Here is a 144,179-nt window from a genome sequence, read left to right on the forward strand (position 1 = left end):
CTCTACTCATCATGAAGAATGAAAATACTTGTGAAACTGAGTGTAGATAAAGATGTCATCAGTTCATTAATCAATCAAGATTGATATATCAATGAAAGATTAAAGAATCATGTAAAACAGAAGTTTCATTCATGAATGAAAGTGTGTGAACCAGTGTTGTGAATATCTGATAATATTATGAAATATCTTGATATTCTGTTCTGAGACACTGTTATATAACAGAAAGTATTAGATTGATTACAGAGTATCTGACAGAGAAACACTTCTCTTACAACATTCATCTCTGACTTCAATATCAAGATTCTAGAAGCAGGTGATTAATCTTGAAAGAATTGAATGAATATTAGCATGCTCAAGAAGATATTGACTTTTGAACTCTTACAGACTCTTATAAGTATAGATGAAGACTCAACTTATGAAGGCTTCTGCACACAGCTTCAGATATTGAATAACTGTCTTATCAAGCTCAAGAGTATACAGAACAGTGACAGAAGATATTACATCTCAGTCACTTATACACTCACACTGAAGAACAATGATGCAGAGGCCATGAACTGAATACATTCAAATGCCTATGTATAAGCAAGAGTTTTTGCTGTTCAAACAGACTTTTGAGTCTCTGAAATCACTTCTGAAGAAGTTGCTGATCAATGTCAATATGAAGTGTGTATTAACTGTAACTGATCAGAACACATTGCTTTCAACTACTGATTAATCTATGTACCTTCTTGTTTAAAGAATGAATCAGTGCCTGTCCGCATCAATCATGTTAAATTAGAGAAAGATTTGAAGAATAACTATGAGAATGTCTCAGTGAAACAGAGAAAAGATTAGCTTCTGTTCAAATTTATAAACAGAAGCTTGAAGAGATTGAATGACAGCAATTTAAAGAGAAGATGACAATGAATGTGATTCTTGTATCTACTTTAATTGATAACATGTATAATATGAAAGTCATGATAGACAGTGATCTATGTTACTATGCAATGATAAAATCTTCAGTTGTAAGATATCATAATCTTCAGTATATCTCTTTATCAAAACTCTGACTTCTTGTAGAATTTAATGATTCAAAAGATGTTTGTATCTGTTACATAATAAAGCTGATCATAGATGTGAGAGAATATCAATATGAGAATATCTACACATATGAAGTTGATAATCTTAATTATAATCTTATGTTAGAACTTATCTAACTATCTGAATAAGACATCTTATTGAATGCTTGAAACAGAAGCTTGATATTCTCTAACAATAATAGAATTCACAAAGATGATATTCACAAGATTATAAATCTAACACAGATCTCTGTCAACATGTATGAAATACTCTGAAAAAGAAGTCATCATTAAAATCACTGACAGAGTTGCTGATAAGTTCACTGATAGCAGAATCATATATCAATCTATTCTATCAGTCTGACTGATATTAAAAAGACTCTAGAAAAGTTATTCTGTGTTATAATAATAGATTCTTGTACAAAACTTTCTCAATAATATCATGAATATCTAGATATCTTCTAACAAGATAATATTATAAATATACCTCTCTTACAAGGTTCTGAAGTGAATCACAGTATCAAGTTAGAAAAAAAGAATGATAAGAACTCTGAACTGTTATAAGACTCTCTTTATAACATGTTCTGAGATGAACTTCTTCTTCTTTGAAAGACACTCAATAATCTGTTGAATAAAGAATTCATATGTATTAGCAACTCTTCTGCTGCAGCTTCTATTCTCTTTGTAAAGAAATCAGATAAAGAACTCTGATTCTGTGTGAACTACTGAGATCTGAACAGATTGATAAAGAAAGATTGATATCTCTTATCTCTCATCAATGAAATCCTAGCACAGATCAGATGAGCTCAATGATTTATAAAACTAGATATTATCACTGTGTTTCATAAGATTTATATCACTGAAGAAGATGAATGACTTACAGTATTCTGAATATGTTATAACCTCTTTGAATGAATAGTTACACTCTTTGAATTGATTAATATTCTCAGTACATTTCAGAAGTATATCAACTGAGTACTCTGAGATTTTCTTGATAAGTTTGTATCTGCTTATCTAGATAATATTCTCATCTTCATCAATGAATTCAGAAAAGAATATCAAGAATATGTGTGAAAGATATTATAACAGCTATGAGAAGCAGAACTATTAATAGATATTGACAAGTGTGATTTTGAAGTCAAGAGTATTAAGTATCTGAGTTTTATTATAGAAGCTGATAAGGAAATTCAAATGAACTCTGAGAAAGTCTTCATTATTCTTGAATGAGAAGCTCTGTGTACTGTGAAAGATGTATAAAGCTTCATTGAATTTGCTAACTTCTATCAGCAATTTATATGAAACTTCTCAGATATTGTGAGATCACTTACAGATCTTACTAAGAAAGACTCAGTATTTCAATAATCAGTAAATACTGAAGCTGTATTTATACAGATGAAGAAGATATTGATTAATATCTCTTTACTGATAACATTTAATTCTGATTATGAGATAGTTGTTGAAGCTGATTTCTCTAACTATGTAACACAAGAAGTGATATTATAATATGATAATGAAGATGTTCTACAATTATGTGTCTTTATATCTAAGAAACTGAGTCCTGTTAAATGCAATTATGAGATCTATAACAAGAAACTTCTTACAATTGTATACTGTTTAGAAGAATGAGACTCTGAACTCTGAAGTGTCTCTGAATTTAAGATAATCACAGATTATAAGAATCTTAAATACTTCATAACTATCTGTAAACTTACTGAATAACAGATACAATGATCTGAGTTTCTAAGCTGCTTTCATTTTATAATATACTACTATTCTGACAGTCAGAACTCAATGATAGATACTCTCTCATAATGAGAGTAAGATATGTCATCTGATGTAACAGATACTCACTGAATAAACTGAGAGCACTGACTCTTGAATCTGAAGATATTAATTGATTAAGATAGAACAGCTTATAATATTATATATACTTCTCTGATTAGAACTGATATCAATATCTTCACTTTCTCTACACTGAATGAACTATAATATACAGCAGCTTAGACTGATGAACTTCTTCAGACTCTCACTGAAGCAGTATATTAAGAAGCATCTCAATTTCCTTCAGAACTATGTATAAGAACTGATATCTCAGAATACTCAATTGATAATAATAATACTTTACAATTCTATGAATAATGCTGAGTTCCTCACTCTGAATTCTTACACACTCAGATAATGCAAGAGATGCATGATTTGTATATAATCAGTTATTCAGACTGTGAACAACTGTATAAAATAATCTTCTGAGAATTCTACTGATCTGAGATATTAAATAGTATCAGATACTTTATCTGAAACTGCAATTACTATTCTTCTATTATCTTATAAAAGAACTGTAGAAAAGATCTACTGAAATCACTTAATATCTCTGATAGAATCTGATGAGATATAGTGATTAACTTCACTATTGATCTATCTAAGAGCAAGAGCTGCAGAAACATTCTGATCATCATTGACTAACTAAGTAAGAATATAATATTGAAACCTTGTGATAAGATAAATATTAAATAAGTCACTGAAGTCTTCTTACAGAGTTCATTCTATCAGATATATAGATTACTGAGATTGATAGTATCAGATTAAGACTGTTAATTTGTAAGCACTCTCTGAACAAGAATCTGTTAAGTTTTCAGAATTATACACTGTCTGTCAACTATCTATTACTCTGAGACTGATGATATATCAGAATGAATAATTCAGACTGTAAAGAATTATCTTCATAAGTTCTGTAATCACTTATAAGATAATTGATATGATCTTCTTCTACATACAGAGATCACTATCAATGATTGAGATGCTATTTTAACAGAAGTAAGCTCATTCTTTCTTACACACAGATACTACATGAAAGTGTTGAATCTTCTAGAGATCACATAGTTCACACTGAACCTCTGTAGTCAGATTCAGATTGCTGATAATATAGTAATAAAGCTCTGAGACACTCATAACTGAGCAGAGGTCTTCATGACAACTGTGAAATAAGATTAAGAAGATCAAATCAACATTCAATAAGATTCCGCAGAGCAGTATAAGATAGAAGATCTTATATAGTTGAATCTCAAGAATATATAAATCACATATTCATCTTATACACTAGACTATTATCATGTCAGGTATAAAGTGATAGAAGTTCTAGATAGTCACAACTACTGTCTTAACACATTATCAGAGATTCATGATGTATTTTATATAAGCTTGCTCTGCTATGCTGTCACTGATCTGTTCTCTTCTCAGCTGACTTCTGACTGACAGCTGCCAGGCATCATAGAAGAAGATAATAAGCTTAAGTGAGAGATTGAAGATATTTTTAATGAGAGATCTCACAGCTGCAGCTGATAATATCTGATAAAATGAGTCAGCTATAATTAACTGATCTGAACTCTGAGTTTCATATTATCTGAAACAGTGACTCTTGACTGATGAGAACTGCTTCTGAAAAGAGAGAGCTAATATAATGAGCTGCATCTGATCAATTATATAGACTATTTCATTACACTTCATAGATTCTTTCATTTCTGATTACTGATTCACAGCTGCTATAAACACATGTAGCATACACTTCAATTCTCAGCCATTCTTGATCATCAATTCACAGCTGCTATGAACACATGTAGTGTATACTCTGATTCTCAGTCATTCACAATCACTGATCTGTGACTGCTATAAATGCGTGTATATTCTTCCACTCTGAAGCTTCATCATATACATCATCACATATACATATAAATATTCACCTTGATTGCTGATTCTTGCACTTTCTCTTTCTTTTCTTCTCTAACATTTTTATCTTTGTTATATAAGACCTATAATATTATACTGATCTATTCGGCGTAGGCCTCTTACATATATGATTTAAATCAATTAAATATGAGGTTCTTATTCTCAACTGAGATAGGAAATAAATACTTAATAGACTTTCTATCAGAAACTTAAGCAGCTATAAGAAAATGACTCAATTCAGAAGTATCTGAATATGAAGAGATGAAAATTAATTAGATATAGTCTGTTAAAACAGCTATACACTATCTTTTAATAATTTTATTTTATTATAGTCTCTCTTTACTATACTTGTTTCTTTCTGTTCTTTTCTATCTATCTATTTAATATGTCTATCTTTAAGACTATGTTCTCTTTTCCTTTGTCATGATATTTTCAAATAATTTCAAAGTATCAGAAGGTGTTGAAATACTGTAATTTATAAACAGTTTTTATATTCTGAGCTGGAATTTTCTGATTTTGCATATCTGAAATTGATAATTGTATAATAGTTGACTCTATAGATATAGAAAAAACTCTGAGAATTAAAGATTCTTAGATAGATATTATAGTCTCTGACTGCATACATCTATAATTGAAGAATAATAATAATAATAACAGCTTATGAGATAATCTGATTGAATGATATATTATATAATACTGAATTAATGAATAATGAAAAAGTGAAAATATACTGACATTTATAAGTTAATAATAAGAGAGCAATTGATCTAGCAAAGAAGAAATTCTTAACACAAAGATTGTATTATATTGAGATTACATATCATATTCTTCACAATTTAATTGAAAAAGAAGAAATCATGATGAAATATATTGATTTCACAGTGAATATAGCTGATGATCTTATCAAGTCACTGACAAAGCCTGCATTTGAAGATTTTATTAAAAGAATTGATTTGAAAGACATTAGAAAGAAATAATTAAATAATAATAATAATACAGTGAATCAATGAATTTTGTATATATTTCTTAATTTTTACAGTTATTGCTGTACAGATATCTTTTCTAATAAGGAAATCAGAATCTGATTCATGTAATTAATTATTATTGCATTTTTGTAACGTGGCGGAACCAAAGCAGTGGCTAGTCGGCGGCGACACGTAGAGGTAGTTGTTTGAGAAGCTGTATAAATGAGCTTGACTATCTTGCTTGAATAGCAAGCTCATAGGCTACAGAGTTATTGTGAGAATATCACAGATATGATACTTAGTATACTAAGAAGATTGTATGAGACACACAGTAACTCTTGTGTATATTTCAGTAGAAGTAAAAGAAATGAATCACTGACTTCTTTGATGAGGAGCCAGCATCTAGCTATTCTATATAGACAATGAGTGAATATTCTTCTCTCATTTCATGAGTGAGAATAGCTGAAGTGATACCTCAGTGATGCCTCATTGCCAAGAAAGAGTAATCTGCTGATCTTGTATAGAAGTGAGATTCTCATATTCATTAATCAGATCTTCCTATGATACATTTGCATGATGTCATAGAGTGATTGAAAACCAGTTCAGATGGCCTGCGGGATGAATGAAATCATTCACATAAAAGTGATGAGCTGTGTGAAACTGCAACAGAGCCTTGGCACAGCTGAAAGCATGACAATACTCTTCTCTTTAAGAACATAGTCTCTATACTCTCAAGATTACTGGATTAGAAAGTATCTTTGTTGTATAGCAATGATTGCCAACTGATTGACAGTGCATGTGCTGTGCATGATACAAAGAAATAGATGAGTTTTTCTGCTGACTGTGTAGATCTTTCTTTTCTCATCTTCATTCAAATCAAACATGTGATAAGTGAGTTTCTTATATATTGATTTGAAATGTGGAAAAATGTAGTTAACAAGTGACTTGCAGATCTTTCAATATATTTCATTCTATATATGAAATTCCCTGCAAAAGTGATGTGTTTTAGAGACAAAGCTAACAGTAGTAGCAGGATTTTTTTGAAAAGATCTCTCTCTCTGTGACACATTTTTCTTCCTCTCTTCTTCATCTGCAATAGTGAGTGCATGAGAGTATCATTCTTGAAGAACAGTAGAGGGCTTATTCTGATATTTTCTAGTGAGTAAATGTCTTTATGATGCAGCAGCGGTCTTCATGACTGTCAAGAAAGCCAGATTGAAGGCAGAGGCAGCAGCATCAATGAGCTGTGAGAGCACTGCTCTCATTGTTACATCTTCTTCTTCTTCTGCTTCTTTTACAGCTGTGACAGTAGTCACTGTGTCTTGCAGTGAGATGTTGTTCCTTCTGCCAGTCAGTTTATTCATATTCAGTCTGTCTCTCATCTCTCTCATCACTGTTGCAACACTGCTCCCCTCTTCAGTCAATACAGTGATGTATGACCCTGTGTGATCATTCAGAGAGAAACCCAGAGAGAGCTTGATTTCAGAAACAGTGACTCTGAGAAGCTCAATTCATAGTTCCTCTCCTGTGACACATCTGAGCCCTGCTTGAAATGCTGCTGAGTTAAGTCTGCAGAGTCTCATGATTTCTTTATCTTCTTTCTGTAAGAAGGCTCTGATACAGTCTCTGACCAGCACTATCACTTGTCTGTACTGTGCTAAGCAGCTGAAGAAGAGAAGAATTTTATACACTTATCTCTTCTCTCACTTCTATTGTTTCTGTTGTATCTGCAACAACAACTTCTGTCTCTCTATAAGTATTATCTCTCAGAAAGATATCATGTTGATTCTGATAAGAAGTCTAGATATCTAAGCAGTACAGAGTGAGAGTCTCAGAGCTTCAAGCATTGATAGATTTTATCAAGACTGAGGAGATCTCTCTTACTCATCTGCAAAAGAAGACAAAAGTGTGAATCTTCAAGATGAAAAAACATCTCAGAATGACTGGTCTCAAGAAGAGATTAGCTAGCACTGTTATTGAAAGTGCCACAGAGATCAATTACTGATTAAAGAGAATCTCACTTCAGTTGAAATAGATGACTGAGGTGTTTTGTAAGTTAATAAGTTGATACTTTCAGCATCTCTTATATTCTTCTACAGCATGCTTCTCTGCAGTGCTGCAGTGCTAACTTCTTAGCAGATAAAGATGTCAGTGTCAGAGACTTCAACAGTGAAGAATGAGTTTGATGAGAATGTAGTTATTAATAAGTAGACTCTGAGATTCCTTCTTTTTACTTTTTCAGTGAGCTGCAGCTCTATTAGAATAGCAGCAGCTCACAGATCAATAATATTAATCTTTTTATTAGTTTTCAATATTTCTTTTCTCTAACTGCTTCAGAATTTTTACACTTGTGTAGTCTCATTAAACTTCTAAAAAACCCTTTGAGAGAAAATAGAAGAAGAGTGCTACAGAGCCTATAAGATGTCAGCTCATCACTGTGAGATCATCTCTAAAAAACTCTTTGAGAAAAATGAGAAGTCTCAAGCAGCATTTCTTATTCAATGTCTCTAGTATATAATGAGATAATCTCTACTAGCTGCCTCATAGATTGCAATCTCTTTCTCAGTATTTTTCAAATACTCAAGCAGTTCTCATGAATTCTCTGATGATGAATAATCTTCTCATTTAATAAGATATTGAAGCTTGCTGTAATATGTTCACTTATTCAATATTTTCTTCATAAGATATTCAGTATTACTCTTGATCTCAATATCATTCAGCTGAGACAGCTCCACTTCAGAGTGTTACTTATAGAGCTTTAAATAGAAAATATGAAAAACAGAATGAATTGATTTCAATTCTGTGAGTAATTTCAACTCATATATCTGCTTACTCATCACTCTTGTTACTAGAAAAGATTCTAGTCACTGCTCACTGAGCTTCTTATATAATCTTATTATCTTGATATTCTTTGCTGAAAGTAGCACTTGATTCTCTATTAAGAACTTCATTGAAAGATGTTTTTAATTATAGTATTTCATCTACTGCTTCTGAGTACAGTGAATGCTTTTTATCATCTTCTCATAAATTTTGTTCAAAAGTTTCAATCTCACTTTTACTTCTGATACTGAGAAATACTTCATTCTCTGTATCTGTCTGACATTCTGACTGTCTATTCCTCTCTTTGAAATGTCATCTGTGATGTCACTGAGTAATGAAGGATTGTATTCATAATAAGTATAGAAAGAAGATATCTTTAAGATTACATTCTTTGTATTGTTATATACAAATTCAGTGATCAGAAGATGTTTGAGTCAATCATTCTGATAATATAAACAGAATGCTTGAAGATGCTGTTCTAGTGTCTGATTCTGGTGTTCAGTCTGGCCATCAGTCTGTGAATGAAATACAGTACTGAGAAGATGTCTTATTATAAGATAATAGTAAAAAGCTGATCAGTATTTACTGATAAAGAGAAATTCTTAATCTGTTATCAACAATTTCAGAGCACTGTGATCATAAATGATGATATCTAAAAACAGATCAGCTAATTCAGAGACTTTAATCTTTTTATGAGTAGAGATATATCTGATCATCTTTATGAAGCAGTTAACAATGATTAAAATCAAGTCATATTCTTTGACTCTTCTTAACTTCAGTAGATCAACTATGAAATTCATTGATAGATTCTATCATGAGTTCTTTGAAACAGACAGTGATATCAACTTACTGTATTACTTATGCTGCAGAATCTTTATTCTTTAACAGATATTACAAGTTTTAATATACTCTTTAACATCTGTCTAAAGCTTGTCTTAAATATATTTATATTTTAGAAGCTTCTCAGTCTTCTTTAATCTGAAGTGCCCTGCATGAGAATCATTATAATGAATTCTCAATAACTTCTGATGCACCGCCCTGCTATGAGAAATGAAGACTGAATCATTCAGCAGTGAAAGTTCACATTCTTCTAGTTATCAGTGACTTGATTTCTTAGCAGCATTACCCTGCTCAGAGTCTGTCTCTTTCAAGTTCAAACTGAACTCTTTCTTCTTCAACTTCTGAATTTAAGCTGCAGTAGAGATATCTCTCTTCTGTAACTCTTCAATGAATTTCAAAAGTAGTCAGATTGAAAGATTGTAGACTGTTTTATTCTTTGTCAATTCAATGATTGTAAGATGTAACATGAGAAGCTCATGATCTTCAGTGTCAGTTCTCTGCAGAGATTCAGATTCTCTTTCATCTTCTATACTGAGTCACACAGCTATCTCTTCAGTGCTGTTTCTGAGCTTTAGAGAACCTTAACCCCCTGCAGCCAGCTTCTTCTGCAGTGATGACAGAGATTCTTTTATAGAATTCTTCTTCACATCAATGATATTATAATCAAATCATCTAGACAGCATGTCAGCGGGGTTAAGCTGATCTGGACAGTATTGAATATAGAAATCATACTCTGAAAGCAGCTTCACTCACCTGGCTTGATGTTCTGTCAAGCTCTTTGTTATCAAGAAGTAATACAGATTTGCATGATCAGTGAGAACTTGCACTGAGTACTTACTACTCTGAAGATAATATTGTCAGATCTTAAAGAATTTGACAATTACTAATATCTTCTGATTATGAGTATTATATCTTCTCTGTATAAGTGATAACTTCTTGAAGAAGAAGATCACTGATCTTCATTCACAGCATCTTATAGACTCTGTGAAAAAGTCTTCTCTCATAGATAATTCATTATCTGTTTCTTCAGAGATGATTATTCTCTGATTCTTTCAACATTGAAAGACCTTTGATATCAACTGTAAAAAGATTTCACAGATTTCATTCCTGAATGCATCAGTCTCACACTGACTGAGTAAGTCAGGGTTAAAATGATTCAGCATTGTAGCATCTGTGAAAGCTTGTTTCAATTTCACAAACACCTGCATGATGTCTTGAGTGAGGATAAATAATTCTATTTTTCTGTCTTTCACACTTCTCTTCAACAGATCTGTAAGAGGGGCAGTAATCTGTGAATATGCATAGATGAATCATCTGTAGAAATTCACAAATTCTAGAAACACCTGCATCTTGTGATACATCCGCGGCGCCGGCCAGTTCTCAATGACAGAGACTCAGCTTCTGTTCATTGAAATGCTATTCATCTCAACAATATAATCTAAGAAATCAATCTTCTGCATGTAGAATAAGCATTTTTCAGTGTTTGTATAGAGTTGATACTGTCTCAAGTGACTCAACACTTCTTGAACATGAGTATCATGTTCTTTCTCTGATTTCAAGAAGATTAAAATGTTGTTCAGGTATACTATGCAGAAGACATTGACAAGGCCTCACAGCACCTTATTTATATAGATCTGGAAGATGACTGAAGTATTATAAAGATTAAAAGATAAAACAAGATATTCAAAATTGCTGTACTTGATATGAAAAGCCATTTTTCAAATATTGTCTTTGTTAACTCTGATTCTATGATAGACATTCTGTATATTAATCTTCAAGAACATCTTTGCTTCAGATAATTGATCAATTATCTTGTCAATTAATGATAATGAATAGTGATTCTTAACTGTCACTTTATTGAGGCCTCTGTAGTCTATGCATAGATATAGTCTATCATTCTTCTTAAGTATAAAGAGTATAGATGTCTCTGCTGAACTCTTTAATGAATGTATTCAGTTCTTTGATTATGCTTCTTCAAGATATTTGCACAGAACATTTAACTTCTTTACAGATAAGTTGTAAAGAGACCTGTACAGCATCATTACATCATCTTCAAGACAAATCTTATATTATATCTTGATATCAGAAAACTTCACTGCTTCCCTTTCTGAAAAGATATTCTTAAAATCTGTAAAGAGATGTTGTATACATTCATCTTCAATGATGAATACTGCTGTTAATCTTGCAGTGAGAGTGATGACTTCTTCATCTGTTCTCAAGTCTCAATCATCTGCTACACAGTATATTGACTCAATCTTTTTCTCAAGATTCTTCTGATGAAACTCTTCAGATTTCTCTATCACTGTCTCTTTATTAGTGAGATAATACTGTCACATCTGAGTGACTCAGTCAATAAGAGAATTGTTTTCTCTCAATTATAAAAGATCTAGAATGACATTCTCATCTATGATGTTAACTGTGTGAAGAAGCAGACTGCTCTTCTTGAAGATTTCTTCTGAGTCTGTGACTACACACTTTGCTTGAATTATGTCAAAATAATGATATTTTGTTTCATCTGTAAATTTCATATAATCTGATGAATCTATCTTCTTTCAATTCTTCATCAAAGAAAAGAAATAGAATATGAAGTTAGTATTCACTCTGAAGTTGAGTAGACATCTCACTGATATCTTCTCATTTGAGGTATGCATTGTGATTGTAACATAGACTTGAAGATGTGAGAATTGTCAATTCTTTTCTTTCTCTTCTTTATCTTTCATGAATACATTTGTCAGAAGAGAAGTTGACTTTAAGAAGATATTTTCTCAGTTTCTTCTCTTCTTCAGTTTCTTACAATCACTGATATAGTGATTATCAGCTCTGCAGTTGAAATAGAGATCTTTATCAAATCTTTTTTAACATTTCTTCACAGTGAGTGAAGAATCAGAATACTTAGAATTCTTCTTAGAATTCTTCTTTACTTTCTTCACACTGAAGCTGTCATAATGCTGTTTAGATCTTATCATTGATTGCTTAGAAGAGATCTTATTGATCTTTTTCTCAGAGAATTGACTATTCAAATAGATTCAGAAAGTCAGATTGACAAGCTCAGTGCAATTGATTGATAAACTCTGATATTATGATATTATTATTCACATCTTATAAGTCAGCTTTATAAGATAAAGCTGTATTTTTAATTAATTCAAATTATCAGTCAGTTTCTCTCAATATTCTTCAAATCTTGTATTGAAATTGAAAGAATTCTCATCATCTTATTAATGTAATGAGTTGAATCACTGTACTGCTATGAAGCTGCAGTTGCAGTAGTCTTTGATTTAATTCAGTAGAAAGTTCTTGAATTCTTCTCAAGTTATAGCAGTATTGATATACTCAAGCTCTCTCTTCTTGATGACTTAAGTAGTTGCAGAGATGTCTTCAAGAAGATTGACAGTGTATATTACTCATATCTCATGAGTATTATACTAGCTCAGATTAAGGTGAAATTTTCATTCAAGAGTACAGATAAAGCTGTGAAATTCAGACAAGATATTTCTCTTATATCTCAGTAAATCTTCAATCTTAATCTCTCTATCTTCATGATAGATGTAGATGTGTAGAGACTGCAGTGATGATAGAACAGTTGAAGAGCTCATATCAAAATATATAGCAGATTCAGAAATCTCAGATTTCTGTCAGAGTAGAGATGTATATACTCTAGAGAATGATGTAGTATTTCTCTTAGAGAATGAGATCAGATCAGTCTCAGTATGAGTGTATAAGATTATATCAGTCTGTTAGAACTCAACTGATTCAAACATGTAATCAGATCAAGTAATTCAAATTATAATATAACAGAACTGAAGCAGTGACTAGTCAGCAGTGATATATAGAGATAGTTGTTTAGAAAGCTGTATAAGTGAGCTTGACTATCTTACTTAAATAGTGAGCTTATAGACTACAGAGTTATTATGAGAATATCACAGATATAATACTTAGTATACTAAGAAGATTGTATAAGACACACAGTAACTCTTATATATATTTCAGTAGAAGTAAAAGAAATGAATTACTGACTTCTTTAATGAGAAGCCAGCATCTAGCTATTCTATATAGACAATGAGTGAATACCCTTCTCTCATTTCACAAGTGAGAATAGCTGAAGTGATACCTCAGTGATGCCTCATTGCTAAGGAAGAGTAATCTGCTGACCTCATATAGAAGTGAGGTTCTCATATTCATCAATTGAATCTTTCTATGATACATCCGCATGATGTCATAGAGTGGTTGGAAACCGGTTCGGACGGCCTGCAGGATGAATGGAATCATCCGCATGGAAGCAATGAGCCGTGTGGAACCGCAACGGGGCCTTGGCGCGGCCGGGAGCGTGACAATTTTTAAAAGATTTGGGAATGAAAGAGGCCCCAGGTGGCGGCTTATAGATCACAGTGTAGCAAGAGAGAGTGTTAGTGTAGGCTACTGAGGCAAAAGAGCTCGATCACCACCAGCGCACTGCTGGTAGAAGGGCCGATCAACTGCGGGACCTTCAACACCCTCTCTCAGATCAGCTATCACAGAGTACAGTACTTTCTCTCAGTGACTCTCTTCAGTGATCTTCTCACAATGACTTCTTTTTAATAATGAACTCAGTCAGTTCTAGGGCTCATGAAACTTCTAGAGCATACTTCTAGAATATCTCTTGACACTGTTAAAATGTTCAGAGTATTTATTAGGAATTTTTAAGTTCATTCTGAGATTGAACTCATGCATGTTGATCACAGTGAGGCTCATGCTCAACAGTCTCATAACCTGTAGACTACTGAGGCAAAAGAGCTCAATCACCACCAGTGCACTGCTGGTAGAAGGGCCGATCAACCGCGGGAACTCTCAACAGTTGATGATTACTACACCTACTCTAGTCACGTGCCACTTCAACCTATTTCATGTTGGCCCTTACGGCCGTTGCGGTTAGCAATCCCACTAGATCATGTGACCCACTACTATATTATGTTTCTGTAGATAGATCTATTAATACAACCTTTAACTATTCTACAGATTATAGTCTGAATGGCACATTTTTCTTTTTAAAATGTTATACTAACATTTTTAACATAGATAGTTCATCTTTTTTGAAAAGACTCTTACTCTTTATTAGAGATATTTCATTTTCTCTGAATCTGTCAGTCAGTAGATTTATATACTTTATATTTTTAAGAAAGTGTGTTCTTCATTGTGAAGAATATCACTTTTTATCTTTTTTTTTTTTTTTACATATCTAGAAGAAGCAGAGTCATCTTAATATGAGTAATACATCTGTTACTTCAGAGTTCAGCTCAAGACTCAGAATCATATACTTCACTAGATGACTTATTAATAGAATAATCATTTATTATGAGAAAGCTTCTGACTTGCAAGATGAGACTGAGATCAGTTTTTATCAGAGTATGAAATTTAATGATGAGACAATAGAGAAACTTCAGAATAAAGAAAAGCAGAGTTAATATTAACATTCATCTGCAGAATCTGTTCATTTCAACTTATCAAATTCTTTATCATCTCTCACTCTCAGAATGCTGACTTTTAATGATGATCTGAATCAACCTATCTATTGCATCACAGACAATCTTATGAATCTTATGCAGATGATGCTACAGAATCAGATAACTGCAGCTGAAATTACTCAACATCTTACTACACCTGTATAAAGAGATACTATGAGAGATGAGTTATAGAAATATCAGAAGAAAGTCAAATATACACTAGACATCAAATCAGTGATCACATTTAATAACTTTAATTATGAAGCCTGACATGTTGATATATTGACTGATACAGAAGTTATTGATGAAACTGACATTCTATTGAGAACTTAAAGAGAATTTTCTTTTACACATTATATTAACTTCAAGAAGTGGAGAATCTGTTCTAAGTCTCTATATAGATGTATGCTATTGAGTCTTGTTGAAAATGTTTGAACTACTATTGAAATCTTAAAAGCTGACAATACTGTGGCTCTGTGAGACAAGATCAATGTTGAATATACAATATCACTGACAGAAGAATGAGTTAATATCTTTAAGAAATTGACAAAATTACAAGTCAAGAAGAATGATTATCTTACTTTTCAGAGATGTTTTCACTATCTTATTACTTATCACAAGAAGCTCTGTCAGAGCACTGAGAATGTATATCATGATCTTTTTCTCAACAATCTACAAGATTATCAAAGACTGTTTGTCAAGACATATTTGAATGAGTTTTTCTTCACTTATCAGAGACTCATTGTCAACATTGATATTGATAATTTGATAAAGCAACTGATCAATTGTATATTCAAGAAGATCATCACTGAGTGAAAAAAGCAGTCTCAGACTGATTCTGTGACTGTGAAAAAGAACAAGAACAAAGATAAGAACAAAGATAAGAACAAAAGTGCACCTGTATAAAAGTGCACTCACTGCAGAAGATATGAATATACTGTTGACAGGTGTTTCATCTTACATTCTGATAAAAAGAAAAAGAAGGATGATAAGAAGAATGACAAGAAGAAAGAGAAGAAGAATGACTTGATGAGTTCTTAATCAGTAGTAAATGCAGCAATTATGAAGATTGAGTTCTATTTCTCTTTCACAGTCACTGAAAAACCATCCTCTAGATCTTAGTATTTGAACACATGTGTAAGTATGAATATGACAGATGAGCTTTATTCTTTCTTAAATATCAAATCTTTTAATGATAACATCTCTGTCAATTCTGTCACTGAGGAAACTGAGTTTGTTAAGAAGATTGAGACTGTCATCTTGAAGATTGAGAGTGATGATGTTAACTTACAGAATATTCACTATATTTCTAATATTACAGTTAACCTGCTCTTGTTTATGAAGCTTGAAGATCAGAAATTCTGATTTACATAATCTTTCACTATTCCCTCATTTTTCATTTGCAGAGTCTCAAACAGTGTTATTTTTCATGCAGTCCGAACTGCTCAGAACAACATATATAAGATTGATGAACAGAAGCTCAATGAGAATCTCAATCATCTGAACAGAGCAGTCAAGTATATTGCAATGATGTCTCATAAGTATAATTTTGATTGAAAAGTTGATCTTTCTGTGACTGCTGCTACTACTGTTAATAATGTCAACTCTGCAGATGCGAATACAGGCCTCAAGAATACAAGGATATCAAAGACTCTTTTGAACTGGCACTGTGATCTCAGTCACATTCACACTGATGCTATAATTGCTATGGCCAAGAATCCTCATACTGAAGTCACAATTAAAGATTCTAAGACTAAGTTCTTTTGCAAGAAATGTGTCAAGACTGGTATAATGTGAGATTATTTGAAAACACTGATGCCTAGATCTATCTGACTTCTTGAGAAGGTTCATATTGACCTTGCAGATGACAGATGTACATTGAAAGACCTCTCTGATCACCTCTTAGAGTTTCATCAGAAGATCAAATACTGAATGCTTATTATCTGTAATGTGACTCACTATCATTGAGTATATTTTTTGAAGTTCAAGAATGAAGCTGTTCAATACTTTGAGTTATAACTCAGATTCATGAGTAATCTCAGATATACAGTCTCTGCTTTTCTACAGACTGATATTGATGATGTTTTCCAATTCACATGTATACACACAGTTATGAATTCATATGATATCAAATGGAAATCAACAGCATTACATTTGTCACATCAGAATGATGTTTCTGAATGTGAGATCTGCACTATCATGAAACAGATTAGAGCTGCTCTTTTGAAAGATAATCTCTCTAAGAAGTTCTGAGCAGATGTTCTAGAGACAGTGATTATAATAATCAATAATACTCTCACATCTACAGTTCTTTACAACTTGAAATTTTGATCCTCTACTGCAGAGACTTCTGTGATTTCAAGTTCATATAAGATTTCTTGATGTGTACTTACAAATATCTCACTAAATGTAAGACATTTTCACTGATTGAGTGCAGAGATTTTTGTTCACTTGTATGAATCTCAGTAACTCACAGATAAGCTCTCTTCATGTGCCGATTTCTATCATATCATTGAATTCAGTGACACATTGATATATCACCTATAGCATTCTGAATCTGATAAGATTATTGTCAGTAGTGATGTGAGGTTTCTGATCACTGAAAAACCAGTTGTTGCATCTGTGAAACTCATTAATCATGTTGTTAAACTGGTTGTCACATCTGCAGCACTCACTAATAATGTCAGTGTACTGAAACCTGATATTTATCTGATTGATGATGAAGATACTTCTGACATTGATGATCTGAATTCTACATGATTGCAGCCTGTGAAATCGCTGACTACTTACACTTCAAGTCTTATTACAGGCAACCTTCTGAAGTTCTACAAGGATGTCACATCTCAGTCAGAGAAGATAGAAGATTATTGAAAGAAGTTCATACAATATGAGATTACTGACCTGAAGAGATGTAATACATGAAGTTTGATTTCTAGATCTGATGTTCTGAGGGGTGAACTGATTACTTCAGGCTGTTGAGTGTTTCTTGAGAAAGATAGGCCTGTGAACTTGAATACTGATTCTGATGATATTCTTAGAAAATTGTATTGAGTGATTTGTGATAACTGACTTAAGAAGAGTTCTAGAGAAGAGATCTATGCTTCTGTTATCACTGATACTGCTAATTATATTCTTTTTGTAATAGCAGTACTACACGGTTGAACACTCTGTCAGATGAATATAGTGATGATATATCTTTATAAGCATCTTACTAAGAAGGTCTATATGAGACAACTCACTGAATTTGAGACAGATTCACTGAAAATGCTTGTCTGTGTGATTGAGAATAGTCTATACAGTCTGAACTCTGTGATGAAGATCTGATATAATTACTTGACAGCTCTGTTGAGTGATCTTAAATTTACAGTCAGTGCTTATAATCTGACACTCTGATATTATACATTCAGACATCATCTCTATATAATGATTTATGTTGACAATCTCAACATCATATCTGAAGCTTCTGAGAATGCTGATTGACTAGTGAGTATACTTAGTGAGAAATTAGAAGTCAAGAATCTATGTCAGTCAATCAAGTATTTAAGTATAAAGATTAATTATTCTGATAAGAGAATTGATTTGATATATTATCAATATATTAAATGTCTTATTGAAGATTTCTATCTTGATAATACAGCTGTTGTCAGAATATTAATGAAGAATGAATTCTGTATTGATGATTCTTCTATATCTGAGAAAGAGGCTGATTTCACAATTCAGTGATATTAACATGATGTGAGTTACTTGTAATATCCTGCAGTTAAAACATGTTCTGATATCACTTATACTGCCTTGCTACTTACTCAATGAAATGTTGATTCAACATCTCAATATTGAAAGGCTCTATTACATGTTATATGTTATTTGAAAGGAATCATGAATCTGAGTATTTTCTACAGACATAATCTGTATAAGAGGTTCATTTTCACTATTTCTTCTGTTTCTATCATTTCTTCTGTTTTTTTCATTTCTATCAATTCTTTCATTACCTCTGATTTCTCTGATGATTTCTACCTGCTCTTCAGCTACTCAGATTCTGATTGAGTCAGTCTCTTGAATGATGATAGAAAATTAACATTCAGCTATGTTTTTAAGCTTACAGACAGTCTGATTTCATAGTATTCAGTGAAACAATCTTGTGTATCTCTAAGTTTCAATGAGACTGAATATATGACTCTTAGTGAGGTGATCTGTGAGGCAACATGAATTCAGAACCTTATGATTGAGCTCAGCTTTATTACTATATCTCTGATATAGATTCTCACTGATAATAAGAGTGTCATAGATCTCACAAAGATGACAGTCATTACAGTCTGAAGTAAACACATTGACACATGTTTTCATTTTTCATGTTGACAGTTGAATCAGAGAGTTATTGATTTAGAATACATTCTCATCACTCAGATAATAGTGAATGAACTTACTAAATCTCTAGATAATGTGATATTTGTATGATTCATGATTTTGCTAGATCTTACAGGCACAAAAGTTGAGAATGTTTAATTTTACATTTGTATTTAATTTTGACAGACTATCTTGATAGTTTGAGTGTTTTTGTATGTGATTCTTATTATCTTAAGAGAGAGTGTTGACTCTAGACTGATCACTGAGATCATGAATTTCACATTTAATCTCATTTAGTCTGATCTCATACATTTCTTGGCATGAATCTCACTGGGACTGACTATCAAAAAAACATATAAAGTGACTATATATCAGATCTTAAAATGAAATTATGACTTGAAAAAAATGAGAAAGTGATCTCATTTAATCTCATTTAGTCTCATTCTTGATATAAAGTTACTATTTTTAGATATTTTAAGGTTTTTTTTAGACTATTTTTAATTTTTTAAAAAGTAATGCTTTTTGATAACACTCAAATGAGATTTAAAGTCATTTAAAGTTATAAAAATAATTTAAATTGAGAAGTGAAAATCATGATCTCATTTGAAAAATGTGATAAGAGTAGACACTAAGTCTCACTGGGACAGTATGGGACTACTATCTAATGTTAAAACTGTGTAATGGGATCAGTCGAATTGGTAATGGGACTATCAAAAAATCTGGTCCTGGTCCCAGACACGGTCACACGGTCAGTCTAGTTGGCCCTTACAGCCGTTGCGGTTAGCGATCCCACTAGATCACGTGACCCACCACTATATTATGTTCCTGTAGATAGATCTATCAATACAACCTTCAACTATCCTACATTTCATAACAATGTTATCCTCCAAGACAGAATATGAATAGAACAATACGGAGTACAAAAATATGATATATTTGTCGCACCTGCATTGATTGGTAAGCTCTTGTTTTCTTTACTAGCATGTTCAACTGCCCTGTTTATTGCGAATAATACTCCTACGATATACAGTTTCTTCCTTCCTTATCATCGTCAGCATTGGATGCACAGCATTTAGGTGTATTGAAACTTTAGTTTCCAAGTCCAGAAAGGCTGCAATTTTATTAGCTGTCTCCTGTTTTCTGTATCTGGAGAGCGGCTTGTTAAAAACAGGTTTGGCTTTTCCTCGTCAGATCCCGGTTCTCATTAAATGTCGGCAGCAGGGTTTTATGATACTATTAGTCGTAGCTCTACCAGGAGACGCGAGCAAACCCAACAGGTCTCAAACTATCTCAATTAGTGATAAAAAATATATGCTGAAGCTGCACGTAGTAAATCAAGGCAATGTTGAAAGAATTCAAACGCCAAAAAAGAGCATTGGGTATTATAAGATAAGTGTTGACTACATATATCGGGAGGGAAAAAAAGCCAAGTAAAGTGTGAGGAACAACAGCAACGTGTAGAGAATGCCTATTTCAAACTGCTGGAATGACTGAGTTGCTGTAGGAGCGTGGCAGTTTGCTCTGCCGAATAACCAAAAAACACAGGCCCATGAAATACCATCTTAGGCTGAACGGAGGAGGTCGGGGGTGGTTGCCTTTCACCATTATTGGGAGAGATAAAATTGTCGGGAGGTAGATGTCTTGGAGTCTCCTCTGTTTGTACATCGGCAACCGCAGAGCCAGGAACACTCGTCGGTGGTTGGGCGTCCTTATCCACGAGATTTTTGAATGGGCATCGACCCGCAGTCGGCGGTGATCTCATCTTCTCCGGCAATGGGGTCGAGACGGATGACTGCTCCAAGCCATCCTTCTCATAATCTTCCAACCGAGGACTTCCAGTTACACCAGAATCGACAATTGGTGCAGCTGGTGACAAATTAGGACTCGGAACAACATTCTGATGAGAGATAGGAACATGGATTCCCCAAGGTCGACTAGGTGACTCTCCTACTCGCACGTCTCGTAATGACCTGTTGAAATAGTTGCTCCTTTGTTCCTCGTCATCGTCCTCTTTCTCCTCCTTAGCATGATCTTCCTCTCCACGGGAAGCCGGCATGACCTCTATCTCTGGGGCTTTTGCGCCAACCTCCTCGGCCCATTTTTCTACTCTCCCGATAGAAACCGAGGCCGTATCACCTGGCCTACCAGGTCCTTGGGTTGAGGGGAGATACGGTTGATGATAAAGGCCTAGTCCTTTAATCATATTGACCATGTCCCCATATTTCTCATCTAGTTGACGGATGCTCTTCGAGTCTCTTTGATACCGCTGAATACAAATAGCATGGCTGCGAGGTATCTCATGCTTGTGTTTTTGGAAATACTTGGCCACTTCCTCTGGAGAGTGGTCATCTAGATACCTAATAGGACATCTGGGAACAGCGTCTTGCACCGAGCAAGACCGAGTACCCTGGAGAGATTCAGCTTTGATAGGGTCTAGGTCATGCGCGCAAGTATCTGAACTTTGGTTCGCCAACTTAGGTGCAGGCCCAGTGCCATTCGGAATTGCAAAGGGACAACGAAGGTTACCTTGCACACCCTTGACAGTGAAATCATGCTCAAGAGAAGACCTAGCTTTCGCATCCACCGCAACGAGACACGTATTGTTATTTTGATGATACCCATCGCGCGTAATGCGTCTATCGGCCAAGTTTCGGTAGGCTTCAAGTCCTTTGGCGATAACGTCGAGCTCTGAAGTTGTGATGTAGCCAGCTTTCTCTACATCGTAAATCCACCCTGTGTGGTCTGCGGGTGTATCGCAGTTGGATTTTTCAAAAGGAACAGGATATATCTTTTCAGCTATTTCTGTTTCAGTGCCAGAGCGGTTGGGCAGCTGGCTGGCAAGTTTCAAGTACTGGTTCATCATCACGTCAGTTAATGGTACTTCGATAGTTGGATGTAATGAAGTAGTGATAAAGGGTATGCCAAAATCAGCTAATACATGCAAGTGAATCAGTCACCGCCGCAAGTTTGCGGCTTCTGATCTAGAGCTAATAAAGATTGTCTCATCACGCAAGGCAAGGGAACAGGTGAGGATGAAGGATTGCAAGCAACAAAAAGAGACACAGGTAACATACCTCATTATGAGCAAACTGGAGTTTGTTCCACAACTCTCTTTCTTGCCATGCTAGTTTCTGGATCGTGTCAATAAGCGTATCAAAGCCCCTGGCCAGAGCTATGATCTCTTTCCTTTGCTCATTCTTCTCTGAGGTTCGAGCGGGAGACATTCTACAAAACCCCAACAATTAAGAGTGGTTGACAACAGTGCATTGAGCAGCGGGAGAAACAAACCCACTAGTCACATATGGATTGCTACCCTTTTTTCAAGGAATCAACTTTGCACAGAATTCGGGAGGGATAAAATAGAGAAGAAGACAAAGAGAAGAGAAATCAGAGATGGTTCTTGATGGGAAAATGCCTGGAAGCTAGCCAGGTTAAGCAATGTGGTCTGTGCACCTGTGTTCGGCGAACACATCACATGATTTATGCCGTTCGTCCCAGATCACGTGCCGCAGAGGAAAAAAAGCTGCTGTTTTATGAAATTTCCAGGATGAGCAGCAGGAGAAAGAGAATAATAAATAACACAGGCACTTGACCACTTATTGTAGAGTGTATGTAGAGTACTGGGGGAAACGCTGAATGGACAGGAACATAATTGAGTTGGCTTTTAAGTTTTAGATCTACAGCTAAGAGCTCTATAAAGCGTATACTGATTTCTTATTTTATTTGCTGTTTTCGTCCAGGCTGGCTACAACACGCATCCCTTTCCTTCCCCTCCTCTCTCCCCTTCACTCTCTTTCACTCTCTTTCACTCTCTTTTTCTTGCTCTCTCTCCCTATATATATCTCCCTCTTTCTCTCCTCCTTTCCCCCCCTTCTCTCTCATTTCCTCACTACTCGTTCTCCTCAAGTATGAGTCTTCCTACCTCAAACCTTCCCACATCCAAGCATAGCGATGCCACCACCACCCAAGACGCCCCCCACCCCCCCACCAATACCTCCGCCGCCGCCGAACTCACCAGTCTTAAGATAAGGCTGCGCGGTGCACTGCGTCAGTTCCCAGACTTCCCCTCCAAGGGTATCTTATTCGAAGATATCCTCCCGATCTTTGCAGACGCCTCTCTCCACGAAGCCCTGATAAGGTGTTTGGAACTACATATTATCGAAACATATGGACATGACCAGAAACCGGATGTAATCGTTGGTTTGGAAGCCAGGGGGTTCTTGTTCGGACCATCACTGGCGCTGAGATTGGGAGCCGCGTTTGTGCCAGTGAGGAAGAAGGGCAAGCTCCCTGGGCCCGTCGAAACGGAAACCTATCAGAAGGAGTACGGTCAGGATTTCTTTCAGATGCAGGTAGGCTCTATCAAACCTGGGCAGAAGGTTGTTGTGGTGGATGACATTATAGCGACAGGTATGTGCTTCTTTTATACGATTTTTCTTCCTTTCTCCCCCCTGGTACATCCTTTTACGCCCGACAGCATGTTGCACTTTTGCACATTATACGTATCCACCCACGTATACCCTTCGCGTGTTAAAATATAGTATCTAGTATTAATTCAGAGAACTCCCTACACAGGCGGATCCGCATGTGCAGCTGGAACGCTTGTTCAAAAGCTAGGAGGAACGCTGCTCGGCTTTATCTTCATGCTTGAGCTTGACTTCCTCAAGGGACGTGAAAAGCTCCCTGCTCCGACATACACGCTCCTCTCGACACAATAATTCCTTCTGCCATTTAACATTGAAAAGCCTTGCTACGCTCAACCGTGCCTTGATTGATACACGTTTGATCTTCGTTTTATTTTCCAGAAAATGAGAAATGACAAAAAAAACTAAAATCAACCATGAAAAAGATGACATAATTACACGGATGATACCATACCGGTGGAGGATTTTCCTTATTTCAAACGCAGAAAAAGATTATGCAGCCCTAATATCTCTGATAGACCTAGCTTTGCTGCCACTCGATTTTTTTTTTTTTTTTTTTTTTTGTTCATCATGACTTCTTGAGCTTGATCCCACATCATGCATGTCTTGTTTTTATGAAATCTCCCCTTTTTACCCAGTCCGTGCTGCCACCCATAATAATATATTCCATGGCCGTTCTCCAATTTTTCTTTGTTTTATGCGACTTCCTGTCCCAGATGGCCGTCGAGGCGAGAATATGCGTTCGAAGCCATAAATAATAATGCCAATTTCCAAAAAGCATTCTCTAACAAACTGTTCTTCTTCTGCCTCGAACTAATGCATCAATTGGAGCTAAAACTTTCCGAGAGAATAGGCCATTGCACTATACATCAAATCTGGTCTCTATCTTCAAATCTCTTCCTGCTTTGTGAGACAGGAGGGTTATTTCTTACGAGTAGTATCTTATCTGTCTCCAATCGGCTTAACAAGAGGAAATATTGCACATGTTTCACAACCTGCCCAGCTGAGTCACAACCAACGACCTTCCATACAGTAACAATGATAATCATTCACCTGTGCGGAACGATCAGACATTTCGAAGCTCATCCGTCAATGGCTGTTACAGAGATATTTCTGGATTCTAGAACAATATGAACAGGAAGTCAAGGAACACTGCGGCTGAGACAAACGTTGCCGCGCCCAACCCACGTGCCCAGCCATTTGAACCTGCTCTCCTATCTCCCAATGCTTCTATTTTATATATGCAATGCAATGGCTATTCAAGCATCCCCCCACAGTCTATGTTTCCTAAAAAAAGAAAGAAAGAAAGAAACCCAAAAACTGTCTGTTGTACTCGTTCCCGCCGGGATAACTAGCTAGGATTCGGGCTCGCCACCTAGACTTCGGCTTAATTCTGCATAGTTCTGCAAAGCCTAGCTCTAGATTGTGCCCTCCCCAGCTGTTGCAAGCTCCTAAGAACATATCAGTGGGACTGATGATATAGCTTATTTTGAGTGTGTCAATCATAGAACATCCAGGCTGCAGGTATGTATTTAGGTCTACAGAGTTGAAGATGCTGTCATCACCCATTTACAATATATATAATAACAAGGAAAACAACTGTGGATTTTGTAAATTACTCTTAGATCTTAACAGAGCCTGTTACTGTAGCTATATATGTGTATGTGTACAAGGTGTTTATCTTTTCACATAACCTGGCTTAATTTAAATTACCATCAATTTGCCTTAAAAACTGCAAGTTATCAACAAATAAATTTATCATATTTTGGGGATATATAAGAGGATGACTACTGTTGTTACAGGAATAACTATAAGAAAAGATTTTACCCTCTAGCCCCTCTGAAACAGAACGGACCGAATTCCAAGGATAGTCCATTAATGAATTAATGATACTTGAAACTCATCCAAGATAAGCACGACTTTTCAAGGATGCATGGACGTGAGATACCAAACCGCTGCTGCTAGGCTACTAGATAACTAACGGCCTTCATCACAAGCCAGCACTAGCAACTCATGTTCAACATATCCTGTGGCAGATATTATACGTAAAATGGATTTCGCTGTGTCCCAATTCAGATGTCAAGAAGAATCTCCCAAGCAAGGATATAAATAGACTAACTATACCTGCATTTTCACTGACAGAAACCGAGTGGAAGGAGAGGCAACTTTCGATCTAATGTATTAACAGTGCGTAACTTCTTCGTAGATAACTGTGTATACTACTGTGTAGTTTATCCATTGGGGATATTTCGAAACTGGGTTAATGCACAGTTGATGTGGACTAGATGGGGGAAGGGCGGCACAAACTGTCTCCTCTGCCGACTAGCCGAACTCTATTTGCCTATCTATTGGCTGAGGTGCTTCCATAGCCGCGCTAAGGACGCTATTTGAGCCGGTGGCGACTCTTCCAAGGTTCTCGAGGTCCTGCCGCAGTGCGTGCCGCCCAGTATCGAAAGGTTTGAACCCGGCTATTGAGGGGTTCGCTTATCAATCCCGGTTCCGATGTGCCGGCGCGACGCTTTGCTGCCGGCTAGTGCATCGTCTCTATTTTGTCCGAGAAGAAACACCACTCACAAACCTGAGCTAGCCTTTATGAAAATATCTTGTCTCTCCCTCCTCCATCCCTTGTCCACTTCTAGTGAACAAAATACTAGCTCTCATGCGTACCCCTCTCCGTATCGCCGTGCTTGAATGCGACGTTCCCCTGGACCAAACAAAGTCCAAATACAAGGACTACAGCGGGGTATTCGAAGACCTATTCTGCTCCAGCGCCAAACTGTTAAATCAGCCCGACAAACTCGATCCGGCCACGGGGCTTGAGATCTCAAAGTGGGATGTCGTGGAGGGCGATAAATACCCGAACCTGGAGGACGTTGATGCCGTGTTGATAACTGGATCCAGTAAGTATAAAAAAATATTGATTTTATTTGCCACTCCCCGGCAATGATGATCCTGATCAACGAGCTGAGAAATTGCACAGGACATAATTCCTACGACGATATTCCTTGGATAAACAGACTAGTCGAATTCACATCCAAGGTCCTCGCGCAGGATCGGGTCCGCATCATCGGTGTGTGTTTCGGCCACCAAATCCTCGGAAGGGCACTGGGGGCAAAGGTCGGCCCTAATGAGCGTGGCTGGGAGGTTGCAGTGCATGAAATGGACCTCACAGATAAGGGGAAGGAGCTATTTGGCGTTACCAAATTGGTAGGTGGATCCTTTTTTTCCTTTCCCCTTCGTCTCTTTTATTTATCTTCCCCCCTTTCTTAAAATGTTCAGCAATGCTTCCAATCAAACCTAAGATCTGCCTATTAACCAAAAACCCCCAAAACAGCGCCTTCAGCAAATGCATCGCGACATAGTCCATTACTGCCCTCCGAACGTTGCTCTGCTGGGCTCCTCCCCAGTTTGCGATGTACAAGGCATGTATTCTCCCGGCCGGTTTATATCCGTCCAAGGTCATCCCGAATTCACCAAGGACATTGTGGCAGAGATTCTTCATGCGAGGCGGGATGCGGGAATCTTTCCCACGGGGATCTATGAGGGTGGATTGGCTACTGTTGGGAATGAACATGACGGCCTAGTAGTTGGGAAGACGTTTTTGGAATTCTTGATCCACTGATGAGAGATGAGTGATGAGCAGCGAGGGCTTTCGTGAGGTTGTGAACCCGCCACACGCTGAGAGGAACATGACATAGATATCCATGGATCAGAATTAGATGCTCTTATACATCCCTGGTCTGGCTCCATTGCCGAATATTGTTTTTAAATTCCATGTTTATAGATACCTAGATATTTAAATGCATTGTCCTGTGCTGTACAGCAAACTATGATAGGTAGGTTAAAAGGAAATTATTTTACTTTCCACAATGCAGCTTCCTCGTCTGACCATATGCACATGTATTCATTCAATGTTGGCTCTCCAATATCCAGCTTTACCAACCCTTCAAATGCGGAGGGGTGCACCTAAAATAAGACAGAATGCTATGTCTGCCCTTCGTGCGATATAATGAAGGTCTGCAACGTAATCCATAAACCCGTGGTCCGTAATCCCGCCATTCGAAAACTCACGGAACCCCAGAGCCTTGCTCAAACGGACTTATTAAGACAGGGGAATAAAAAGGAAATACAAAGGGATTACACAGTATCAGGCCTCTCCAAAAATCCCGGATCAGAATCAATCCTGCTCTCGAACTTCGTCCACCAATCCCTAAACACTCTCAACGGCACAACCTCCTCACCCGGCGCCCTGGGATCCGTAGCCGCAAAGCTAGCCAAATAATTAAACGCATTACCAATAATCCGCTGCGCAAGTGTTTTGGTCGAGGGTGCCGACGACCACTTAGTCACCACCCCCGCGCCCTGTTGGCCCGCGGACATCTTCACTAGATCCACCGAGGACGGGAAAGACGATCTTTGCAGCTGGTTCTGGCCCTGGTTTTGCAGGTCTGTCATCTTCGACGCTACGGCCTGCACGGGTTCGATGGTGATGCCTAGCGTTATCGTCGCGTTGGGGTTTATCTCCGCTGGGTTGGCGGGGACGGTGGCGCCTTCGTCCATCATTTCATCTTCCTCTTCTGCCTCCGTGCGTCGACGGGCGGAGGGGAAACTGACCCTGAAGATGGCGGAGGGTTTCTCATTGGCGATTGCGCCCAGGAATTTAAATTCCGGGGCCGCGCTAGTCGCGGTAGTTGTGTTGGTAGGGTTGAGGATGAGGTCCTTTGGGAATTGGATGTAGACCGCTGCTGCGGTGTCCGGGGGCAAAACGACACCGGGCAGGAGGAAGATGACTATGTGCGAGAACTTGGGGAGGGCGGGAAAGGTGAAGGCGAAGTTGTTTGCGGGGACGGTGGGGTCTGAGGACAAGGGGACCACGTCGGTGAGGCAGGGCCGGCTGGGGAGGACGACGGAGAACATCGCTGGTGTTGTCCGTAGATGAGCTGGTCATATGCATAAACCTCGTCAGGGTATGGGTTTGTATATATATAATATATAAGTTCTGCTATAGCGGATTTAATTTTAGTTCGGCAATGGATATGTTGTTTCGAAAGGGCGCAACCATGGGAAGCTTATTTTGTTTCTCAGATCGATGACGTCCTGGCTCAGGAAATTAATCTCGCGTGTCGATCCAGGGTTGTTTCTGATATATGAAGCATTCTTAGCGAGTGACTCTGTGTATGTTCCTTGAAATAGAGAAGATTGGCAATATCAATAGAAATTATCTCGTAGATTCCCATCGAATTGTCTGCGACTGCGATCTCCGAGCTGTATCCCCACAACTATGTTGGAGCTACTACACAAGCCCTAACCCACGTGACCCACACACATATATTTAGCTTTCACTAGCTACTAGTTAAACAACAATCAACCATGTTCAACCTCTCTCACAGGTTATGAAGCCCTTGCACTTCTACGAAGCATTATAACCATGCAATAATCATACAATAAGCTTTTCAAATAGCTGCTTCTTTCATTCAAATACCCCATGCCAAATGCCTGTCAATATGAGATTGATCAACCGCGAAGAGACTACAGAGAATCAGATAGCTGGATCCTTTTCAACACCAATAACCGCGCGAAGACAACGCAATAATCAAGCCCAAGATAATCCTCCAGAACGCGAAGATATGAAAGATCATGATGAACCAAGCTGCTGGTTTGAACACCCAGAGAAATGACCTGCAGATTGAAAGAATAGAAAGAAGGACAATGATGATGATGCTGCTACACCTGTATGCTACAATCCTGAGCAAGTCTTCTAATGATGCTCATGATGACCGCCAATATCGACGCCAAAACGATGGAAATACCGATAACGATGCCAGGCCACAGTGCCTATATGATGCCAGGCCCCAGTGCCTACGATGCCCATACCGATGACCATGATGCCAGGCCACAGTGCCTACGATGCCCATACCGATGACCATGATGCCAGGCCACAGTGCCTACGATGCCAGGCCCCAGTGCCTATATGATGCCAGGCCACAGTGCCTATATGATGCCAAGCCCCAGTCCCTATATGATGCCAGGCCCCAGTGCCTATATGATGCCAGGCCACAGTGCCTACGATGCCAGGCCCCAGTGCCTATATGATGCCAGGCCACAGTGCCTACGATGCCAAGCCCCAGTGCCTATATGATGCCAGGCCCCAGTGCCTACGATGCCAGGCCCCAGTGCCTATATGATGCCAGGCCACAGTGCCTACGATGCCAGGCCCCAGTGCCTATATGATGCCGGGCCACCGATTGCCCATATGATGACCTATGCCGATGACCTATGCCGATGACCTATGCCGATGACCTATGCCTATGCCTATGACGATGAAAACCACAAAAATAATGAGAATGAGATCCCGCGGCGTTAGAACGACTGGGGGTAATACCAATACTGAAAGGACGGTCACAAACTAGTCTAGCGGCTTCTAGTGGCTGACTAAGCATATCCTCGCCGTTGCCAATCAGAAAGAGCCTGTGAAAGATTTCTGAGTGACGAAATTCTCTACACACACTCTGAACCGCATCCAGCTTAATGTTGTTCACCATCATTTATTATTTTGTATGTACTTTGCGATTGAGTTCTTAAGATATGTGTAAGATCACCTATGCGTTTTTAATTTAGATTAAGAGACCTAAGCATTCCGGTGTCATAATCCTCCCCCCGCCCATACGAGCAGAAGAAATAGAAATAAAAACAACAAAGAAATATCAATTCATCGATTAATCAAATCCATAGTAGTTAATAACATTGCCAAAAACGATGAAGGTCACCCTTTATAGAACTTAGTCGGCACAAATGGCGTCGCCGCAACAGTACCCTTGCGCACTTTCTTCCTAACCAGAACACCTACCTCGGTCCCCTTTTTATGGAACCCCTGCTTCACATATCCTAACGCGATATTCGCCCCGCCCAGTGTAGGGCTTGGCATACCAGACGTCACAACCCCAATTTGCGTCGTGCCATCTGCCATGTCAACAATCAGTGCACCTTCGCGCGCTGGCGGTCCAGACTCGATGGTTAGGCCAACACGACGCTCCGTGAGAGTCCTGGCGGGCGATGCAAGCTGTGGCAGGATGACCGAGGCGCCGTTGAAGCCAGAGGAAGGGGACGATGGGTCGCGCCTGTCTTTGCCAACGAGCCACCCGAGGCCTGCTGTGGGAGGGGTTTGTGCGGATGTTATGTCATGGCCGTATAGACACATTCCTGCTTCGAGACGGAGGGAGTCGCGGGCAGCAAGGCCGGCAAGGCGGACGTCAGGGTTGGAGAGGAGGAGTTCACAGACCCTCATAGGCAGCTGTGCGTCGGTGTCTGTAGGGATGGAGATTTCGAAGCCATCTTCGCCCGTGTAGCCTGTTCGGGAAACGAGGAGGCGGGATGGAGAGTGTGTTCCATCTGGGAAACTGATGTGGAGAGAGCGGCATTGGCCGAAGTGAAGGGTGCTGAGGTCCGAGTCTATGGAGGCTTCACCAGGTGTGATGAGGGATTGGAGGATGGATGCGCTTAGGGGACCTTGGAGTGCGACTAGAGCACGGTTATCGAGGATTGACCAGTTGATGACGGATTCGCGGGAGGAAGGGTCATGCGTCTGTCTGAATTCCTCAATTTCTTTCTCGAGAAATTCTAAATCTTCCTTGCGGCGGCCAGCGTTTGTGACTAAGTAAAATGATTCGGGGCCCAAGCGGGTGATGACGGTATCATCAAGTATGCCCCCGGTTTCTCTATCGAGGAAGCAGGATAACGTGGAGCAGTTATCTTGTAAAAGATTCAAGGACGAAGGGGTAATTTTCATGAGAAGGTCAAGAGCTCCAGGGCCGCGAATATGGTGCTGAACCCTAGGGTGTATTTGTTAGTTTTGCGATATACTAGAGAAGATCGAAACAGATATAAAATCAATGCTGGCTGAATAACATACATATGGCTCACATCAAACAAGCTGGCCTTGTTTCTTGTCCAGTGGTGACTTTCAGCATGGCTCAAATCGCCGTATACCAATGGCATGGAGAACCCGGCAAAGGAAGCCATCTTGGCCTTGTGTGCCGCATGAAGATCATAGAGCTGGGTCTTCTTCAATGCAGATGCAGCAGACGAGGATGAAGAGAAGTTCAACCTTGCGCCTGCCTGATGAAGGGAAGCGTTGACTTGATAGAACAATGGCACGCAACCGGGACGGGAAGTGTTGGTGATTGTGCGGAGAGCGGCCTGCGGCTGTGATCGGGCGTGAGAGCTCAACAATCTGGAGCCATTGGCAGTTCTGAAGACGGGTGTGGCATATCCAGACCGTAGCCGTAAGACAGTGGTCCCTTTCAGAAGGGAACGGGCAGTTAATGGCTTCATGGTGGAACGTATGCCAACCTGCAGTTTGACAACAAATGAAGGTTGAGAGTTGGGGGAAGTTTTGGCGGGGGGCAGATCCCGGGGCAGAGGTCCAGGTCACGTGTTGATAAGGTCTCGGGCGAGACAAGACGGCTTCTGGAATGAGACGCGACCGACCAGTGCGGTCTTGGCATTTCCGGAAAGCCGCTACAGCCGCCGAGCCTCATTAGCCCGGAGTGTTTGCGGGCAATTGGCGAAGCAGGAGATCCGGGAGCCGCTAGTCTACCCTGGGACTAGTGGCGGATATGAAGTGTCCCCCCCGCGAATAAGCGCGCGGAACCAATTCCGTACGGATCTTGGGGCAGCTCCTACTTGCTATCAAGATCTCCGAGAGTTCCCAACTTTAATCTTCTGCCGTACCAGTCAGTGTACATGTAAATGTACTTGTCCATGTTCTGTAGGTATCGCAACCATAGGCATAGGCTCACTTTTATCAGATATTTCTCCTCCTTGACCATGGCATCTTCCTGGCTTCACATTCCCAAGGAATCTCCTTTCTCGCTAGCAAACATCCCTTTCGGAATCATCTCCACTACTGCCTCACCTAATCCTCGCCCAGCAGTCGCAATTGGTGATCATGCCCTAGATCTCTTCGTCTTCTCTTCCGGCGGCGGCTTTTCCCAGTTGTCGTCCTTTCAGCAACACCTTGACGTGTTTGCCCAGCCGACATTGAACGATTTTGCAGCTCTTGGTCGACCTGTTCACCGCCAGGTGCGGGAATATCTGCAGGCGGTTTTCAAAGAGGACACTCCCTTCCCGGAGGTCCTTAAAGCAAACGAGAATCTTAAGCAATCAGCACTGGTTCTGCGAAAAGATGCCACTAACCATCTTCCCCTGAGCATTGGTGATTACACAGACTTCTATGCGGGCCTCAATCATGCTTACAACGTGGGAGTTCTGTTCCGTGGGCCCGACAACGCCCTCCAGCCAAATTACAAACACCTGCCTGTCGGCTATCACGGACGAGCGTCATCCGTCATCCTCTCCGGACAGCCTATCCGGCGACCCAATGGACAAATTCTCGCCAATCCAGCTGCTACCCCCAAGGAACCTATCTTCTCTCCTTGCAAAAAACTAGACATCGAACTCGAGCTGGCCGTCTTCGTCGCCCAAGGCAACAAGCTAGGCGAACCCATACCCATCGACAAAGCCGAGGATCATCTCTTCGGCGTTGTGCTGATGAACGACTGGTCTGCACGGGACATCCAGGCCTGGGAATACGTGCCACTGGGCCCCTTCAATGCGAAGAACTTCGCCACCACCATCACGCCCTGGGTGGTCCTGATGGATGCCTTGGAGCCATTCCGCGCACAGGGCCTGGAGCCCGGCAACCCGCTGCTCCCATATCTGCAGGAGAAAAAGGCGGAGAATGTATATGATATCCCGCTGGAAGTGCATCTTGTCGCAAACGGCAAGGTCACCAAGATTGCCGAGTCGAACTCGAAAAACCTGCTCTACTCCTTCTCGCAGATGTTGGCTCATCATTCGATTACAGGATGTAACATGCGGACTGGCGATCTTTTGGGCAGCGGGACGATCTCTGGCGACAGATCGGGAACTCTGGGGAGTTTGTTGGAGAACACCAACGGTGGAAAGAATCCGATTAGACTTGCTGATGGGTCTGAGCGGGTTTTCTTACAGGATGGCGATGAGGTTATTCTGCGTGGTGCATGCGGGAAGGAGGGGAGTTATGTTGGCTTCGGCGATTGCACTGGCGTTATAATTCCAGCTCCTCAAATCTAGGTACGATGGCGATAATGTTCTGAATCATATGGTTACTTTATACAATTTGTAACAAGGAATAGTTATTCATAAAACAATTTAAAACCTTGACTATGTATAGTCATGTGAAAAGTAAACATAGAAGGAGCTAGCTAAGCAGTATTACTAGACCTAGTTCTTCTTAAAGTAGTTCTTGCTTCTTTCTCTCTTTGTTTCTATTGTTAAGAGTAAATTTCTTTCTTAATATGATGTTTACTGACTTCTTTATTTTTCTTCAAGAATTCAATTTCTGTTTTCTTTCATAGTTAAAAATAATAAAATAATAAAATCAGATTTTTTGATAATTTTTCTGTAAAAGGTGTTGGTTGATTACTACTGTGGAATGGTTAATCCGTTGTATTCGTGTAGGAAGAGCTAGCTATATATATATTACATATGAGATCACGTGTAGGCGGAGTGGTCGCTACGGCAATGCCACTAGGGCAGATGCTACACCCCCTCTCACATCACCATGTAAGATCATAAATAAAATATCTTAATGCACACGAGCCTCTGTGTACAAAGACATTGCAGAGCTAAGCTCAAAACAGAAGACTCTGCAAGATTGATTTTACAGCTTATTAATAGAAGAGATAGAACTGTAACTATAGTAAAAGCATATCTGTAAAGTGAAATAAGATTGACTTGAGAATGAGTTAAATAATAATATAGATAATTGATGAAAGACTGAAGAGAGATCTGCAGAACTAAGAGATAAATTAATTATCAAAGATAATGACTGCAGCTGTTTTCTTAATTAAGTTAAGAATAAAGTTAATAAGAGATGTTCTCTATAATATCTGATAATACAGTAAGCTCTTTGAATAATAGTTTTCTTTTTACAGACTGCTGTTAATAAAGATATATCAGAACTATAAATCTTATAGTGATAAAACTTAATCTCTGATAATATATCTGTTTCAATAGACTGTTCACAGACTTAAGAGACTACTATTAATTATATGAAGTGTTAATATATCTAGAATAATAGAGAGAGTTCAGACTTATTTATTATAGAATCTATAACTGTAGAAGAATTTAATTTTACTATATATATTCATTTACAGTTCTACACAGTATAAAGAGATAATCAGTGATAGAAAAGATGTAATAAGAGAAGATTACAATATCTAAGTTCTCTGAGTGTGATATTGAAGACAGATAGCTGTAGAAGTAGTAGAACACTGTAAAGAAATAAATTAATTAAGAGACTGATTTTACAAGTAGTGAACACAGGCTTTTGATACATTATTCATTCTTGAGAATCTATGAGAGGTGGTTGATAAGATGCATAATCTATTATTCAAGAATCTGTACAGAGTAGATAATATGATAGTGCAATGTCACAGAATTGCACTTCACTTAATTCTACATCAATCAGTGAGCTGTATTCGCGCCAAGAACTTCAAAAAGGAAATTCTTCACTTTTAATGATCAGGGTTTTCATTATATATTTACTTCGCTTCACTCTGTAAATTATAATAAAGAATCAATCATCTCTTACAAATCTAGCTATGTCATTCTCAAATTCATTCAAATCATGCTATCTGCATTGAGTTTGTGTATTCTGTCTCTCTTCATCTGTAAAACCTAGTAAATCTAGAAATAAATGAAATGTAATTATACTCAAGAGTTTAGTTAATTCATCTACTATCATTTCTTCAGTTAAAATGTAATTAATTGAGATTATATCATTGTTTAACTGACTGTAAGTGTAATAAAATCAGATATTAATATACTTGCTTTTTATAATGATTACAGTCACTATGACAAGATCAATTATCTTCTTATTATTTATCTTAATTAATAGAAGATCTTCTATTTCAATAAAGCTCAGATTCATCATTATACTTCTTAATTATATTACTTTATATACAGCTTTGCTCAATGTCACATATTCAGTCTCATTAGAGCTTAAGAATACATAGAGTTACTTACTTAATTATTATGAAATTAATATATTCTTCAATTTAAAGATATAACTGAATGTAGATTTATAATTATCATTTAACAGACTGACTTAATTGAAATCTGTATATTTAACTGATATGTATATTATATTCAGAAATTCATTCTCAGATCTCTCATCATCATTCTTTATATAGAATATATCAATCTTATATATTTCTTTCAAATATTAAATAATATGTAATAGAGTCTTTCATATTTTAGAGATGAGAGCAGTGTTCTTCTATATCAGTAGAGATACTATATAAATAATATTCAGTCACAGCTTGATAGCTAAGTATTACAGATATCTAACAGTATACTGAAATTATCACTTTATAAAACTACTTTCTTTTTTAAAGATGAGAGAGTTATCTAGATATAGATTCTTATTCATAAGTATACAGATAGCAGTTATATTATCTAGATAAAAATCTTCTATCAATTCATTGATATAATATTAAAGTATTAATTTGACTTTATTCTTTATATATTTCACTTTCATTTCTAGATATTTTATAAATTTCTTTAAGTCTTTGATCTCTAGTTTTTACTGTAAAATGTTAATAAGTTAATCAGTATTCTTCAGAGTATCTGCAAAGATATGAAGATTGTTAATATATATAATTATATACAGGTGTTTTCAGGCTGAATGCTTTCAAAGAGCAGAGTTATAAGAACTCAGACTGAAGTCATTTTCTCACAGTATAGCTATTAAGTAGTTATATTATATTTTAACAGCTGAATTCAATTTATATAGAGATTCTTCAACTGTATAGATAAGTATATACGGAGTTTCTTATTCAAAGTCTGTGAGATATCTTATATAGACTGTTTTGTCTAATCTATTATATAGATATATTATTACTATATTTACTTACTGTAGAATTCAATCATACTTTACAGTAATTATAAACATCATTTAATTTATTATATCTGTAATTACAGAGATATAAGTCTTCTGATAAGTGTCTGTCTTCAATTAGTTATTATATATAACTTATTAAGATTTTTATAATATATCATTCTTATCAGTATTGAGATTATCAGAGTAGTTCTTTTCAATAAATACTCAGTAATCAGATATCACTGATTCATTATATAAGATATCAGAATATGAAATAAGTTGTAATGTAACAGAATCAAAGCAGTGACTAGTCAGTGATATCATGTAGAGATAGTTGTTTAAGAAGCTGTATAAGTAAGCTTGACTATCTTACTTAAATAGTGAGCTTGTAAACTACAGAGTTATTATGAGAATATCACAGATATAATACTTAGTATACTAAGAAGATTATATAAGATACTGTCAGATCACGTGATCTGGCTTACTAATTCTTTCACTATATAACTTTTCACAAAGCTAGCAACCTTTCAATCACACAAGCTTTACATCTTTCACAGGTTATGAGACCTGTTTTGTGTAAAATCACTGCCAATTTGAGATTCCTTGTCAATATACTCATTATTTGAACTACTGCTTCATTCAATACACTCTTCAGAAGTTAAAATTATCTTATTCTATCAGTATTGATATGTTTGAGATCTTGATGATCAATAATACTACTGCTCACTTAAAAAAGAGGCTTGCAGAAAATGCATCACACTTGTAAAAAAGTAAGAAAAGAGAATGATATTAGCAAGGATTCAATAAATGAATATCAAGATGACAGATTCAATATGATCTTGCTTACATACACATTCGCGATCTTGTATTCTTTTCACTGAGTCAGTTGCAGTTGATGATGATGATAATGATTCTTCACACTTATACTCTGTCAGTAAACATTCTTCTGAAGCTTTTGAAAGCTTTATTGATGAACACTCTGAAACACTCTCTCAATTCAAAGCTGGTTTGAATACAGCTTCTGACACAGTCAGGCCAGCCTCTTAATCTACTCAACAGCTTGATGCTGATTCTCTTGATGAGAATAATGAACACTCAGATGTCTATTATTCGGGCGAGGCAATATCAGATCAACAGATGAAGCATCTTAAGATAATACTTGAGATGAACAAGAAGAAGCAAAGAGTTCTAAAACTCAAACTACAACTGAAAAAACTCTGTTAACAGAGATTCTCATTCTCTATAAATCAATCACAGAATGTCAACAATCATTCTGTTATTACATCAACAGCCTGTACAGTCACATGGAATTCTAATCTCGGTGAAAGGTTGGAATTCAATCTTTATGAACTGAATAGTCATGTTGGCAAGGCAATCTCTCAATTCAAGAAAGATATCAAGAATACTGTGAGATTAAACAGTCTAACTGACACATTCAATTACATCACATGAAGCATCTTCATGAAATTGAAACTGGTTGATACACAGTGTTGATATATAATAGAGAAATGACAGACTCAGAACCCTCTATAAAAAGATAATAAGTGAGCATCATTCTGAGACATCAGAAACTGATGACTCTACACATTCATCTTGAACTTCTTGAGTGCAGGTGTCAGATCACATTTCTTCAAATATGATGAAAATTGAATCACTTATACTCTATGAAATGCAATTGAACAGAAATACTCTGTTCTTAAAACACAGTTATGCTGTGAGACAGTTCTGAAATTCATGTCTCTTGATAACACACAGATCACTAATCTACACACATTCTTTAATAAGTTCTGATCTGTCATTATGAAATTGAAGATATTGAATGCTTTCTCTTCACATGCATGAATATTTAATACCTTCTACTCAGTTCTACTCAACAATTGAAGGAATTATGTTCAGAAGAAGATAGAGAAGATACAGGATTTCAAATTCACAGCTGTAATATTGAATGTTAATCTTCTCATGAAGGAAATTCATTCGCGGCTTGATTCTTCAAAAGATAAAAAGAATCTGCAGAATATAGATTCTGCGGCTAATACAGCTACAACAGCTACAACAGCCACAACAACTACCAGCAACAATACATTGAATCCGGCCCGTGAAGGCTGTACTGAACATGATTGTGACAGTTCACAAGAGAGCTTCTGAAATCATCAGAGATTGGGAAATTCATCTACATATTCTGATTGTGAGAGATCTCACTTTGACATCTGTTGATTGACTAATTCAGAGAGTGCTCTGAATAATTGAAGAATAAACAATGCTGTGAGGATAAAGAAATTCAAGAAAAAGAAGAAAAAGAACAATAGTGAGAGTAGAACTCAACTATTTATTACAGATGAATCAGAGACCTATCAGATGACAAATCTTGCAGAGGTTATCAATGTGTCAGCCTGTTTCATAAAACCTCACAAGAATTCCCTGACTATATAAGATAGTAGCGCCGGATGCCACATAGCAAGTGATAGATCATGATTTTCAGAACTTATAGCAATCAATGATTCAACAGTTCAAGTTATTAACAAGGTTATTATGAAGATTCAGAGTGTCAGCACTGCATTCATTCTGATAAGTGAAAGATTAATAGAATTCAATCATGTATACTACATATCAGAACTATCTGCAAATCTGATCTCTGCTGAGCTTATAAAATGTCAGAGCTATATTCACTGTGATATACAAGTTAATGCTGAGAACTACTTTGAGTTTCTATTATCTATCAACAGTGATATCTTCTACATCAATCTGTCTCGCAATAATATTTACATTCTATTCAACAGCTCACTGACATTTCATGAGATAATGAATAACTTAATGTATGAAGTAGTGGCATATATGACTGTTCTGAAATCAAAGACAATCTCAACAGATTATGATTCAAATGCAGAGTCTTTGAGATCTTTCAGCTGTGAGAAGATTGAACAGTTAATCAACTCTAAGAATTCAGATAATGATTTCTTTATTATCTCATTTTCATCTCAATTATCTGCAGTTCTTCTGAAACAGCTTTCAATAGATAAGTAGCATTGTCAACTTGATTATATCAGTGAAAATAGTATATTAAAATTGATTAGAGATCTGTAATTTAATATTATCATTATCAGTCTGAAGAAATTATTGTTCTGTATCACATGTATTAAGTCTAAACAGAAACACACTTTCTACAAGGATTTCACATCATGTCATGCTATCTGCAAGGTCTTGAAGATTTGAGTGAATATCTTCAGTGATAATGAGACTCTTGAAATCAAGAATGATATATCATCTTACACTGGTAAGAAGCTTGTAATAATGATAACAGATAATGTCATCTGTATGAGATGAACATTTCTATTGAAATGCAAGAAGAAGATGTTGAGATATCTACAGATCTTCAATCAATTCATCAAGAATCTGCTGAGACATGGCATTGCAATCATTCACTCAGATTGTGAAGAATTGAATTCAAATGCAGTCACAGCATACATGCTCAGTGAAGATATAAAATGAGAGCTGACTCTCTCTCATACTTCACAGTAAGATAAAGTATCTGAACAATTGATTGATTTAATCATTGAGAAGTTTCAATCACTATTAATAGACTCTTTAGCTCTGAAAAAGATGTGAGATGAGACAGTTATTGCAGTTACAGAGCTGCTTAACCTTATATCAATCTTAACAATATTGTATAAGAACTCTGAAAATACAAAGCTGATTACACTGTATAAGGTCTGACTTGAAGCTCTATCTTCTATACACAGTATTCACTGATGAGGTTGCAAAGCATTCTTGAAGATAGTTCTCAATCTCATCAATAAGATGGCTTTTCATTTCAAAGAGTTGATTTTTATGAGATATAATGATTTTATTAATTATAGATTGGTGAACTTCTTCAATAAGTGTTTATACATATCAAAAGACATCATCTTTCAGAAGAATCTTCATCTTGCTGATTCATTGATATTGACTACAACACATAATCTGAAGATTCTACTTAATACAGTCTGTAAAGTGACTGCAGTGATTTCTTCAGTGATATCAAGCCTACTCACTGCAGCTTGTCAAGAGACTGCAGTGATTTCTGATCTATTCATTGATAAGAAAATTCAATCTGAGTGTTCATTATTTCTTATACTCACTAATAATTGATGAATTGACTATGATATCTTCATGAGAATATCTATCTTTTTAGTACAGAATACACTGAACTTCTCAGAATTCACAGTTGAATTGAATGATTCTCTGACATCTATAAGAAATATCACTACAGTGAGGAAAGCTTCAGTGAGAGACAGTCTTGAAAATCTACTCATCAATCTCAAGATTGCTGCACTTCTGATTCTAAAAAACCTCACACATATCAAAGCTTTCATGAAATGAAAGTATTATTATAAGATCTGTGTTAAAGAGATCAACTGTTTAAAACAGATAGAGATCTGATAACTGATTGAGAGAACATCACAAATGAGTGTTCTTCACAGTCAATGAGTATTTGACAAAAAGTTCAATAATATAAGTGATGTTATCTGCTATAAGACTCACTAAGTTGTCTGCAGAAATCTTCAATAGAAGAGAGTTAATTACTTAAGAATCTTTGCACCTGTTGTCTCTGCATTCATCTCACAAGCTCTTATAACAATCTTAGCATTCTGAGGATGATATGTTCTGCAGATTGATATAATGACTGTCTTTTTGAACACTTAACTATCTGCTGATGAATAGATATATATGAATCAACTCACAGAATTCTGTGAAGACTGTGATGATCTTGTGTGTGAGTTGATGCAGAGACTCTAAAGTCTTAAGTAAGCAGCACTCTTATAATATGAGAAGCTGTGAAAGATGCTATTACACTCAGACTTTCATATCAGTCTCTATAATACTGAACTATTTATTCATAATAAAAGACAGGTCTATATAATTATCTATGTAAATGATATCTGTCTCTACAGCCTGAAAATTGAAGATCTGAACTGAGTCAAAGCTGAAATTGCTGCTAATTATGAGATCAAGAATGTAGAGAATTTCAACTGCTATCTTGAAATAAAGATTGATAGAGATTCAACTTCATTAATATTATCTCAATTTCTCTTTATAAGAAATCTTCTGAAGAAGTTCTCAATAAATGACTGTTATTCTACATTTACTTCTATGAAGAAGAATGTCAATTTCATAAATGATAATAAGAAACTGATTGTATACACAGCAGAATTTATTCTACAGTTCTATCAATTCAGTATTGAATCTCTGCAATATCTAATATTCAATACATGTTCTGATATGAGCTTCATTGCAGAATTTCTTGAACAATTCAGCTCTCAGTCTACATTAAAGAACTGAGCTGCATACAAGTGTACACTTCAATATCTACAGAGTTCAATCAATGAGAGTATAACCTATCACAGAGGTGCTGAAATTGAATCTGTAGCATACACAGATGCTGATTGAGCCGGTAGAGATTCAGAATTCTGTTCAATCACCAGTTATATCATCTACATGACAGGTGGCCTCATTGCATGACAGAGCTGCTGGTAAACAGAGGTCTTCAAGTCATTAACAAAGGCCGAATATATTGTATTCTCTCAGGTTGCATATGAGCTTGTCTGTCTCTGAGAGCTTCTAGAAGACACTGAATTCATCTCATTCTGCCTCAACAATCTGAATGCTGATGATTACCTCATTTCCATCACAGTCAATGATCTGGCTTATATAATTCATGCTGATAATAAGTCTGCCATAGAGCTATTCTCTTCCAAAGCAATTCCACACTGCTTGAAGCATATAGAGGTCTGTTTCCACATTCTTCGAGATCTTGTCTGTAAGAATGAGATATCTATCTGATATGTTCCATCTGCGGAGAATGCGGCAGATGAGCTTACTAAATCACTTGAAATGTTGAAATATACATATTGGAAGAAGATTATGAAGATGAAGAGATAGTGGAATAAAAAATGATGTATATTATAACTGGTTTTTCATTACTTCATATTTTCCAGTCATTTTTTATATCTGTACTTGATTTAAAGGCGAATTTTATATATAGCATTGTGTATAGTTACTCTGATGAGTGGAGATGTCAGATCATGTGATCTGGCTTACTAATTCTTTCATTATATAACTTTTCACAAAGCTAGTAACCTTTCAATCACACAAGCTTTACATCTTTCACAGATACATAGTAACTCTTTTATATATTTCAGTAGAAGAAAAACAAATCACTGACTTCTTTAATAAGAAGTCAGTATCTAGCTATTCTATATAAATAATAAGTGAATACTCTTCTCTTATTTCATAAGTAAGAATAGTCAGAGTGATATCTCAGTAGTATTTTATTATTAAGAAAGAGTAATCTACTAATCTTGTATAAAAGTAAGATTCTTATATCTATCAATCAGATCTTTCTATGATATATCTGAATAATATTATAGAGTGATTGAAAATCAGTTCAGATAAGATAAAATTATACATATAAAAGTAATAAGCTATGTGAAACTATAACAGAGTCTTGATATAGTTAGAAGTATAATAATATTCTCTTCTTTAAGAGTATAGTCTCTATACTCTTAAAATTACTAAATTAGAAATTATCTTTGTTATATAGCAACAGTTGTCAACTGATTGATAGTGTGTGTGCTATATATAATATAAAGAAATAGATGAGTTTTTCTGCTGACTGTGTAGATCTTTCTTTACTCATCTTCATTTAAATCAAGTATATAATAAGTGAGTTTCTTATATATTAATTTAAGATGAAGAAAACATAGTTAATAAGTGACTTATAGATCTCTCATCATATTTCATTCTATATATAAAATTCTCTACAAAAGTAATGTGTTTTTTAGAGACAAAGCTAACAATAGTAACAGGATTTTTTGAATAGATTCTTCTCTCTGTAAAATATTTTTCTTTCTTCTCTCTCAATTGTAACAGTGAGTGTATGAGAGTATTATTCTTGAAGAATAATAAAGAACTTATTCTGACATTTTCTAGTGAATAAACATCTTCATGATGTGGCTGCGGCCTTCATGACTGTCAAGAAAGCCAGATTGAAGGTAGAGACAGTGATATCAATGAGCTGTGAGAGCACTGCTCTTATTATTACATCTTCTTCTTCTTCTGCATCTCTTACAGCCGCGGCAGTAGTAGCTGCATCTTGCAGTGAGATGTTATTTCTTCTGTCAGCTGATTTGTCTGTATTCAGTTCATTCTCTGCCTCTCTTACTACTGTTGCAATGCTGTCTCTCTTCTCAATCAACACAGTGATGTATAACCTCATGTGATCATTTGAAGAGAACTTCAGAGAGAGCTTGATTCTGAAAACAGTGACTCTGAGAAGTTCAATCTATAGTTTCTCTCTCACAGCATATCTGAGCTCTGCTTGACATACTGCTGAGTTGAGTTCATAAAGTTCTGCAGTTTCTTTGTCTTCTCTCTGTGAGAAGGCTTCAGTGCAGTCTCTGACTAACACTGTTACTTATCTACACTGCACTAAACAGCTGAAGAAGAAGAGGATTTTATATATCTACTTCTTCTCTTACTTCTGTTATTTTTATTATATCTGTAATAATGACTTCTATCTCTCTGTAAGTATTATCTACTCTATAAGAAAGTATCATATCAGCTCTGATAAGAAGCTCAGATGCTTAAGCAGTACAGAGTAAGAGTCTCAGAGCTTTAAGTATTGATAGATTCTATTAAGACTGAGAAGATTCTTCTTACTTCTCTGTAAAAGAAGATGAAAGTATGAGTCACTGAGATGAAAAAACACCTCAGAATGACTGATCTTAAAAAGAGATTAGTCAGTACTACTGTTAAAAGTATCATAGAGATTAATTACTGATTAAAGAGAATCTTACTTCAGTTAAAACAGATAACTGAGATACTTTATAAGTTGATAAGTTGATTATTATTATTATTATTATTATTATTATTATTATTCTTCAATTATAGATGTATGCAGTCAGAGACTATGATATCTATTTGAGAATCTTTAGTTCTCAGGGTTTTTTCTATATCTATAGAGTCAACTATTATACACTTATCGATTTCAGATATGTAAAATCAGAAAATTCCAGCTCAGAATACAAAAACTGTTTACAAATTACAGTATTTCAACACCTATTAATACATTGAAATCATTTGAAAATATCATGACAAAGGAAAAGAGAACATAGTCTTAAAGATAGACACATTAAATAGATAGATAAAAAAGAACAGAAAGAAACAAGCACAGTAAAGAGAGACTATAACAAAATAAAATTATTAAAAGATAGTGTATAGCTGTTTTAACAGACTATATCTAATCAATTTTCATCTCTTCATATTCAGATACTTCGGAGTTGAGTCATTTTCTTATAGCTGCTTAAGTTTCTGATAGAAAGTTTATTAAGTATTTAAATTCTATCTCAGTTGAGAATAAGAACCTTATATTTAATTAATTTAAATCATACTTCTTCTTTAATCTGACTCTGAGATTATTGTATAATGCTCAATGCATTATAATATACTTAGAATTCTCATTTATATTGCAGAATGAGCACTCTGTTGAATCAAATCTATCATCAAATCTTTTGTATATAGGATTTGAAATACCCATGTCCTAGTTTTAGCTGAATTATAAATGAGAATATTTTCTTTTTACATTTAATTGAACAAGATTTTCACTTTGATTTTATCTCAAATCTTGAATAATGTATGCTCTTCTTTTGTTTCTGTCAGCTTTCATTTTACTTATTTAAACAAGATTCTTTTATCTTTCTCTTTATGAAAGATCAGGACACTGTTTTTTAAATAGATCTGCTTAATTCTGAACTCTTTTTTACAGCTGAATCAGTCAATTCATTGTCATGAATATTCATATGAGCAGGAACTCAATACAGATGAATTATCAGTTTAGATATTCTTCTCTTTCAAATCTTTAAAACAGAGTTTAAAATCAGATCAAGATTCATTTAATCATTATAAATCTGACTATTTCTAAGTCTTTTTAAAGTAGCTTGACTATCAGAGAATATTCATGTCTCTTTCAAACTATTTTCTCTTTTATAAGATTTTATTTTAATGAGTTTGAAAGCTTTCACTATTATAAATAGTTCAGCATCAAAGCCTTCAGATTCACAGTCTAAATTTTAGAAATCTGAGATAAAATTGATATTATCTTCAGTATAAGCAATATCTGCACCTAATCTATTCAAATTCTTATTTTTTAAGTCATCAGAGTAAATCAGAATAGAATCTTTTATATTAATTATAGAGATCTTTTTCAAATACTGTTCATATTCTCTCTCTTTAGATAGTTCACTTATTTACAAGTCTATGAGAGATTTCAGCTTTTCTCTTCAGAGAGATATCTTCTCATGATCAATTTTCTCAACATTTAATGAAGAAAATTGATTCTTAATAAGTGAACATAGTCTATACAGTTGAGAGAGTATTTTCTTTAAAGCATTATTCTCATTTCAATCAAGAAATCTATTTCAATTCAGTTCATTTCCTGAGTTAACTGATGAAAATGAAGAAGAGACTCTTTCTCTAATTATATGATTTAAGCTCATCTTTATAACTCTCAGAGCATAGTTCATACAGGCTTTTTCAAATTGAATAGTAGGAGATGGAATTGAGGCTTCAATTTTCATTGCTTTAATAGAAGATGATTTGAATACTCTCAGAATTCTTCTCAAAGCTCTGTTTTATAGACTTTGAAACAGTTCAGTGAAGTTATCTTGATTATTTCATTAAACTTGAACTTCATAATCAGCTACTGATGTAATACAGGCTATGTATAACTGTCTCATAGCCTGAAAAGATAGACCTCTCTCAGTATTTGATAGTCTGATTATACTATTCAGTAGTCTCTCTGTCTTGATGATTTTTTGTTGAATATGATATTTAAAATTCATCTTGAAGTTTAACCATACTCCTAGTCATTTGACATTCAAACTGGGTTTAATCTCTTTATTCAGAAGAGTTAGACTTAGTTCTTCCTTATTAAATCTAGAAAAAAAGTGAATTAACTCAGTTTTATTCATATCAAATTGAATTAGATTGATATCTGCTCTAACAAAGATTTTCTTTGCTGCTTTCTCAATTACTTCTAAATTCTCTTTGATTGTCTTTGAACTGTAGAGTAGATCAATATCATCTACATGACTTAAAGATCTCACTATTTTCATCTCTCTATTCTTGAATAAATATGCAGTATATATTGCAAATAAATCAGATAAGATTGAAGATTCTTGTGATACTTCTATTTTTATCTCAGTTTTATCTTGTTTTCTTTCATCAAAGAATAGTTGTATAATTCTTTTAGACATGAAATAATCAACTCATTTTATTAGAAAAAGTGACAGTTTTAACATCTTCAAAGTTTGAATCATCTTAGACTTTGAAACATGATCAAATATATCTTTTATATCAATAAAAACTGCAGTTGAGACCAGGTCTTCATGCTTTGCTACTTGAATATTATGAATAACTGAGAGAACAGTGTCAATTGCAGAACATTGTTTTCTATCTTTCATTTATTCATTAAATAGAAGAGAATCACTAATAGAGCTTATAAAAGATAATCTAGTAGCTAATATCTTTTCTAGAACTTTTCTCAAACAGTTCAACAGAGATATTACTCTATATAACTTAGAAACTGAAGCTTTTCTATTAGATTTTATAAGAATTACTTCAGTAGCTTCTCTTCAGCATTCAGAATGATAATCATTTTTTAAGAGATTGAAAAAGAGCTCAAAATATTCATTCTTCAAGTAGAAATATGTGTTTTAAATAATTAAATGATTAATTGAATCAGACCCTGCAGCAGTTTTAATTGAACTTAAGAATATTACTGACTCTAGTTCATCACCTGTAAGCTCAGATCATTCCCAGTTATTTTCATCAATATATTCATGAAATGACATATTCTTCTATTCTAAATGTAATGAGTTTTGAAAGAGAATTCTTATAAAAGCTTGACATTTTTCCTCAAAAGAGTTTGCTGTATACAATTCATTCTGAAATTCATATTCTAAGATTGAAAGCTTTGCTACACTTCTTGTTTTAGTATAGTTAAAGACTTTAAAAACTTCTTTTTCTTATACTTCTTTAAGAAATTTGTTTCAGTAATCTGTTTTGACTTTTTTAATATCTGAAAAATATTCATTTTGCATAGCTTTGAACTCTTTATCAGATATTAAGTTATTCTTTCACTCTCTTTTAGCAGTGACTAATTGCTTTCTTTTAGAAGTGATATTCTTATTTCATCAAGATTTGAAAAACTCAGAAGACTTTTTCTTTGAAATATTTTCTTCAATACTTGTTAGAAGAATAGATGTAATCAGCTTTGCTCTATTCTCAAGCATTTCATTTGAAATATCTTGACTTTGATTTCAATAAAGCTCACTCTATCTTTCAGATTTCAGCTGTTTTACTCTTTCTTCAACTACTTTTCAATCAGCTTTTTCAAAGTTATACTGATTAGAGAGAAGAGAATTTTCACTTCTTTGTTTTTCACTCAGTTCAATATCAAATTGAATGATCTCATGATCTGATTCTGAGGTTTCATTTAAATCAATAAATCAGTTTATAAGTCTTTTTTCAATTAGATTTTGTAATATGAAAGTTAGATCTATAATAGATTTTTATTTCATGTCTTTTCTAAAGAATGTTTATTAATCAGACTTGTTAACTAAATCTATTGAATGTTCAAAAGTTCATTCAATCAGTTTATCTGCTCTTACTGCTCTTGTGCACTCTGAGTTCTATCAGAGATAATGTGCATTGAAGTCTTCTGTAATTATAGAGTTTTTTAAGAAAGTTATATTCAAAAATCCTCTATTAATTGTTCAGGTATTGTTGTTTTCTTTCAGTAACTTTTCATTATAGATATTTATAAGTTGAATAGTATCAAACTCATTCTCTTTATCTATAATATCACTCACTAGAATGTCAGAGTCAGATATGATATCAAATCTCAAATTAAATTAATATCTTAATCTTTTTCTCTCATAGATCACTACTCTTGATTTTATCTCAGATTTTTCAGAAAGAAAGCAGTAATAGCTTAAATGAGAAATGATGTACTTTTGCTCAGTATCAAAGTTTGGTTCTTGAAGAAGTACAAAGTTAACTTTTTATTCAAATGCAATCTGAAGAGAACAATAAATGCAATTTGAGTTTCTATTCACATTATTTTGAATAAATGTGATTTTTGAAGAGTTTTTAAACTTTTTTTATTGTTTTTGTTGTATATTCATTTTCTTGTAGCTGCTTGAGTTTCTGATAGAAAGTCTATTAAGTATTTAATTCCTGTCTCAGTTGAGAATAAGAATCTCATATTTAATTGATTTAGATCATACTTCTCTTTCAATCTGGCTCTGAGACTATTGTATACTGCACAGTGCATTACAATATGCTCAGAATTCTCATTTATATTGCAGAATGAGCATTCTATTGAGTCAAATCTATCATCAAATCTTCATATATAAGATTTGAAATAGCCATGTCCTAGTTTCAGCTGTATTATAGATGAGAATATTTTCTTTTTACATTTAATTGAATAAGATTTCCACTTGGGTTTTATTTCAAATCTTGAATAATGTATACTCTTCTTTTGTTTCTGCCAGCTTTCATTTCACTTGTCTAAACAAGATTCTTTTATTTTTCTCTTTATAAAAGACCAGGACATAATTTTTTGAATAGATCTGCTTAATTCTGCACTCCTTTTTGCAGCTGAATCAGCCAATTCATTGTCATGAATATTCATATGAGCAGAAACTCAGTGCAGATGAATTATCAGCTTTAATATTCTTCTCTTTTGAATTTTTAAAACAGAGTTTAAGATCAGTTCAAGATTCATTTGATCATTATAAATCTGACTATTTCTATGTCTTTTTAAAGCAGCTTGACTATCAGAGAATATTATTATCTCTTTCAAACAATTTCCTCTTTTATAAGATTTTATTTCAATGAGTTTGAAAGCTTTCACTATTATAAATAGTTCAGCATCAAAGACTTTATATTCACAGTCTAGATTTCAGAAATCTGAGATAAAATTGATATTATCTTCAGTATAAGCAATGTCTGTGTCTAATCTATTCAAGTTCTCATTTTTTGAGTCATCTGAATAAATCAGAATAGAGTCTTTTATATTGATTATAGAAATTCTCTTCAAATGCTGTTCATATTCTTTCTCTTTTGATAGTTCACTTATTTGTAAGTTTATAAGAGATTCAAGCTTTTCTCTTCAGAGAGATATCTTCTCATGATCAACTTTTTCAACATTTAAAGAAGAAAATTGATTTTTAATCAGAGAGCATAGTCTGTACAGTTGAGAAGACATTTTCTTTGAAGAATTATTTTCATTTCAATCAAGAAATCTATTCCAATCCAGTTCATTTTCAGAGTTAATTAATGAAAATGAAGAAGAGACTCTTTCTCTGATTATATGATTTAAGCTCATCTTTACAACTCTCAGAGCATAGTTCATACAGATCTTTTCAAATCTAATAGCAGAAGAAGGAATTGAAGCTTCAATTTCCATTGCTTTAATAGAAGATGATTTGAATGCTCTCAGAATTCTTCTCAAGGCTCTGTTTTACAGACTTTGAAAGAGTTCAGTGAAATTCTCTTGATTATTCTATTAAACTTGAACTTCATAATCAGCTACTGATGTAATACAGACTATATATAACTGTCTCATAGCCTGGAAGGATAGACCTCTCTCTGTATTTGATAGTCTGATTATGTTGTTTAATAGTCTTTCTGCCTTGACAGTTCTTTATTGAATGTGATATTTAAAATTCAACTTGAAGTTTAATCATACTTCTAATCATTTGACATTTACACTGGGTTTAATCTCTCTATTTAAAAGAGTTAGAGATAGTTCTTTCTCATTGAATCTAGAAAAAAATGAATTAACTCAGTTTTATTCATATTAAATTGAATTTGATTGATATCTGCTCTAACAAAGATTTCCTTTATCACTTCTTCAATTACTTTCAAATTCTCTTTGATAGTTTTTAAGCTGTAGACTAGATCAATATCATTCATATAACTTGGAGATCACACTATTCTCATATTTCTATTTTTGAATAGATATGCAGTGTATATTGCAAATAAAATGAGTGAGATTGAAGATCCCTGTGATACTTCTATTTTTATCTCAGTCTTGTCTTATTTCATTCCATCAAAGAAGAGTTGTATAATTCTTTTAGATATAAAACAGTTAACTTATTTTATTAGAGAAAGTGACAGTTTTAATATCTTCAATGTCTGAATTAACTTTGACTTTGAAACATGATCAAATGCTTCTTTTATATCAATAAAAACTGCAGTTGAGATCAGACTCTCATGCTTTGCTATTTGAATATCATGAACAACTGAGAGAATAGTGTCAATTGCAGAACACTGTTTTCTATCTCTCATTTATTCACTGAATAAAAGAGAATCATCTATAGAGCTTATAAAAGATAGTCAAGTAGCTATTATCTTTTCTAAAACCTTTCCTAGGCAGTTCAATAGAGATATTACTCTATATGACTTAGAAATTGAAGTTTTTCTATTAGGTTTTGCAAGAATCACTTCAGTGACTTCTCTCCAGCATTCAGAATGATATTCATTTTTCAAGAGATTGAAAAAGAGCTCAAAATATTCATTCTTTAAGTAGAAATATGTATTTTGAATAATTAAGTGATTAATTGAATCAGGACCTGCAGCAGTTTTAACAGAACTTGAGAAGATAGCTGACTCTAATTCATCTGACATGCTATCTTGATATAATGATTGAGAAGTAGTTAATTCTTATACTGTGTTATAATTGATGAATAATGCTTTAATCTTCATAAATCTGAATATACTATTAATATCAGTTCTGACATATACTGATGCAGTAAAATCTAGATTCTTCATAAATTGAACTCAGTGTGTATAGTAATTATAAGCTTGATTCTTGATATGTAAGAAATAGATTCATCTATATCCGATTATATTATCTGTAATCAACATATAATATTTATTACTCTGCTGTGATTCAATAGAGTTATCTATAGACTTACTCAATGTTCATCTGTTATCTATAAGATTGATATGAATTCACTTCATTGAGTGTACAGTCTATGATATAAGAGTGATTAAGTATTTATATATTATACTCACTTTAACACAGATGTTATAAAAGAAATTAATCTTGATATCTTTAATACAGATGTCAGATAGTGAATTCTTTATCAATACTATAATAGCTTCTGTGTGTATATATTTCAGATTAATATACTACTCTGCAAGTATTTTCATAGTTATAGATGATTCTTGATATTAAGATTGATTAATAATGAGATCATTGTCATCAATAGTGATTATGACTTTAGTATAGTTATTATCATATATATATAATTTCACCGTGAAGTAGACTTCTTTAAACTCATGATATATATTAACTTCTGACATTCTTTCAACTATTTTATAAATTGAGTTTTGAGATAATATATATTGCAGTGAAAATCACTTCACTTGATACTTTAATAATGAAATAGAATAGAGTTTTTAAGCTTGAAAGCTTATATTAAAAACTCTGATTCTTCAATCTGACAAATGACAATAGATTGACTATGAGATTAAGAATATAATAAACATTGTGAATAGTGATATTCTCTTCTTCAGATTCTAGAAGAAGATTACTGATCTCTTTGATATAACTGTAATCTTCATTCACTGTATGAATCTTCATATTGTCATTATATATCTTTCACTTAATGAGAGACTGCTTTTCATCTATTATATGAAAACTTACACATGTGTTAAGAAATCAAGATTTGCTTATTATATTAATAGTTACTGAAAAAGCAATTATTATGTTAATAGCTGCAGATTGTGAGATTATAAGATCAGAGAATTTCTTCTTCTTATTATCTTTATTCTTCTTTTTATTCTTCTGCTTGCTGTGTCTGCTGATACTGATATTATTACTATTATTCTTCTCAGATGTAATAATATATTTCTTATTTAACTTATATCAATGTTCAGTAGCAAGTTCTGAATACAGATATTAACAGATATTTTTTCAGTGTTATCTCAAACTGCATATCTCACATTTGAAACTGTGTGTGAATGATGTAGTAAGAGTTATAATAGTTGTATTAACTCACTGAGACTTAGAATGTTCATTCTTAGACTTGCTTGTATAATTTATCAACTATTTTGTGATTCAAAGGTTGCTTAAGCCAGCGTACGATTACAGGCGTACGCCGGCTTCTTATATATTGTAATATTGTATGCTAATTTAATTAGCAGCTGCTATGACCCCTTTACATTTGTATGTGTACACTAGTAGTTTGAAAGCGGCTGTGTTATTATCTGACAGTTGTACATTCTTCTGAATCACATCCTCTCCCATCAGATTCAGTCACACTCATGTAATCATATCATATATTCTAGCTTCATGCAGATTAGCTCATCACTAGCATTTCATGATTGTATAACCTATCTCTGATTCAGCTAGCATTCTGTGTACACTCTCACAAAGAAACTTTCACTATATTACATCACTTATTCACTAACTTTTCTCATTCTTCAATCATCTTCTTCATCATCATCATCATTGAACATCATTATCTCATCTCAGATTTCTATCTCTTCTTCTGTTCAACTCTTTTCATCTGTTCATCTATCACATTGTACATGTTTCTGACAATGATCTCTCATTCTCACAACAAGCATCATTGTAGTACTCATACCAGGCAGTTCATTAGCAGTAAGTGTAACGCATTGTGAAATATATATGATCAGGACTTATTTATCTTCTAATAATTGTCAGAATATATTATCATGAATGACATATCTTCTTCACCTTCTCATACACTCTCTTCATCTCCCCATATGCTCTTGACTGTTTCTCTTCTCAGTGAGTTTCTGATTGTGTTTTCTGGCATGATTTTGCATGGACACAGATACTGATATGTTTGTTTTTATTCATATAGAATCTTCACACATTGACAGATTTACATTCATTAATGATAGTAAACTCAGTGTTGAATCATTGATTAAGAACTTGAAGAACATGATAATGAAGAAATTGTCTGTATCATATGTGACTGAGTCTTCTGTGTCTCTCTCTGCCCCTTCTGCTGCTTCTTTCCCTGCTGCTTTCTCTCAATCTTCTACACTTACTTCTCTGTCTGATTCTCCTGCTCCTGCTACCCCTGTTCCTGTGACCTCTACTCTCACTACTCCTGGTTTTGCTGCCTCTGCCTTTGTTACTAGCTCTCCCCATTTCAAGGAGATGTTGTATAGACTTGATGAACCATGTTTCTCAGTGTGTATACTCTCACTCTTCTTATCAATCTCTAGAACAATTTATTGTACAAAGATAGTATACAACATGACTATCTGAAGCTCAGTCACAGATACTGATTATTACATTTATTTTAAATACTCATGATAAAACAATCATTCATTTATATCAGAGAATCATTTCCTCTTTCAACAGTATTAAGATTATAAGTCTTTTTCTTTTTCATCTTTTCTTTCTAACACTGATTTTTCTGTTCTTAGAAAAAATTATTATGAGTTTTGCTGTGTATAAAGTCATGATATTCACAGATATTAAGAAGCTTTTCATTACTGTAAAGTTCAACATTGCAGAGATATTCACTCTGATGAATTTCTTCAGAATAATAGATTTATATCAGTCTATTCTCTGACATCTGTTATCTGACTTCATAATGCAGGCAAAAGATATCTGTGTTTTCAGAAACAGAAATATGAATGTTATTCTCTTTTACACTTATGAGTGTGAGGCTCATACATCTTATCTGAGATGTCATCATAAGAATAAGCTGTTTGTACACTGTATTCTGCTTTCTGCATTTCTCTGTATCTCTCTCTCTCTTTCTGAGAAGTCTCATGTATGTTGTAATTATGTGTACAACTCTAAGATCAGTGAGTGTTCATTCAGTAACTGTTTTCATCTCTGATTTTATGATTTTCATACACTAATAATGGTTCTTAGTTACTTCAGCATCAGAGATCATTCTGATCAAAGATAATAATATTATCAAGACTACTCTCTTTCACTCTCAAGCTTCTTCTGTTATTTCCTCTCCCTTCTCTGCAGAGAAGGTTGTGCATACATCAGATCATAAGTGTTCAGCACCAGGTGACTTTCATCATCATTCATCTGATTCTGTGCCTTCTTCTTTCATTTCTTCTGCCTTCATTCTTTCTGCCCTGGCTTCTGGTTCTGCAGGTCCCGTGCTCTTCTTCAATTTCTCTACATGTACACATACACATTTCTATATTGACATTTCAGTCAATCTTGCAATAAATGACATTAATGTTGTACACAGAGTGATAGAGAAATCAGAGACATACACAGCATTGTTACAAGAGCAGCTTACAGCCCTTGAATTTCTTACAGATCTTGAGTTTTGAGATTTTCTTTTTTTTAATGTTTTTCAGATGATATGATGTTGAAAATAGATTAAACATGTGATGTATGAAAATGAATGAGATGTGTATGATAACATTTGTCTTTTACAGCTGACTCTTACAGTTAATAATCAATTCATTATTTCTTTTCTTACACTTTTTCTTTATCTGCTAGTCACTACTCTTATGCAATCTCTATATAATACAGTGTTCAGTGACTAGGTTCAGCAGCTTTCATCTTTTGTGATTCTGTCTTATACATTATACTGTCTCTCTTCACTCACTCAGATCACTACAGTGAACAGCTTATTAAAACTAATCTCATCTGATCTCTGAGTGTTCTCAGAGATTGAGATGACTTAGTCTTAGACTGACCGTGTGACCGTGTCTGGGACCAGGACCAGATTTTTTGATAGTCTCATTACCAATTCGACTGATCCCATTACACGGTTTTAACATTAGATAGTAGTCTCATACTGTCCCAGTGGGACTTACTGTCTACTCTTGTCACATTTTCCAAATGAGACCATGATTTTCACTTCTCAATTTAAATTATTTTTATTGCTTTAAATGACTTTAAATCTCATTTGAGTGTTACCAAAAAGCGTTACTTTTTAAAAAATTAAAAATAGTCTAAAAAAAACCTTAAAATGTCTAAAAATAGTAACTTTATATCAAGAATGGGACTAAATGGGACCAAATGGAACCACTTTCTCATTTTTTTCAAGTCATGATCTCATTTTAAAATCTGATATATAGTCACTTTGCATGTTTTTTTGATAGCCAGTCCCAGCGGGATTCACGCCAAGAAATGTATGAGACCAGACCAAATGGGACCAAATGTGAAATTCATAGTCCCGGCGGCCAGTCTACTTAGTCTCACATATTCACAGATGTTTCAGATAGTTTGTTCTCTGTGATCTTCATAATTAAACTGATGTAAACAGTTGAATTCAACTCTGAATTCCTTTTTCTTCTGTGATCTGACTCATGTGCAAGTCTGCTACTTTGAGACTGCTCTTTGCTATGTTATGCCTACTGTCTGCAGTACATTATCATACAACTGGCTATAGTCTCATCACTTATTGAAGTGTAGTGTTCATCTGATTTCTTCATTTCTTCTCATTCTTTTCTTGTAATTATGAAAAGGTCAGAATAAGTGAGATCATCTGATTTGTAAGTGTCTATGATTTCTCTTACCTCGCGAGGCTTTTCAATTGTAAGTCTCTTCTTTTTCAACACTGATAATAGTGCTGTAGATAATTATAATTCACTCAGATCTTGCATCTTTGCTTTCATAAGTCATGAATCATTTATTAAGTTGTATAAGATCTGTCTCTCTGATTCTTTCAATGCATACATTCTCAGAGAATGTGATTTGAGTATTTTATATAACTCAAATCATCTAGGTTGAAACTTCTCAGAACTCTCATTATGTATAAGAACTCATGTTTCTATCTTGAGACTCAATTTCTTAACTAGTGAGTCTTATATTCTTTTCAATTGAATTGCTCAGTTCAGAAGTAACTCATTAGCTTTTGCATGTGTATGACTGATCTCTTTCAATCTTGGTTCTGTGTCTGCAACTGTTGTATTCACAACTACTACTGCTGCATCTGTAACTGCTGTTTTCTCCCTCATCTTTTTCAAAGCATTCTCCGGGATGCACGGATGCAATTCATACAACAGGTAGAATGATGAACACTTGAAGACTGCATGCTGTTGAATCCGCATGATCAGTAGTGCCTGTCTGAGATATTCATCTCATAGTCTCATAGACTTGCTCACTAGATATTTCATCAGCATATTGCTCAAGATTTCATTCAAGTATTTCATCTTTCTGTTTGTCTGTGAATGATATGATATTGTTCTACAATGTCTTGTCTGTAACTGGCTCATGAAATGCCTCACTACTTCTTCTACAAGATATACACCATTATCAGTTAGAATCTCGCGCGGCATTTCATAGTTGATATAGATCTCATCATGTAGAAACTTTGTCATCACCTTCTCTATCATCTCTGAAACTGCTTTTACAACTGACCAGTCAGTAGTGTAATCAATAGCAGTGATTATTCATCAATTTTCATTTGATATCTGTGATAATATGTCTATGAGATTCATCTCTCATCATTCAAACAGTTGTATTATACACTTCATCTGATATTGCACTTTCTCACATTCTAACTCTTTCTTAGATTCTTTCACAACCTGGCAATTCAGGCACTTGTGAGTGTATATCTGAATATCCTCAGCCATGCTTAATCAGTATACTCTTGATTTGAGTACATTCATAAGTTCAGGGCTTTCTAAGTGACTGAATTTCTTGTGCATGTAAGTCATCAAGTCACATTGAAATGAAGATTCTAGATAGAGAGCTTCTGCATATTCTAGATTGTGATAAAGCACAATGTCATTTTTATTTCTCAATTTTCTCAGCTTGAAGTTCAGAAGCATCTCTTCTACTACTCTCATAAGATGCTTGTCATCTGACATCTTGTCATTCTTCAAGTGAGAGATCATAATATTCACTCATTCTGATTTCTTGCATTCTCTCAGTGCATTTAATACAAATATCTCTTGTACCTGATTCACAGAACTCTCACTCATGAAGTCAGGTCTGCAACTGATTGTATCAGACATTACAGCATCTGATTCCTTTCAGTATTGAATATGAAGATTATACACTTGAAACTCTGGGATTCAATGTACTAAGCATTTGAAAGATTTTGTTGTTAATTATAGATAGATGAGACTTTCATGATCTGTGATCACTGTTATCATATACCTGTTGTTAATATATCTATCTCATAACATCAGCATGTGCTTGATCACTAGCAATTCCTTTTCATATACTGAATAATTGAGCTCAGTGCTTGATAGTTTTCTATCATTATATATTATCAGATGCAGCTTGCTGTTCTTACTCATCAGTAGAAGAGTGTCTTCAATAGCTCATTCAGATGCATTCATCTCAATATAGAAAGTTTTATCACAATCTGATTAAATAAGCACTGAGAATGTTGTTATATATTCTCTCAGTGTGAGAAAAGCCTCTTCACACACAGCATTTCAGATGATTGAACAAAACTTCTTCTTTTACAGATTTGCATTCATTTCTCTTAAGAGATCTGAGAGTGATGCAGATATTCATACAAAATTCTTGATAAACCTGCAGTAGTATGAGATCAACTCAAGAAACTGTTATATATAATGTACATTTCTCAGCTGCGGTCAATTCACTATAACATTCAATTTCTTCAGAATGAGGTATATACAGTCATCACTTACTACATGTTCTATGAACTTCAACTCTTCTATTTCAAACACATACTTGATTGATTTGATGTAGAGCTTATACTCTGTCAGAGTTATAAGCACTTCATTGAGATGCTTCAGATATTCATTATATGAGTTTGAAAAGACTAGAATGTCATTGAGATATATAAGACATGAGATTTCATTCTGTTTATGAAGAATTGTATTCATCATTATTTAAAAGATAATAGATGCATTTATCAGACTGAAAAATATTATCAGGAATTCAAACTTCTCTCATTGTATATTAAACACAGTTCACAGAACTGATAGTTCATCTACACAGATCTGCCAGTATTCTGAGAGAAGATTGATCTTTGATAGATATCAGGTGTTTCTGACTGTATTCAACTGTTGTTGAATCTATGACAGTGAATATTCATTCTTGATTGTAAGCTTGTTAAGTGCTTAATAATTGATACACATTCATCACTTCTCATTCACCTTTTTCATGAATAGAACTGGAAAGCCTTACACACTTGATAAGAATCATATAAGATCATATTCTAGAAGGTCAGTGATCTGACACTTCTGTTCTTTAAAATGTGTTTGTGACAGAGAGTATGTATTCTGATTGACTGGTTTTGTATTCTCTGTGTCAATCTCATGTACAAATCCTCATTTCAGCAGTAATTTCAGTGAAAGATCTGTTCAGAAGACCTTTTCATACTTCTTCAGAAGCTTTTTCATATGCTTATTCTTCTGCATATTCTTTATCTTGATTTTCTTCACTTCTGAGTTCTGTATAATATACAGAATGCTTTCAGATGAGATCTTGCAAATTGTTCTCTTTGCTTATTAATGTATAAGCAGATTTAATTCTTCTATATCAGAGATGTGAAATGTTCTTCTCATATCAGTTGATAGAATTGTATGAATCATTTTCTTTCTATCAGTCAATTATATATAGCATGTACATCATTAAATCTGCAGATTGAACCTTTGAAATCAATTGAGTCTGAGAATAAGATTATATTTCACATTCTGCAGCTCTCACACTTAAATATAGCAAGATCATTCTCTGAAGTACAAGAGAACTCTTACTCTTGCAGATGATATTAAATATTAGTTATCAGATAATCTTATACATTGAGAATTCTTCACTTAACAGATCTCTTTCAATCTTCAGATTATATAATCATCAATATATTGCATAGAAGCTTCTGTATCTGCTAACACTTTTGCAGCTATCTCTTAATTCTTACTCAAGTGCTCTCTATACATTAACATTTCAGGTCTCAAGGTATTGAGATAAGTGTTCACTTCATCATTCTCACTCATATCTTATTTGAGAGCCTGCTTCTTCTTTGTATTTGTAAAATTCAGAGAATCATCTAACACAGGCATCTCTTTCACTTTGAAGACTTTTCATAGAATATCAGCAAGTGCCTCTGAGCTCACTGATTCTGCTAGTTTTTTGACTCTCTTGCTTCTCTTGACTGTACACACTGAGTGCAATCTTTTGCATCATGATTTTGACATTCACAGTTAAAGCAAGCTCAATGCTCACAATATCAAGATTTTCACTCAGAGGATTTCTTTTTCAGAGAATTCAGTACTTTAGTAATAGTATTCAGATCTAGATTCATCATATCTGAGTGTGTGACTTGTGTCATAGAAGTTTGATTACTCATTCTTCACTGAGATATACTCAATTACAGTATTTTCTGTTGCAATTGACTCACTTGTTTCTGTACAATGAGAATATTATATACTTTCTTCATCATGTCTGACTGTGAGATTAAGCATTTTCATTTCACTCTTAACTTGAATGTAAGATCATGAATGAAGATCTGTAAATAGAAAGATGTTAAAAGCTCTTCATTCAACATGAGATAGTATAAGCTGAAGTGTGTGAAGTATAATATGAGATTACTCACTTATCTACACTCAGTGAAGTGTTCATAATACTTGTCTCACACATTTACTTTCTCAAAGTTATGTAAGATTCATTTGAAAAACTCATTTCATGTTTATAAGAATGAATATCATTCTGAGTCTGTGAGATTTATCTTTTTATCAGTCATTTATAATGACTTCACTTTTCTGTGTAGAAATGTGACAGATCTTAAGACTTGTTGAAATTTCATTGACTGTCTGTCTGTGAGTTTATATTCAATCTGATAATATAATTGCATCTGACTTAGTCAGCTGATTACAGCATCATTTTTTCAGTCATTATTAAAGCTTAATGACTTCAGCAGATCTTCTGACTTAATGTATTTCATGCTCAGATTCTCATTCTGCACAGCAGTCTCTGATAATGTATACACTTCTGAAGAGATTGTGAATAATCATGATAAGATCTTCAGATTCAGTGTAGTTATCTATCTGTGTAAATATTTGATCTTCTGCTGCAGATCTAAGATCTGATTTTCTCTATTCTTATTAATAATAATGATTGTGTTGATGAAGCTCTTCATAGTGAATACTTAATCTGCAGTAAATGTCAATTGTTGTTTGACTTCTGTCTCAGCCTGTCACTGCATATACAAGGTCTTGATCTTATTTAGAATTCTTATACACATACAGAGCTTTGATTCTGATTCAGTGATTTCAGTTACTTTTCTTATCACTTCAAGTAAACTCTCTGAGAGGTTCTGCATATCTTTTAGTTCAGGTAGCAGAGAAGGGTGTTGTTTGTATCAGCTAGAGAAGGTATTCATTTCAGTGATTTCTGATTGATTGTACAATGTCTATTATTATATCATTATATAATTTCTGTTATTATCATATAACTTCAGTGATAGTCACCTCTCTCTTTTTATCCTTCTTTTGAGTAGAGAGTGAACTTCTTTGAATCTGGTTCACTGCTCTTATTCTCTTTTTCACATCTCATTCATTTACATACATGGTATTTGTCTGAGTGTGAAGTTTTCTCTTAACAAGTGAAGCAGCATCAATTGAATACTCTTTCACTCACTGCTCTTCATACACTATCTTTTTAAGGCATTCTAGAACCACACTGACATGATAACTATAAATCACTTTATAGATGAAATTATCACACTCTGAAGAAGCCTGCACTTCTCACCAGTTTTTAGACATACTATCAGATGTGATTCAAAGATTGCTTAAGCCAGTGTATGATTACAGGCGTATGCTGGCTTCTTATATATTGTAATATTGTACACTAATTTAATTAGCAGCCGCTATGGCCTCTTTACATTCATACGCATACACTAGTAGTTCGGAAGCGGCCGCGTTATTATCCGACAGTCATACGTTCTTCCGAACCACAATTTCATAAGATTATTAATATTGATATTATGTATAGAGTTCTGATCAGATATGTAGAAATCATCTAAATGTATATTGATAAAAGACTTTTAATACTTCTTCAGATCAATAAGAAAGAGATTATAATAGAAGTCTTCTAAGTTATTTATTAATTTCTTATAATATATAACTAGATAATGAAATCTTCTCTGAAATATTAGATAATTATTATCTCTGATATATAAGATGATTAATTCTTTTATAATATTCATATATTTCTCTGTAAGTGAGACAGTATATTTAACTTCAATTCTTTCTTATAGTATAGCTGTATTATCTGGCTCAAGAGTTTCAATAATTGTATATACAGACTCTAATAAGAACTGTAACATACAGTAATACAGTGCTTTGATATAAATACTTCATTTTTCAGCATTTAATATATCTTGACTGATATCTTCTGAGCAGACTTGTTAATTTTTTATAAGAATATCAGATTTACTAATAACTTCAGTATCTGTAAGAATTTCTATACATCAGATCTTATAGTTATTATTATTAAATGTAATTACAGCTTTAATATTTATAGCTTTTTAAACATTCTTTTAATATTTATAAATCTCAGATTTGAAATCATCTGCTATAGAGACAGCTACTTAATACATACTTATTCTATCACAGAATATTATTAGATTATTAAATATTATTGATATTATACTATCTGAACTCATTCTAGATATAGTACTTATATATCACACTTCTGTATATATTGCTTATGAGCTTGAAGTATTATCATTCAATTCATGATTTACTTTACTATTTATAGATAAGTTTATAATCTCTTCTATAACTTCTATATATTATATAGTATCTATTTTCTCTGATTCTTTATTAATAGATATCTAAGTGTGAGAATATAAATGTAAAGTTCTTCTTCTATCACTCTGTAACATAGATATATCACTCATAAGTCAAAGAAGAGTTGAATAAAGAAATTAAAAAAAAAATATATTATATTATACTGTAGAGTTCTGTTATTTCAATTAGAAGTTAAACAGATACACTTGAAACATGCAATGTAAATATAATAAAAGAATTCTTCTATTCAGAGTGAACACATTCAATACTTATACAGGTGTAGACTGGTCACTGAGACTATGAATTTCACATTTGATCTCATTTGATCTGATCTTATACATTTCTTGATATGAATTCTGCTGAGACTGACTATTAAAAAAACAGATAAAGTGACTATATATCAGACCTTAAAATGAAACCATGACTTGAAAAAAATAAGAAAGTGATCTTATTTGATCTCATTTAGTCTCATTCTTGACATAAAGTTACTATTTTTAGACATTTTAAGGTTTTTTTTAGACTATTTTTAATTTTTTAAAAAGTAACACTTTTTGATAATACTCAAATAAGATTTAAAGTCATTTAAAGCAATAAAAATAATTTAAATTGAGAAGTGAAAATCATAGTCTCATTTGAAAAATGTGATAAGAGTAGATAGTAAGTTTCACTGAAACAGTATGAGATCACTATCTAATGTTAAAATCATGTAATGAGATCAGTTAAATTGATAATGAGACTATTAAAAAATCTGGTTCTGATCTCAGATATGATTACACGGTAAGTCTATACAGATGTTTTGAAACAAAAGTAAGAAAAAATGTAATTCTTTGTAAAAACAGACTATTCAGACTATAATCTATGAGATGATTAATCTGTTGTATTCATGTAGAAAGAGCTAGCTATATATATATTATATATAAGATCACGTGTAGGCGGAGCAGTTGCTACGGCAACGTCACTAGAGTGAATGCTATAATACCTGTCAGGTCACGTGATCTGGCTTACTAATTCTTTCATTATATAACTTTTCACAAGCTAGTAATCTTTTAATCACATAAGCTTTACATCTTTCACAGATTATAAGACCTGTTTTGTGCAAAATCACTGTTAATTCAGAATTTCTTGTTAATTGTAACGTGGCGGAACCGAAGCGGTGGCTAGTCGGCGGCGACATGTAGGGGAAGTTGTTTGGGAAGCTGTATAAGTGGGCTTGACTATCTTGCTTGAATAGCAAGCTTGTAGGCTACAGAGTTGTTGCGAGAATATCACAGATATGATACTTAGTATACTAAGAAGATTGTATGAGGCACGCAGTAACTCTTGTGTATATTTCAGTAGTAGTAAAACAAATCACTGACTTCTTTCATGAGAAGCCAGCATCTAGCTATTCTATATAGATAATAGAGAGACATCTTCTCTCATTTCTTAAGCAAGAATAGCTGGAGTGATACCTCAGTGACATCTCACTATCAAGGAAAAGTAATCTGCTGACCTCATATAGAAGCAGGATTCTCATATTCATCAATTGAATCTTTCTATAATATATCTGAATGATGTCATAGAGTGGTTGGAAACTGGTTCAGACAGGATGAAATCATCTGCATGAAAGTGATGAGCTGTGTAAAACCATAATAAGGCCTTGACACGGCTGAGAGTATGATAATACTCTCTCTCTTAAGAGCATAGTCTCTATGCTCTCAAGATTACTGAATTAGAAATTATCTTTATTGTATAGCAACAGTTGCCAACTGATTGACAGTACATGTGCTGTGTGTGACATAAAGATGAGTTTTTCTGCTGACTGTGTAGGTCTTTCTTTTTCCATCTTCATTCAAATCAAATGTGTGATAAGTGAGTTCCTTATATATTAATTTGAAATGTGAAAAAATGTAGTTAACAAGTGACTTACAGATCTCTTAATATATCTCATTCTATGTATGAAATTCCCTGTAAAAGTGGTGTGTTTTAGGGACAAAGCTAACAGTAGTGGCAGGATTTTTTTGAAAGATTCTCTTCCTCTGTGACACATTTTTCTCCTCTCTCCTTCATCTGCAATAGTGAGTGCATGGGAGTATTGTCCTTGAAGAACAGTAGAGAACTTATTCTGACATTTTCTAGTGAGTAATAAATGTCTTCATGGTGCAGCGGTGGCCTCTGTGACTACCAAGAAAGCCAGGTTGAAGGCAGTGTTGTCAATGAGCTGTGAGAGCATCACTTTCATTACCACATCTCCTCCTGCTTCTCTTGCAGCTGCAGCAGAAGTTGCTGTGCCCTGCAGTGAGATGTCATCTCTTCTGCCGGCTGGTGCATCTGCATCCGGTTCATCTCCTGCCCCCCCCACCGCTGTTGCGACGCTGCCCCTCTCCCCAGCCAATACAGTGACATATGACCCTGTGTGGTTATTCAGAGAGGAACTCAGAGAGAGCTTGATTTCAGAGACAGTGACTCTGAGAAGCTCAATTCATAGTTTCTCTCCTGCAGCACACCTGAGCCCTGCTCAGAATACTGCTGAGTTGAGTTCACAGAGTTCTACAGTTTCTTCATCTTCTTTCTGTGAGAAGGCTTCAATACAGTCTCTGACTGGCATCACTACTTGTCTGCACTGCATTAAGCAGCTGAAGAAGAGAAGGATTTTATACACCTGTCTCTTCTCTCACTTCTGTTATTTCTGTTATATCTGCAACAATGACTTCTACCTCTCTGTAAGTATTATCTCACAGAAAGACATTATATTAGTTCTGATAAGAAGTCTAGATACTCAAGCAGTACAGAGCAAGAGTCTCAGAGCTTCAAGTGTTGATGAATTTTATCAAGACTGAGAAGATTCTCCTTACTCATCTGCAAAAGAAGATGAAAGTGTGAATCTCTGAGATGAAAAAACACCTCAGAATGACTGATCTCAAGAAGAGATCAGTCAGCACTGTTATTGAAAGTATCATAGAGATCAATTACTGATTGAAGAGAATCTCACTTTATTTGAAGCAGATAACTGAGATGCTTTGTAAGTTGATAAGTTAACACTTTCAGTATCTCTTATACTCTTCTATAGCATGCTTCTCTGCAGTACTGCAGTACTAACTTCTCAGCAGACAAAGATGCTGATGTCAGAGACTTCAACAGTGAAGAATGAGTTTGATAAGAGTGTGATTATTAATGAGTAGACTCTGAAATTCTCTCTTTTTACTTTTTCAGCAGGCTGCAGCCTCACTAGAATAGCAGCAGCTCACAGATTAATTAATATTAATCTTTTTTATTAATTTCAAATATCTCTTCTCTCTAACTACTTCAGGAATTTTACACTTGTGTAGTCTCATTAAACTTCTAAAAATTCTTTGAGAGAAAATAGAAGAAGAGTGCTACAGAGTCTATAAGACACTGGCTCATTATCATGAGATCATCTCTAAAAAACTCTTTGAGAAAAATGAGAAGTCTTAAGCAGCATTTCTTGCTCAACATCTCTGATGTGTAATGAGGTAGTCTCTACTAGCTGTCTCATAGGTTGCAATCTCTTCCTCAGCATTTTTCAAATGCTCAAGCAGTTCTCATGAATTCTCTGATAATGAATAATCTTCTCATTTAACAAGATATTAAAGCTTGCTGTAATGTGTTCACTTGTTTAATATTTTCTTCACAAGATATTCAGTATCACTCTTGATCTCAATACTATTCAGCTGAGATGACTTCATCTCAGAGTGTTGCTTATAGAGCTTCAAATAGAAAATGTGAAAAACAGAATGAATTGATTTCAATTCTGTGAGTAATTTCAACTCATATGTCTGCTTACTCATCACTCTTGTTACTGAGAAAGGTTCTAGTCACTGCTTACTGAGCTTCTTACACAGTCTTGTTATCTTGATATTCTTTGCTGAAAGTAGCACTTGATTCTCTATTGAGAACTTCATTGAAAGATGTTTTCAATTATAGTATTTCATCTGTCACTTCTGGACATGATGAATGCTTTTCACTGCCTTCTCATGAATTTTGTTCAAAAGTTCCAATCTCACTTTTACTTCTGACACTGAGAAATACTTCATTCTCTGTATCTGTCTGACATTCTGACTGTCTATTTCTCTCTTTGAAATGTCATTCACAATGTCACTGAGTAACAAAGAATTATATTCATAACAAGCATAGAAAGAAGATATCTTTAAAATTACATTCTTTACATTGTTATATATGAATTCAGTGATCAGAAGATGTTTGAGTCAATCATTCTGATGATATGAATAGAACACTTGAAGATGCTGTTCTAGTGTCTGATTCTGATGTTCAGTCTGGCCATCAATCTGTGAATGAAATGCAGTACTGAGGAGACACCTTATTATAAAGTGATAGCAAAAAGCCAATCAGTATTTGCTGATGAAGAGAGATTCTTAATCTGTTATCAATGATTTTGAAGCACTGTGATCATGAATGATGATATCTAAAAACAGGTCAGTCAATTCAGAGGCTTTAATCTTTTTGTGAATAGAGATATATCTGATTATCTTTGTGAAGCAGTTAACAATGATCAAAATTGAGTCACATTCTTTAACTCTTGTCAACTTCAGCAGATTAACTATGAAATTCATCAATAGATTCTGTCATAAGCTCTTTGAAACAGACAGTGACATCAACTCACTGTATTACTTATACTGCAGGATCTTTATTCTTTGACAGATATTGCAAGTTTCAATATACTCTTTGACATCTATCTGAAGCTTGTCTCAAATGTATTTACATTTTAGAAGCTTCTCAGTCTTCTCTAACCTGAAGTGCCCCGCATGGGGATCATCATGATAAATTCTCAATAACTTCTGACACATCACTCTGCTATGAGAGATGAAGACTGAATCATTCAGCAGTAGAAGTTCACATTCTTCTAGTTACCAGCAACTTGATTTCTTAGCAGTATCATCCCACTCAGAGTCTATCTCTTTCAAGTTCAAATCAGATTCTTTCTTCTTCAACTTTTGAATTTAAGCTGCAGTAGAGACATCCCTCTTCTGTAACTCATCAATGAATTTTAAAAGTAGTCAGATTGAAAGATTGTAGACTGTTTCATTCTTTATCAATTCAATGATTGCAAGATATGATATGAGAAGCTCATGATCTTCAGTGTCAGTTCTCTGTGAGAACTCAGGTTCTCTTTCACCTTCTATACTGAGTCGCGCAGCTGCCTCTCCAGCACTGTTCCCAAGCTTTAGAGAACCTCAACCCTCTGCAGCCAGCTTCTTCTACAGTGATGGCAGAGATTCTTTTGTAGAATCCTTCTTCACATCAACAATATTATAATCAGGTTATCTAGACAGTGTGTCAGTGAAGTTAAGCCAATCTGAATGATATCAGATATAGAAATCATACTTCAAAAGCAGCTCTGCTCATCTGGCTTGACATTCTGTCAAGCTCTTTGTTGTCAAGAAGTAATGCAGATTTGCATGATCAGTGAGAACTTGCACTGAGTACTTACTATCCTGAAGATAATATCACCAGATCTTAAAGAATTTGACAATTACTAACATCTTCTGATCATGAGTATCATACCTTCTCTGCATGAGTAATAACTTCTTGAAGAAGAAGATCACTGATCTTCATTCACAGTATTTTATAGACTCTGTGAAAAAGTCTTCTCTTACAGACAATTCATTGTCTGTTTTCTCAGAGATAATTATTCTCTGATTCTTTCAATGTTGAAAGGTCTTCAGTGTCAACTGTGAAAAGATTCCACAGATCTCATTCTCAGATGCATCAGTCTCACACTGACTGAGTAAGTCAGGATTAAAATGATTCAGCATTGTGACATCTGTGAAAGCTTGTTTCAATTTCACAAATACCTGCACAGCACCTTGAGTGAGAATAAATAGTCTTATTTTCCTGTCTTTCACACTTCTCTTCAACAGATCTGTAAGAAGAGCAGTAATCTGTGAATATGTATAGATGAATCATCTATAGAAATTTGCAAATTCTAGAAACATCTGTATCTTGCAGTACATCTGCAGCACCGGCCAGTTCTCAATGACAGAGACTCAGCTCCTGTTTATTGAAATATCATTCACTTCAACAATATAATCTAAGAAATCAATCTTCTGCATGTAGAATGAGTATTTTTCAGTGTTTGCATAGAGTTAATACTATCTCAAGTGACTCAACACTTCTCAAACATGAGTATTATATTCTTTCTCTGATTTCAAGAAGATTAAAATGTTGTCCAGGTATACTATGCAGGAGATGTCAACAAGGCCTCACAGCATCTCATTTATATAGGCCTGGAAGATGGCTGAAGTGTTACAAAGATTAAAAGATAAAACAAGATATTTAAAATTGCTGTACTTGATATGAAAAGCTGTTTTTCAAACATCATCTTCATTAACTCTGATTCTATGATAGACATCTCATATATCAATCTTCAAGAACATCTTTGCTTCAGATAATCAATCAATCATCTCATTGATTAACAGTAATGAATAGTGATTCTTAACTGTTATCTTATTGAGGCCTCTGTAGTCTACATATAGACATAGTCTATCATTCTTCTTAAGTACAAAGAGTATAGATGCCTCTGCTGAACTCTTTGATGAATATATTCAGTTCTTTGATTGCACTTCTTTAAGATATTTGTGCAGAACATTCAACTCCTTTACAGACAAGTTGTAAAAAGGCTTGTATAATGCTGTTGCACTGTTCTCAAGGTGAATCTTATATCATATCTTGATATCAGAAAACTTCACTGCTTCTCTTTTCAAAAAGACATTCTTAAAATCTGTAAAGAGATGTTGTATACATTCATCTTCAATGACAGATACTGCTGCTAATCTTGCAGTGAGAGTGATAACTTCTTCATCTGTTCTCAAGTCTCAATCACCTGCTATGCAGTATATTGACTCAATTTTTTTCTCAAGATTCTTTCAATGAAACTCTTCAGATTCCTCTATCACTGTCTCTTCATCAGTGAGACAGTACTGCCACACCTGAGTAACTCAGTCAATGAGAGGATTGTTTTCTCTCAATCACAGAAGATCTAGAATGACATTCTCATCTATGATATTAACTGTGTAAAGAAGCAGACTGCTCTTCTTAAAGGTTTCTTCTGAGTCTGTGATCACACACTTTGCTTGAATTATGTCAAAACAGTGATATTTCATTTCATCTGTAAATTTTACATGGTCTGACAGATCTATCTTCTTTCAATTCTTCATCAAAGAAAAGAAATAGAATATGAAGTTGATATCTGTTCTGGAGTTGAGTAGGCATCTCACTGATATCTTCTCATTCAGAGTATGCATTGTGATCATAACATGAACTCAGAGACATGAGAATTGTCAATTCTTTTCTTTCTCTTCTTTATCTTCTGTGGATACATTTATCAGAAGAGGAGTTAACTTTGAGAAGATATCTTCTCAGTTTCTTCTCTTCTTCAGCTTCTTACAATCACTGATATAGTGATCATCAGCTCTGCAGTTGAAACAGAGATCTTTGTCAAATCTTTTTTAATATTTCTTCACAGTGAGTGAAGAATTAGAATACTTGAAATTCTTCTTTGCTTTCTCTGCACTGAAGCTGTTATGACACTGTTTAGATCTCATCATTGATTGCTTAGAAGAGGTCTTGTTGACCTTTTTCTCAGAGAATTGATTATTCAAATAGATCTGAGAAGTCAGGTTGACAAGCTCAGTACAATTGATTGATGAACTCTGATACTATAATATTATTATTCACACTTTGTGAGTCAGCTTTATAAGATAAAGCTGTATTTTTAATTGATTTAAATCATCAGTCAATTCCTCTCAATATTCTTTGAATCTTGTGTTGAAATCAGAAGAATTTTCATCATCTCATTGATATAATGAGTTGAACTGCTGCATCACTGTGAAGCTGCAGTTACAGTGATCTTCAATTTAATTCAGTAGAAAGTTCTTGAATTCTTTCTAAGTTATGACAGTATTGATACACTCAAGCTCTCTCTTCTTGATAACTCAAGTAGTTGCAGAGATGCCTTTAAGAAGGTTGATGATATATATTACTTATATCTCATGAGTATTATACTGGCTCAGATTAAGGCAGAATTTTCATTCAAGAGTACAGATAAAGCTGTGAAATTCAGACAAGATGTTTCTCTTATATCTTAGTGAATCTCCAATCTTAATCTCTCTATCTTCATAATAGATATAGGTGTATAGAGGCCACAGCAGTGACAGAGTGGTTGAAGAGCTCATGTCAAAATGCACAGTGAGTTCAGAAATCTCAGATTTTTGTCAGAGTAGAGATGTACACACTCTAGAAAATGATGTAGTATTTCTCTCAGAGAGTGAAGTCAGATCAGTCTCAGCACAGGTGTGTGAGGTCATATTAATCTGTTAGAGCTTGACTGATTCAAACTTATAATCAGATTAAGTGATTCAAATTATAATATAATGAAACTGAAGCAGTGACTAGTTAGCAGTGACATGTAGAGAAAGTTATTTAAGAAGCTATATGAGTGAGCTTGACTATCTTGCTTGAATAGTGAGCTTGTAGGCTACAGAGTTGTTGTGAGAATATCACAGATATAATACTTAGTATACTAAGAAGATTGTATGAGACACACATTAACTCTTGTATATATTTCAGTAGTAGTAAAACAAATCACTGACTTCTTTCATGAGAAGCCAGCATCTAGCTATTCTATATAGACAATGAGGGAACACCTTCTCTCATTTCTTGAGTGAGAATAGCTGGAGTGATACCTCAGCAGTGCCTCACTACTAAGGAAAAGTAATCTGCTGACCTCATATAGAAGCGGGGTTCTCATATTCATCAATCGGATCTTTCTATGATATATCTGAATGATGTCATAGGGTGGTTGGAAACCAGTTCGGACAGGATGAAATCATCCGCATGAAAGTGATGGGCCGTGTGGAACCGCAACGGGGCCTTGGCGCGGCCGGGAGCGTGACATTAATATAATCATTATTTAAACTACTGCTTCATTCAATACACTCTTCAGAAGTTAAAATTGTCTTATTCTATCAGTATTAATGTGTTTGAGATCTTGATGATTAATAATACTACTGCTCACTTAAAAAAGAGGCTTGTAGAAAATGCATCACATTTGCAAAAAAAAAAAAAGTAAGAATGAGATATCTATTCAATATGTTTCATCTGCTGAGAACGCGGCGGATGAGCTTACTAAACCACTTGAAACGTTGAAATATACGCGTTGGAAAGAGAATATAAAGAAGATAGAGAGATAGGGGGATAAAAAATGATGTATATCATGACTGGTTTTTTTCATTACTTCACATTTTCCAGTCATTTTTTGTACCTGTACTTGATTTGAAGGCGAATTTTGTATATAGCATCGTGTATAGTTACTCTGGTGAGTGGGTGTCAGGTCACGTGATCTGGCTTACTAATCCTTCCACCATATAACTTTCCACAAGCTAGCAACCTTTCAATCACACAAGCTTTACACCTTCCACAATACCAATATCGAAAATGCCGTGGATCCGGAGGTCAGATTTCACAAGACCATAACCATACTCATACCCATAAACCTGTGGTGTCAATGATATCGCGGGTATAACCATAACCATAACAAAACCATAACCCCATGATATCAACGATATCATGGATATAACCATAACCTGTGGTGTCAACGATGTCACGGACATAACCATAACCATAACCGCCAATATCAACACCAAAACGATGGAGATACCGATAACCATGATACCGATAACCATGATACCCGGGCTGTTGAATGCCCATATGATAACCCAGGGTAAAGATGATACCCCATGATAACCATGATAGCCCACGATAACCAGGCCAGCGAGTGCCTATATGATAACCATGATAACCCACGATAACCAGGCCACCGAGTGCCTAACTATATGATAACCATGATAACCCACGATAACCAGGCCAGCGATTGCCTATATAATAACCATGATAACCCACGATAACCAGGCCACCGAGTGTGCCTATATGATAACAATGATAACAATAACAATAAAATGACAAAAATATGAGAAATGAGACCCCGCAGTGTTCGGATGACTGGGGGGGGTAATACAGATACAGAAAGAACGGATTTGGGCGTTTTTTCTTGCATATTCGCGTATATTTGCATGTATGGAGCTAGTCCTTATGAGAAAACTAGACTCTACTTTGTGTAATTAATTATTATTGCAGATTTGAATGATTTGAGTGCTTTTGTGGCTGCGTGGGCTAGATGGCCGGCGCAGAATGGGGGGGTGTTGGAGGTTCTCCACTGGCCCTCACCCACGTGACCCACACATATATTAGTTGCCGCTAGCACTAGAATAATCAACCAAGTTCAACCTCTTCTACAATTATTTTCAATCTCTCTTGTAATCAAAATTTTAAGAGAGATTAATGTCTGTGACATCTGAATAATTACAGCTTAGTTTCTTAGCATTAATCAAAACTTTTGAGAGAATTCTCTGTAGTGGCTGTGTGATTGCAGCTCAGTAATAAGAGTATTTATTCTTCAGTCTACCTCTGAATCTCTTCTCTTCACTTCTCAAGAGTTTCATTTTGTTTCAGAAACAACATCTCAATGAAAATAACCATGCAAGCCCTTCCGAATGAACTCATTCTGCATGTTATAAGATGCCTCATCCCATCCTCACCTCCTGTGGTCTTCAAGCCTCAACACCCAGTGACTAAGAGTCTGCTCAATCTCACACTAGTGTCCCATATCACATCCGGTGCTGCAAAACATCTTCTCCTGAGGCACTGTCTATATCTAGACTCTGAAGAGCGTCTTGCAAAGCTTATGTCTCTGAGACAGCAGTCATCAGTGGACCTCAACGCTGCAGGGCCAGAGGGACTGTTTCTAGCCCCCTTCCCGGCGCAGAACCTCAATTGTCCCAGTATTGTGCACAATGTTAGCCTCCTGCTATCCGACATTAGCGGGACACTTGCTCGCCTCGTTATCAACCTGCCCCTGCGTTTCCTCTACCCGGAAGAGGACAAGAACCTCTTACGGCCGATCTTGCGGGAGGCTTTTTCCCACTTGACAGCTTTGGAAGAGTTCTGTTCAATGCAAGATGAGCTCTACCTGGACACAGCATTAGAGCGACGCGGGCCACAACCGGAGGTATGGCAGGCATGGCCACGACTGCGGTACCTTGCGCTATACAACCCCTGCGTCGATTCAGCTAGATTCGTCGCGGGTATCAAGTGTTGTTCCAACCTGACCCACCTCGTCCTTACGCGGCCAGATGGGATATTCAATGATGTTGCCGACGACCAGGATGGTTTGGGACCCCTGCCACGGCTGGAGCAGGTTATCATCGTCAATACTGAGCGGGGTTTTAGTCGCGATCGGAGGTTCCACGACGACGAGGGGACTGCGCCGGACGATACACTCTTGAGGGGATTAAAGAGTGGATGGTTGAGTAATAATCAAGTTGGTCGGGCTAGCGCGGAGATGTCTGAGTCTGACTACTTTTGTGTTGCAGCCGAAGTACCTATCCCTCCTGATCTGGTGGGGGAGGATGATAGTGATATCCTAGCATGCCAGGGGTGGGTTGGCAGCCGCGCACTGAGTGGAACATTGTGGGATGAGTCGGGCACTCCATTTCTTGACTGGCCGGAGTCATGATGCGTTGCGTCTGGTTTTCAATGTCAACATAGCTATTCCACATCGATAGTTTTGTACCTGCCATTCTCAGGTTATAATGTAGAGAAGAGAGCAGAGAGCACTACGCGGTGATTTGAAGCCTCAATTCATTCAAAAGTGTCACTGACATAACATAACCTCATAGATGGGCATCTTTAGATTAGCCACATAGCTAAGCAAACTGCCAAAATCGGCCACATGTGTGTCCCTATATAGGGAAAGCTATCGAGGGTGGAAGAATGTATTGTACAAGCTAGATGCCGATTATGTGGAATACAATGAATGGAAGGGCGGAAGTGTACTGAATGAGGCTTTGACTTGTGTTCAACAGAGCTCATCTGTCTACAGTTGAGTGGTTCAATTTGTCTCTTTCATCACATTCATGTATCACACTTGAAAAAGCTAATCCCAATTTCACCCCACCTGGTGTGCTCTAGCTGTGCTCTATTGTCGTGGGATGAAACAGAGGCCTGACCTCAAATTGAAGACTTCTTCTAACCTTCAAAATACAGATGATGATCATTGAGATGAGAACCATAACTGGTAAATCTATTATAGCAGTCAAATATTAGAACAAAAGCATAATTTCATCTCCTGACACTCTTATCTTCATACTTCTGAACTCTGACTCATTGCATTCATATTCTGATTCATCCTCCACTCCCCCTCTCCCTCTGCAGCCCCAACAAATTCCTCTCGCTTCCAAATCTCCACTGCGGCCTTGCACTGCTCCAACACCTCCTCTCCAGCCCTCCATGCAGGTGCTCTATGTCCCGCGCTCACTGCAATGGCAATTGACTCCTCTGCAACACCCACCTCACCCAGCCGATGTGAGATACTGATGCCCTGTAGCTTGTATTTAGCCACTGCATTGCGGGCGATTTTCTCCAGCGTGCGCAGGGCTAGGGGAGTGTAGCTGATGTATGTGAGGCGGGCAATGGGGTGGTTGTCAAAGGTTGAGCGGGTGGTGCCGAGGAAGAGAATGTTGGCACCCGCGTGCGGGGAGCGAACATGAATGATGCTCCTGGTTGGATTGAGAGGGCTGTAGGTTAATTCAAGATGGATGTTCGCGTCGGGGATATGACGGGTCTGTGGGTAATTTGCTGGATTGAGATGAGCGGGAAGAGCTTCAGAGGAGGCCTCGGGGTTGAGATGATGTTCTTGAGATTGTGATGTTGTTGAGTTTGACATGATTGATGCTTGATATCCGGACTCGGCTGGATGAGATGAGAGAAGGGGATCATTAGGCGAAATTCCTGATGGCGATGATGTCAGGTCACGTGACCTGGCTTACTAATCCTTCCACCATATTGTTGTAGGATAGTTGTGTAGGCTACTGGGGCAAAAGAGCTCAATCACCACCAGTGCCTGCTGGTAGAAGGGCCGACCAACCGCGGGACCCTCAACAACCCCCCTCAGACCAGCTATCACAGAGTACAGTACTTTCTCTCAGTGACTCTCTTCAGTGATCTCCTCACAATGACTTCTTTTTAATAATGAACTCAGTCAGTTCTAGAGCTCACAGAACTTCTAGAGTATACTTCTAAGATATCTCTTAGCACTGTTAAAATATTCAGAATATTTATTAGAAATTTTTAAGTTTATTCTGAAATCAAACTCATGCATGTTGATCATAGTAGAGCTCATACTTAACAGTCTCACAATCTGTAGACTACTGAGACAAAAGAGCTAAATTATTATCAGCACCTGCTGATAAAAGAGCTGATCAACTGCGGAACTCTTAATAAGTTAAAGATTATGTATTGATAGATCTATCTACAAGAATATAATATAGTGATGAGTCACGTGATCTAGTGAGATCACTAACTGTAACAGCTGTAAGGGTCAACACTCTCTCTCAAGATAATAAGAATCATATACAAAAACACTCAAATCATCAAGATAGTCTGTCAAAATCAAATACAAATGTAAAATTAAACATTCTCAACTTTTATATCTGTAAGACCTAGTAAAATCATGAATTGTATAAATATCACAGTGTCTAGAGATTTAGTGAGTTCATTCACTATTATCTAAGTGATAAAAATATATTCTAAATTAATAATTCTCTGATTCAACTGTTAATATGAAAAATAAAAATATATATTAATATGTTTACTTCAGACTGTAATAACTGTTATCTTTATAAGATCTATGATACTCTTATTATCAGTGAGAATTTGTATCAGAGATGTAGTAATGAAATTAAGCTCAATTATGAAATTCTGAATTCATGTTATTTCACAGACTGTCTTTCAAAGAGTTATGTATTCAGTCTTATTGAAACTCAGAGATATACAAGATTACTTTACTGAATACTATAAAATTAAGCTATCTGTGAGCTTAAAAATGTAGCTGAATATTGATTTTCTATTATCATTCAAGAGACTGATTCAATCAGAATTCAAGTAGCTGAAGAGTAGATAGAAATTATCAGAGAAATCAGAGATAACAGAGAGATTGATAGAAACAGTAGATATGAATCTCTTATACAGATCATATCTATAGAAAATACTCAGATTCATAATCTCTTTTAAATAATGTATAATATATAATAGAGTCTTTTAATATTGAGATGTTAAATTAATATTCTATTAAGTGAGTAATAAGACAGTATGAGTGATATCAGAATGTGTTTTAACTGTAAGATATTATAAGTAACTCATATTATATTAATATCACTGAATTGTGAAATCAGTCTCTTTCTCAGATATAGAGAAATTATTAATATGAAATTTATTCTTCATTGATATTCTGATAACAGCTGTATTATCAAGATAGAAATCTTTAACAAGATATTTGATATATTAACAATATATTAAATCAATTCTCTTATTTAAATAATTGATCTTTATATTCAAATACTTAATTAACTGGTATAGATTCTTGACTTTCAATTTCTCACTAAGTATACTTACTAGTCAATCAGCATTCTCAGAAGCTTCAGATATGATATTGAAATCATTAATATAAATTATTATATAAAGATGATATCTGAATGTATAATATCAGAGTACTGAATTATAAGTACTAACTGTAAATTCAAGATTACTCAATAGAGCTGTTAAGTAATTATATCAGATATTCATTATAGAGTTCAGACTGTATAGACTACTCTCAATCATGCAGATAAGTATTTTCAGTGAATCTGTCTCAAATCTGATGAGTTATCTTATATAGATCTTCTTAGTGAGATATTTATGAAGATATATTATTACTATATTTATCTGATAAAGTGTTTAACTATGTAGTACTATTATTATAAAAAGAATATGATTAGCAGTATCAGTGATAATAGAAGTATAGATCTCTTCTCTAGAACTCTTCTTAAGTCAGTTATTATAAATTACTTAACATAATTTTCTAAGAATATTATCAGAATCAACATTCAGATTCACAGATCTATCTTTCTTAAGAAATACTTAACAGTCTGAAGTAATTGATTCATTTCTCAGAATATGAGATCTAGAGATTAAACTTCATATATTGTGTCTCTTCAGATTGATAATCTTGCATTGTATGAACTTCTTTCAATAATCTTCTACTTCTTCTAACTGTGATGTGGCATTCTTGTAGAACTTCAGAAGGTTACTCATAATAGAGCTCAGAGTATATATAGTCAGCGATTTCGCGGGCTGCAATCATGTGAAATTCAGATCATTAATATCAGAAGCATGTTCATCATCAATCAGATGAATATCAGGTTTCAGTTCACAGGCATTATTAGTGAGTGTCACAGATGTGACAACTGATTCAATAACATGATTAATGAGTTTCATAGATATAATAACCAGTTTTTCAGTGATCAGAAACCTCATATTACTACTGACAATAATCTTGTCAGATTCGAAATGTTATAGATGATATATTAATATGTCACTGAATTCAATGATATGATAGAAATCAGCATGTGAAGAAAGCTTATCTACAGGCTGCTGAGATTCATGCAAGTGAATAAAAACCTCTGCACTTAATTGATGAAAATGTCTCACATTCAGCAGAGTATTCATAAGTGCATATCAAGAGATCTTATATGAACTTGAAATTATGAGAGTCTCTGCAGTAGAGGATCAAAATTTTGAGTTGTAAAGAACTGTAGATATGAGAGTATTATTGATTATTATAATCACTGTCTCTAGAACATCTGCTCAGAACTTTTTAGAGAGATTATCTTTCAAAAGAGCAGCTCTAATCTGTTTCATAATAGTGTGAATCTCATATTCAGAAACATCATTCTGATGTGATGAATATGATACTGTTAATTTTCATTTGATATCATATGAATTCATAACTGTGTGTATACATGTGAATTTAAAAACATCATTAATATCAGTCTGTAGAAAAGCAGAGACTGTATATCTGAGATTATTCATGAATCTGAGCCATAACTCAAAGTATTGAACAGTCTCATTCTTGAACTTTAAAAAATATACTCAACAGTAGTGAGTTGCATCACAGATGATAAGTATTCAGTATTTGATTTTCTGACAGAACTCTAAGAGATAATCAGAGAGATCTTTCAATGTATGTTCATCATCTGTAAGATTAATATAAACCTTCTCAATGAGTTGAATAGATTTAGATATCAGTGTTTTCAAATAATCTTACATCATATCTGTCTTGACATATTTCTTGTAAAAGAAGTTAGTCTTAGAATCTTTAATTGTGACTTCAGTATGAGAATTCTTGGCCATAGTAATTATAGCATCAGTATGAATGTGACTGAGATCACAGTGTCAGTTCAAAAGAGTCTTTGATATTCTTGTATTCTTGAGACCTGTAGTCAGAACTGTAGAATCAATGTTATCAACAGTAGTAATAGCAGTCACAGAAAGATCAATTTTTCAGTTAAAATCATACTCATACAGTATTACAATATACTTGACTGCCTTGTTCAGATGATTGAAATTCTCATTGAACTTCTGTTCATTGATCTTATATATGTTATTCTGAGTAGTCTGAACTGCATGAAAAATAACATCATTCAGAGCTCTGCAAATGAAAAATGAGGAAATAGTGAAAGACAATGTAAATTGAAATCTCTGATCTTCAAGCTTTGCAAATGAGAGTAGGTTAACTGTAATATTAGAAATATAGTAAATATTCTGCAAGTTAACATTATCACTCTCAATCTTCAAGATGACAGTCTCAATCTTCTTGATAAACTCAGTTCTCTCAGTCACAGAATCAACAGAGATATTATCATTAAAAGATTTGATATTTGAAAAAGAATAAAGCTCATCTGTTATATTCAGGCTTGCACATGTGTTCAAATATCAAGATCTAGACAATGGTTTTTCAGTGACTGTGAAAGAGAAATAGAACTCAATCTTTGTAATTACTGTATTTGCTGCTGATTGAGAACTTATCAAGTCATTCTTCTTCTCTTTCTTCTTATCATTCTTCTTTTTCTTTTTATCAGAGTGTAAGATGAAATATCTGTCAACAGTATATTCATATCTTCTGCAGTGAGTGCACTTTTATACAGGTGTGCTTTTGTCCTTATCTTTGTTCTTATCTTTGTTCTTATCTTTGTTCTTTTGCACAGTCACAGAATCAGCCTGAGACTGCTTTTTTCACTCAGTGATGATCTTCTTGAATGTACAATTGATCAGTTGCTTTATCAAATCATTGATATTAATGTTGACAATGAGTCTCTGATCAGTGAAGAAAAACTCATTCAAATGTGTCTTAATAAACAGTCTTTGATAATCTTGTAGATTGTTGAGAAAAAGATTATAATATACATTCTCAGTGCTCTGACAGAGCTCTTTGTAATGAGTAATAAGATAGTGAAAACATCTCTGAAAAGTAAGATAATCATTCTTCTTAACTTGTAATTTTGTCAATTTCTTGAAGATATTAACTCATTCTTCTGTCAGTGATATTATATATTCAACATTAATCTTGTCTCACAGAGTCACAGTATTGTCAGCTTTCAAGATTTCAATAGTGATTTGAATGTTTTTAATAAGACTCAATAGTATATATCTATATAGAGACTTAGAACAGATTCTTCACTTCTCAGAGTTAATATGATGTATAAAAGAGAATTCTTGTTGAGTTCTTCATAGAATGTCAGTTTCATCAATAACTTTCACATCAGTTAATATATTAACACATCAGCCTTCATAATTAGAGTCATTAAATGTGATCACTAATTTAATGTCTAGTGCATATTTGACTTTCTTCTGATATTCTCACAACTCATCTCTCATAGTATCTCTTTGTGCAGGAACAGATGTAGTGAGATATTAAGTGATTTCAGCTACAGTCATCTGATTTCATAGTATTATCTGTATAAGATTCATAAGATTGCCTGCAGTGCAATAGATAGATTGATTCAGATTATCATTAAAAGTTAGCATTTCAGAGATGAGAAACAGTGAAGAATTCAATGAGTTGAAATGAATAGATTCTGTAGATGAATGTTGACTCTGCTTTTCTTTGTTCTGAAGTTTCTTCATTGTCTCATTATCAAATTTCATACTCTGGTGAAAACTGATCTCAGTCTTATCTTGCAAGTCAGAAGTCTTCTCATAATAAGTGATCATTCTATTAATGAGTCATCTAGTGAAGCATGTAGTTCTAAGTCTTGAGCTGAACTCTGAAGTAACAGATATATCACTCATATCAAGATAACTCTGCTTCTTCTAGATGTGTAAAAAAAAAAGTGATATTCTTTACAATGAAGAACACACTTTCTTAAAAATATATAAAGTATATGAATCTGCTGATTGACAGATTCAGAGAAAATGAAATATCTCTAATAAAGAGTAAAAGTCTTTTCAAAAAAGGTGAACTATCTGTGTCAAAAAATGTTGATACAATATTCTAAAAAGAAAAACATGCCATCCGGGCTATAATCTGTAGAATAGTTGAAGGTTGTGTATTAATAGATCTATCTACAAGAACATAATATAGTGATGGGTCACGTGATCTAGTGAGATCGCTAACCGCAATGACCGTAAGAGTCAACAATTGTGTAGAATAGTTGAAGATTGTATTGATAGATCTATCTACAAGAACATAATATAGTGATGAGTCACGTGATCTAGTGAGATTGCTAACCGCAACAGCTGTAAGGGTCAACATCCCCTCTCAAGATAACAAGAATCATATATCAAAACACTCAAATTATCAAGATAGTCTGTCAAAACTAAATACAAATGTAAAATTAAACATTCTCAACTTTTACATCTGTAAGATCTAGTAAAATCATGAATCATGTAAATATTACAGTGTTTAGAGATTTAATGAGTTTATCTGCTATTATCTGAGCAGTGAGAATATATTCTAAATCAATAACTCTCTGATTCAACTGTCAATATGAAAAATGAAAATGTGTATCAATGTGCTTACTTCAGACTGTAATGACTGTCATCTTTGTAAGATCTATGACACTCTTATTATCAGTGAGAATCTGTATCAGAGATGTAGTAATGAAGTCAAGCTCAATCATGAGATTTCAGATTCATGTTGCTTCGCGGATCATCTCACTAAGAGTCATATATTCAGTCTCATTGAAACTCAGAGATATACAAGATTGCTTTACTGAATGTCATGAAATTAAGCTGTCTGCAAGCTTAAAAATGTAGTCAGATATTAATTTTCTATCATTATTTAAGAAGTCAGCTCAATCAGAATCTGAGTAGCTGAAGAGTAGATAGAAATCATCAGAGAAATCAGAGATAATGAAAAGATTAGTAGAAATGAATTTCTTATACAGACTGCATCTGTAGAAAATACTCAGATTTATAATCTCTTTCAAATAATGTATAATATGTAATAGAGTCTTTCAACATTGAGATGTTGAATCAACATTTCATTGAGTGAGTAGTGAGACAGTGTGAGTGATATCAGAACATGTTTTAACTGCAAGATATTGCAAACAACTCATATCATATTAATATCACTGAATTGTGAAATCAGTCTCTTTCTCAGATATAGAAGAATCATTAATACAGAATTCATTCTTTATTAATGTTCTGACAACAGCTGTATCATTAAGATAGAAATCTTTAATAAGATATTTAATATATTGACAATGTATTAAATCAATTTTCTTGTCTGAATAATTGATCTTCATACTCAAATACTTGATTAACTGATGTAGATTCCTGACTTTCAATTTCTCACTGAGCATACTCACTAGTCAATTGACATTCTCAGAAGCTTCAGATATGATGTTGAGATTATCAATATAGATTGTTATATAGAGATGACATCTGAATGTATGATATCAGAGTACTGAATCATGAGCACTGACTATAAATTCAAGATTACTCAACAGAGCTGTTAAGTAATTATATCAGATCTTCACTGCAGAGTTCAGGCTGTATAGACTACTCTCAATCATGCAGACAAGTGTTTTCAGTGAATCTGTCTCAAATTCAATAAGTTGTCTCATATAGACCTTCTTAGTGAGATGCTTATAAAGATATACTATCACTATATTCACTTAACAGAGTGTTTAACTGTGTAGTGCTGCTATTGTAAAAAGAATATAATTAACAGTATCAGTGATAACTGAAGCATAGATCTCTTCTCTAGAACTCTTCTTAAGTTAGTTATTATAAATCTCTTAATGTGATTTTCTAAGAATATTATCAGAATCAGCATTTGAGTTCACAGATCTATCTTTCTCAAGAAACACTCAACAGTCTGAAGCAATCAGTTCACTTCTTGAGACATCAGATTTTGTAAGAATAAGTGCTCACAGGCGATTATTCGGGTGTTTGCAGCTTGGCGTGATATGTACTGTTAACTACTAGAAGTATTTGCAGTAGAAAGATAAAATGTAAAGATCAAATGTATAATAGTATTCAAGCTGAGTTGTGAATAGTATTCGCAAACTCCAGTCTATATAGTTGTGTGTAGTCAAGGGCTGCTAGCTCTATTGATTACATGAGAGATAGGAATAGAGATAAAGAATCTGTAAGAAGTGAGATTTCTTACATATCTCTTCCTCTCTAAGACTTCATCTGTGAAGCCTTTCACTGAGTGACTTCATAGTCAGCTCAGCACTGCAGTGATACTCACTAAAAATTCTTTACATCTATAAAAAACCTCAGTGAGGAAACATCTCTTATTACTATGAAGAAAAAAGAGTCTGTTACTCAGTTTCTTATTCTGTGAGATTCTTTATAGTCTACAGATTCTTCTCTGATTATCACACAGATTCATCTCACATCTTTCATACAGAAGAGTTTCAGTTGACTCTCAATTATTTTCACAAGATTCTTATATAATCATTACACAGATTCATCACATAGATGAATCACTCTCTATGAGATCACTCTCATCAAAGAGAAACATTCATAAGTTAATCTTTTACTCATTCTCATAAATCATTGTTCTTTAACACTGTAGAATTGTAAGAAATTTTTCATTCTTTCATCAACTCTATAGAATTGTAGAATCAAGATATTCACAGTCTGTAATCACTCTTTATAGTCATATAGAAAGATTCAGGCCTGCAATTCATAATCACTCTTATTTACTAGAGTGATCTGACTGTTCTGTGAGATCATTCACAGTGTAAGTAAATCTCTCTAGAGTAGTATAAATATCTCAGATCTGTCTGCAGAATCTCATCTTCTTTTTTCTTTTTCTGTAACAGCTTTCATTCTTATAAACTGTGAGTATTCTTATTCATCTGTAAAGTATTTGTATTCAGATGATAGAGAGAGAGTGTTTCTGACAATGTCTGTATATTGATTTAAGAACTTCTCAAGAATAAAAAATTTTTCAATTTCAATCTCTTTGTAAACAATGTTCAGTCACTATTAAGCTTCTCATGAGTGTCTCTGTGACTTCTCTGATCACTTTTTACTGACTGATGAAGTAGAAACACTGTCATTCATAACTGTGCCTTCACTTTCCTCAGCTCTGCTATCATACCTGATCTTCAGGTCAGCAGTCAATTCCCTGTCTCTCTCAGATCAGTCTCTAACTTCAAGCAGTGCAGTTCTTCTCTTTGCTATAAGTCTTCTTATAAGTAATTTCTTACAGACTCTAGCTAACAGTTCTTACAAAGCTTCTAGTGTTATCAGTGTCTTCTGTAGCTCTGCAGATCTATGATCACTCTCTCTCTGCTCACACAATCACTGACCAGGCATATATAAATATGTCTAGGTTTTCTATCAATGATCCTCACACCGTGGTGCATTTCCACAATCTTATTATCAATGAGAGATGAATCTCTGAGTATCTGTAAAATCCAGGTAATTAAGGCAATGTAAATGTCATGAATTCATAATAGAAGTTAATCTGAACAGATGAGTCTTCTCTCTGCATCTTAATTATTTCTGAGCTGAATACTTCAGCATAACTGAGAGAGTGAACACAGCTTCATAAGAGATATCTAATCACATGTATAGCCAGTCAGCTCTCAAGACTCTGCTGTAACTGTATATACTCTGATATTCAGCTCTTCTGAAGTCTGTGCATTTCTGACAGTCTTTGTATCAAATGCAATAATTGTCTGTATCACAGATATAATACTCTCTGCTTCTTTGAAGAAAGAAATTGATAGTTGTGAGAAGATTGAGTGTTATAAGTATTGAGAATGTGAGTTTAAGTTTTTTTTGTTTTTTCTTTATTAATCTTCAGATTGTGTTCACAGCTCTGTTTATTTTCTTATTTTTTAGCTTAATGAGAATATGATTTCTTCTTTTCTTATATACACTGCAGACTGTTCATCTCAGTAGAAATTCATCATCTTATAGACTAGAGTTTACAAATGATAGTGTTAATATCTTTATCATAATCAGGTTCTTAGTGAAGATTATATCATTCTGACTTATCAGAATTCACAGTATGAAAGTCATGTCTCAGCTTCTGCAGATGTCTTATCTGTCTGAATGATTCTTAAGTGAACTTATTCATCTTGTCAGAATACTCTTGTCACTGAACCTTGAATCAGAGCTCATGATCTCACTTCTCTGAGTTAATAATCTCTTTAATCTGATATTCTCTTTCACTCTCTAATACTCTGTGAACAGAGTGATGAGTCATAGAATTCTCTTCTAAGAATTTCTTATATTTACAGAGTAAAGAGACATGAAAAACATTATATATCTGTAACTCAGATAACAGTTTCAATCTGTAGAACTATAAGCTAATTTTCTTTACAATCTTATAAGACTCTGTCTGCAAGAGATTCAGCTTCTTACTAGATCTCTATATAATAATGTTTTTTAGACTCAGTCAGACTCTATTATCTTTCTTGAAACTCTTTATAATATACTTGAAGTCATAGTATCTCTTCTAATACTCTTGAGTCTTTCTCAAGAATTCACAGGCTTTCTCCCAGATCTTCTGAATTCTCTCAGCCTGTTCACAGGCATCATCACACTCTATAGTGTACTCTCACAGGTTTATCAAGATTATTCATGAATGAGTCTCAGTGAGCATCTCAAAGAGAATTTTACCTGTGCTGACATATTTTGAGTTGTTATACATGAACTCTGTGAGTGATAATCAATGTATTCAGTTATTCTGATTGTAATTGATAAAGCACTGCAGATACTGTTTCAATATATTTATCAGATATTCTGTCTGATTATCTGTTTATTAATGAAAAGCTATGCTTAGATCTCATGAAATCTTCAGTATAGTTATCAGATTAGATCAGAACTCTTCTGTGAAGATTGATTCTCTATCTAAGACAATATTTATAGATAATTTATACAACTGAATCACATCACAGATGAAGATATGAGCTAAATTCTTTGACTTCAAGTTCTTACAGATGAGTATAAAGTGTGTCATCTTGATAAAGTAATTCACTATCATTAATACACTGTCAAAGCAGGCATTATATATATTCTTACTTTCAGAGAGACTTATAAGAGTATTTATTTCTAGCTGTTTTCAAGATTCTTATAAAATGAGTAGAGAAGTAAGTTCTTCATATAGTCTGAACTACACTATTCATGAATTCTGATAAACAGTGCAAGAATTCACTATCTTCTTCACAAGTCCTCATATCTTCAGTCAGAAGTATTTTCTTATGAGTAATTCATGAGTTCTAGTGTCTGTAAAATAATCTGTTAAAGAAGAGTCATGATATCTTTTAATAAGTTCTACACATAGAAACTCATTTACAGACACATAAATACAGCTCTCTCTTTACAAGAGGCTATTTAAGTCTCTTCAATTCTTTGTTTCTGCAGGATTGATCTCTGCTATGAGCAGTTTCTGAATATACTAAGTATATTCATTCTTCAGTTGTAGTTCAGACAATCTGAATAGAAGATCTTATAAAGACTTATACTCTGTTTCTTCTTATATCAGGTCTTTCATAATACTTCTCAAAGTCTGCAAACTCTTCAGATTATAGATATTCTCTTCAAGAATTCTTATGAAGATTCTCAGAGTGTTAACTCTCAGTGTTGTAAAGAGTAGTTGTACAGACTTCTTCTCTCTCTTTCTCTTCTTCTCTTATAGAGAATTAGAAGACTCTTCAGTCAATCTCTTTATAACACTCAGTCTGAGTATTTTATAAAGCTTTTCTGTCTTCTCTAGTCTCTCTGTGTCTGTTGTCCTGGTCTTCTTAATATAGTCTGATCTGTGAGAGAGTTCATTTACTGAGTTCTTAGTTTTCTTGATATATTCTATCTTGAACCAGAACTCACTCAGTCTCTGAGCTCAGTGAATCTGTTATTATAAGAGTTTCTTGATTGAAGTAAACTGTTGCAAGCTGTCATGATCAGTTCTAACAGTAATCACTGTCACAAGGCTCTTGAAGTAGTGATATCAGTGATGAAAGAATTTCACTATTATAAGAAGCTTCTGATCATGAATATTATAGTTGATTTCTGCAGATTATATCTTTCATGAGAAAAAGGTCACTGAAACCCAGTTCTCATTTAACTGTAGTTGTGAGACTATTTCTGAAATTACAAAGAAGAAGACATCTGTCTTTAATCTGATTAAGAGTAAGAAATCAAAGTGAAACAGTATCACTGTATTTATAAATATCTGTTTCAACCTTGTAAAGATCTCATAAGCTTCTGAGATAAGAAAGTTCTTACAGTTCTTTCTTCTTAATAATCTTTTTATTCTCTATTTATAAGATGACTTCTTCTTGTTTTCATTCTTTAGTATGTCTGTAAGAGTCAAGAAGATTCTTGTGAATGCAAAGATAAATTATCTATAGAAATTCACAAAGTTCAGAAAGATCTGAATCTCATGAATACTAGTTAACTTCAGTCATGATAGAATAGTCTCAATCTGTGAAGATTTCATCTGAATATCATCTGCAGTGATTATATATTCTAGGAAATTAATTCAGCAGACACTGAAGTTACACTTCATAAGCTTAATATACAGTTCTGTCTCATCTAAGATCTTCAACACACTTCACACATGCTCAGTGTGTTCTTTCTTCTTCATAGAGTACATTATCACATTATTCAGATATATTATCATGAAGATATTCAGATATGTGTGAAGTGTTTTATTGATGAAAGACTGAAATGTCATGAGAGTATTAGTCAGATCAAAAGACATCACTAGATATTTAAACAATCTCAGTGTAGTTCTAAAGACAGTCTTTTATTCATTCTCAGACTGTATTCACAGCTATGTATATACATTGATCACATTTAGTTGTGTGAATATAACAGCTTCTGTGAGACAGTTAATCACATTCTTGATCAGAGATAGAGAATAGTGACTCTTTATTATCTTAGAGTTCAGATTATGATAATCTACACACAATCTGAGACCTTTATTCTTCTTCTTCATGAATATCACAGAGGCTCTCACAGAGGCCTGTGAAGATTGAATAAAGTCATTCTTCAGATTCTTCTTCACATAGATCTGCAAGACCTCTGTCTTATGATGAGAGAGCTTATAGATTGATTTTCAGAAGAGTTTCTGCTCTTCTATTAAATCTATTATCAGATTCTTCTCACAGTGAGAAAGAAGCTCAGCTATCTTTGCTGAGCTGAATATCTCTGTGAGATCTCAGTATTTCTCTGATATCTGAAGCTCAGTTTTCATGACTGTGAGATTCTCAGATACTTATAAAGTCATCATATAGATGAGCTTGTCTTCTCTAATCAACTCTACAGTATCAACTGATTCTATCTCTGTGAGTAAGTCTGTTAACACTGATCAGAAGTATAAATCTGACTTATGAACAGCTATGTGCAGATTGTGTCTTTGAAGTTAAGCAAGTCTCAAGTACATGTCATCTGTAATATTCATAACAATCACAGTTTCTGTGAATCTTCTCCAGATTTCAGAGAGATCTTGCAATTCAAAGATGACTCTTGTGAGTCTCTCAGCTCTCAGATCTGAGTTCTCACACCCTGCTTATTATAAGAGCAGGTTTTCAGTTTTCATCTTTCAGCTCATTCACTCTGTGAGCTTTAGAGACATCACAGTGACCTGGGATTCTGAGTTCATCAATACTTTTCATGCTTGTGAGATAGCAGTACTGCAGCACAGTCTCTCTCTGTAAGCAAGTATTTTCATTGAGAAAGTAACAGATTCAGGTATCAGCTTCAAGACTCTTAAGAAGACTGTTACTGACTCTGTTTATAACTTCTCAAATTTCTATTTTGATTTGTTCAGACAGTTTATGTGAAGATGTTCTGATTTAGAACAGATGAAGCAGAGTTTCTTTTTCTTAATCTCTCTGTTATACACTCTGTTTATAGAAGCTTGTAAAGCTCTCTTTTTCTACTCAGCAGTCAGACATGAATCTCTCTGTATCTTATTATCTTTTTCTGACAAATCTATTCTCTGTTGTCCTGACTCTTGTGAGACTGGTTGATGATTCACTCTCTGTGAGTCTGTGACTCTCACAGTGATCTGCAAGTGATGAATGAGAGTCATCAGTTTCTTCAGAGTCAAGAACTTAGAGTCTTGCTTAATGAGCTTGTTCTATGTATCTTTATTCAGTCTCTTCATGAATATCATCATTCAGGTCTTGTTTCAGAGCCCTGTTTTCACAGATCTCAATTCATATCACAATTTCATGAAGTGCTGTGAGTAGTCTTTATCAGATTTCTTACCTCTTTTTCTAATATTGATGATTGCAGCTCAGATGTTCTCTATCTGACTTACAGAGTTCTTCAACTTATTCTCTAGATAGGTCTTGAGAACAGATCAGTGAGATCTCTCATGATCATTCTCTAGATGATTCAGTCAGTTCTTGACTTCAGTGTAATAGAGATCTGTTATTATATAGATAATAGCTTCTTCATCTTTTATGTCACATAGCTGAGCTTATGAGTCAATTTCAAATGCAAACTTACAAAAGCTTTTATAGATTGTGATTTGATAAGTGATCTTAAGTGATTGCAGCTTGAGGAAGTTTCTTTTCAGTTTGTGAATATCTCTAAAGATTATGTCTAGAGACTCAGTTTGAGAATGTTTGCAGACAGTAAGTATTTCTTATAGAAAAATAGCTTGATTCTGTGAGAGATGCTTAAGAATGTTCTTCACTGAGATTGATTCATTCATAGGTTTGAAGAGTTCCTCTGTCACAGATGTAGAGAATGATGTCTTATAAGTGATTGATAAGTTCTCTGAGACTTCTTTCATGAGAGTTATTCATGATTCAGATGACTGCTTCTGAGTATCTGTAGTAGAGTTTGCAGGGGTTGAAGCATGTGAGTTTCTAGTTCTTTCAGTCATAACAGGTGATTGCTGACTGACTGAGCTTGAAATGTAAGAATAAGTGCTCACAGGTAATTATTTGAGTGTTTGCAGCTTGATGTGATATATACTGTTAACTACTAAAAGTATTTGTGATAGAAAGATAAAATGTAAAGATTAAATATATAATAGCATTCAAGCTGAGTTATAAATAGTATTCATGAACTCCAGTCTATATAGTTGTGTGTAGCCAAGGGCCGCTAGCCCTATTAGTTACGTGAGAGATAGGAATAGGGGTAAAGAATTCGCGAGAAGCGGGATTTCTTACAGATTTAGAGATTAAACTTTATATATTATATCTCTTCAGATCAGTAATCTTGTGTTGTATGAACTTCTTTCAATAATCTTCTACTCTCTCTGATCAAGATGTGACATTCTTGTAGAACTTCAGAAGGTTACCTGTAATGAGACTTGAAGTGTAAGTAGTCAGTGATTTCGCGGGTTGCAATCATGTAGAATTCAGATCATCAATGTCAGAGACATCTTCATCATCAATCAGATGAATATCAGGTTTCAGTTCACTGATATTATTAATGAGTGTCACAGATGTGATAACTGATTCTGATTTTTCAGTGATCAGAAATCTCACATCACTACTGATAATAATCTTATCAGATTCAGAATGTCATAGACAATATATTGATGTGCCACTGAATTCAATGATATAATAGAAATTGGCACATGAAGAAAGCTTATCCGCGGGCTGCTGAAATTCATACAGGTCAATAAAAACCTCTGCACTCAATCAGCAAAAATGCCTCACATTCAGTGAGATATTCATAAGTGCACACTATGAAATCTTATATGAACTTAGAATCACAGAGATCTCTGCAGTAGATGATCAAAATTTTAAGTTGTAAAGAACTGTAGATATGAGAGTATTATTGATTATTACAATCACTGTCTCTAGAACATCTGTTCAGAACTTCTTAGAAAGATAATCTTTCAAAAGAGCAGCTCTAACTCATTTCATGATAGTGTGAATTTCACATTCAGAAATATCATTCTGATGTGATGAATATGATGCTGTTGATTCTTATTTAATATTATATGAATTCATAACTGTGTGTATACATGTGAATTGGAAAACATCATCAATATCAGTCTGTAGAAAAGCAGGAACTGTATATCTGAGATTATTCATGAATCTGAGTCACAACTCAAAGTATTGAACAGTCTCATTCTTGAACTTTAAAAAATATACTCAACAGTAGTGAGTAATATCACAGATGATAAGCATTCAGTATCTGATTCTCTGATGAGACTCTAAGAAATAGTCAGAGAGATCTTTCAATGTATATTTATTATCTACAAGATCAATATGAATCTTCTCAATGAATTGAATAAATCTAGACATCAGTGTTTTTGAATAATCTTGTATTATACCTGTCTTGACATATTTCTTATAAAAGAACTTAGTCTTAGAATCTTTAATTATGACTTCAGTATGAGAATCCTTGACTATAGTAATTATAGCATCAGTGTGAATGTGACTGAGATCACAGTGTCAGTTCAAAAGAGTCTTTGATATTCTTGTATTCTTGAGGCCTGTATTCAGAACTGTGGAATCAATGTTATTAACAGTAGTAGCAGCAGTCACAGAAAGATCAACTTTTCAGTCAAAATTATACTTATAAGGCATCATCACAATATACTTGACTACTCTGTTTAAATGATTGAAATCCTCATTGAACTTCTGTTCATTGATCTTATTTATGTTGTTCTGAGCAGTCTGAACTGTATGAAAAATAACATCATTCAGAGCTCTGCAAATGAAAAATGAGAGAATAGTGAAAGACAATGTAAATTGAAATCCCTGATCTTCAAGCTTTGCAAATGAGAGCAGATTAACTGTAATATTAGAAATATAGTGAACATTCTGCAAGTTAATATCATCACTCTCAATCTTCAAGATGACAGTTTCAATCTTCTTGACAAACTCAGTTCTCTCAGTGACAGAATCAACAGAGATGTTATCATTAAAAGATTTAATGTTTGAAAAAGAATGAAGCTCACTCATCATATTCAGACTTATACATGTGTTCAAATATCAAGATATAGAGAATGATTTTTCAGTGACTGTGAAAGAGCAATAGAACTTAATCTTTGTAATTGCTGCATTTACTACTGATTGAGAACTCATCAAGTCATTCTTCTTCTCTTCCTTCTTATCATTCTTCTTTTTCTTTTTGTCAGAATGTAAGATGAAATATCTGTTAACATTATATTTATATCTTCTGCAGTGAGTGCACTTTTATACAGATGTGCTTTTCTTCTTATCTTTGTTCTTGTCTTTATTCTTATTCTTTTTCACAGTCACAGAATCAGTCTGAGACTGCTTTTTCTACTCAGTGATGATCTTCTTAAATGTATGATTAGTCAGTTACTTCATCAAATTATTAATATCAATGTTGACAATGAGTCTCTGATTAGTGAAGAAAAACTCATTCAAATATATCTTGATAAACAGTCTTTGATAATCTTGTAGATTGTTGAGAAAAAGATCATGATATACATTTTCAGTGCTCTGACAGAGCTTCTTATGATAAGTAATAAGATAGCAGAAATATCTCTGAAAAGTAAGATAATCATTCTTCTTGACTTGTAATTTTATTAATTTCTTGAAGATATTAACTCATTCTTCAGTCAGTGATATTGTATATTTCATATTAATCTTATCTCACAGAGCTGCAGTATTGTCAGCTTTCAAGATTTCAATAGTGATTTGAATATTTTCAATAAGACTTGATAGCATACATTTATATAGAGACTTGGAATAAATTCTTCACTTCTCAGAGTTGATATGATGTGTAAAAGAGAATTCTTGTTGAGTTCTCAATAGAATGTCAGTTTCATCAATAACTTCTGCATCAGTTAACATATCAACATATCAGGCTTTATAATTAGAGTCATCAAATGTAGTCACTGATTTAATATCTAGTGCATATTTGACTTTCTTCTGGTATTTTCACAACTCATTTCTCATAGTGTCTCTTTATACAGAAACAGATATAGTGAGATGTTAAGTGATTTCAGCTGCAGTCATTTGATTCTGTAGCATTATCTGTATAAGATTCATAAGATTGCCTGCAGTGTAATAGATAGATTGATTCAGATTATCATTAAAAGTTGATATTTCAGAGATGAGAAACAGTGAAGAATTCAATGAGTTGAAATGAACAGATTCTGCAGATAAATGTTGACTCTGCTTTTCTTTATTCTGAAGTTTCTTCATTGTCTCATCATTAAATTTCATACTCTGATAAAAACTGATCTCAGTCTCATCTTGTAAGTCAGAAGCTTTCTTATAATAAGTGATTATTCTATCAATGAGTTATCTAGTGAAGTGTGTAATTCCAAATCTTGAGCTGAACTCTGAAGTAACAGATGTATCACTTATATTAAGATGACTCTGCTTCTTCTAGATGTGTTAAAAAAAAAAATAAAAAGATGATATTCTTCATAATGAAGAATACACTTTCTCAAAAATATAAAGTATATAAATCTGCTGATCAGCAGATTCAGAGAAAATGAAATATCTCTAATAAAGAGTAAGAGTCTTTTCAAATAAGATAAACTATCTGTGTCAAAAATGTTGATACAATGTTTTTAAAAAGAAAAATGTGCCATCTGAGCTATAATCTGTAGAATAGTTAAAGATTGTATTGATAGATCTATCTACAGGAACATAATATAGTGGTGAGTCACGTGATCTAGTGGGATCGCTAACCGCAACGGCCGTAAGAGTCAACATATTATTGATGATTATGTTGACTCTTACGGCCGTTGCGGTTAGTGATCTCACTAGATCATGTGACTTATCACTATATTATATTTCTGTAGATAGATCTATCAATACAACCTTCAACTATTCTACAGATTATAGTCTGAATGACATGTTTTTCTTTTTAGAATATTGTATCAACATTTTTGATATGAATAGTTTATCTTTTTTAAAAAGACTCTCACTCTTTATTAGAGATATTTCATTTTCTCTGAATCTGTCAGTCAGTAGATTTATATACTTTATATTTTTAAGAAAGCATATTCTTTATTATGAAGAATATCACTTTTGAATTTTTTTTTATATATCTAGAAGAAGTAGAGTTATCTTGATATAAGTAATATATCTATTACTTCAGAGTTCAGCTCAAGACTCAGAATTACATACTTCACTAGATAACTTATTAATAGAATAATCACTTATTATGAGAAGGCTTCTGACTTATAAGATAAAACTGAGATCAGTTTTTATCAGAGTATGAAATTTAATAATGAGATGATAAAGAAGCTTCAGAATAAAGAAAAACAGAGTTAATATTTATCTACAGAATCTGTTTATTTTAACTTTTTAAATTCTTCACTATCTCTTATCTCTGAAATGCTGATTTTTAATAATGATCTGAATCAATCTATCTATTATATTATAGATAATTTTATAAATCTTATACAGATAATACTACAGAATCAGATAACTGCAGGTGAAATAACTTAATATCTTATTATATCTATCTCTATATAAAGAGATACTATAAGAGATAAGTTGCAGAAATATCAGAAGAAAGTTAAATATACACTAGATATCAAATCAGTAATTATATTTAATAACTCTAATTATAAAGTCTGATATATTAATATACTGACTGATATAAAAGTTATTGATTAAACTGATACTCTATTGAGAACTTAATAAGAATTCTCTTTTATATATTATATTAACTCTGAGAAGTGAAGAATCTGTTCTAAGTCTCTATATAAATGTATACTATTAAGTCTTATTGAAAATGTTTAAATCATAATTGAAATCTTGAAAGCTGATAATACTGCAGCTCTGTGAGATAAGATTAATATTGAATATATAATATCACTGATAGAAGAATGAGTTAATGTCTTCAAGAAATTAATAAAATTATAAGTCAAGAAGAATGATTATCTTACTTTTCAGAGATATTTCTGCTATCTTATTATCTGTTATAAGAAGCTCTGTCAGAGTACTGAGAATATATATTATAATCTTTTTCTTAACAATCTACAAGATTATTAAAGATTATTTATTAAGATATATTTAAATGAGTTTTTCTTCACTGATCAGAAACTCATTATTAACATTAATATTAATAATTTAATGAAGTAACTGATCAATTATATATTCAAGAAGATCATCACTGAGTGAAAAAAGCAGTCTCAGACTGATTCTGTGACTGTGAAAAAGAACAAGAATAAAGATAAGAACAAAGATGAGAAGAAAAGCACATCTGTATGAAAGTGCACTCACTGCAGAAGATATGAATATACTGTTAATAGATGTTTTATCTTACACTCTGATAAAAAGAAAAAGAAGAATGATAAGAAGAAAGAGAAGAAGAATGACTTAATAAGTTCTCAATCAGCAGTAAATACAGTAATTACAAAGATTGAGTTCTATTTCTCTTTCACAGTCACTGAAAAATCATTCTCTAGATCTTGATATTTAAATACATGTGTAAGTCTGAATATAACAGATAAGCTTCATTCTTTTTCAAATATTAAATCTTTTAATAATAACATCTCTGTTGATTCTATCACTGAAGAAACTGAGTTTGTCAAGAAGATTAAGACTGTCATCTTAAAGATTAAGAGTGATGATGTTAACTTAGAGAATGTTCACTATATCTCTAATATTACAGTTAATCTGCTCTCATTTATAAAGCTTGAAGATCAGAGATTCTGATTTATATTATCTTTCACTATTCTCTCATTTTTCATTTGCAGAGCTCTGAATGATGTTATTTTTCATACAGTTCAGACTGCTCAGAACAACATATATAAGATTGATGAATAAAAGTTTAATGAGAATCTCAATTATCTGAATAAGGCAGTTAAGTATATTATAATATTACATAAGTACAATTTTAACTGAAAAGTTAATCTTTCTGTGATCACTGTCACTACTGTTAATAACATTGATTCTACAGTTCTGAATACAGGTCTTAAGAATACAAGAATATCAAAGACTCTTTTGAACTGACACTGTGATCTCAGTCATATTCACACTGATGCTATAATTACTATGATCAAGAATCTTCACACTGAAGTCATAATTAAAGATTCTAAGACTAAGTTCTTTTACAAGAAATGTGTCAAGACAGATATAATGCAAGATTATTTGAAAATACTGATGCCTAGATCTATCTGACTCATTGAGAAGATTCATATTAATCTTGTAGATAATGAATATACATTGAAAGACCTCTCTGATTATCTCTTGAAGTTTCATTAGAAAATTAAATACTGAATACTTATCATCTGTGATGTGACTCACTACTGTTGAGTATATTTTTTAAAGTTCAAGAATAAGACTGTTCAATACTTTGAGTAATGACTCAGATTCATGAGTAATCTCAGATATACAGTTCCTGCTTTTCTATGAACTGATATTAATGATGTTTTTCAATTCATATATATACACACAGTTATGAATTCATATGATATCAAATGAGAATTAACAGTATCACATTCATCACATCAGAATGATGTTTCTGAACATGAAATTCACACTATTATAAGACAGATTAGAGCTGCTCTTTTAAAAGATAATCTCTCTAAGAAGTTCTGAGCAGATGTTCTAGAGATAGTGATTGCAATAATCAATAATACTCTCACATCTATAGTTCTTTACAACTCAAAATTTTGACTCTCTACTGCAGAGACTTCTGTGATTTCAAGTTCATATAAGATTTCTTGATATACACTTACAAATACCCTGCTGAATGTGAGACATTTTCACTGATTGAGTGCAGAGGTTTTTATTCACTTATATGAATCTCAGAGGCCTGTGAATAAGCTCTCTTCACATGCTGATTTCTATCACATCATTGAATTCAGTGATACATTGATATACTGTCTATGACATTCTGAATCTGGCAAGATTATTACCAGTAGTGATATGAGATTCTCAATCACTGAAAAATTGAAATCAGTTATCACATCTGTGATACTCATTAATAATGCTGAGAAATCAGAACCTGATATTCATCTGATTGATAATAAAGATGCTTCTGATATTGATGATTCAAATTTCACATGATTGCAGCCTGCGAAATCACTGACTACTTATACTCTGAGTCTCATTACAGGTAACCTTCTGAAGTTCTACAAGAATGTCACATCTCAGTCAGAAAACATAGAAGATTATTGAAAGAAGTTCATACAATACAAGATTACTGATCTGAAGAGATGTAATATATGAAGTTTAATCTCTAGATCTGATGTTCTGAGAGATGAACTAATTGCTTCAAGCTGTTGAGTGTTTCTTGAGAAAGATAGGTCTGTGAACCTGAATACTGATTCTGATGATATTCTTAGAAAATCATGTTAAGTGATTTATAATAACTGACTTAAGAAGAATTCTAGAGAAGAGATCTACACTTCTATCATCACTGATACTACTAATTGTATTCTTTTTGTAATAGCAGTACTACACAGTTGAACACTCTGTCAAGTGAATATAGTGATGACATATTTTCATGAGCATCTTACTAAGAAGATCTATATAAGACAACTCACTGAATTTAAGATGAGTTTGCTGAAAACACTTATCTACATGATTGAGAGTAGTCTATACAGTCTGAACTCTGCAGTGAAGATCTGATATGATTACTTAAAAGCTCTATTAAGTGATCTTGAATTTACAGTCAGTATCTATGATTCAGCACTCTGATATCATACATTCAGCTATCATCTCTATATGATGATCTATATTGATGATCTTAACATCATATTCAAAGTTTCTGAGAATGCTGATTGACTAGTGAGTATACTCAGTGAGAAATTGAAAGTCAAGAATCTACATTAGTTAATCAAGTATTTGAGTATAAAGATTAATTATTCAAACAAGAGAATTGATTTGATATATTATCAATATATTAAATATCTTATTGAAGATTTCTATCTTGATGATGCAGTTATTGTCAGAATATCAAGAAAGAATGAATTTCATATTGATGATTTCTCTATATCTGAGAAAGAGGCTGATTTCACAATTCAGTGATATCAACATAGTGTGAGTTGTTTATAATATCTTGCAGTTAAAACACATTCTGATATCACTCACACTGTCTTGCTACTCACTCAATGAAACATTGATTCAACATCTCAATATTGAAAGACTCTATTACATATTATATATTATTTGAAAGAGATCATGGATCTGGGTATTTTCTACGAACATGGCCTGTATGAGAGGTCTGTTTTTATCAATCTTTCTGTTCTCACTGATCTTTTCATTACCTCTGATTTTCTTGATGATTTCTACCTACCCTTCAGCTACTCGGATTCCGATTGGGCCGGCCTCTTGAATGATGATAGAAAATCAACATTCAGCTACATTTTTAAGCTTGTAGACAGTCTGATTTCATAGTATTCAGTGAAGTAATCTTGTGTATCTCTAAGTTTCAATAAGACTGAATATATGACTCTTAGTGAGATGATCTGTGAGATAACATGAATCTGAAACCTTATAATTGAGCTTGACTTCATCACTACCTCTCTGATACAGATTCTCACTGATAATAAGAGCATTATAGATCTCATAAAGATAGCAGTTATTACAGTCTGAAGTAAGCATATTGATATATGTTTTCATTTTTCATGTTGACAGTTGAATCAGAGAATCATTGATTTAGAATATATTTTCATCACTCAGATAGCAGTGAATGAACTTACTAAATCTCTAGACACTGTGACATTTGTGCAATTCATGATTTTACTAGGTCTTACAGTTGTAAAAGTTGGAAATGTTTAATTTTACATTTGTATTTGATTTTGACAGACTATCTTGATGATTTGAGTGTTTTTTGTATGTAATTCTTGTTATCTTGAGAGAGAGTGTTGATTCTTACAGCTGTTGCGGTTAGCAATCTTACTAGATCACGTGACTCATCACTATATTATGTTTCTATAGATAGATTTATTAATACAATCTTTAACTATTCTACAGTTTACTACACCTACTGTTGATAATTACTACACCTACTCTAGTCACGTGCCACTTCAACCTATTTAGTGTAACTCACGTAGTTAGATTATAATATAACAATATTATTCTTTAAGAGGTTATAAAGCTCTCTACACAATGAAAAGCTGTAAAATAACATACAATTGATATCTTCACATGTCATTACAAGTGTGTCTAAATGATTTATTGAGTGATTGAACTCATGATTAATCTAAGATCTGAAGAGACATCTGACGAATACATGCCTTCAAGATGAAGAAATAAGAAAACACTAGAGCAGCAAATGCAAGATCACAGATCACTGTTAATATTAATAATAAATCAGAAGACAGCTTCTGAGACATTTGAGCTGAATAACATGATTGTGAAAGAATAATCTGATAAGTTTAACAACAAATATAAAGACTCAGTTGAAGATATCAGTGAGATGTCAGACAATGCAGAAGACTTAAGTGACTGAAACAATAATAGCTCAGTAAGTGAGAAGACTTACATGAGACTAGAAATTACAAGACTTCAGCATGAGATTAAGCAGATGAAGATCAGTAAAAGTAAGACTCTTATAAGTGATGAGATAAGAGCAGATCTGACAGAATATCTTTAATAGAAAAAGAAGACATCTATCATAATAAAAGTTCTTGAAGAATTCAGAAGTTAAGTAAGATCTATCAAAAGACTAATAGTTCTCACTGAATTCATTAACTACTCAATGTGAAGAGAGAAAATTCTTTTAACTACAGAACAGTCTGAAACTGATGATATTCTTAAAGATAATAATCTTGATAAGAATGTTATCATGAATATGCAATATTTCTGAAAAGAACACAATCTTTGATTATATAATTACATGTGATCTGCAATTATTTCACAGATCAAGACTTATTTCACTATACTTAAGAAATTCAAGTTGTCTACTTATACTCTATGAACTATCATAGAGAATAACTTTTCTAAGAGGCCTGCTGTCTGCAGAACCTGTCTGTTTAAGAAACTGATTAGTATGACTACTAAGTTAAAGAGCTCAGATTGCACTTTTATTAAACATCTGATTATTATAAGAACTGATTATATCTATCTAGAATATGAGATTCTGAATGATGTGTTTTTCAACAGAGTGCTTATAGAAGTCAATAGAGATTGAGCCTCATTCATAAGGAATTAAATGAATTAAATTGACAAAGATAATTCTCAACTCTTAGAGAATGATTTTATAGACCTGTACTGTGATATTCTTTTACAGCTCTCTGCTGCAAATGAAGTAAATACTGATATATCTAGAAATTCTATCAGCAATGTGCAAGATAAGAATAAGAAAGATAAGAATAAAGATAATAACAAGAACAAGAACACTGAATTCAAATCTGAACATAGAGATTGTAAGAAATCCCGCTTCTCGCAGATTCTTTACCTCTATTTCTATCTCTCATGTAATCAATAGAGCTAGCGGCCCTTGACTACACACAACTATATAGACTGAAGTTCGCAAATACTATTCACAACTCAGCTTGAATACTATTATATATTTAATCTCTACATTTTATCTTTCTACTGTAAATACTTCTAGTAGTTAACAGTACATATCATATCAAGCTGTAAACACCTGAATAATCACCTGTGAGTACTTATTCTTACATTTCAAGCTCAGTCAGTCAGCAATTGCCTGTTATGACTGAAAGAACTAGAAACTTATATACTTCAATCTCTGTGAACTCTACTGCAGACACTCAGAAGCAGTTATCTGAATTATGAATAGCTCTTATGAAAGAAGTCTCAGAGAACTTATCAATTACTTACAGAACATTATTCTCTACATCTGTGACAGAGAAACTCTCTGAACTCATAAATGAATCAATCTCAGTGAAGAATATTCTTAAGCATCTCTCATAGAATTAAGCTATTTTTCTACAAGAAATGCTTACTGTCTGTAAACACTCTTGAACTGAGTCTCTAGACATAATCTTTAGAGATACTTATGAACTGAAAAGAAACTTTCTTAAGCTGCAATCACTTAAGATCACTTATTAAATCACAATTTATAAAAGCTTTTGCAAGTTTGTATTTGAAATTGACTCACAAGTCTGACTGTGTGATATAAAAGATGAAGAAGCTGTTATCTATATAATAACAGATCTCTATTATACTGAAGTTAAGAACTGACTGAATTATCTAGAGAATTATTATAAGAGATTCTACTGATCTGTTCTTAAAATCTATCTAGAGAATAAGTTGAAGAACTCTGCAAGCTGAACAGAGAATATCTGAACTGTAATTATTAATATTAGAAAAAGAGATGAGAAATCTGATAAAGATTACTCACAGTACTTTATAAAATTATAATATAAATTGAGATCTGTGAAAACAGAGCTCTGAAACAAGACCTGAATAATGATATTTATAAAGAGACTGAATAAAGACATGCAGAACAAGCTTATTGAGTAAGACTCTAAGCTCTTAACTCTGAAGAAACTGATGACTCTTATTCATCATTTATAGAGTACTGTAAGAGTTACAGATCTGCAGAGAGTAGATCACTGATCTGTTCTGTAAGAATCAGAATAACAGAGAACAGATTTGTCAGAAAAAGATAATAAGATATAGAGAGATTTATATCTGACTGCTAAGTAGAAAGAGAGAGCTTCACAAGCTCTTATAAATAGAGTGTATAATAGAGAGATTAAGAAAAAGAAACTCTGCTTTATCTGTTCTAAATCAGAATATCTCTGTGCAAACTGTCTGAATAAATCAAAATAGAAATTTAAGAAGTTATAGACAGAGTCAGTAACAGCCTTCTTAAGAGTCTTGAAACTGATATCTGAATCTATTACTCTCTTAATGAAAATGCTTACTCACAGAGAGAGATTACACTGCAGTACTACTACTCTGTAAGTATAAGAAGTATTGATAAACTCAGAATCTCAGATTACTGTAGTGTCTCTAAAGCTCACAGAGTGAATGAGCTGAAAGATGAAAACTAGAAATCTACTCTTATAATAAGCAGAGTATGAGAACTCAGATCTGAGAGCTGAGAGACTTATAAGAGTTATCTTTGAATTACAAGATCTCTCTGAAATCTGAAGAAGATTTATAGAAACTGTGATTATCACAGACATCACAGATAACATGTACTTAGAACTTGTATAACTTCAAAGACATAATTCATACATAGCTGTCTATGAGTCAGGTTTATACTTCTGATCAGTGTTGACAGACTCACTCACAGAGAGAGAATCAGTTGATGCTGTAGAGTTAATTAGAGAAGACAAGCTTATCTATATAATAACTTTATAAGTATCTGAGAATCTTGCAGTCATGAAAACTGAGCTTCAGATATTAGAGAAATACTGAGATCTTACAGAGATGTTCAGTTCAGCAAAGACAGCTGAGCTTTCTTCTCATTATAAGAAGAATCTGATAATAGATTTGATAGAAGAGTAGAAACTCTTCTAAGAATCAATCTATAAGCTCTCTTATTATAAGATAGAGATCTTACAGATCTATGTAAAGAAGAATCTGAAGAATGACTTTATCTGATCTTCACAGATCTCTGCAGAAGCCTCTGTAATGTTTATAAAGAAGAAGAATAAAGATCTCAGATTATATGTAGACTACTGTGATCTGAACTTCAAGATAATAAAGAGCTGCTACTCTCTGTCTCTGATTGAGAATGTAATTAATTATCTCATAGAAGCTATCATAATTATACAACTGAATGTAATTAATATATATACACAGCTGTGAATATAATCTGAGAATAAATGAAAGACTGTCTTTAGAACTGTACTGAGATTATTTGAATATCTAGTAATATTATTTAATCTGACTAATATCTCTGTAATATTTCAGTCTTTCATTAATAAAATACTTCATGTATATCTGAATATCTTCATGATAATATATCTGAATAATGTGATAGTATACTCTGTGAAGAAGAAAGAATACACTGAGCATGTGTGAAGTGTGTTGAAGATCTTAGATGAGATAGAACTGTATATTAAGCTTATAAAGTACAACTTCAGTACTCACTGAATTAATTTTCTAGAATATATAATTATTATAGATGATATTCAGATGAAATCTTCACAGATTGAGACTATTCTATCATGATCAGAGCTAACTAGTATTTATAAGATTCAGATCTTTCTGAGCTTTGTGAATTTCTATAGATGATTTATCTTTGTATTTATAAGAATCTTCTTAACTCTTACAGACATACTGAAGAGTGAAAATAAGAAGAAGTCATTCTATAAATAGAGAATAAAAAGATTATTGAGAAGAGAGAACTGTGAGAACTTTCTTATCTTAGAAGCTTACAGAGTCTTTATAAGATTGAAATAGATATTCATAGACACAGTGATACTGTTTCACTTTGATCTTTTACTCTTAATCAGATTAAAGACAGATATCTTCTTCTTTACAATTTCAGAAATAGTCTTGTAACTACAGTTAAATGAGAACTGAGTTTCAGTGATCTTTTTCTCACAGAAGATGTAATCTGCAAAGATCAACTATAATATTTATAATCAGAAGCTTCTTATAACAGTGAAATTCTTCTGTTACTGATATCACTACTTTGAGAATCTTGTGACAGTGATTACTGTTAGAACTGATCATAACAGCTTATAATAGTTTACTTCAATCAAGAAACTCTCACAGTAGCAGATTTACTGAGCTCAGAGACTGAGTGAGTTCTGATTCAAGATAGAATATATCAAGAGAACTAAGAACTCAGCAGACAGATTCTCTCACAGATCAGACTATATTAAGAAGATCAGACTGATAGATACAGAGAAGCTAGAGAAGACAGATAAGCTTTATGAGATGCTCAGACTGAGTGCTGTAAAGAGATTAACTAAAGAGTCTCTTAATTCTCTGTAAGAGAAGAAAGAAGAGAGAGAAAAGAAGTCTGTACAACTACTCTCTATAACACTGAGAGTTAACACTCTGAGAATCTCTGTGAGAATTCTTGAAGAGAGTATCTATAATCTGAAGAATTTACAGACTTTGAGAAGCACTGCAGAAGATCTGATATAAGAAAAAACAGAGTATAAGTCTTTATAAGATCTTCTATTCAGATTGTCTGAACTGCAACTGAAGACTGAATATACTCAGTATATTCAGAAACTGCTTACAGTAGAGATCAATTCTGCAGAAATAAAGAATTGAAGAGACTTAAATAATCTCTTATAAAAAGAGAGTCAGATTTATATACTTATAAATAAGTTTCTATATATAGAACTTATTAAAAGGTATTATAACTCTTTTTTAGTGAGTCATTTTACAGACACTAGAACTCATAAGTTGCTTATAACAAAATACTTCTGAATGAAGATGTGAGAACTTGTGAAGAAGATAGTGAATTCTTATACTATTTATCAGAGTTTGTGAATAGTGTGATTCAGACTATATAAAGAACTTACTTCTCTACTCATCTCATGAGAATCTTGAAAAAAGCTAGAAATGAATATTCTTGTGAGTCTTTCTGAAAGTAAGAACATATATAATGCCTGCTTTGATAGTGTACTGATAATAGTGAATCACTTTATCAAGATAACACACTTTATACTCATCTGTAAGAACTTAAAGTCAAAGAATTTAACTCACATCTTTATTTATAATGTGATCTGATTACATGAATTGTCTGTAAACATTGTCTCAGACAGAGAATTAATCTTTATAGAAGAGTTCTGATCTAATCTGATAACTATACTGAAGATCTTATGAGATCTAAGTATGACTTTTTATCAATAGACAGATGATCAGATAGAATACTTGATAAGTATATTAAAATAGTATCTGTGATACTTTGTTAATTATAATCAGAATGACTGAATGTATTGATTATTATTATTATTATTATTCTTCCATTATACTCATATGCAAGCGGAGCTTATGATGAGTCCTTGCGTGATGTTAAATACAGGCCAAGTGTTGGTTATACAGGAGGAAATACAGGTGTTGAGACCACGCCAAGATAACAAGAACATAGGAAATACAAAGGAGTGACAATTAGATACATGCGATAATAACTTCCCAGCCCAGGAACATAGAGCGATTTATTGGAGCGATTTGTACACCTCTGTATTTATTAGGAACCTGAGGTGCTTGAGTTCCGGATTTAATGTATCCCCTGCGGGTTTCGAACCCACATGCCTTGGTTTCCCACGCCAAGGCGCTACCGGGTGGCCGCATTAACCATTCGGCCACCGGGGCTGAATGTATTGATTATTACTTACAGAGTTCATATACAATAACTCAAAGTATGTTAGCACAGATAAAACCCTCTTTAAGATGCTTACTAAGACTCATTTATGAATGATCTTAATGAATCTATGAGAGTACACTATAAAGTGTAGTAATGCTTATGAACAGACTGAGAGAATTCAGAAGATCTGAAAGAAAGTCTGTGAATTCTTGAGAAAGACTCAAGAGTATCAGAAGAGATACTATGACTATAAGCATATTATAAAGAGTTTTAAAAAAGATGATAGAGTCTGACTAAGTCTAGAAAACATTATTATACAGAGATTTAGTAACAAGCTGAATCTCTTGTAAACAGAGTCTTATAAGATTATAAAGAAAGTTAGCTTGCAGTTCTATAGATTGAAACTGTTATCTGAGTTATAGATATACAATATTTTTTATATTTCTTTACTTTATAAATACAAGAAATTCTCAGAAGAGAATTCTATGATTTATAACTCTATTCATGAAGTACTAGAGAATGAAAGAGAATATCAGATCAAAGAGATTATTAACTCAGAGAAGCAAGATTATAAGCTCTGATTCAAGATTCAGTAATAAGAGTATTCTAACAAGATAAATAAGTTCACTTAAGAATTATTCAGACAGATAAGATATCTACAGAAACTGAGATATAACTTTCATACTGTGAATTCTGATAAGTTAGAATAATGCAGTCTTCACTAAGAATCTGATTATAATAAAGATATTAACACTGTGATTTATAAGTTCTAGTCTATAAGATAATGAGTTTCTACTGAGATGAACAGTCTGCAGTGTATACAAGAGAAGAAGAAATCATACTCTTATTAAAGCTAAAAAACAAGAAAATAAACAGAGCTGTAAACATAATTTAGAGATTAATAAAGAAAAAATAAAGAAAATTAACACTTATATTCTCAATACTTATAACACTCAATTCTCTCATAACTATCAATTTTCTTCTTTAAAGAAGTAGAGAGTATTATATCTGTGATACAGATAATTATTGCATTTAATATGAAGACTGTCAGAAATGCACAGACTTCAGAGAAGCTGAACATCAGAGTATATATAGTTATAGCTAGACTGGCCGCCGGGACCATGAATTTCACGTTTGGTCCCATTTGGTCTGGTCCCATACATTTCTTGGCGTGAATCCCGCTGGGACTGGCTATCAAAAAACCATGCAAAGTGACTATATATCAGATCTTAAAATGGGACCATGACTTGAAAAAAATGAGAAAGTGATCCCATTTGGTCCCATTTAGTCCCATTCTTGGCATAAAGTTACTATTTTTAGACATTTTAAGGTTTTTTTTAGACTATTTTTAATTTTTTAAAAAGTAACGCTTTTTGGTAACGCTCAAATGAGATTTAAAGTCATTTAAAGCAATAAAAATAATTTAAATTGAGAAGTGGAAATCATGGTCCCATTTGGAAAATGTGACAAGAGTAGACAGTAAGTCCCACTGGGACAGTATGGGACTACTATCTAATGATAAAACCGTGTAATGGGATCAGTCGAATTGGTAATGGGACTATCAAAAAATCTGGTCCTGGTCCCAGACACGGTCACACGGTCAGTCTAGTTATAGCAGAGTCTTGAAGACTAACTGTCTATATATATAATCAGATATCTCTTACAAAGCTGTGTCTGCTTTCTCAGTTATACTGAAGTATTAAGCTCAGAAATAATTGAGATGCAGAAAGAGAGCTCATCTGTTCAGATTAACTTCTATCACAAATTTATAATATTTATATTGTCTTAATTACCTGGATTTTGCAGGTATCTGAGAACTCATCTCTTATTAATAATGAGATTATGAAAATGCACTGCAGTGCAAGAATCATTAGTGAGAAACCTAGACATATTTATATACATCTGATCAGAGATTGTGTAGATAGTGAGAGAATGATTATAGATCTGTGAGACTGTAGAAGATACTGATAACATCAGAAGCTTTACAAGAATTATCAGCTAGAGTCTGTAAGAAATTACTTATAAGAAGACTTACAGCAAAGAAGAGAACTGTGCTGCTTAAAGTCAGAAACTGATCTGAGAAAGATATGAAATTAGCTGCTGATCTGCAGATTGAATGTGATAACAGAGCTGAGAGAAGTGAAGATACAGTTGTGAGCAGCAGTGTCCCTACTTCATCAGTCAGTAAAAAGTAATTAGAGAAGTTGTAGAAACACTTATAAGAAGCTCAGCAGCAGTTAGACATCATTTATAAAGATATTGAAATTGAAAAAAATTTTATTCTTGAGAAGTTCTTGAATTAATATATAGATATTATCAGAAACACTCTCTCTCTGTCATCTGAGTGAAAACACTTTGCAGATGAATGAGAATACTCATAGTTTATAAGAATGAGAGCTGTTACAGAAAAAGAGAAAAGAAGATGAGATATCACAGACAGATCTGAGATATTTATACTACTCTAGAGAGATTTACTTACACTGTGAGTGATTTCACAGAACAGTCAGATTACTCTAGTAAATAAGAGTGATTATAAATTACAGACCTGAATCTTTCTATATAACTACAAAGAGTAATTCCAGATTATAAATATCTTGATTTTATAATTTTACAGAGTTGATGAAAGAATGAAAAATTCCTCACAATTCTACAGTGTTAAAGAACAATGATTCATGAGAATGAGTGAAAAATTAACTCATGAATACTTCTCTTTAATAAGAGTGATCTCATAGAGAGTGATTCATCTGTGAGATGAATCTGTGTAATAATTACACAAGAATCTCATGAAAATAATTGAGAGTCAACTGAAATTCTTCTGTATAGAAGATGTGAGATAAATCTGTATAATAGTCAGAGAAGAATCTATAGACTACAAAGAATCTCACAGAATAAGAAACTGAGTGATAGACTCTTTTCTCTTCATAGTAACAAGAGATTTTTCCTCACTGAGATTTTTTATAGATGTGAAGAGTTTTTTAGTGAGTATCACTGCAGTGCTGAGCTGATTCTATGAAGTCACTCAGTGAAAGACTTCATGAATGAAGCCTTAGAGAGAGAGAGATATGTAAGAAATCTCACTTCTCACAGATTCTTTATCTCTATTTCTATCTCTCATGTAATTAATAGAGCTAGTGGCTCTTGATTACATACAACTATATAGACTGGAGTTCGCGAATACTATTCATAACTCAGCTTGATTGCTATTATATATTTGATCTCTACATTTTATCTTCCTACTGTGAATACTTCTAGTAGTTAACAGTACATATCTCGCCAAGCTGCAAACACCCGAATAATCGCCTGCGAGCACTTATTCTTACAGAGATAATGATGTGAGAACCTGCTATCATTATCAAAAGATTAATCATATTCAGACTGACTGTTAAAAGAAATACTCTGAGAAATATTTTTCAAACTTCAATACAAATAGAAACAAGAATAAAGACAAGAATGTGAAGAATATAGATACTGCTTCTATTCACAATATCATGAAGCAAGTATTTTGCATCAAAGAAAAGACCTATATAAGTGATCAGATAGGAAAAGATATCTGAATTCTAGACTCTGAATTAGGTACTCATATCACATCTCACAGAGATCTTGTTATGATAAAACCTCAGAAGATGAAAGTAATGTTGAAAATGACAGACAGAATAGTGATTTCTACTACAGCTATAGAAGATATGAAGATTTCAGTGAAAGAAGTGAATATGCTGTTAAATGATGTCTGCTATGTCTTCAAGTTAGAAGTGAATCTCATGAGTATGAGTAAGCTTGTACATCAGAGTTATATCTATAAGCAGTTGATATATGAGAATAATCATGCTATGTTGATTATGTCTTATGACTGTATATTCTCATTTACAGCAAGATTAAATGAGAATGATATCTATGAGATGAAAAGACTGATTATATACAGAGACTTGATTCAGTTTGCTATGCTCAATGATGGTTTTGAACCTGTGAACACATTACAGGTGAAAGATGACACAATATTGACACTATCTGAAAGAAATGATACAAAGATTATAGAACTTACAATGATACAATGACATCAAAAGCTAGAACATCTGAATTCTGCAGATATTACAAAAATGACAGCAGATTCACAACTAGAAATGAGAATAAAGAGTGACAGAGCTTTGTCATTCTACAAGACCTGTGTACAGATAAAAATGATACATTCAATCTTCACATCTATAATATAAGCTGTTAAGCTGATAATGAGATTCTTCATTGATATGACAGAGAGTGAAAAAACACTTTTCAATGAGAATAACACTCTCACTAGAAGAGGTGTAAGCTACTGATTGAGTATAATGAATAATGCAATCTGTTATAGATGAGCAATTCTTATAATGAGAAAGAAAGAATCTACTGCAAGATTAATAAATTTCATCATGAGTATTAAGATAACTATACAATGTCAAGTTAAAACTCTACACTGAAATGATGAAGAAGAGTTCAAAAGTCAAGAACTTAAGATCTACTATCAGAGCAAAGAAATAGCATATGAAATGACTACATCTAATATATCACAATCAAATGACTCAGTGAAATGCATGAATTAAATAGTTACAGAGAAGACAAGAAGCTTGCTATTTAATAGTGAGCTGATGAAAGAGCTCTGAGATAAGGTAATGCAAGTCATAGTCATGATGATCAACACATTCTCAATATCAATGAAGATATTTGAATGCAAGAAAGAAACATCACATACATCTTTTAAAGCATGAACTGAGGTGCAACCTTCTGTCCATTGAGTACAGAGATGAGAGTGCAAGGTCTACAAGAAGGATTTGAAAGTATTAAATAAACTCATAGATAGAACTGATGACAAGAAATGACAGCTGATTGAATATCAAGAATTATATTAATATCATGTATGAGATTCTGTTGCACATTGTCTTGAGATTGTATAAGATATCATATTTGATGAAGCTCTTGACATGAGTGCAAACACATCTGTAAATACAGTGAGGAAATTCAATGAATTGTCTAATGAATTAAATATTCTGAATATCAGAGAGAAATGACAGCACTACTTACTATAATATCTAGCAAAGAAAAAGCCAGATATTTTAAAGATGATTATCAATGAAAACTTAGAGAGTGCAATTGATTCAATCTATCTTCTAGATAATGAGACACAGCTTGTTATGAATGAAGAGTCTGAAGATCTCATTAATAAGAATGATTTTATTCTAAGTATTCTGACAGATTAATCAACTATACTGACAGAAGTCAAAAGAAGCTCAGACTGAGACTATTGACATAAGACAATGAAAAAGAAGATTAAGATATTTGAATAGAAGAAGATATATATTATTGTTGAGAAGGCCGTGGAAATGAATATTCTTACAGATAAATGAGTATATGATTGAAAATTCAATAATAAGAGAGAAATTATCTGCTTTAGAGCTTGCTGAGTGATTAGAGAGTTCTTGCAATGGCAGAATATTCATTATATGAGATTGTATACTGCAGTAGTATCAGGGTCTACATCATGCAGTCTATTCACTATATTGACTGTCAAAGAATGAAAGGTCAAATCAATTGACTATGTATTCACATTTTTGAATGACATACTATTACAGAATGAGATGATCTATATACAACTGCTCACAGATGTTAAGCACAGCAGAGAGAGCTTGATAAGACTACTCTGTCAGAGTCTATATGAAATGAAGCAAGCTGTGAGAGTATGATATTTCCTAGCAACAGAACATCTCATCACATTGAGATTTAAGATATTATCTTATAATGATGAATTTCTATATTATTCTGTTTGCAAGATCTATCTGACATTGCATGTCAATGATTATCAGGTGACAGAATCTCAAGAACAGCAATTAGACTGAGTATTAAGAGAGATTATAAAGAGATTTAAGACAAAGAATGTTGAAGAGACTAAGTCATATCTTGAGATGAAGATTAAATATCAGAGAAATAGTGATCTAGCAGTTATACAGAGTCATTATATTGAGAAGATTCTTGAAGATTTCAGCATGAATAAGATGAATTCTGCAGAGACCTCTATGATAACAGGCATATAACTGAAATTTTCATCTGATGAGAATAGTGAATTAAATTTTAACTTTACAGCTATAAGATATTATCAAGAATTAAGATCATTACAGTATTTGATCTCAAGCAGCTGGTCAGACCTGGCATTCACAGTCAACTATCTCTCATGTTTTAACTTATATTCATACAAAGCATGTTGAGCAGCATTAAAGCATGTGCTACATTATGTCAAGAAGATGAAAAACCATAACATATTATATAAGAAGAAGATAGAAGATGGCCTGAGTTCTGTGATATACTGTAATTCAGACTGAGCAGAGGCGGATCTTCAATACAAATCAACTACTAACTATATTATATTGATTAACAGGTCACTGATTTCATAATAATTGCAGAGACAGATATCTATTATCAAATTAATCACAGAAGCTGAGTATATTGCAGCTAGTGAGACAGCTTATAAGATAATCTGATTGAATAATATGTTATATGACACTGAATTGATGAATGATGAAAAAGTGAAGATATACTCACATCTATAAGATGATAATAAGAGAGCAATTAATCTAGTAAAGAGAGAATTCTTAATATGAAGATTATATCATATCAAGATTAGATATTATATTCTCTACAATTTAATTGAAAAAGGGAAAATCATGCTGAAACATGTTAATTCTACAGTGAACATAGCTAATGACCTTATCAAGTCCCTGATGAAGCCTGCATTTGAAGATTTTATCAAAAGAATTGATATTCAGGAAATTGAGAAGAAGAAATGATTGAATGATAATAATAATACAGTGAATCAATGAATTTTACATGTATTTCTTGATTTTTACAGTTATTATCATACAGACATCTTTTCTAATGAGGAAATCAGAGTCTGATTAATGTAATTAATTATTATTGCATTTTTGAAAGATTTGAAAATGAAGAAGGCCCTGGGTGACGGCTTATAGATCACAGTATAGCAAGGAAGAGTGTTGATAATTACTACATCTACTCTAGTCATGTGCTATCTCAACCTGTTTAGTGTAACTCGCGTAGTTAGATTACAACACAACAACGTTATTCTTCAAGACCTACTCTAGTCACGTGCCACCTCAACCTATTCATTTAGTGTAACTCATGTAGTTAGAATACAACATAACAATGTTATACTTCAAGAGATTATGAAGCTCTCTATACAATGAAAAGCTGTAAAATAATGTACAATTGACATCTTCATGCATTGTTACAAGTGTGTCTAGATGATTTATTAATTAATTGAACTTATGATAAATCTGAGATCAGATGAAAAGTAATCTAAACTGACCGTGTAATTATATCTGAGATCAGAATTAAACTTTACAGTTATCACATTGTCTAAAAGCATTACTTCTGATCATGATTTGTATTCATTACATTAATTTCAAATCTCATTATTTTAAATATTAAAGGTCTCAGATTCACTTTTCAAATAAAAATCTAGTCTTAGATAAAGAATATATTTGAATTCTTAGTCATATTTTCATTCTGATCTTATTATTGAAAATGATATTAAATGAGACTATGAAATCATTTCTCACTTATATAATATCATAACATAGTGCTCATTTGTTGAAAATTTAATAGAGAGTGTTATTGAATATCATTACTTTTCTAAACACAGATTATAATTAATAATAAAGAGCTTCCACTCTCTGTCTCTGATTGAGAATGTAATCAATACAGTTATGTATATATATTGATTACATTGAGTTATATGAATATAACAGCTTTCATGAGATGATTGATTACATTCTCAATCAGAGACAGAGAGTAGCAGCTCTTTATTATCTTGAAATTCAGATTATAGTAGTTTACTTCTCTGTTTATAAGATGACTTCTTTTTATTTTCATTCTTCAGCATGTCTGTCAGAGTCAAGAAGATTCTTGTAATTATAAAGATAAACTATCTATAGAAATTCACAAAGCTCAGAAAGATCTGAATCTCATGAATATTAGTTAACTCTGATCATGATAGAATAGTCTCAATCTATGAAGATTTCATCTGAATATCATCTGCAGTAATTACATATTCTAGAAAATTAATCAGACAGATACTGAAGTTGTACTTTGTAAGCTTAATATACAGTTCTGTCTTATTCAAGATCTTTAACATACTTCACATATACTCAGTGTGTTCTTTCTTCTTTACAGAGTACATTATCACATCATTCAGATATATTATTATGAAGACATTCAGATATATATGAAGTGTTTTATTAATAAAAGACTGAAATACTGTAGAGATATCAGTCAGATCAAAAGATATCACTAGATATTCAAACAATCTCAGTGCAGTTCTAAAGACAGTCTTTCATTCATTCTCAGACTGTATTCACAGTTATGTATATATATTGATTACATTGAGTTATATGAATATAACAGCTTTCATGAGATGATTGATTACATTCTCAATCAGAGACAGAGAGTAGCAGCTCTTTATTATCTTGAAATTCAGATTGTAGTAGTTTACACACAATCTGAGATCTTCATTCTTCTTCTTCACAAATATCACAGAGACTTTTACAGAGATTTGTGAAGATTGAATAAAGTCATTCTTCAGATTCTTCTTCACATAGACCTGTAAGATCTCTGTCTCATAGTAAAAGAGCTTATAGATTAGTTCTCAGAAGAGTTTCTACTCTTCTATCAAATCTATTATCAGATTCTTCTCATAGTGAGAAGAAAGCTTAGCTGTCTTTACTGAACTAAATATCTCTGTAAGATCTTGATATTTCTCTAATATTTAAAGCTTAGTTTTTATGACTGAGAGATTCTCAGACACTTACAAAGTTATTATATAGATGAGCTTGTCTTCTCTAATTAACTCTATAGTATTAACTGATTCTATCTCTGTAAGTAAGTCTGTCAACACTGATCAGAAGTATAAACCTGACTCACAGACAGCTATATATGAATTATGTCTTTGAAGTTATACAAGTCTTAAGTACATGTCATTGATGATGTCTGTGATGATCATAGTTTCTGCAAATCTTCTTCAGATTTCAGAGAGATCTTGCAATTCAAAGATGATTCTTATAAGTTTCTCAGTTCTCAGATCTGAGTTCTCACATCCTGCCTATTATAAGAGCAGATTCTCAGTTTTTATTATTCAGCTCATTCACTCTGTAAGCTTTAGAGACACTACAGTGACCTGAGATTCTCAGTTCATTAATACTTTTCATACTTGTAAGAGAGTAATACTGCAGTGTGATCTCTCTCTGTAAGTAAGTATTTTCATCAGAGAAGTAACAGATTCAGATATCAACTTCAAGACTCTTAAGAAGACTGTTACTAACTCTGTTCATAACTTCTTAAATTTCTATTTTGATTTATTTAGATAGTTTGTATGAAGATATTCTGATTTAGAATAGATGATGCAGAGTCTCTTTTTCTTAATCTCTCTATTATATACTCTGTTCACAGAAGCTTATAAAGCTCTCTTTCTCTGCTCAGTAGTTAGATACAAATCTCTTTATATCTTATGATCTTTTTCTGATAAATCTGTTCTCTATTATTCTGATTCTTACAGAGTCAGTCAGTGATCGACTCTTTATAAGTCTGTAACTCTGACAGTGATTCATAAGTAATAAATAACAGTTATCAGTTTCTTCAAAGTTAAGAACTTAGAGTCTTATTCAATGAGCTTATTCTGTATATCTTTATTCAGCTTCTTTATAAATATCATTATTCAGGTCTTATTTCAGAGCTCTGTTCTCATAGATCTTAATTCATATCATAATTTCATAAAGTGCTGTGAGTAGTCTTTATCAGATTTCTTATTACTTTTTCTAATATTGATAATTACAGCTCAGATATTCTCTGTTCAGCTCACAGAGTCTCTCAACTTATTCTCTAAATAGATCTTAAGAACAGATTAGTGAAATCTCTTATAATCATTCTCTAGATAGTTTAGTCAGTTCTTGACTTCAGTGTAATAGAGATCTGTTATTATATAGATAACAGCTTCTTCATATTTTATATTATATAGTCAGACTTATGAGTTAATTTCAAATACAAACTTGCAAAAGCTTTTATAGATTGTGATTTGAAAAGTAGTCTTAAGTAATTACAGCTTAAGAAAGTTTCTTCACAGTTTATAAATATCTCTGAAGATCATGTATAGAGACTCAGTTTAAGAGTGTTTATAGACAGTAAGCATTTCTTATAGAAAAATAGCTTAGTTTTACAGAAGATACTCAATAATATTCTTTACTGCGATTAATTCATTTATGAATTCAGAGAGTTTCTCTATCACAGATGCAGAGAATAGTATTCTATAAGTAATTAATAAGTTCTCTGAGACTTCTTTCACAGAGATTATTCATGATTCAGATGACTGCTTCTAAGTAGACTAACCGTGTGACCGTGTCTGGGACCAGGACCAGATTTTTTGATAGTCTCATTACCAATTTGACTGATCCCATTACACGGTTTTAACATTAGATAGTAGTTTTATACTGTCTCAGTGAGACTTACTGTCTACTCTTGTCACATTTTTCAAATGAAACCATGATTTCCACTTCTCAATTTAAATTATTTTTATTACTTTAAATGACTTTAAATCTCATTTGAGCATTACTAAAAAGTGTTACTTTTTAAAAAATTAAAAATAGTCTAAAAAAAACCTTAAAATGTCTAAAAATAGTAACTTTATGTCAAGAATGAGACTAAATGAAATCAAATGAGACCACTTTCTCATTTTTTTCAAGTTGTGGTTCCATTTTAAGATCTGATATATAGTCACTTTACCTGTTTTTTTGATAGCTAGTCCCAGCGGGATTCACGCCAAGAAATGTATGAGATCAGACCAAATGGGATCAAATGTGAAATTCATGATCTCGGCGGCCAGTCTACTTCTAAGTGCCTGCAGTAGAGTTTACAGAGATTAAAGTATATGAGTTTCTAGTTCTTTCAGTTATAATAGACAGTTGCTGATTGACTGAGCTTGAAATGTAAGAATAAGTGCTTACAGGCAATTATTCAGATATTTACAGCTTGATATGATATGTACTGCTGACTACTAGAAGTATTCATGATAGAAAGATAAATGTAGAAGTCAAATGTATAATGGCATTCAAGCTGAGTTATGAATAGTATTCGCGAACTCCAGTCTATATAGTTGTGTGTAGCCAAGGGCTGCTAGCCCTATTGATTACGTGAGAGATAGAAATAGAGGTAAAGAATTCGCGAGAAGCGGGATTTCTTACACAAGTGTTAGAGATAATATTTCAAAGAGAAAATCTTCTAAGTATTCAAAATCTTGATGAAATGAGAATATCTCATCTAAAAGAAAAGAATTAGCTACTGCTAGAAGAGATTGAAAGAATGATATAATATCTGATGAAGAGTTCAAAGCTGTCAGAAATGAATATTTTTCAGATATTAAAAAAGCTAAAACAGACTGCTGAAATAAATTTCTTCAAGAAGTATAAGAAAAGGAAGTTTTTAAAGCTTTTAACTATACTAAAACAAGAAGTGTAGTAAAACTTTCAATCTTAGAATATGAGTTTCAGAATGAATCATATACAGTAAACTCTTTTAAGAAAAAATGTTAAGCATTTATAAGAACTCTCTTTCAATACTCATTAAATTCAGATTCAGAGAAAGAGAATATATCACTTCTTAACTATATTAATGAAAATGACTGAAAATGATCTGATCTTACTCAAGATAAATTAGAGTCAGCTATTTTCTTAAGTTCAGTTAAGACTGCTGCAGGACCTGATTCAATTAATCACTTAATTATTTAAAATATATACTTCTACTTAAAGAATGAATATTTTGAGCTCTTTTTCAATCTCTTGAAAAATGAATATTATTCTGAATGCTGAAGAGAAGTCACTGAAGTGATTCTTACAAAACTTAATAGAAAAACTTCAATTTCTAAGTTATATAGAGTAATATCTCTAGTGAACTGTCTAGAAAAGATTTTAGAAAAGATAATAGCTACTTAAGTATCTTTTATAAGCTCTGTCAGTAATTCTCTTTTATTCAGTGAATAAATGAGAAGTAGAAAACAGTGTTCTGCAATTGACACTGTTCTCTCAGTTATTCATAATATTTAAATAGCAAAGCATGAAGATCTGGTCTCAACTGTAGTTTTTATTGATATAAAAGAAGTATTTGATCATGTTTCAAAGTCAAAGTTAATTCAGATATTGAAGATATTAAAACTGTCACTTTCTCTAATAAAATAAGTTAACTGTTTTATATCTAAAAGAATTATATAACTTTTCTTTGATGAAATGAAATAAGACAAGACTGAGATAAAAATAGAAGTATTACAAAAATCTTCAATCTCACTCATTTTATTTATAATATACACTGCATATCTATTCAAGAATAGAAATATGAGAATAGTGAGATCTTCAAGTTATATGAATGATATTGATCTAGTCTACAGCTCAAAAACTATTAAAGAGAATTTGAAAGTGATTGAAGAAGCTGCAAAGAAAATCTTTATTAAAGCAGATATCAATTAAATTCAATTTAATATAAATGAAACTGAGTTAATTCATTTCTTTTCTAGATTTAATGAGAAAGAACTGTCTCTATCTCTTTTAAATAGAGAGATTAAACCCAGTGTAAATATCAAATGATTAGAAGTATGATTAAACTCTAAGTTGAATTTTAAATATTATATTCAATAAAGAACTGTCAAGACAGAAAGGCTATTGAATAATATAATCAGACTATCAAATACAGAGAGAGATCTATTCTTCCAGACTATGAGACAGTTATATATAGTCTGTATTACATCAGTAACTGATTATAAAGTTCAAGTTTGATGAAATAATTAAGAGAATTTCACTGAACTCTTTCAAAGTCTGTAAAACAGAGTCTTGAGAAGAATTCTGAGAGTATTCAAATCATCTTCTATTAAAGTAATGAAAATTAAAGGTTCAATTCCTTTCTCTGCTATTAGATTTGAAAAGGCCTGTATGAACTATACTCTGAGAGTTATAAAGATAAGCTTAAATTATATAATCAGAGAAAGAGTCTCTTCTTCATTTTTATTAATTAACTCTGAAAATGAATTGAATTGAAATAGATTTCTTGATTAGAATGAAAATAATTCTTCAAAGAAAATATCTCCTCAACTTTATATATTATGCTCTCTGATTAAAAATCAATTTTCTTCTTTAGATGTTGAAAAAGTGAATCATGAGAAGTTATCTCTCTGAAGAGAAAAGCTTGAATCTCTTATAGACTTATAAATAAGTGAATTATCAAAAGAGAAAGAATATGAACAGCATTTAAAGAGAATTTCTACAATTAATATAAAATACTCTATTCTGATTTATTCAGATGACTTAAAAAATGAGAATCTGAATAGATTAAATGCAGACATTGCTTATACTAAAGATAATATCAATTTTATCTCAGATTTCTGAAATCTAGGCTGTGAATCTGAAGTCTTTGATGCTGAACTATTTGTAATAGTGAAAGCTTTCAAACTCATAGAAATAAAATCTCATAAAAAAGAAAATAGTTTGAAAGAGATATGAATATTCTCTAATAGTTAAGCTGCTTTAAAAAGACTTGGAAATAGTCAGATTTATAATAATTAAATGAATCTTGAACTGATCTTAAACTCTGTTTTGAAAATTCAAAAGAGAAGAATATCAAAGCTGATAATTCATTTACACTGAGTTTCTGCTTATATGAATATTCATAACAATGAATTGACTGATTCAGCTGTAAAAAAGAGTGTAGAATTAAGTAAATCTATTTAAAAAGTTGTATTCTGATCTTTTATAAAGAGAAAAATAAAAGAATCTTGTTTAGATAAGTGAAATGAAAGCTGACAGAAATAAAAGAAGAGTATACATTATTCAAGATTTGAAATAAAACTCAGGTGAAAATCTTGTTTAATTAAATATAAAAAGAAAATATTCTCATCTATAATACAGCTGAAACTAGAACATGGCTATTTCAAATCTTATATACAAAGATTTGATGATAGATTTAACTCAATAGAATGCTCATTCTGCAATGCAAATGAGAATTCTGAGTATATTGTAATACACTGTGTGTTATACAATAGTCTCAGAGTCAGATTGAAAGAGAAGTATGATCTAAATCAATTAAATATGAGATTCTTATTCTTAACTGAGATAGAAATTAAATATTTAATAGACTTTCTATCAGAAACTCAAGCAGCTATAAGAAAATGACTAAATTCAGAATTATCTGAATGTGAAGAGAAGAAAATCAATCAGATATAGTCTGTTAAAACAGCTATAAACTATCTTTTAATAATTTGTTTTGTTACAGTCTCTCTTTACTTTATCTTTTTCTTTCAATTTCTTTCTATCTATCTCTTTAATGTGTCTATCTTTAAGACTGTGTTCTATTTCTCTTTTTCTTTGTCATAATATTGTCAAATGATTTCAAAGTATCAGAAGATGTTAAAACACTGTAATTTGTAAACAGTTTTTATATTCTGAGCTGAAATTTTCTGATTTTGCATATCTGAAATTGATGAATGTATAATAGTTAACTTTACAGATATAGGAAAAACTCTGAGAACTAAAAATTCTCAGGTAAATGTCATAGTCTCTGACTGCATACATCTATAATTGAAGAATAATAATAATAAACAGAGAGAGTAGAGAAGAATGTGAGAGACTCAGTCACATATAGTATAAGTAATTTCTTTATTATCATATTCTTCAAGTTCTTAATCAATGATTTAATATTGAGTTCACTATCATTAGCATATATGAATCTGTCAATATATAAAGACTTTATATGAATAAAAATAAATATATCAGCATCTGCATTCATATAAAATTATATCAGAAAACAAAATCAGAAACTCACTGAGAAGAAAACAGTTGAGAATGTATAAGAAGATGAAGAAGATATGTTATTTATAATAGTATATTCTGATAATTATTAGAAGATAAACAAGTTCTGATTATATTTCACAATGTGTTACACTTACTGCTAATAAACTGCTCAGTATAAGTACTACAATGATGCTTATTATAGAAATGAGAAGTTATTATCAGAAACATGTATAATGTAATAGATAAACAGATGAAAAGAGTTAAACAGAAGAAGAGATAGAAATCTTGAATAAAATAGTAATATTCAATAATGACAATGATGAAGAAGATGATTGAAGAATGAGAAAAGTTAGTAAATGAGTAATAAAATATAGTAAAAGTTTCTTTATAAGAGTATATATAAAATGCTAGTTGAATCTGAAATAGATTATAAGATTATAAATACTAGTGACATGTTAATCTGCATGAAGCTAGAGTGAATGTTATAATTATATAAGTATAACTGAATCTGATGAGAGAGAATATAATTTAAAAGAACATATAATGATTCAAAAGAATGTACAACTGTCAGATAATAATGCAGCTGCTTTCAAACTTACTTATGAGTGTAAAGAGATCATAGCAGCTGCTAATTAATTTAGCATATAATATTACAATATATAAGAAGCCGGCGTACGCCTGTAATTGTGTGGTTCGGAAGAACGTACGACCGTCGGATAATAACGCGGCCGCTTCCGAACTACTAGCGTACGCGTACGAATGTAAAGGGGCCCTAGCAGCCGCTAATTAATTTAGTGTACAAGATTCAATATATAAGAAGCCAGTGTACGCCTGTAATCATACACTGGCTTAAGCAACCTTTGAATCACATCTGATAGCATGTCTAAAAACTGGTGAGAAGTGCAGACTTCTTCAGGGTGTGATAATTCCATCTACAAAGTGATTTGTAGTTATCATGCCAGTGTGGTCCTAGAATGTCTCAAAAGATAGTGTACAAAGAGCAGTGAGTAGAAGAGCATCTGATTGATACTGCTTCACTTGTTGAGAGAAAACTTCACACCCAGGTGAATGCCATGTATGTGAACAGATGAGATGTGAGAAAAGAAATGAGAGCAGTGAACCAGATTCAAAGAAGACTGCTCTTCACCCAAAGAGATAAAAGAGAGAAGTGACCATCACCAGAGTTGTACAATGATAACAGAGTGATATAGCAATATAATGATATAGCAATATAATGATACAGTGATAATGATAGACATTATATGATCAATGAGAAACCATCAAAATGAATATCTTCTCTAGCTAATATGAACAATACTCTTCTCTGCTATCTGAACTGAAAGATATGCAGAACCTCTCAGAGAGATTACTTGAAGCAGTAAGAAAAGTGACTGAGACAGCTGAACCGGAATTAAAGCTCTGTATATGTACAAGGATTCTAAATGAGATTGAGGCCTTGTATATGCAGTGGCAGACTGAGACAGAGGTTAAACAACAATTGACATTCACTGTGAACTAAGCATTCACTATGAAGAGCTTTGCTGACACAATCATCATCATCAATAAGAATAGAGAAAACCAGATCTTAGGCCTGCAGCAGGAGATTGAATGTTTACACAGACAGATAACTATGCTGAATCTGGAGATCTTATCATAATTGTTCACAATCTCTTCAGAAGTGTATACATTATCAGAGACTGCTGTGCAGGATGAGAATCTGAGCATGAAATATATCAAGCTGAGAGATCTGCTGAAGCTATCAAGCTTCAATAGTGACTGAAAAAATAATGCTGCAATCAGCTGGCTAAGTCAGATGTGATCATATTATCAGATTGAATGTGAACTCACAGACAGATAGTCAATGAAATTTCAACAAGTCTTAAGATCTGCTGCATTTCTATGCAGAAAAGCAAAGTCATTATAAATAACTGATGAAAAGATGAATCTCACAGATCTGAAGTGATATTCATTTTCATGAACATGAAATGAGTTTTTCAAGTAAATCTTGTATAACTTTGAGAAAGTGAATGTATGAGATAAGTGTTATAAATACTTCACTGAGTGTAGATAAGTAAGTGATCTTACATCATACTTCACACACTTCAGCTTATACTATCTTGTGTTGAATAAAGAGCTTTCAACATCTTTCTGTTTATAGATCTTTATTCATGATCTTATGCCTGAGTTGAGAGTGGAATGAAAATGCTTAATCTCACAGCCAGACACAGTGAAAGAAGTATATAATATTCTTATTATACAGGAACAAGTGAGTCAATTGTAACAGAAAATACTGTAATTGAGTATGTCTCAGTGAAGAATGAGTAATCAGACTTCTATGACACAAGTCACACACCTGAATACAATGAATCTAGATCTGAATATCATTGCTAAAGCACTGAATTCTCTGAAAAAGAAATCCCCTGGGTGAAAACCTTGATGTTGTGAGCATTGAGCTTGTTTTAACTGCAGACATCAAAATCATGATGCAAAAGATTGCACTCAGTGTGCACAGTCAAAAAACTAGCAGGATCAGTGAGCTCAGAGACACTCGCTGATATTCTATGAAAAGTCTTCAAAGTGAAAGAGATGCCCGCGTTAGATGATTCTCTGAATCCTGTGAATGCAAAGAAGAAGCAGGCTTCTAAATGAGATGCAGGCGAGGATGATGAAGTGAACACTCATCTCAATGTCTTGAGGCCTGAAATGTTAATGTATAGAGGGCACTTGAGTAAGAATTGAGAGATGGCTGCAAAAGTGTTAGTAAACACAGAAGCTTCTATACAATATATTAATAATCATATGATCTGAAGATTGAAAGAGATCTGCTGAGTGAAGAATCCCTGATGTATAAGATTATCTGATAACTGATATCTGATATTATCTGCAAAAGTAAGAGTTCCCTTGCACTTCAGAGAATGATCTTGCTATATTTAAGTGTGAGAGCTGCAGAATGTGAAATACAATCTTATTCTCAGACTTGATTGATTTCAAAGGTTCAACCTGCAGATTCAATGATGTACATACTATATACAGTTGACTGATAGGAAGAAAATGGTTCATATGATTCTATCAACTGATATGAGAAGGACATTCCATGTCTCTGATATAAAAGAATTAAATCTGCTTATGCATCAATAAGCAAAGAGAATGATTCACAAGACCTCATCTGAAAGCATTCTGTATGTCATACAGGACCTGAAAGTGGAGGAAACCAAGATAAAGAATATGCAGGAGGACAAGTGTATGAAGGAGCTTCTGGAGAAGCATGAGAAGGTCTTTCAAACAGATCTTTCACTGGAATTGCTGCTGAAATGAGGATTCATACATGAGATTGACACAGGGGACACAAAACCAGTCAATCAGAACACATACTCTCTGTCACAAATGCATCTCAAAGAACAGAAGTGTCAGATCACTGATCTTCTAGAATGTGATCTCATACAATTCTCATCAAGCGCGTGAGGCTTTCCAGTTCTATTTATGAAAAAGATAGGTGAGAAGTGACAGATGTGTATCAATTACTGAGCACTCAACAAGCTTATGATCAAGAATGAATATCCACTGTCACAGATTCAACAACAGTTGAATACAGTTGAAAACACCTGATATCTATCAAAGATTGATCTTCTCTCAGAATACTGACAGATCTGTGTAGATGAACTGTCAGTTCCATGAACTGTGTTTAATATGCAATGAGAGAAGTTCAAATTCCTGGCAATGTCATTTAGTCTGACAAATGTGCCTATCATCTTTCAAATGATGATGAATACAATTCTTCATAAACAGAATGAAACCTCATGCCTTATATATCTTGATGATATTCTAGTCTTTTCAAACTTATATGATGAATATCTGAAGCATCTTGATAAAGTGCTTATAACTCTGACAGAGTATAAGCTCTATGTCAAATCAATTAAGTGTATGTTTGAAATGAAAGAGTTAGAGTTCATAGAACATGTAGTGAGTGATGACTGTATACACCTCATTTCAGAGAAATTGAATGTCATAGTGAATTAGCCGCAGCTGAGAAATGTACATCATGTATAACAGTTTCTTGAGTTAGTCTCATACTACTGCAGGTTCATCAAGGATTTTGCACAAATATCTGCATCACTCTCAGATCTCTTAAGAGAAATGAATGCAAATCTGTGAAAGAAGAAGTTTTATTCAATCATCTGAAATGCTGTGTGTGAAGAGGCTTTTCTCACACTGAGAGAATGCATAACAACATTCTCAGTGCTTATTCAATCAGATTGTGATAAACCTTTCTACATTGAGACAGATGCATTCAAATGAGCTATCAAAGACACTCTTCTACAGATGAGCAAGGACAGCAAGCTGCATCTGGTGATATATGATGGTAGGAAACTATCAGGCGCTGAGCTTAATTACTCAGTGTATGAAAAGAAATTGCTAACAATCAAGCATGCACTGGTGTTGTGGGATAGATATATTGACAACAGGTATATAACAACAGTGATCATAGATCATGAAAGTCTTGTCTATCTATAATTAACAATAAAACCTTTCAAATGCTTAGCATGTTGAATCTCAGAGTTTCAAGTGTATGATCTTCATATCAAATACTGAAAAGAATCAGATGCAGTGATGTCAGATGCAATCAGTCACAGATCTGATTTCATGAGTGAGAGTTCTATGAATCAGGCACAAGGGACATTCATGTTAAATGTGCTGAGAGAATACAAGGAATCAGAATGAGTGAATATCATAATCTCTTGCTTGAAGAATGACAAGATGTCAGATAACAAGTGTCTTGTGAAAGTAGTAGAAGAGATGCTTCTGAACTTCAAGCTGAGGAAATTGAAAAATGACATTGTGCTTTACTATAATCTAGAATACACAGAAGCTCTCTATCTAGAATCTTCATTTTGACATGACTTGATGACTCACATGCACAAAGAATTCAGTCACTTAGAAAGCCCTGAACTCATGAGTGTATTTAAATCAAGAGTGTACTGACTAAGCATGGCTGAGAATATTCAGATGTACACTCACAAGTGCCTGAATTGCCAGATCATGAAAGGATCTAAGAAAGGGTTAGAATGTGAAGAAGTACAATATCAGATGAAGTGTATGATACAACTGTTTAAATGATGAGAGATGAACCTCATAGACATATTACTGTGAATGTCAAATGGAAATTGATGAATAATCACTGCTATTGATTACACTACTGACTGGCCAGTTGTGAAAGCAGTTCCAGAGGTGACAGAGAAGGTGATGATGAAGTTTCTACATGATGAGATCTATGTCAACTATGAAATGCCGCGTGAGATTCTAACTGATAACAGTGTGAACCTTGTAGAAGAAGCAGTGAGGCATTTTGTAAGCCAGTTACAGACAAGACATTGTAGAATAATGTCATATCATCCGCAAATGAATGGGAAGGTGGAACACTTGAATGAAATCTTGGACAACATGCTGATGAAATATCTAGTGAGTAAGCCTACAAGACTATGAGATGAATATCTCAGACAGGTGCTATTGACCACATGGATTCAACAGCATGCAGTCTCCAAGCATTCATCATTCTACCTGTTGTATGGATTGCACCCGCGCATCCTGGAGAATGCTTCTGAAAAGATGAGGAAGAGAGCAGTTACAGATGCAATAGTAGCAGTTGCAGACACAACAGTCACAGATGCAGAACCAAGATTGAAAGAGATCAGGCATACATGTGCAAAAGCTAATGAGTTACTTCTGAACTGAGCAATTCAATTGAAAAGAATATGAGACTCACTTGTTAAGAAATTGAGTCTCAAGATGAGAATATAAGTTCTTGTATGTAATGAGAATTCTGAGAAGTTTCAATCTAGATGATTTGAGTCATATAAGATACTCAAATCACATTCTCTGAGAATGTACACATTAAAAGAATCAGAGAGATGAGTCTTATACAACTTAATCAATGATTCATGACTTATGAAAGCAAAGATGTAAGACCTGAGTAAATTATAATCATTCACAGCACTATCATCAGTATTGAAAAAGAAGAGACTTACAATTGAAAAGTCTTATGAAGTAAGAGAAATCATAGACACTTATGAACCAGATGATCTCACTTATTCTGATCTTTCCATGATTATAAGAAAAGAATGGGAAGAAATGAAGAAATCAGGTGAATATCATACTTCAATAAGTGATGAGACTGTAGCTGATTGTATAATAATACATCACAGATAGCAGATGTAACACAGTAAAGAGTGATCTCAAAGTGACAGACTTGCATGTGAATCAGATTGCAGAAGAAAAAGAAATTCAGAGTTGAATTCAACTGTTTACATCAGTTCAATCATAAAGATCACAGAGAATGAACTATCTGAAACATCCGTGAACACATGAGACCAAGTCATCTTGACTCCTGAGAATGCTCAGAGGTCAGATAAGGTTAGTTTTGATGAGCTGTTCACTGTAGTAGTCTGAGCAGATGAAGAGAGACAGTATAATGTGTGAGACAGAATCATAAAAAGTTGAAAGCTGCTGAACCTAGTCACTGAATGCTGTATCATATAGAGATTGTGTAAGAGTAGTGACTAGCAGATAGAGAAAAAGTATAAGAAAAGAAATGATGAATTGATTATTAACTGTAAGAATCAGCTGTAAAAGACAAATGTTATCATACATATCTCATTCATTTTTATATGTCACACATTTAATCTATTTTCAACACCACGCCACCTGAAAAATGCCAAAAACAAAGAAAATCTTAAAACTCAAGATTCACAAGAGATTCAAGAGTTGCAAGCTGCTCTTGTAACAATGCTGTGCATGTCTCTGATTTCTCTATCACTCTGCATACAACATTAATGTCATTTATCACAATATTGACTGAAATGTCAATATAGAAATGCATATGTGTACATGTAGAGAAATTGAAGAAGAGTGTGAGACCTGCAGAACCAGGAGCTGGGGCAGAAAGAGTGGAGATGGAAGAAACAGAAGAAGGAGAAGATGCAGAACCAGATGAACAATAGCAGGAGTCATTCAGAGTCAAACACTTATAACTCAGTGTGCACACAACCTTTCTCACAGAGAAGGGAGAGAAAGTGATGAGAGAAGCTTGAGAGTGAAAGAGGGTAGTCTTGGCAGCATTATCATCTTTGATGAGAATGGTCTCTGACACTGGAGCAACTAAGAACTATTGTTAGTGTATGAAAATTGCAAAATCAGAAATGAAAACAGTTATCAAATAAACATCTACTGGCCTTAGAGTTGTACACACAATTACAACATGCATGAGACTCCTCAGGAAGAGAGAGAGAGACACAGAGAAATGCAGGAAGCAGAACACAGTGTGTGAACAGCTCATTTTCATGATGACATTTCAGACAAGATGTATGAGCCTCACACCTGCAGGTATAAAAGAGTATGACATTCACATTCCTGTTTCTGAAAACATGAATATCTTTTGCCTGCATCATGAAGTTGAATGACAGACACTAGAGAATAAGCTGATACAGATCTATCATTCTGAAGGAATTCATCAGAGTGAATGTCTCTATGATATTGAACTTTATGATTGTAAAAAGCTTCTTGATATCTGTGAATGTCATGACTTCATACACAGTAAAACCTATAATGATTTTCTCTAAGAACAGAAAAATCAGTGTCAGATTAAAAAGATGAAAAGAAAAAGACTTATAATCTTGATACTGTTGAGAGAAGAAGTGATTCTCTGATATGAATGAATAATTGTCTTATCATGAATATTTAAAATGAATGTAATAATCAGCATCTGCAACTGAGCTTCAGATAGTTATATTATACACTGTCTTCATATAATAAATTATTCTGAGAGTTGATAAGAAGAGCAGAAGTGTACATACTGAAAGATGTGATTCATTAAGTCTATATAATATCTCCTTGAAATGGGAAGAGCTAGTAATGAAAGCAGAGACAGTAAAACCAGGGGTCGCAGGAACAGAGATAGCAGGAGCAGAAGAACCAGACACAGGAACAAGTGTAGAAGATTGAGAAGCAGCAGAGAAAGGAACAGAGAGAGAAGCAGCAGAGAAAGAAGTAGCAGAAGAGGCAAGAGAGAATGTGAAAGACCTGATCACATATGATATAAGCAATTCCTTCATTATCATGTTCTTCAAGTTCTCAATCAAGAATGCAACATCAGGTTCACTATCATTGATGAATGCGGATCTGTCAATGTGTGAAGATTCTATGTGAATAAAAACAAACATATCAGCATCTGTGTCTATGCAAAATCATGCCAGAAAACATGATCAGAAACCCGCTGAGAAGAGAAATGATTGAGAGTGTATGAGAAAGTGAAGAGAGTGTATGAGAAGATGAAGAAGATGTGTCATTCATAATAGTACATTCTGACAATCATTAGAAGATAAACAAGTTCTGACCATGTACATTTCACAACATGTTACACTTACTGCTAACAAACTGCCTGGTATGAGTACTATGATAACACTTGTTATGAGAACAGAGAGTCATTGTCAGAAATGTGTATGATATAATAGATGAACAGATGAAAAGAGTTGAACAGAAGAAGAAGTAGAAATCTTGAATAAAATAGTGACATTCAATGATGATGATGATGAAGAAGATGATTGAAGAATGAGAAAAGTTAGTGAATAAGTGATGTAATATAGTGAAAGTTTCTTTGTGAGAGTGTATGCAGAACACTAGCTGAATCAGAAATAGGTCACATGATTATGAAACACTAGTGGCGAGTTAATCTGCATGAAGCTAGAGTGTATAATATAGTCACATGAGCGTGACTGAATCTGATGAGAAAGAATGTGGTTTGAAAGAATGTATAACTGTCAGATAATAACACAGCTGCTTCCAAACTACTAGCATACACATACAAATGTAAAGAGGCCCTAGCAGCCGCTAATTAATTTAGCATACAAGATTCAATATATAAGAAGCCGGCGTACGCCTGTAATCATACGCTGGCTTAAGCAACCTTTGAATCACAATTGTACACTGGCTTAAGCAACCTTTGAATCACAAATCAATTGTTAATTACTTAAATATATAGATTGAATTTATTTTTATTACTATAATTAATTAATAATCAATTTAAAATAAATTTAAAATCAATTTAAAATTAATTATTAAATATTTTTATCTTAATATATTTTAAAATTCTGTAAAACATCTCTTTATATTCTATATGAATTTATCTATTTATTTAATTGATTATGAATCAGTTATACATGCTTTTTGATTGATTGATAAGCTGAGTAAATGAATGAATTGAAAGATTGAAAGTTAATTACCAACTGATTATTACTGTATTGTGCGAGGTCAGGGTCATGATTATGTAATGAGGTCAAGTGGCGCACTTAGCGAGGTCAAGTTTTCTGCTTCCTGCAAGCTAGCAACCTTTCAATCACACAAGCTTCACACCTTCCACACACTGACTATCAATGTTGTCTAATAAGTTGTCACTGTGTGTGTGACATTCAACATGATGCCAGCTCATCCTGCTGTTTCTCTTTAGTCTTGAATGGGTTGTAACATTTAAATATTTTCATTTTGTGTTATCCACCATACGAAAGAAAAAGAGACGTCATTTCATTTCCAAACTTGAATCAACTGGTGAAGTCAAAAGGTCGCCGGCTGAGGCAACCAGGGCTACCCAGTGGATGCTGAAGCGCCGCATCAGGGAGTGTGTCTGGTGGCGTGGACCGATCGATATTTCAAAAACAAAGGAAAAAAACAAAAGAATACTATCCTGTGAATTTCCCAAAAGCTTCCAGAGCCTTTTCAGTATCCACCCACCGCCAGCTATAAGTTATCAACTAAAGCGAACGGATGTAAAAGCCTCGACATGTCAATGTTAAACAGTGACGAGCCTCCTCCCCCGCCGTACAGTTTCGTCGGGTCATCACAACTCTCTCCTGCACCATCTGTTCCTCACGCGCCTCCACCATATCATCATCTTCTGTCGTCAGGCCAGGGGGGGTTGTCGCAAGCTCAACAACCGCAATCGTTCTCGAACAGCACCCAGTTGGGAACTGTTGATAATCGCAGACCTTCCAGGCGGCCGGAGCGGATACCATCTCACAGTCAGAATGCAGGGCAAAATGAAAATGCATACTGGGCGCCGCGCCAAAGGCAGGAGGAAGTCAGACTCCGGTAAGTTCTATGTGGTGGAGGCTGCCTGGTTTTATTCTATCATCGACTAACATGCACATAAAACCATCAGACAGGGCGACCTTGTGATTCTTATGATGGGACACACAGGGTCGTTGAAGAGCAGTTTTATCTCTCTGTTCGCCGACGGGCAGAGTGCTCCTATCGGTCACAGCCTCACAGGATGTATGTTTAACTCCCTTATCATATCAAATCCATCGCCTATCCCGACCAGTTCGATCGTTCGATCCGCCAGATAAGATTATTCCTCTCTAATTCGACATGCACAGGCACAGACAACATCGAAATCTACCCCTATCAAATTGACCAGAAAACACGAGTGATCCTCGTAGACACCCCAGGCTTCAACAAAGCAAACAGAAGCGATACCACCACTCTCAGCTCCATCGCCAACTTCCTGTGTCTCCTCTATAGCAACAACATCAAGCTAGCCGGCATCATATACCTACATGACATAACAAGCAGGCGCATGGACGGCCCCGCCCTGCGCAACCTACGTATGATGAAAAAACTCTGTGGCGCTGGCAATTTATCCCACGCAATCATGACAACGAATATGTGGGGGAAACTACACACGTTCGATGAGGGTGTAGCTCTCGAGAAGCAACTACGCGACCGCTACTGGAGCAGTATACTCAGCCACGGCGGCATGATGATGCGTCATGACGGCAGCAAGCGATCGGCGCAGGAGATTATCAAAGCCTGCCTCCTGCGCAGCCAAAAGCCAATCCAGCCCCTGGACATCCAGCGGGAAATGGTGATACAGGGCCAGCGGCTGGGCGACACGATGGTGGGTCGAGAACTGTATGCGGAAATCAGAGAGGAGAGGCAACGGTACGCCGGTGAACTTGCTGCGCTGTGCGAGGAACTAGATGAGGCACTCCGAAGGAAGGATTTCGATCACGGCCGCGTGCTCGGGGAGACGATGGAGCAGCTACACAGGAAGTTGAGACTTGTAGAGAAGAGTGGGAAAATGTTGAGGAGGAATTTCCAGCGGTTGGCGGATGAAGTGCGTGCGCGGGAGGATGGTCAGAAAAGGGGGCAGAAGAAATCTTTCGGACGGACGGCACTGGGGATTGGAGTGGGGACAATTGTGGGCTTGACGACGGGGTTTTTTATTTGCTGAATTCCTGAATTCCCCCATTTTCATGCTTTTTTGCTTTCTCCTCCTAGGTCAGATTGGCTCTTGGACTCACTGTTTTCTTTTTTTCTTTTTTTCTTGTTTGCCTTCTGGCTCTTCGCCCCCTCCGTTGATCGGACCGGCTCAGCAGCTCGCGCCTGATCTGCAAAACCACAGGATTTGTGATTCCCCTTTTGTTGTTTGTAGTTTATACACATGATGGCATAATTAGCTACAAGTTCAGATGATAATAATGATCTGTTTACTATACTATGAAAAGAGTAACTATAGATTGAAACAAGAATGATAGGAAATTCAGAAATTCAAATTTGATAATACACCCTCTTGTTTTTCAGAGCGGCTATTTAATAGAATTCTCAGCAATAAGCTTTACATATTTTCCTTAAGAATTTACACCTCGTAGCCCCTGGATTGATTCCGCCTACTACTAACCCCCACCACACCCCTCCCCACCAGGGGCCCAGCCCCACACTTCTACTCATTTCTAGTTAAAAGACCCCGGGATGACGTCGTTATTTACCCTTAGTTACTACAGTCACTATGCGGAGTATATGCTGCTGCAGAGAACAGAACACTCAAGCCATGCTCAAGCTAGCACATTTTGCTCGCGGCTCCAGAAAACACTATTTTCCAAAGTATCACTGATCGCTCAAATTTATCAATGTTTCTTACATACAATGGAAGAATGAAAGAGGTTGAATGATATTAAGAGATATCTTCAATGTCTTATACAACTCAGCACTAAGTTTTCAAGTGTTTTCTGTGCAATTATGTCAAATTACTTTGATGCTTGGGAAATCAATCAGTGCTCACCACGCACAATAATAACTTACAAGTACAGGATGAGCATTGGCAATACAACCTCGTTTGTGGTATGCACATGACCATACTATACTGAGTACAGTTGGTTGCAAAATCGCGCCTTATCCGTATAGGCATCCCTTAACCTGCAAAATGTTCCCCGCTTCCCACCTTTCAGGATAATAAGGTCATATCAACACCGCCATCATCGTCATCATCATCATCTTCTTCTGCTTCTTCTTCATCATAACAATATCATCATCGGCCAAAGCCCATACCACAACAATCTCTCGCGACCGCTCAGCATGGCCTCCGAGAAACCTCTAACCAGAACCTATCAATTCCATCTATACTCCTACTTCCGCTCGTCTTGCGCCGCCCGCCTCCGCATCGCTCTTAACCTTAAACAAATCCCCTATACAACCACCTTCATCAATCTCCTCAAGGGTGAACAGCTCTCCCCAACTCACCGCGCCCTCAACCCCTCCGCCTCCGTCCCTGTCCTTATCGTCACCACAGAGGACCCCTCGCCCGCCACCGAGGCTACCACCAGTAACCAAACTCAACTCCTATCCATCGGCCAATCCATCGCCGCACTCGAATACCTCGAAGAACTCTCTACAAATGCCACAAATACGAATCTAGACAACGGAACCCCCCTCCTCCCCCCCGCTTCCTGCCCGGAAAAGCGTGCCCGCGTCCGCACCCTCGTAAACATCATTGCCTGCGACATCCAGCCCGTCACAAACATGCGCATCCAGCAGCGCGTCAAGGCCCTCGGCGCTGATAATACCCTCTGGGCCCGAGAGCTGATGGAGACTGGCTTCGCGGCGCTAGAGGCGCTAATGCAATCTTGCGCGGGCACATATGCGGTTGGTGATGCGCTGTCGTTGGCGGATGTGTGTCTTGTGCCCGCGGTGTGGGGGGCGCAGAGGGTTGGGATGGATTTGGGGGTGTATCCGACTGTGAAGCGGGTGTTTAAGAAGTTGGAGCTGTTGGATGGAGTGAGGAGGGCGCATTGGAGTAGGCAGCCCGATACGCCGGAGGAGTTGACGGCGGTGGATTGAGCGGTTAGAAAAACATGTAACGTAATCCACCACCAACTCATACACCTCTTTACTATTTGATAACTCTATAGTCAAATGTCACAAAAATCACAAAGAAAATCAAGTTAGTTGTATTAAGAAGTATTTTCTGTAAATCTAGAGTGTATATAAACAGTATATTCAATAATTTCATATACACTACACTGAGATACTGCATGTTTTTGTGATTGAAACTGAATAGTTTTAATCAGTTTTTGATTCTCATTGATTGATATTTTATATATAACTCAAGACTTCTTCAATCTTCAAAACACTCTCTTGAGTTATAATTATGTCAAACGCAACTTTCTATCATTAGTAAGTGTGTCTCAGCTAGACTGACCGTGTGACCGTGTCTGGGACCAGGACCAGATTTTTTGATAGTCTCATTACCAATTCAACTGATCCCATTACACAGTTTTAACATTAGATAGTAGTCTTATACTGTCTCAGTGAGACTTACTGTCTACTCTTATCACATTTTTCAAATGAGATCATGATTTTCACTTCTCAATTTAAATTATTTTTATTGCTTTAAATGACTTTAAATCTTATTTAAGTGTTATCAAAAAGTGTTACTTTTTAAAAAATTAAAAATAGTCTAAAAAAAACCTTAAAATGTCTAAAAATAGTAACTTTATGTCAAGAATGAGACTAAATGAGATTAAATGAGATCATTTTCTCATTTTTTTCAAGTCATGATTTCATTTTAAGATCTGATATATAGTCACTTTATCTGTTTTTTTAATAGTCAGTCTTAGTAGAATTCACATCAAGAAATATATAAGATCAGATTAAATGAAATTAAACATGAAATTCATGATTCTAACAGTCAGTCTAGTCTCAGCATATTATCACAACTGAAATATTTTCAGTTATCATCATTTTTAATTTTTAAATGTGTATTAATCATCATTATCTTGTTTAAATCATATAAATACACTGTAAAATAGTTGAAGGTTTTATTAATAAAGCTATCTATGAAGAGTTTAATATGTTGATAATTACTACATCTACTCTAGTCACGTGTCACCTCAACCTATTCATTCAGTGTAACTCGTGTAGTTAGAATACAACATAATAATATTATTCTTCAAGAGATTATAAAGCTCTCTATGCAATGAAAAGCTGTAATATAACATGCAATTGACATCTTCATATGTCATTACAAGCATGTCTAGATAATTTATTAAGTGATTGAACTCATGATTAATCTAAGATCTGAAGAGACATCTGACTTAATAAAAGAATATATGTCTTCAAAACAGAGAAATGAGAAAATATTAGAGTAGTAAATGCAAGATTACAGATTACTGTCAATATTAATAACAAATCAGAAGACAGCTTCTGAGATATTTAAGCTGAATAAAATCATTGCAGAGAAATAGTCTGATAAGTTTAATATATACAAAGACTCAGTTGAAGATATTATCAGTGAGATATTAGATAATACAGATAGCTTAAATAATCAGAATAATAATAACTTTATAAGTGAGAAGACTTATATAAGATTAGAAATTATAAGACTTCAGCATAAAGTTAAGTAAATGAAGACAGATAGAGATAAAAATAAAGAGTTTAATATAGATTTAATAAACTATCTTCAACAGAAGAATAGAATATCTACATTAATAAAGATTCTTAATAAATTCAGAAATTAAGTAAGATTTATAAAGAAGTCTGTTATACTTACTGACTCTATAAATTATTTTATATGAAAGAAAGAGATTCTGCTTATAGTAAGATAATCTAAAATAGATGATATTTTTAATAATAAGCAGATTAATTCTGATAAGAATATCAGTATAAATATATAATATTTTTAATTAGAATGAAATATCTAGCTATATATTTATATATAATCTGCAATTATCTCACAGATTAAATCTTACTTTATTATACTTAAGAAGTCTTAACTATCTGCTTATTCTCTATAATCTATTATAGAGAATAATTTCACTGAAAGATCTGCTATTTACAGAACTCATCTATTTCAAGAATTAATTAAGATAATATTAAAATCAAATAGTTCTGATTATATATTTATCAAATATTTAATTACAATCAGAACTGATTATATCTGATTAAGATATAATATTAAAAATTTCATGTTTTTCAACAGACTTCTTACAGAGATTAGTAATGATTGATTATCTTTTATAAAGAATTAAATGAATGTAATAGAGAAGAATAAGAACACTAAAATACTTAAAGATGATTTTATGAAATTATATTGAGATATTCTTCTATAATTATTAACTAATGATAAATCTCTCATCTCTGATGAAAAGATCTCTGTAAATAATACTCAAGATTTTAACAGAAAGAATAAAAGAAATAAGAAGAAGAAGAACATTTCTGAGAATAAGAATAAAGATTTCATCAAGTCAGATAGAAAGAATAATAATACTATTAAAATATATTATCATTGTCAGAAGATTGATTACATTTAAATAGATTACTGATTAAAATTTTCTGAAAAACACTCTACTAGTTATGATAAGAATAAGAATAAGAATGAAATAGACTCAGTGTTAGTTCATAATATCATTGAGTAAGTATTTCATACAACAGAAACAGTCTATTCTACTGATTAAACTGACAAAGATATCTGAGTTCTGAACTCTGAATTCAGTGCTTATACTACATCTTATAAGAATCTCATATCAATAGTGCTGTAGAAGATTAATATTATATTAAAGATAACTGACAGATTAACAGCTTCTGCAACAGCTATAGAGAAGATGAATATATCAGTTAAAGAAGTAAATCTGCTGCTGCAGAACATTTACTACATTCTCAAGCTGAAGATTAATCTTATGAGTTTTAAGAAGCTTGTATATCAAAGCTATACATATAAGCAACTGATCTATGAGAATACTTATTCAATCTTGCTAACCTCTTCTGATAAGATGTTGAGTTTTACTGTTAAATTAAGTGATAAGAACATCTATATTCTGAAAAAATAATCAATAATTAGAAACTTGATTCAATTTATAATACTAAATAATGAATTTGAATCTGTGAAAATTCTACAGGCTGTAGAGAAAAAAGATCTTCTACTAGTATTACTTAATAAGAATATCAAAATTGTTAAACACATAATGTTATAATAATATCAAAAGCTTGATCATCTCAATTCTGCAGATATCACTAAATTAGCAGCAGATTCATGACTGAGAATGAGAATTAAGAGTGACAGGGCTTTACCATTCTGTAAGATCTGTATACAGGTAAAAATAACATGTTCAACATTTATATCAATGATAAGAACTGTCAAACCTGTGATAAGATTCTTCATAAATCTTGTAGATAATGACTGTATACTATATAATGAAATCAATCTCTCTACTCATAAGAAAGCTAATTATTAAATGAGTATTACAGATGATGTTACACACTACAGATGAATTATTCTTATAATATCAAAGAGTAAGATCACTGCACATTTAATGATCTTTATTGACAGAATTGAGATCACTACTCAATATTGAATTGAGACCTTACACTGAGATGATGAAGATGAATTTAAAAGTGATGAATTAAAGATCTACTGTCAGTGAAAAGAAATTACATATGAGATCACTATATCTGATACATCACAGTTCAACAGCCCTGCAGAATATGTCAATTATATTATAGATAAAAAGACAAGAAGCTTACTATTTAACAGCAGACTTGTAAGAGAACTTTGAGATGAAGCTATTCAAGCTGTGATTATGATAATCAACATATTCTTAACATCAATAAAGATTTACAGATGTCAAAGGAAAACCTCATTATTCTCTTTTAAAGCTTGAACAGATGTTCAATCTTCTGCTCATTGAATACACAGATGAGAATGTAAGATGTATAAGAAGAATCTGAAGATTATTAATAAGCTTGTGAATAGAACTGATGATAAGTAATAATAATTAGTTGAATATTAAGAACTGCATCAATATTGTATCTGAGACTCTATAACTTGAAAGCTTGAGATTGTAAGAAATGTTATTTTTAATGAAGAATTGATAATAGAAGAAGCATCAGTGAATGTCATTAGAGAAGCAGTCAAACTGTCAGAGAAATTGAATGTTCTTGATATTATAAACAGATGATAACACTGTCTTCTAAGAAGACTCATAAAGAATAAATCTGATATTTTAAAAATGCTTACTGATAATGATATGAACAGTGTACTGAAACTGACCTATCTTCTAGATAATAAGACACAGCTTGTCATAAATGAAGAGTCTGAAGATTTCATTAATAAGAATGATTCTGTTCTAAGTATTCTGACAGTCTGATCAACTACACTGACAGAAGTCAAGAGAAGCTCAGACTGAGATTATTGTCATGAGGCAATGAAAAAGAAGATTAAGATATTTGAATAAAAGAAGATATATATTGTTGTTGAGAAGACTCTGAAAATGAACATTCTTACAGACAAATGAGTGTATGATCAGAAATTGAATAATAAGAATGAAATTATCTACTTTAAAGCTCATTAAGTGATTAGAGAATTCCTACAATAATAAGATATTCATTATAATAAGTTATATACAGCAGTGATGTCTGAACCTATGTCACAGAGCTTATTCACTATATCAACAGCAAGAGATTGAAAAGTCAGATCAATTGACTATGTATCTGCATTTTTAAATGAGGTATTGCCTCAGAATGAGATGATATTTATACAACTACTCACAGAGATTAAGCATAGTTATGATGAATTGATAGAGCTTGTATATCAGAGCTTATACAGAATGAAACAGGCAGTAAGAACATAATATTTCCTTGTAACAGAACACTTAATGAATCTAGAATTCAAGATCTTATCTTATAACAGTGAATTTCTTTATCATTCAATTCATAAGTTATTCTTGATACTACATGTCAATGACTGTTGAATCACAGGACCTGAAGAGAGTGAAATTAAGTGAATTTTAATAAAAATCAGAAAAAGATTCAAGATAAAAGAAGTCAAACAGAATAAATCTTACCTGAGAATGAAGATTAAATGCCAGAGAAATGACAATCTAGTGATTATACAGCGCTGTTATATTGAGAAGATTCTTGAAGATTTTGAAATGAATAAGATGAATCCTGCAGAGACTCTTATAATGACAGATATATAACTGAAATTTTCATCTGATGAGGATGATAAATTGAATGACAACTTTACAGCTATAAGATATCATCACGAATTGAAATCATTACAGTATTTAATCTCAAGTAGCCAGTCAGATCTGGCATTTGCAGTCAACTATCTCTTATATTTTAACTCATATTTATACAAAGCATGTTGAGTAGTGTTAAAGCATGTTCTACATTATATTAAGAAGATAAAAAACCATGACATATTGTATAAGAAGAAGATAGAAGATGATCTGAGTTCTGTAACATACTGTGATTCAGACTGAGAAGGAGTGAATTCTCAATACAAATTGACTACTGACAATGTTATATTGATTAATGAGTCACTGATCTCATAACAGTCACAGAGACAGACATCTATTGTTAAATCAATCACAGAAGCTGAATATATTACAGCTAGTGAGACAGCTTATGAGATAATCTGATTGAATGATATATTATATAACACTGAGTTGATGAATGATGAAAAAGCAAAAATATACTCACATCTATAAGTTAATAATAAGAAAGCAATTGATCTAGTAAAGAGGAAATTCTTAACATTAAGATTACATCACATTGAGATTAGATATCATATTCTTCACAATTTTATTGAAAAAGAGAAAATCATGATAAAATATATTAATTCTTCAGTGAACATAGCTGACAGGCTCATCAAGTCACTGATGAAGCCTGCATTTGAAGAATTTGTCAAGAGAGTTAGCATTCAGAAAATTAAGAAGAAGAAATGATTGAATGATAATGATGATACAGCAGAACAATGAATTTTACATGTATTTCTTGATTTTTACAGTTATTGCTGTACAGACACCTTTTCTAATGAGAAAATCAGAGTTCAATTCATGTAATTAATTATTATTGCATTTTTGAAAGATTTGAGAATAAGAGAGGCCCCGAGTAGCAGCTTATTATAGATCACAGTGTAGTAAGAAGAAGTGTTGATAATTACTACATCTACTCTAGTCACGTGCCACCTCAATCTATTCATTTAGTGTAACTCACGTAGTTAGAACATAACACAACAACATTATTCTTCAAGAATATAGTGATTAGTTACATAATCTACAGAGATTATTATAAATAATAGCTATAATAGCTGCAACAGTTAACATTCTCTCTGAAGATAATAAGAATTGCATATAAAAATACTTAATTCATCAAGATAGTCTGTCAAAAGTAATTATATATGTAAAATTAATCATTTCTTACTTTTTCACCTATAAAATCTAGTAAAATCATGAATTAGATATGTAATGAGTCTGTATCATAGAGATTAGTATTAGATATAGAACTGTAGCAGGCTATGTCTAATCAATAGATTTCTATCAAAAGCTCTGATTCTCAGTCATTGATTTATTTCATTACACTTCTTAGATTTCTACTGAAAGCTCTGATTTTTAGTTATCAATTCTCAGTTAAGAAACTTATAAAGTTTCTATTCTTTCACTCTGAAGCTTTATTTTATATATATATAAATATTCACTCTGATCACTGATTCTCTGTGACACACTGCGTCTGATTAATTATATAGACTATTTCATTACACTTTACAGATTTCAATCACTTCATTTTTGAATATATATACTCTGATTCTCAGTCATTCTCAATTGCTGATCTGCAGCTGTCATGAATATATATACTTTAATTCTCAGTCATTCTCAATCATTAATTCTCAGCTGTTATAAATGTGAATAGATTCTTTTACTCTGAAGCCTCACTGCATGCATCATTATATATATATATAAATATTCATCTTAATCACTGATTCTCACACTTTCTCTTTCTTTTCCTTCTCTAATGTTTTTCTCTTTGTTATATAACATCTATATATTATATTAATCTATTCAGTGTAGGTCTCTTATACTAGAAAAACATTCATTATCTTCTTATTAGAAATGATTATTCATGTATTATCTTTGTAGCGTACGCCGCTACGTAGAGTCAGATATAAGAGTAAAAACTTGTCTTATTCTCTAAAAGATAAGAGATGAGTGTACTCTCTTATATATACAGTGATTGTTTTATAGAGATTAACTCTTATAGCAGAAGTGATTATCTATGAAGAGAAGAACAGAGACTCTGTAGAGAAGAAGCAGACACTCTCATAGAAGAAGTAATCACATATGAAGAAAAGAATGAAGACTCTGTAGAGAAGAAGTAGAAGGTCTTATAGAAGAAGTGATTGCATATGAAGGAAAGATCAGAGAGAGAAGATAGAAGTGAAAGCTTCAGAAAACAGCAATAGATGAAGCAGAAGCTAGAGCTGAATAGAGAATTGACTTGAATAGAGAGTGAAAGCATGTCACAGTCTCTTTATTCAAAAGAATGTGGTCGCAGAGAAGAAAAAATGATGTTGAAAAAAGATGACAGATATCGCGGGCGCTAGGCTCAAAGAGATGAATATTATTCAAAAGTGCTAGTCTGTTTACATATACTGCAGATATCATAGAAAAAGAGAAGACTAAGTGATAGAATTACTTATTCATACAAAGAGTGATCAGATGTAAGAATTGTTTATCTCTACAAAGAGTAAAAGATGTAAGAATGACTTGAAAAGAAATGATAAGAAAGAGACAGAAGTTCTTTAATCTAAAAACAGCTGTAAGAAAAGAAAGAAATTGTAAAGAAATTATAAGAAGCTTGAATAAGAAAGAGTTCTTTGATGAGATAGATAAGAATGAAAGTTTCATTGTAATGAGAGAAAGATTCTGTGAGTGATAGAAATTAATATAAGTGAATGATTGTATTAATATATATATCATAATCACTTTCTTCTTATTCTTCTCTTATTTCTCATATATCTTGCTAAAATTTAACATAGCAGAATTAGTGAAAATCATGATATATAAAAGATTAGATCATGAAAATGATGAGTGTTAAGAAGAAGTTAACAGCTGTGAAGACAGACGCAGTGAGTATGATGAAAAAGACCTTAATCTTAGAGAAATTATTTCAGTCATTAAATTAGAAGAAGTGTGATGCCCTTATTCATATAAGTGATAGAGAAGAGAAGACAGGTAAGAAGACTGATGAAGAGAAGACAGATAAGAATGAGATAAAAGAAAATGATAAAGATGAAGAGTTAGAATTTCAGATAGAGAATGAGTCAGAAATCTTTCATTCTGATAACTTCAGAGATAGGCTTCTGACACTATCAACTTATCTTTTCACATATAAAGTGATCCAAGATCAAGATAAGAGAAAGACAGTGATATCTCATTATCACTTAGCTAGACTGTATGATGCTGCTGCAGAAGAGTTAACAGATGAATCACATGATAGAAGCTCAAAGAATTAAGAAGAATCTAAGACTGTGATATGAAAGCTTATAATATCATTTATTCATTTGAAAAAGTTATAACTGTTCACACACTGATTTTAAGAAGAAGATATCAAGATAAATAAGAGAGAAGAGAGTCAGAAGACTGCTGTGAAAGTAACTGATAATAAAGAGCTGTAAGTAGAACTGAAAGCAGGAGCTGAATAGATAGATACAGATACTAAAGAACTATCACTGATAAAAGAGAATAAGAAGTGCTGAAGAGCTAGTCAGAAGCAGTATGAAACTTTGAGTGATAATATTTTGAGAAAGTCAGAGTGAAAGAAGAATATTGAGAGTGATTAGATGTCTTGACTGTATGATATAATATGTATGAGATATCTGTATTATGATGATAAGACTGACTTGTGCTTTTAGCAGAATGACAAGCTTACTTGTCTGAGCATGTCAATCATGCAGAACCTGACTGTGAAGAGGCTTGCAGATACTATCTCAATTATTGAAAGACTTACAAGATATAATGAGAAGATGTCATTTATTAATTGTGAATTTTTCATTTTACTCAGTCAGTAATTGATTAAAGATTTAAGATAGTTATCTATTAAGTGAAAGTTACACTGATGAATGAATAATAATGAACTAATTACTTCTTAGACTGTTAATTCTAATAATTCTACTAATCAGAATATCATTATTCTGCAGATCTGTGGAAAAATAGCTTCTGTATTATATCAGTCTTATATGAAGAGCCAGAGATGATTTGAGAAATGTGTGATTACTTCTGCAGATGATAAACAGACATAGTAAGAATATAACACTTACATCAACTGTTAGTAAGAAAATAAGAGATCTCACTACTCTTTCAATCACTGTAGTCAGTATGAACTCAGATGAAACATGAATAAGTTACTATTTAAAGAGAGTGTGTCTGAATTTAAAAAGACTGCAGTCAAAAAAGTGAATGTTGATGATATTATTGAGATCAGTGATATAAAGAAGAAGAATGATTCAACTATAGTTCTAATGAAGAGAATATCTATATCTTTCAAGCATAAGATATTGAGTTCAATTACACTGAAACTCTCAAAATATATTCAAATCAGTGAGCAGAGCATCTTAACATCTGTGAAGATAGACAGTGAGATAAAGACAAGCTGTTCAACCTCTGCTAAGATGATCAATGAGGCTAAGATAAGCAGTGTATAATAATCATTGATTCTATCTTCTGAAGACTGTATGATCAATTATAGAGCTTAAGATTTGAAGATACTGAGACAACTGTCTAATCTTGATAAGCATAATCTGAATGTTATTCAGATCATGTGAAAGAAACTGAATAAGATAGCTGAGTTCATCAACATGATTTCAGCTGCAGAGAATATTATGATCAATAATTATTTCTTTAAGTTACTCAGTGAGGTGCATTTCAGTGATCTTATGAATGAGAGATTATCAGCAGATATTGTATTCTGAGACACACATCTCACTGAACAGAAGGTCAAGCTGCAGAAAGAGCTTAAAGATAATTGATAAGAAGAGACAGAATGAAATGATGAAAAGAACAGAAGATGATGATTTTCTTATTTTCTTTATCTTCTTATTTGATAGCTAAAATTAAGTTATAATACATTTTCTTTCTTTCTTTCACTCTCTCTCTATTTTACTTTTCTTTCTATTATTTACTCAGCTGATCACAAGGCTTCTTAGTCATGAAGACCTTGATCAGATGCAGAGTGTCTTGTGCAATGACTTCAAGAGACTCTCAGATCAGGTCTTTATATCTCTTTCACTTAATCTGAAGATAAGTCTTATCATTCCCTGTGTGCTTTCTTATGATGTTTTCAACTTCAAATTACAACTAATTATCAATAAGTACTAATTCTAGTGATGAGTGCTTTATATTCACTTCTATTAACACAGTCTTTTTCAGATGAATAATGAAGATTACTGAGTGTATTTATCAACTAACTGATAGTTTCAATTGAAATGTTATATCTGATATCTTCTGTAGAACATGAAATAAGTCTATCTATAAGAGTAATAGCTTGAATATTTCTTTTAATATATAGCTCTTTTGAGCTTTTTGAGCAAGGTTCAAGAAGACTCAATCATCAATCTGAATAGTTAATTAAAAATAAGATCAGTCAAAGAACTCAGTCATTCTAGCTTTTACTAGAGTATATAAGTCAAGAATGTCTTACTGCATTGTATCTTACACAGTGATAAACTCAGCTACATCTATCAGAGCTTTCTCATTGTTCAATAACAGTTATCTAGACTTTACACCTGTGAGCAATTCAAAGAGAGAGATCATTGATGACTATACAGCTACTGAGTTTAACACTCTTTTCACTTATTCAAGCAGAGCAGTTCAATTTGCTTTATATTCATCTATAAGAAGTATTTACAATGTGACTTCAATCATGAGATTGATTTACTTGCTTTGACTGTTTGAGTGAGAATTGTAGACAGTTATCATTCATATCTTAATTCTCATGAGTTGAAGAACTGACTTTTAAAATTACAATGTAAATTTGAGATCTCTATCTGAAATAATTATCAGTGAGAGCTGTCAGCAGCAGATCATCTTCTTATAGAAGTCTTTCACTCATTATAAAGCATTTCATCATTTCTGTTCTATAATTAGAATTACTGCTTTCAAAAATTTGTCTGTGATTATTAATATAGTATTACAATTATTGCTCACAGATAATTCTGTAATAAAATTAATTGAAAGAACTTCAAACAGCTGTTTTAAGAATGAGATGAGATGTAATTTACTCTCTGATAAGTAATTCAGTAATTTAACTAGTTGATAATTAAGACATTGTGATAGATGATTCAGAATTCTCTTTCAGACATGAGAAAGAAAGAAGAACTGATGAATA

The 144,179-nt window shown here is 33.6% G+C and overlaps 14 protein-coding genes across 18 annotated transcripts; 8 read left to right on the plus strand and 6 right to left on the minus strand.

Moving 5' to 3' along the window:
- Positions 1-20,087: 20,087 nt before the first annotated feature.
- On the minus strand, positions 20,088-22,730 carry BDCG_02396 (the record flags this gene model as incomplete). Of its 3 annotated transcripts, none has more annotated exons than XM_045417938.1 (3): positions 22,516-22,730; positions 22,302-22,452; positions 20,088-22,078 (listed from the first exon to the last, which is right to left on the minus strand). In XM_045417938.1, exons 2-3 carry the CDS (start codon positions 22,449-22,451, stop codon positions 20,696-20,698), a joined length of 1,533 nt encoding a protein of 510 aa, XP_045280033.1. In that variant the 5' UTR covers position 22,452; positions 22,516-22,730. The 3 variants fall into 3 exon arrangements, with proteins under 3 accessions (XP_045280033.1, XP_045274630.1, XP_045280034.1); XM_045417939.1 differs by having other exon boundaries at positions 20,696-22,078; positions 22,520-22,543; XM_045417937.1 differs by having other exon boundaries at positions 22,302-22,730.
- A 1-nt stretch (position 22,731) lies between these two features.
- Positions 22,732-25,419, plus strand: BDCG_02397. 2 transcript variants are annotated; one of them, XM_045417941.1, is made up of 2 exons: positions 22,732-23,637; positions 23,803-25,419. In XM_045417941.1, the coding sequence occupies exons 1-2, from the start codon at positions 23,136-23,138 to the stop codon at positions 23,943-23,945; spliced, it is 645 nt and encodes a 214-aa protein (XP_045274631.1). In that variant the 5' UTR covers positions 22,732-23,135; the 3' UTR covers positions 23,946-25,419. The 2 variants fall into 2 exon arrangements, with proteins under 2 accessions (XP_045274631.1, XP_045280035.1); XM_045417940.1 differs by having other exon boundaries at positions 22,810-23,637; positions 23,776-25,258.
- A 665-nt stretch (positions 25,420-26,084) lies between these two features.
- On the plus strand, positions 26,085-28,930 carry BDCG_02398 (GMP synthase). The gene is made up of 3 exons (XM_045417942.1): positions 26,085-26,551; positions 26,632-26,858; positions 26,986-28,930. The coding sequence occupies exons 1-3, from the start codon at positions 26,311-26,313 to the stop codon at positions 27,271-27,273; spliced, it is 756 nt and encodes a 251-aa protein (XP_045274632.1). The 5' UTR covers positions 26,085-26,310; the 3' UTR covers positions 27,274-28,930.
- Positions 26,461-28,903, minus strand: BDCG_02399 (uncharacterized protein). The gene has a single exon (XM_045417943.1). It carries the CDS (start codon positions 28,566-28,568, stop codon positions 27,789-27,791), a length of 780 nt encoding a protein of 259 aa, XP_045274633.1. The 5' UTR covers positions 28,569-28,903; the 3' UTR covers positions 26,461-27,788.
- A 213-nt stretch (positions 28,931-29,143) lies between the features above and the next one.
- On the plus strand, positions 29,144-29,937 carry BDCG_16576 (uncharacterized protein; the record flags this gene model as incomplete). Its single annotated transcript, XM_045425791.1, has 4 exons — positions 29,144-29,307; positions 29,406-29,549; positions 29,609-29,726; positions 29,797-29,937. The coding sequence occupies 4 exons, from the start codon at positions 29,144-29,146 to the stop codon at positions 29,935-29,937; spliced, it is 567 nt and encodes a 188-aa protein (XP_045280036.1).
- Positions 29,748-33,940, minus strand: BDCG_02400 (glycine cleavage system T protein). Its single transcript, XM_045417944.1, has 4 exons — positions 33,910-33,940; positions 31,561-33,783; positions 29,952-31,480; positions 29,748-29,925 (listed from the first exon to the last, which is right to left on the minus strand). Exons 2-3 carry the CDS (start codon positions 31,980-31,982, stop codon positions 30,415-30,417), a joined length of 1,488 nt encoding a protein of 495 aa, XP_045274634.1. The 5' UTR covers positions 31,983-33,783; positions 33,910-33,940; the 3' UTR covers positions 29,748-29,925; positions 29,952-30,414.
- On the plus strand, positions 31,671-34,100 carry BDCG_02401 (fumarylacetoacetase). Its single transcript, XM_045417945.1, has one exon. The coding sequence runs from the start codon at positions 32,400-32,402 to the stop codon at positions 33,762-33,764; it is 1,365 nt and encodes a 454-aa protein (XP_045274635.1). The 5' UTR covers positions 31,671-32,399; the 3' UTR covers positions 33,765-34,100.
- Positions 34,101-43,555: 9,455 nt separating this feature from the next.
- On the minus strand, positions 43,556-43,828 carry BDCG_16577 (uncharacterized protein; the record flags this gene model as incomplete). Its single annotated transcript, XM_045425792.1, has 1 exon — positions 43,556-43,828. The coding sequence occupies one exon, from the start codon at positions 43,826-43,828 to the stop codon at positions 43,556-43,558; it is 273 nt and encodes a 90-aa protein (XP_045280037.1).
- Positions 43,829-64,201: 20,373 nt separating this feature from the next.
- On the plus strand, positions 64,202-65,491 carry BDCG_16578 (uncharacterized protein; the record flags this gene model as incomplete). Its single annotated transcript, XM_045425793.1, has 5 exons — positions 64,202-64,212; positions 64,273-64,319; positions 64,480-65,063; positions 65,347-65,362; positions 65,451-65,491. The coding sequence occupies 5 exons, from the start codon at positions 64,202-64,204 to the stop codon at positions 65,489-65,491; spliced, it is 699 nt and encodes a 232-aa protein (XP_045280038.1).
- A 6,283-nt stretch (positions 65,492-71,774) lies between these two features.
- BDCG_02402 (uncharacterized protein) lies at positions 71,775-72,284 on the minus strand (the record flags this gene model as incomplete). Its single annotated transcript, XM_045417946.1, has 2 exons — positions 72,221-72,284; positions 71,775-72,158 (listed from the first exon to the last, which is right to left on the minus strand). The coding sequence occupies exons 1-2, from the start codon at positions 72,221-72,223 to the stop codon at positions 71,775-71,777; spliced, it is 387 nt and encodes a 128-aa protein (XP_045274636.1). The 5' UTR covers positions 72,224-72,284.
- Positions 72,285-72,668: 384 nt separating this feature from the next.
- Positions 72,669-75,654, plus strand: BDCG_02403 (uncharacterized protein). Its single transcript, XM_045417947.1, has one exon. The coding sequence runs from the start codon at positions 72,902-72,904 to the stop codon at positions 73,949-73,951; it is 1,050 nt and encodes a 349-aa protein (XP_045274637.1). The 5' UTR covers positions 72,669-72,901; the 3' UTR covers positions 73,952-75,654.
- BDCG_02404 (molybdopterin synthase catalytic subunit) lies at positions 74,489-75,160 on the minus strand (the record flags this gene model as incomplete). The annotated part of the gene is made up of 2 exons (XM_045417948.1): positions 74,489-74,518; positions 74,585-75,160. The coding sequence occupies 2 exons, from the start codon at positions 75,158-75,160 to the stop codon at positions 74,489-74,491; spliced, it is 606 nt and encodes a 201-aa protein (XP_045274638.1).
- Positions 75,655-129,086: 53,432 nt separating the features above from the next.
- On the plus strand, positions 129,087-131,348 carry BDCG_02407. Of its 2 annotated transcripts, none has more exons than XM_045417949.1 (3): positions 129,087-129,830; positions 129,901-130,013; positions 130,118-131,348. In XM_045417949.1, the coding sequence occupies exons 1-3, from the start codon at positions 129,523-129,525 to the stop codon at positions 130,972-130,974; spliced, it is 1,278 nt and encodes a 425-aa protein (XP_045274639.1). In that variant the 5' UTR covers positions 129,087-129,522; the 3' UTR covers positions 130,975-131,348. The 2 variants fall into 2 exon arrangements, with proteins under 2 accessions (XP_045274639.1, XP_045280039.1); XM_045417950.1 differs by having other exon boundaries at positions 130,124-131,348.
- Positions 131,349-131,539: 191 nt separating this feature from the next.
- Positions 131,540-133,170, plus strand: BDCG_02408 (maleylacetoacetate isomerase). The gene has a single exon (XM_045417951.1). It carries the CDS (start codon positions 132,096-132,098, stop codon positions 132,855-132,857), a length of 762 nt encoding a protein of 253 aa, XP_045274640.1. The 5' UTR covers positions 131,540-132,095; the 3' UTR covers positions 132,858-133,170.
- Positions 133,171-144,179: the final 11,009 nt, after the last annotated feature.

This window comes from Blastomyces dermatitidis (assembly GCF_000003525.1).
Source record: "Blastomyces dermatitidis ER-3 genomic scaffold supercont1.2, whole genome shotgun sequence".
NCBI classification, from domain to species: Eukaryota; Fungi; Ascomycota; class Eurotiomycetes; order Onygenales; family Ajellomycetaceae; genus Blastomyces; species Blastomyces dermatitidis.

What these genes read in the sequence shown, in the direction of transcription:
- BDCG_02397 (XM_045417940.1), top strand. Translation starts at nt 23,136, where the DNA reads ATGAGTCTTCCTACCTCAAACCTTCCCACATCCAAGCATAGCGATGCC. An exon ending in GGATGACATTATAGCGACAG is followed by an intron (nt 23,638 to 23,775) that starts GTATGTGCTTCT and finishes TATAGTATCTAG; the next exon opens with TATTAATTCAGAGAACTCCC.
- BDCG_02398 (XM_045417942.1), top strand. Translation starts at nt 26,311, where the DNA reads ATGCGTACCCCTCTCCGTATCGCCGTGCTTGAATGCGACGTTCCCCTG. An exon ending in CGTGTTGATAACTGGATCCA is followed by an intron (nt 26,552 to 26,631) that starts GTAAGTATAAAA and finishes GAAATTGCACAG; the next exon opens with GACATAATTCCTACGACGAT. An exon ending in TATTTGGCGTTACCAAATTG is followed by an intron (nt 26,859 to 26,985) that starts GTAGGTGGATCC and finishes CCCCCAAAACAG; the next exon opens with CGCCTTCAGCAAATGCATCG.
- BDCG_02399 (XM_045417943.1), bottom strand. Translation starts at nt 28,568, where the DNA reads ATGTTCTCCGTCGTCCTCCCCAGCCGGCCCTGCCTCACCGACGTGGTC.
- BDCG_02400 (XM_045417944.1), bottom strand. Translation starts at nt 31,982, where the DNA reads ATGAAGCCATTAACTGCCCGTTCCCTTCTGAAAGGGACCACTGTCTTA. An exon ending in TTGTTTGATGTGAGCCATAT is followed by an intron (nt 31,481 to 31,560) that starts GTATGTTATTCA and finishes AATACACCCTAG; the next exon opens with GGTTCAGCACCATATTCGCG.
- BDCG_02401 (XM_045417945.1), top strand. Translation starts at nt 32,400, where the DNA reads ATGTACTTGTCCATGTTCTGTAGGTATCGCAACCATAGGCATAGGCTC.
- BDCG_02403 (XM_045417947.1), top strand. Translation starts at nt 72,902, where the DNA reads ATGAAAATAACCATGCAAGCCCTTCCGAATGAACTCATTCTGCATGTT.
- BDCG_02407 (XM_045417949.1), top strand. Translation starts at nt 129,523, where the DNA reads ATGTCAATGTTAAACAGTGACGAGCCTCCTCCCCCGCCGTACAGTTTC. An exon ending in CAGGAGGAAGTCAGACTCCG is followed by an intron (nt 129,831 to 129,900) that starts GTAAGTTCTATG and finishes TAAAACCATCAG; the next exon opens with ACAGGGCGACCTTGTGATTC. An exon ending in CGGTCACAGCCTCACAGGAT is followed by an intron (nt 130,014 to 130,117) that starts GTATGTTTAACT and finishes CGACATGCACAG; the next exon opens with GCACAGACAACATCGAAATC.
- BDCG_02408 (XM_045417951.1), top strand. Translation starts at nt 132,096, where the DNA reads ATGGCCTCCGAGAAACCTCTAACCAGAACCTATCAATTCCATCTATAC.